Raw genomic sequence first — 103,362 nt, forward strand, 5'->3', positions numbered from 1 at the left:
ATATTATATAAATAAAAGTAGAGATATTATTAGTAAATTAATATATATATATATATATAATAATTTAAGTTTAAAAATAAAAGGTTAATATACTTATATAAAAGATATAATAAATATATAAATAAATAAATAAATAATAATAAATAAAATAAATATAATTAAAATAAATAAATAAATAAATAAATAAATAATAATAAATAATTATAATAGCTAATTTTATATAAATATAAGAATTATAGAAAGTATAAAATATATAAATAATATACTTATAATAATATATAAAATAGGTTTATAAATATATATAATTTATCTTATATAATAAAATTATAATAATAAAATAAAATAAAATTTTTAATTATATAAAATAAAATAAATAAAATTATTAATAAATCTTAATTATAAAGGCTTATTAATTATAAGCTATATTTTTTATATATTAATAACTTATATTATTATATAACTTATAATATATATTTATATAATTAACTTATATAAATAGATTTTAAAACCTTTATATAAAAGGTATCTAAGTTTATATATATAACTAATATTTATAATTAATATTAATTACTTTAATCTACTAAATAAGTTTTATTAACTAATTATTAACTAATTATTTAATAATAATTAAATAATACTAATTTTAAATTAATAATAATTAATTTTAAAATATTCTAATTAGTATAAAATATAATTATAAATAAAAGGTCTTCCTTAAAATAAATTAACTAATTAGTTAACTATAAGTAATAACAACTATTAATATTTACTATTTTACTATATACTAATTATTCCCTATTCGACCTAGTAACTTTTAAGATTTATTAAAAATTAAAATTATTATAAATTATAAAATTATTTAATTTTAATATTATTAAATATTATATATAAAATTATTATATAATTTAAATAAATTAATTAAAAATAAATAAAATAAAATTATTATTTTTTTAAAGGTTTTAACTTTTTATTTTATAAATAAATATTTATTTATTAACTTTATTATATATTATAAATAAAACTATTTAAAATAGTTATTTAATTTATTATATAAATTAAATTAATTAAATAAAATAATTATATTTTATTATTATATATAATATTTAAGTTTTATAATTTTAATAACTTTATAAAAAAGAAATAGTTATTAATAATTAAGTTTATAATTATATAAAATAGATTTTTATTTTTAAAAAAAGTTATTAATATTTAAATAGTTAATATATTTTTAAAAGTTAAAAATATAAATTTAATTTAAAATATATTAAAATTTATAAAATTTTAAATTTAAAATTAAATAATATAAAATTTAACTTTTTAAAAATATTAAAATTAAAAAATTTAAAAAAAATTTAAATAAAATTAAAAATTAAATAAAATTATAACAATATATAATTAAATAAAAACTAATTATAAAATTATAATTATAAATCTTTTAACTTTATATTTAAAAATAATAAATAAGTTATTAATTTTTTCAATTTATTATTAAAAATATTATTTATAAAATATAATTTTAATTATTTATAAAATTTATTTATATAATTAATTTATAAATTTATAATTTTTTAAAGGTCTTTATATTATTATTAATTTTATAAAAATTATATTTTAATATTAATAAATTTATATTATTTTTAATAATTTATATAAATTTTTTTTTTTATTTTATAAAAATTATTTTATTATTTTAAATTATTTTATTATTTTAAATAATTTATATTATTATAAATTATATTTTTAAAATAATTATTTAATTATTCATTTTATTAAAATTATATTTATATTTAATAAATTTATATTATTTTAAATAATTTATTTAAAAGTTTATATTTTATTATTTATTATATAAAAGTTTTATTTATATAATAATTAAGTTATATTATTATAAATTATTTATTTTAAAATTTTATTTATTTTTTTATATTATAAAACTTTTATTTTATATATATTAAATTATATTTTTAAAAAATTTAAAAATTAAAAATAAATAATTTAAATAAAGAATATATTAAAAAACCTTTATATAATAAAATAAATATTTAAAACTTTTATTAACTTTTTTATTATATATAATATAAAATTATTTTTTTTTAAATATAAAATTAAAAAATTTTTAATTATAATTTTTAATTAATTATTATTTAATTATTTTTATATTATAATTTAATTTTAATTTTTAATTTAATTTAAAGTTTTTAAAAATTTTATAAATATTTTTATTTTTATTTTTATAAATATTAAATTAAAATTTTAAATTTAAAATTAAAATTTTATAAAGTTTAATATATAATAAATTAAATTTATAATTATTAATTTTAAAAATATTTAATTATTTTAAATAATTATAAATTTAATTATTAATAATTATTTTTTTAATTATATAATAAAATTATTAAAATTATAAACTTAAATATATAAATTATTTATATTTTTTTAATTTAATATTAAATTAAAAATAAATAATTAAGTTTTAAAGTATATATAATATATTTTTAAAATTAATTTAATTAAATTATTATATAAACCTTTATAATAACTTTATAATTATTTATAATATTATTTATTATTAAAAAATACTTTTTATTCTAATATATTAAATTATATTTAATTAATTTAAATTAATATTATTTATTTTAATATAAATTAATTTATTAAAAATTAAAATTATTATAAATTATAAATTAATTTTAATATTATTAAATATTATATATAATATAATAATTATAATATTTTTTATTAAATTTAATTAATAAAAAGATATTTATTTATAAACTTTTAATAACTTTTAATAATTAATTATTAATAATTAATTATTTTAATATTATTTTTTTATTTTATATATATAAATTTAATTAATATATAAATTATTATATTATTTAAATTTTTTAAATTAATTTAAATAAATAATAAAAATAAAATTATTATTTTTAAAAATATATATAAGTTTTAATTTATTTTATAAATAAATAATTATTTATTAATTTTATAAATAAAATTATTTAAAAATAATTATTTAATTTATTATATAATTTATTAAATTAAAAATAATTTAATAAAATAATTATATTTTATTATTATATATAATATTACTTTAAGTTTATAATTTTAATAACTTTATTATAAAAAATTAATTATTAATAATTAAATTTTAATTATATAATAATAAATTTTTATTTTTAAAAGTTAGTTATTAATATTTAAAATAATTAATATATTTTTAAAAAATTAAATTTATAAAAACTTTAAATTTAAACTTAAAAGTTTTAATTAAAAGTTTATATTTATAAAATAAAAGTTTTATATAACTTAAAGAAAATTTAAATTAAAATTTAATATATAATAATAATAAAATATATTTATTTATTTTATTCTATTTTAATTTAATAATATAATAAATTAAATAATTATTTTTAAATAATTTTATTTATAATATAATAAAATAAGTAAATTTAAATAAAATTAAAACTTTAATTAAAAATAATAATTTTATTTTTATTTATTTTAATTAATTTATTTAAATTATATAATATATTTATTATTTATATATAATATTTATTAATATTAAATTATATAATTATAATTTATAATAATTTTAATTTTAATAAATTAATATAATTTAATATATTAATATAAAAATATATTTTAATAATAAATAATATTATAAATAAATATAAAAATTATAAAAGTTTTATATAATAAATTTAATTAAATTAATTTTAAAAATATTTTATATTTTATTTTTAAAACTTAATTATTTATTTTAATTTAATAAAATATATAAAAATTAATATTTATTTATTTAATAATTATATTTATTTATTTAATTTTTTAATTATTTATTTATAAAATTTATATATAAAATCTATATAAAATTATATATTTAATTAAAATATTTTAAATTTTAATATTTTAATATAAGTTTTTTAAACTTTAAAATTTCTTTTAATATTTTTTAAAACTTTTTATTTTTACTTTTAAAACTTTTATTTTTATTTTAAACCTAAACTATATATATTTATATTAATTAAATATTTAAATATTAATTAAATATTAAAAAAGTTAAAGTTTAAAATATTAAAAGTTAAAAGAAATATTAAAAAATTAAAAATATAATTTTATTTTTATTTTTTAATTTAAACCTTATTTAATTAATATTTAAATACTTAATTAATATTTAAATATATATAGTTTAAAATATATTAAAAATATAGTAAAAGTATATTAAAAGGTATATTTAAAGGTATAATAAAATATAATAGAAATATAACTTATATTTAAAATATTAAAATTAAAAGGAAGTATAAAGTTTTTAATATTAATTTAAAAGTATTTATAAATATAAAAGTTATTTAGAAAAATTAATATTAAATAAATAGTTAATAGAAATTAAATAAATATAATTATTAAATAAATAAATATTAATTTAATAAATAAAAATATAAATAATTTATAATATAATATTATTAATTTTATTTTATTATATAGTTTTAAATTATATTATTATATTATATTATTAAAGTTTATTAAAAACCTTTATAATAAATATATAAAATAATAATTTTTAATTTTTTTAATAATTTATTATAAAATATTAATAATTTTTAAAAATTATTTTTATAAATTTTAAAATTATTTAAATAATATAATTTAATATATTAATATAAAAATACTTTTAATAATAAATAATATTATAAATAATTATAAAATTATTATATAAAATTTTATATAATAAACTTAATTAAATTAATTTTAAAAATATATTATATTATATTTTTAAAACTTTAATTATTTATTTTTAATTTAATAATAAAATTAAAAATATAAATAATTTATATTTTAAATTTTTTTATTTTATATATTTATTTTTAATTTAATAATAAAATTAAAAATATAAATAATTTATATTTTATACTTTATATTTTATATATTTATTTTTAATTTAATAATAATATTAAAAAATATATAATTAATATATAATAAATTTAATAAAATTAAATATTTTTTTAAATTTTAATTATTTATTTTTTATTAAATAATAAATATTTAAAGATATAAATAAATTATATTAAAATTATATACTTATAGATAGTACTTAATATAAAATTTTAAATATAGGCTATACTCTTAGTCTCTTAGTCTTACCGCCAAAACTTTTTTCTGCCGGTTCTATTTTCCTGACCACTCTGATTTTCGGCCGCGCGGGCAATGTGCCGCCTCAACCAGACCTACCGTTACCATCAACACGATTGTCGCGTTGCTGCTGTTGGCAAACACATTGAGGGTTTCTCTTCTTCTTCGACAGGTGCTGCGATAATACACTAAGCTGCACAGTGTTTCGCGATGGCTTCACAGGAAAAGCCTATGCCGTTCATCAAGAACCTGGCATCAAGTGGTTAGTATCTTTGAAATGACCTTACTTGTCAAACGCCGCTTGGCTCACAAGTGCTTTCGCCGTCGCTGACCCGTGCCACTGACAGATCGCAAAACCCGTACCGCCGCCCTCGAGTCCCTCCGCACCTTCCTGTCCGCAAAGCACATCTCCTCCTCCCTCTCGACCCTCGACATCCTCAAGCTTTGGAAAGGTCTCTTCTATGCCCTCTGGATGTGTGATCGGCCCTTGCCGCAGCAGGCGCTCTGCCAGGACCTTGCCGATCTCGTCTGGGTGCTGCCCCCAACAGCCGTCGTTCCCTGGCTGAGAGGCTTCTGGGCCACGATGGCGCGTGAGTGGACCACGGGGATCGATGTGCTGCGCATGGAGAAATTCCTGCTGCTTGTAAGAAGGATGCTGGCCAGCAGTCTGGCGTGGATGCAGTTGCAGGAGCCGGCCAAGAAGACAGCACGTGCGAGGAAGAGGCAGTTGGACGGATCGGTCGAACGCCAGAGCCCTAGGTTCGACGACAAGAAAGTGGAGCAGATGTTAGGACTGCTAGCCGACTGGCCCTTCAGGCCGGACGAGGAGAGCAGGAAAGAGGAGGAAGAGGACGGCCTGATGCCCAAGATTGTTCCCGTTGGGCTGAAGCTGCACACATTGGACATTTGGGTTGACGAGGCCGAAAAGGCCCGCATGCTGGAGGAGAGCAAAGAGCCCGAGGCTGGGGACCACGGCAGGGGTAAACAGACAGCAGGTTCAGACGGCCTCCCAGGGGACGATGTCCTCCAACGCCTTAGGGGCCTTGTCGAGACGCTGCATTCCACGACACTCAGCCCGGCCGTGCGGAAACGCTCCAAGGAGTCCTTGCTTGACGAGCGCCTGGCTCGAAGTCGCCAGCGGCACGACCGCGATGAGCCGGGCGGGGGCGGTGGCAGTGGCCATGATGATGAATGGGTCGGGTTGGACTGAGCACACTGTCGACACCATTGCCTGCGAATGACACTTGCGCTGTGTGGGGGCACTGGTCGGCGTTCTCACTGGCAGCGAAACCCCAGCCGACGGGCTTCTGGCGGCCGGGTCGCCAGGATGCCATCGTTTCACCTCGCCTGGGTCTGTCCACCCTCGTGTGTGGCTGGTGGTGACATGGACCTTGCACCGGCACTGAACCCAATGTGCCAGCCGGGGCCTTGGTTATTATGGGTATGGCGCGGTCGCGCGCCCCCGGGGTGGGGGGGGGGGGGGGGCGATGACGGCACCGTGGGTGATCGGAAGCCGCAAGGGTGGGTGGGACTGACCTCTCCTCAATGCCTGGCTCGCCCTGTTTCGGACACCGAGGCTTCGCAGGAACAGGGTGGCACAGAGGCCGAGTCCATCAGTCAGGCCAGGGAGGCAGGCGTGTTCATTTTACAAATCTATTCTGTCACCCAGTCCTCGTTTGAGCGTGACCCGAGGCGTGCGGAGGCAGCAGTGTAATTGATATCGCCCTCGCTATGTACAAGCTGACGGCCGCAACGAAACCCAGAGCACTTGACTGAGTTAGTTCTACCTGATTATTAATTATCCAAATCCTATCCACATGCGCTCTCACGTGGCCCTGTCTCCCTCATCACCGGGGTATCACTGGTTCTTGTGCACAAAAGGTCTTCCCACAGCTCTCTCTGCATGCGTGTGACGGGGCAGCAGACGGCTACGCCATCAGCCGCTGGCTTGTTGTGACCTGGTCCCAATTCCTTGGGCCGTCGTGTTCCATTACGCCGCGCTTGGTGATCACCATGCCCAGGCCCTGGTGCACCTCGGCCTGAAACGGCTCGAACGGGACCTTTTCGCCATCGATGCTAATGTACCCATCTTTCTGGTCCTTGGGTATGATGCGGAAGGCCGAGACCTTGCGGTACGTGACGAGGGGGTTATCAAAGAAGGAGTTGTTGCCGACGGACAAGAGCAGGCCTGGAGCCTTGGGTGTGGGCACGTCGCCGTCGACCGTGACAAGGTCCATCAGCCCGTCGTTCAGCCAGGCGGCGTTGAAGAAGACGACATCCGGAGCCATATAGGCGACCTGCGTGCGTGTGCATTAGCGATCCCGTCATGTCCCACGTCGGGCCAGAGCCTCGCCCCCCCCCGGGGGTGATGGTGGAAGTGACTCACATTCCCACAGTAGAAGTTCCCGACCTTGTCCGCCCCAAGCTTCTCCCAGCCCTGGGGCAGTTTGTCGTTGATGGTGCCGTACTTCAAGGGTGGCAGGCCGGTAGTTGTGGGGGTGGTGGTGGTGGTGGCGGTGGTAGCAGTGGTGGCGGCGTCGTCGTTGCGCGTGGCATCGTCCGAGTCGGCAACAGAGCCCTGGGCACCGCCGGCGTGTGGGCGGGGGCCGGGCGAGGGCGTCATGTTGTCGAGCTCCAGGAGGGAGGAGTTCTCCCTCTCGCGCCTGTAGTGGTCCCTGACGCCATCCTTGTGGTGGATGTCGACCTTTGCCCACAGGTCGCAGGGGTAGACCTTCTTCTTGAGAATGCGCGTGATGACGCCGTAGGTGAAGCGGTGCTCGCCCATCCAGCGCAGGTGCTCGGTGGCGAGGTCGGCCTCGGCCATGATGCCGAGGGTCTGGCTGAGGAAAGACAGGATGCGCCTGTCGCCCTGGGTGATGCTGATGAGGTCGAGCGGGGTGGCGAGGCCCTTGACGATGGCCAGGGCGGCCAGGGAGGGCCTGTGAGTGCCAAAGGCATTGCAGGCGAGGGCGTTGCCGCTGCCGCAGGGGATGTGGGCGACGGCGACCTTGTGCAGGGCGCGGGCTGCGTCGGGGCGCCTGGCCAGGCCGTTGAAGACCTCGTGGGGCAGGCCGTCGCCGCTGCAGGGCACGATGATGTCGAACTGGTCAATGTCAATGTTCTCGACCAGGCCGACGGCCTCGCCCGAGAAGGTGGTCCGGTGCACGGTCAGGGCCATGCGCGCGGCGTCGAATATGGGCTTGACCTGGTTCTCCCATATCTTGACGGCGCCGCCGGGCCCGGCATGGGGGTTGACGAGGACGTAGGCGCGCCTCGCGCGGGGGGCGGGCCCGTACGAGCGGGCCATGAGCTGTTGTACCCATGCGGAGACGGACTCGGCCGTGGCAGCGCCGGGAGCAGGGGCCTCGGGGCCGAGGGGGAGGGCCAGCTTCGCAGCCCGGCGGCTGGTCTTGGAGACGTCGCGGGCGTAGTCGATGGTCAAGGTGTGGCGGGCACTGTCGAGCTCGGCCCAGAGGATGTTGTAAAGGGGTATGCGCCGCGGGTTGGGAGGCTGTGAGGGACCTAGCGCAGGGTCAGCGCGGCCGCTGGGCGTCTGTTGCCGACTCTTGGCTCGGAGGGGAGCTCTGAACGCACCTGAGGAGCCAAAGCCGCACGTCCTGCTTTTCTTGGAAGCACCGGCCCTGCCATCTGGACCGGGTTTCATGTCAGCACCTCAGGTGTCTGGCGGGGCAGCATGGGGCGGCGGAGCCGGCCGTACCTTGGATGATCAGGGAGTCGTGCTGTATGGCGAGGGACAGGCCTGGAGCGAGGCTGATGGAGCAGTCCGAGTCACCGGGCCCGGGCCCGGGCCCGGGCTCGGGCGCAGGCTCGGCCAGGTCGGGAGGCTGCAGCGGCATCAGGCTATCCCTTGAAATCTCACAGGCCCACGCCCAGGAGCGAGACCGTTGGGCCGGGAGGCCGGGACACGGGTGTGACGGCCGAGGCGCGAGCGAGCCGGACCCGGGAGCCCGAGCTGGACTGGAGCCGAGCGTGCCAGTCTTCGTGTCAGAGTCAGACGAGGGCTGGTCCAAAAACAAAACAACACAAAGAGTGACAGGCTGGGGAGGGAGAGGGAGGGCCAAAAACGTGCAAGTGCATGGAGTGAGTGAGTGAGTGAGGGTGTGTGTGAGAGAGAGAGAGGGTATGTGTGTGTGTGTGTACGGAGTATGTGTGTTGGGGGAAGGGACGGTGAGCCGACTATCCATATAAGTACCTACCTGCCTACCTGCCTACTTAAGTACCTACCTACCTTGTACCTGCCTACCTAGGTAGGTGACGAGGTAGGCAGGGTAGGTACCTACCTGGTAGATCGACTGCATTGGATGCCTGTCTAAGCAGGCACCCCCGGTGCTCCCGGGACGCTCGCACGGCTCTGGTCAGGATGTATGTATGCATGTACCTAGGTACCCAGGTATGTGTGAATTGTCCAAGTACCTAGGTACTCAGCTACTGTCTGTCATGTGCCCACGCCTGGCCAACCAAGACCATATATACAACTGCACTTAGAGACCAAACTGAGGCTTCTCCTCTGTTTTTTTCTTGTATGTCCTCCTCGAGCACATTGTACAACAACACAATGTATTTGTGCAGTTGCAAACCATTGCCGTAACAAGAGGCTTGTCTCGCACAGACCCTGTAGACAGCCCGCGGAAGCCGAGCCCGGCTGGTCATGCACCATGGAACATGGACACATGGACTGACTGACTGACTGACTTATCACTAGCCCGGCCACGCCAGCCAGCCAGCCTTGCCTCGCCAGGCCGGCCCAGCTGCCCTCCGGCTCCGCCCTCGCCCTCGCCCTCGCCCTCGCCCTCTGCTCCCTCCTCTCCCGCAGGGACTGCCAGCAGCGTACAGGCTTGGTTCCGTGGCTGCATTGCTTCTTTTCCTCGATTGTCCGTCTTCAACAAACTATCTACAGTCTTGCCAATCCGGCCTGCAGCCAGCCCACCTGCCCTCTTTCTTTTTTCCCTTTCCCCCGCCCTTGCCTTCGACAGCCAACCCTACCTATCCAACCGCCGCCCCTTTCTTTATATGAAGACCGACGACTCGGGCCACTTCTGCGCTGCCGCCTTCTTGAACTCCTCGAGCTCCTCGCTCTTCCAGCCCCTCAGCAGTTCCTGCGCATCGCTGGCGTCCCTGAGCTCCACTCCCTCCATCTCCAGCAGGCTTGTTACCTCCTTGCCCAGCCTCCCCCGGTCCCCGCCCAGCCTGTCTTGCACGCGGATCGTTGCAAGCACGTGCGGCGCGCTGCTTTCGTGCCTCTTCCGGAACCCCTCGTTGTGCTTGGTGAGGTCCGTAGATGCCGGGATTTCCGTAAACTCCGCCTTGATGACCTCGGCCACCTTGGGTGGCAGTGTGCCGGCCTCCTGGTCCAGCGCCTGCCTGAGCCGCACCGCCTGTTCGTGGGCCACGGCGTTCTCCCTGTCCAGCGCAAACACCGCCTTCAGGCAACCAAGCGCCCGTATGTACTTTTCTGTTTCGGCCAGGGGGGTCAGCAATGTGGTCTTGCCCGGCACGGGGCGGGCATGACTTACTCCTGAGGATCAGCACCTCGAACGCCGTCGTCTGCGCATCAATGCTCTTCGGGCTGCACGCTAGCATCGGGCTGACAAACTTCATGGCTTCTCCCAGCGGGTCCGTCGTGGCCGTCAGTTTCTGCCCTAGCGGGTCGTCGTCCTTCTTCTTGAGCGCCTCCGCGTCCTGCTTTCCTTTCTGGCCCTGGTTGGGGTTCTGCTTGGCTGCCCTCTCCGCCGCCTCCCGCTCCAGCCGCTGCGACTCCTTCTTTGCCTTCTTTGCCGCCTTCTTCCTCTCCAGGGCGTCGTCACCATGCGCGTCCCCTGATCCGTTGACGCCGTTGGCCTCCACTGCCGCCCGCTCCTCGTGTAGCCGCAGGTACGCGCGTGCGGCACCGATTGCCACGCGCGTGTACATGGGGTGGTCCCGGAGGTGGTCCTCCCACCTCACCATGTCGACATAGGCCCGGATCATGCCCTTGCGCAGCGAGAAGCTGTGGAAGTCGAACTGGTCCTCCTGCCACACGTCAAAGATGTTGTAGACCGCGTGGAACCGCTTCAAGGCTATTCCCTTGTTTCCCAGCCGCGCGTGGGCCTCGCCGTCCTCGGTCAGGAACCAGACGCTCTGCATGTCCAGGAGGTCTGCGAGCGGACCGCCGGGGGTGTCGGCCTTGGTGAACATGCCCATTGTCCTGAGTGCCTTGTCGCACTCGTTGTTCCGCAATTGGTACTTGGCTGCCTTGGTGTTGATGTACCGATCCCTGGTGTCGAGTGCTCGGGCGTGGTCCATGGCCTCCGAGGCCCTGGGCAGGTTCCCGTGGTGCTTCCATATGCGGGCCTTGGTCATGGCAAAGTCGACGTTCTTGGGGTCGAGCTCGATGGCCTTGTCCACGTACTCCATAGCCCTGGCAAGGTCCCGGCTCTTGGAGTAGTTGTAGTGCTGGGCCAAAAAGTACAGGGCTGCCCCTTTGCCCTTGGAGCTGTCCCCATTGGCATGCTGCCCATCTGCCGTGTCCAGGTATTCTTGCACGAGGGCAGGCAGGGTTGCCCTCTTGAAATCGTCACTATACAAATGCTTCAGGTTGGCAAAGGTAGACGGCACGCCCTTGTCCAGGACCGCAGCCAGGTACTTCTTCGCTGCTTCTCGGAACTCGTCGCCTAGACAGGAACAAGAATAGAGACGTCAATTGAAATCCCGAGAGACAAGATGGTCTGGGGAAGGGGGGAGGGGGAAGGGGGGGAGGGAGGGAGGGAGGGAGGGAAGAACCAGTCGTGGATTCTGTTTCGGGTTGCTTGGGTGGTGCTCCTTGCACACCTGCACATACCGCTCAAGAAGTCCAGGGGAAGTCGTTTCGCGGCGTCTGAGCGGGGCGACTTTGCAACATACTCGTCATAGATCGCCTTGCGTGCCGCGTGGTCATCCTCGGCCAGGTCAAGTACTGCGATAAGGGAGTCGTAATATTCAGGATGATCAGGGTTCCGGTCAAGAAGCGCACGATAGGCCCGGGCAGCCTCATCCTTCCTCCCCAGCTGGGTCAGGTACTTGGCTCGTGCTTCCATGTAGGCCAGGCGGTCCAGGTTCTGCTTGCAGTTCGAGTCAAGATGGTCCAGGGCCCTCTGGGTATCGCCGGTCTCGGCGATGATCAGATTCCGGTACATGATGGCCTCTGCGTGCTCTATATCTGTCTTTGGGGGAGGCGTCTTGAGCGTCTCCTCAAATGTCTTGAGGATGTTCTCAGCCTCGGTGAGGTTGCCGGCGAGGTGGTGGGCGATGGCCAGGCCGGTCCAGCTCTGCCTCAGCTGGGGCCGCTGCTGCAGCATGGAGAGCCTGCTCTGGACGTAGCCGTGGTAGTCGCGCATCTGGATCTGAAGGATGGCAAGGTCCCGCTGGATCTGGCTGGAGTCGGGCTCGAGCTTGAGGGCGAAGCGGTATGCCTTGATTGCCTCCTCGAAGTTCTTGTTGGTGCGGTAGAGCAGCCCATAGACGTGCCAGCAGATGTGCGACTTCATGTCGACGGTCAGGGCCTCCTTGCCCAGTGCAAAGGCCTCGTCGGTCTTGCCCTGGGCGTTGAGTATGAGGGCCTTCATGGCCATTGTGTCGCCGTGCCTGGGGCTCTTCTTGAGGATCTGTTCGGCAGCCTTGAGGCCACGCTTGTATTGTTTCTCCTCATAGTTCCGGACGACCTGGCGGAAGAGGTTCTGCTCTCTCGTGCTCAACTTCTGCGACATTTTCCGACGGATGGGCGTGGCGCCGTGTCTCTTTGAGAAGGGCGTGTTGTGCGTTGGGGGTGGGACGACGGGATCTGCGGTGGGCAAAAGACCTTGTCAGCTACCTGAGCGGGTCGCAGGGGGCGCGCAGGTACGGAGTACACAGTCAGCCGCCTCGCAGGCAGGTATGAGGTATGGGTGGGTGGGTTCAGGTTGGTGCAACGGAATGCCCGTGTTATGAGTTCGGGAGGTGAGGATGCCAGCTCGCTACGCGCATGCCCGGGCCGGGCAGGATTGTCAAGGCAAATTTTTGGCCGTGGCCCCGGGGGCGGAGTGTGGTAGAGGCCAGGCTGTAGGATACAGAAAGGGGTGGTGTGAGAAAGGGTGGATTGGATGTATGCGTGCGCATGCGCGACGCCGACTGTCAAAACTTACACGGAGGCACGGAGCAAGACACGTACAGGAAGCTGCTCCCGGCAGAGGTGGGTTGGAGGTAGGTCAGGTCGCGGCACGACAAGCCTCTGTCCTAGCCTGGCTCTACTGTAGGCTCCCCAAAGCTTGCCGTTAGCAGGACGTGGGGTCATTGGCTCTCCCCCACCGCCATGTACGGGAGTAGGGGACATACCACGAGTAGCCAGGCCAGGTACAGGACCATATGGACAGAGCGCCGGGACGGCACCAGCCGGCACCAGCCGTCGAAGGGCGGGGGGGGGGGGCGGGGGGCGGGTTGGTTGTGGGTTTCTCAGTTTACCACGACCTAGGATACGTAGTGCGGCTGGACTCGAGACAAGCACAATTCCCATGAGCCCAACTGCTGGCCTCAGTGACCGACCGGCAGGAGGACACATTGGCGTCTCACGGCAGCAGGAGGACAGAGGGCACGGCCGCATCTGTCCTGCCAGCTCATGACACCAGTGCGAGCACCATGGACGAGCAGTCTTGGACAGTCATGCGCCCTGCCCAACGGCCTGCTGAGCAGTCAGTCAGTCACGTCAACGGTCGAGGCGGTTTCGTTTTGTTACACCCTAGGTCACCAACCACCTCCAGAGCGCCTGGGCAAGAGCCAGCGTCTGTCAGTCAGTCAGTCAGCCTGCCTGCCTGCCTGCTAAGTCTATCTCGAGTGGCCTGCCCGATGTGTGGCTGGTTCCCAGTGGAGAGGAGAGAACAAGCCCGCGAACCCCACCTCATGCGCCGTTGCCGTTCCTGGCTCTCCATTCCGCCATGGCCTTCTCCCAGCTGTCGGCCGGTTCGCCGCACCTCTCCCGAACGAGGCCCCATGTCCTGGACCTGACTATGTTTTCCACGCCCTGCTCCTGGCGCAACAGCAAAGCCAGCTGAGTTGTCCTTGGCTCTCGAGGGAAGTGGCGCGCCGAGTAGGGGTCAAGCCTCTCGTCGACAAGCCTCTCCCTGTCCTTCTCCTGCTCTGCCTCCCCCACTGTGGCGTCAGGATCGTCAGGATCCGGGCTGGTGGCCACCAGCGCGCAGTAGCTCAGGACGTCGGTGCGGGCCTGCCACGTGGGAAATAGAACCTGGTCCTTGAAGTTCTGGCACGAGCGGGGTGCAATGTGCCCGCGGGTCTGTGGTCTCGAGGCCCGCTGGGAGGTGGAGGCGGGGTCGAAGCCGCGGGCGGCGGGCGTCACGAGGGCGTTGAGGCTCTGGGTGATGGAGTCGTCCAGCGCACCTCGGGACAGGCGCAGGAAATCTGCAGGGTAGCAAGCGCACGTGTTAGCAGCCGGACAGGCCCGAGTCCGGGTCGGGCCAGGCGGGCATGGGGACAAGCGCACCACGCAACACAGTTGTTGAAAGGCAGAACTGCGGTGTGAGTCTGGGCTGCGCCGGCGGCTGCTCGGCCATTGTGACCTCCCGAGGCTGTGTGTTGGGAGATGGGCCAGGATCGCCCGAGGTGGCCGGGTCCGGGTCCGGGTCCGGGTCCGAACTCTGCCGCCTCGACCAGAGGAGGGAAGCCACTGTTACTGCTGGTGCTGTGAGTGCCTAGACCGTGTATTCTGCCAGACTTGGTCGGTGGCCGTCGGTCGGTGGCCGTCGAGGAGTGGTGGGGAGATGTGAAAAGAGGTGTCCGGGAGTGCCTGACGCCAGGCTTAGCCTTAGCCCGCATGTGTTGGCGTCATGGCAGGGAGGCAGGGAGGGAGGCAGTTGGAGCTCAGTCGTCCCACTGCGCGGCTGCGCGGGTGGGGCGGGCTCGACCGGATCTGGACTGATTACTTAATAGGCAGCATCTCGGAGCACACTTGGGGTGCTCTCAGCTGACCCGCGCAGACCTCGACCACAACCCGTCGCAACGGGACACGTGCAAACGACCAGCAAGTTGGCCGGCCCGAAGCCATCCTGTGCTCTGTTGCCGGCACGCCACTCCCGTGCTCCAAACACCGGGCAGCACATCTCACAGTAGCTGCTAACATGTCGTATCTGCAAGAGCCGGGGGCCAAGATAGACCGACGGCCTGCTCGTGGCAGAGACCAAGGCCAGACCAGAGGCAATCCGACGGGCCCATCCCTCGGGAAGGGGGGAAGGGGGGTGGGCACGAGGATGGGCACGAGGGTGGGCTGGGGGTTGGGTGAAACGGAAAAGAAGAAGGCCGGGATTGTTTGATTGGGGTTCAGAGACTGTGCAAGCCAGGCGGCCGGTGAGTCGGCCAGCCGACAGGGGTTCAGATTGATGTGAGCTCGCCAATCTCGAACCCCCCCCCCTGCCCGCTCTTGCTTCCGCGGAGCAACAAGACTGTGACCCAGGCGAGACGCAGCGTCTGCGCTGTGCGATGTGCGATGTGCGATGCGAGATGGGGGATGGGGGATGGGGGATGGGGGATGGGAGGGAGCGACTCGTTGCCCCGCCCAGACCTGGGTCTCGCCCGACGGGTCTCGCGGGCAAAGGACAAGAGGGAAAGGAGAGGGGACCGACCACGTCCTTTGGGATCTCTTGGGCGGGACCTACGCATGTGGTGTCACGCAGGCGCCTCTCTTGTGCGTAGGCGCTGGACAATATAATATGGGAGGGGCGCCAGAGAAGCCATGCCCCAAAGAAGCCATGCCCGGCATGTACAAGGACAAGCTCGGGAAGGGTACGAGTCGGATATGCAGGTGTTTTGCCAGACATGTGCACCGGTCAAGGACTCAAGGCACACAGCAGGGACATCCGTCACACAGGCGCACATAACCACGGAATGGTCTGATTCAGGGGCTGGCCGGCCAGTGACGGTCCTGGCTGACAGCCTGCCAGCCTGCCAGCCTGCCAGCGCGGAGGAAGCTGCTGTCGGCGCCAAACCTTGAATTAAGCTCCCGCTAGGGCAGGCCTAACGGGCTCGCGTATCTTTATCAGGAGGTGAACGGTACAGGGCCCTTGGTTCCCCCTTCACCCAACGGGCAGAAGCGAGACGGCAAGCGAGGCAAGCCGAGACGCCAGCAGAGCTTCCTGGCGGCCCTGGCCTCGTGGTCCCTGGCCTCGTGGTCCCTGATCCCTGGGTCCGCCATCTGCTAGGTGCTAGGCTGGCTGTTATTAATACGGACACCAAGTAATATCTGAAGCTGTCCAGTGCCCACCCATCGGCTGCACTGGCAGCCTGGGGGGCGGCTGCCTGCCAGACTGCCAGGACTGCCTGACAGCCCAGACTGCCAAACCGGTTCGCTGCGGTGCATGCAGCTCCCCTGTTCAGGAGGACCTGTCATCCCATTTCATCCTAATCTCACCCACGGTCGGCAATCTGTCGCTTGATGTGTCCCTGCCCGCCAGCCCGCCAGCCCGCCAGCCCGCCAGCCCGCCAGCCCGCATGCCTGCCAGCGAGACCTCCCCCAGAGGCATCCGTCCCTTCCACTCGGCCGAGAGCGCGTTTTGCAGCGCCCTGCGCAACGTCGACCCAAGGGGGTTGACGACATGCTCACAGCCACAGCCACAGCCCGCCGTGCCCCAAGACAGAGAGAGACACTGACCACTGGCCATGCAAGATTTCCTCATTTCACTCACACAGCAGGCGGTTGCGTTTGATTGTCAAACTGGAGCCCGGGCCGTTCGAGGTTCATGGTTGTGGTTGAAATGGCCTGCCCCCCCCCTGGCCCCCTGCCCCCTGCTCCTCCCGCCCCTGGCAAAGGAGATGGATGGCCGTACCTACCTACATAGGTAGCCAAGCACCCTGGCGTGCCCGCCAACCCCACAGGGCCCCCCCGTCCCCTGAACCACACTGGGGCAGGGCGGTACGGAGTACAGTCCGGGGCTGACACAGGCATCCCTCAGCTACTCGAGTACCTGGCCGGGTATGGACCTGTGTGCCACGCTGAAATTGCGACCGCGGAGGTACGCCGACGGGGTTGACGGGGTTGACGGTAGCCTCGCCCGCCCGCCATGAGGGCCCTGCCAGCCAGCCCGCACTGCACAGTGCTGTGGGCGCAGAGGGGAGGAGGGGACGGATGATATGTGACAGGTCATGGCCAGAAAAAAGTACGGCGCAGGACCGTACGGCGACTACGGCCACGGACGGCATGAGACTGTACATGTACAATCACTGCCCCCTGAGGCCACGTCCTGGCCCCGCTGTGGAGAGGTACAGGTACATGCCCAGGTGGGCAGCCATCTCCTCCCCCCCCCCCCTGCCCAGCACCTTGCCCGTGGTGCCGGCCCCCTGTCTCGCTGACCCTCTTCCACCCCACACCACCTATCCACTGCATCCAACGCGAATTTTCCCTCCCTCTCTCTTTTTGGCTTCATTGCCCACCCTCGTCCGTCGGCACGGGGCACAGTCCAGTCGGTCCAATTCAATTCACCTCGGGGGCTCCATAAAAATTTGGATGTGCCCCTAAGTAATAAAAGCACGCCCAAAATGGACTACCCTCCTTCGACCTCAGGCCGGTGTACATCGCCGACGCCGCCGCAGCAAAAGCACGAGTACCAGCAGCAGCAGCAGCAGCAGGCGAGGCCACAGCCCGAGGCGCACACGCAGCACACGCAGCACACGCAGGAGCACGCCCAGGAGCACGCCCAGGGCCATCGTCTGCACCGGTTGGGGTTGGCATTTGGATTGGGATTGGGATTGGGATTGGCATCTGCATCAGCATCTGCATCAGCATCAGCATCAGCATCAGCACCACCTGCACCACCCGCGCCACCTGCACCTGCACCTGCACCTGGATCCAGCCAGGGACAACTGCTGGACTCGGCCCTGCCGCTGGCAGCATCTCTCAGTCTCGGTCTCCAGAGCCCACGACGACCACCAAGCTCCCCACGCGCTCCACCACCACCCACGGCCCCGTCTTGTTCTGGCGCGTCTGGTCCTGCACAACCACCGCCCTCCTCCTCCCTCCAACCTCCTCGTTCTTGCTCGTGGCCCAGCTCTCCCCGCCAGCCAACTGACCAAGAGCCCACGCCTGCCCGCACCCACGCGCCGCCCGCCGCCGCCGCCGCCGCCTCCGCCTCACCACTGCCCCAAGGCCCACGACCTGCACAGAGTTTGGACGCCAGAGGTGAAGCTCAGCGCCGGCCCCCGAGCCCCCGGCCTGCCAGCTCCAGCTGCAGCGACTCGAGCAAGACCAGCGTCCCGAGTGCCCCTGCAACCACCGCCGCCTCCAGCGCCAGCTGTAGTCCCGGCTCCAGCGACACCGGCAAGGACCGCGACGGCAGCAGAGAAAGAGGCCCGGCTACTCTGGCGACCTGCCCTCCGCCGTCCTCACAAGGCGTGGGCCCTCCGTCGCCGCCAATGTCACACCCTCCCGCCCCAGCTGGCCCCCGCCAGCCTCAACAGCAACAGCCTCCTGAGCAGCAGAAGCATGCCCCGCCGGCTCTCCAGCCCGTCAACTATCCCGGGTCCCACTACCATCTTCACCCAGCACAGCCCGGCCATGCACCCCCTCCGCATCCCCCTCAGTACGGCTACCCGCCTCCCGGCCAGCCCGTCGATCAGTACCGACAGAGCCCGACCGGCCCGCCGCCTCACTCGCTGGCCCTCCCGAGCATGAGGAGCTTCGACCACCAGCAGCAGGCCCAGCCGCAGCATCCTATCCAGCAGCATCCTCAGGGCCAACAATACCCTCACCAGCCCCAGCCCCAGCCCCAGCCCCAACAGGCCCACGGACAGCACCCGCCGCCGCAGTACGCCCAGCACCCGCAACACCACCCCATGGGCTCTACGATGGCCCCCGGGCCGCACATGGGCTACTTCACGATAAACCAGCAGCCGTACGCCATGCACGACCCCATGGGGATGCGGTACGGCTTACCGCCGGGCCTGTATGACCCGCGCATGCAGCTTAGTGGGGGGAGGCACAAAAAGGTACGTGGCAGAGCGGCGGAAACGCGCACTCGTCTTTCTGTTACTCCCCGGGGAGGGGGTGGCCGTCTGTTGCGGCATGCGAGCAAGCATGCCCTCCCGCCCGGGAGTGGCGGCGGCGGCGGCGGGCTTGCCCAACACCGCACCGCTGTCCAGCGTCATCTCGGCCATCACCACCGCCATCACCACCACCATCATCACCACCACCACCACCACCGATGGAGCGGAGTCTGTCAAGTCATGTCTTTCGCTCTTTCCCTGGGTGTTGCTGACGGTGGGGCTCGGTTGCTAATAGGAGATCAAGCGTCGGACCAAGACTGGGTGTTTAACGTGCCGGAAACGACGGATAAAGGTACGTCGTCCCAACACTTTGTATCAAAATCTACTCTCCTTGCCGCCCCTGATTGTTCCACCGTCTGCCTGGAACACCCACGCCCCTTTCAATTCCATTGTTGCCTCACTGTCTCCTGGCCTGCCTTCTTGGCGTTGCGGCGAGGACGCGGGCCGGGCACTATTCTGCAAGCGAAGAATGGTGTCAATCGAGAAGTGCTTGCATCCTTGTCGCGGGTGACGGAAGCCAGCGGGCACGCGGCGGATGGGCAAGAGGGATTGGCACCCCGCCAAAACTTCGTTCCGTCCCGTCCCGCCGCGTGCTCGGTCATGCGACGAAGCCCCATCTCTCTCTCTCTCTCTCTCTCTCTGCCCGCACCTCTCCCCTCGCCTCGCTCCCTCGTTTCGGCCAGCGTCTTGGGCCAGCATCACCCCAACACACACACACACAGCGCCCCCCACCCGACCTGCTGTGCACGCATACGCACCCGAGTTGCCGATCTGTGTGAGCTGACCCGCCCGCCGCCCGGTGGTCCCAGTGTGACGAGACACACCCTACCTGCAACAACTGCAAGAAGTCGAAGCGCGAGTGTCTCGGCTACGATCCCATATTCAAGCAGCAGCAAACCCCGTCGTCGCTCCAGCCGGCCCCCACCGCCAGCGCCGGCCCCGGCCCCGGCCCCGGCCCCTCGCCATCCGCCCCGGCCACATCGACAGCAGGCCAGTCAGCTTCCTCGGCCAGTGCTGCCCCGTATACCACCCACCCGACGCCGGTCCTCACCCCAAGTGACCCGCCTCCTGCCCGCGAATCATCAGATGACAGCACTACCGTCAAGAACGAGCCCTTCGAGCCCGCCAGACCACCCGTCGACATCGACCCGGCCTTGGACAAGGCTGCACCTGCCCCTCCCCCCAACTCCGACTTCGGCGTGCTGCAGCCCGGAGAGGCACCGCACCTCAGAGGTGGCCGCTCCCCTTTCTCAGCATCCTCCGCCCCGCAGCAAGCACACACGCTTACTCAGGTTGCTCAGTAAAGATGCTCAAGGTCGATGAGATCATCGACAGTTCCGGCGCCGCGCCTCGGATCGAGACGACCCTGAGGCCCACGCCGCAGTCTGTCGAGGAACTCACAAAGATCTACTATGAGATCTACGTTCCTGGCCTCTGCCAATTCTTCGAGTCGCAATGGTTCAACTTCCAGAGCCAGGGCCACAATTCCATTTCCGTATTTCTTCACAACGACCCCCTCATCTCCCTCCTGGGCAGTTTCCTCGTCTCCCTACACACCGTCAATGCCGACCCCAACCACTTCTCCTACTGCGGCCACCTCGAGACCCGGGTCGTCTGGGCTCTGGCCAAGCTGGCATACACCATTCCCTCCGGTGTCAACATGCCGCGAGATGATCCTCTGCCAGAAAACAACCCAAGCGAGACTCGTGTAAGCGGCCTTCTTCCCTCCTTACCCCCCCCCCCTCTTCAGTTTTCCGTATTGCTTGGTGTTGCTGCAGCAGCTGACACTGGTTGATACTGCAGAACCGCGTGCAGGTCTTTGAGGCGCTCTTGAGCGGCGAGGTGCTCGCAACGAACCCCCTGATCCCGCCCCCAAGAAATGCGGACCAGCACCGACGCAAGGAGTACGAGTTCTGGTATTCCCTGGCCGAGTTCCTACGGCTCCAGGACCAGGCCGGGCGGGAGCATCATCTCCAGAGGCTTCGGAGCCTGTTGGATGGCCGCGAAAACCGTGACGTGCTCTACTCGCTTGCCGTCATACGGGATCTGGGCCCGCGCTTTGGGCCCGGCTACGAGAACAAGATCCCGGATCATCTCGACGAATGCGAGCCACGCAACAAGCTCCACGTGGCCACGCAGTTTATCAAGGCAGAGGCCTCTGCCACGGGCGGCACGACCAACGTCGTTCGCCAGCTCGCATCCGTGGCATGCCGGGCGCTCGTCAACCCTGGATTCAACATTGCACGTAAATTCTAGCTTAAATACACTGGCAACTGCCACCAATCCCATTGACTCTTCTGTGCGTGTAATCCCACATGGGACCGCGCAAGCCGCCCTGACATCGACGGCAACGACGACGAACAACAGAGATAGCATTGCATGGCTGTGGGGCACGGATTAGCATTGATGCGCTGGATTTCGGCCTCATGATACGGCCGGCACATGTGTGAGCGATTGTTCTTGCTTGATTTCATTCTTCCTTTTTTCTTTTTTTTTTTTTTTTTTTTCTCGGGGCCGGGTGGTGGGGAAGGGGGTTTATTAGGTTGGTCGGACTGGGGTCGTTTGTCCATGTTGGCTCCAGCAAACCGTCAACGGGCAGAGAAGCGCAGTTACTGTAATACATATCGCATCAAAGTGAAAGGCGGATGGTGGTGGTTGGGGCAGTGGGCTTGGGGGGGCGGGGTGGGCAAGGCAGCTTAGTTAGTTAGCTAAAACAAAAGGGGAGACAGACACGGATGCAGCATCAGGCATGGACCCTTTGGCGGGTCCATGGCCTGACCAGAGCCATATTGTTAATCTTAATTGACAAGAAACAGGGGAGTCTGTCTGAAGCATCTCGGCCAGGGACTTGGTAGTTGTATTTGTTGTGGTGCTACGTAGACGTCCGAACAAAGATGGGACAGGCGTTGTGGACGGACAGTGGACACTAGACAGAGAGAAGGGGGGAGGGGCTCGTTATGTGGGGACACGAACATGTGGGGTAGGTAGGTGTACGGAGTAGTACTCGTCCGTATACCACCGAAGCGACGAGGCTGCCCGCGGTAGTGTCGTCGACGCCCGCCCAATCACCCTGGGCCGAGACCTTGGTTGACACATAGTACTGCACACACATACAGACATGCATATATACATACACATATATATACATACACATATATATACATACGTATATACATACATACCTACCTACCTAGGTATAGTATATGATAGCAACCCGCCAGCCGGGCCGGCTCTACTGGACGCAGGGCGTCTGCTCCCCTCCGCACACTCTTTCTCCCTCCTTGTCTGCCTCATCCCTCCACCCTGCCCGCTTGTCAGTCGGTAAGCCCTCTCGACATCCCCAGTGCCTGCATGCTACCAGCTGAAGCGTCCGGACAGAAATGGCAACTTCCCGGCCCAGAGTGCTCCAGCTCGGTGCGATAAAACACGCGCACGAGACTTGGGATGCGGGTAGGTGACGGTATATGGCGGCCGGGGCCTTGTGGACAGACGGCTGACCAAGCTTCCAGTCGGCGGCATAGCCGACATAGTCGTGCCCAGGTCGACCGGCAGGACCGGGTTCCTAGCCGAGGCGGCCTCGGGGGCCTTTGACGGGTGTCTCGTGGCCTACCGTACCTTTGGGTCCGTCTCCATCACGGGCCGCATCGACTTAGACCTCCTCTCGGCCCTGCCGCCGTCGCTCAAGTACATCTGCCACAATGGCGCTGGCTTTGATCAGATAGTAAGCCGCACACACACACACAAAGTGAGACTTGCTGCTGACTGACAACCCCGCGTGGGGCTCCAGGACGTCCCAGCCTGCACCAGCCGAGGCATCAAGGTGTCCAATGTGCCCACGGCTGTCGACGATGCCACGGCTGATACCGCCATGTTTCTCATGCTCGGCGCCCTGCGGAACTTCCCCCTGGGCGTCCACAACCTCAGGCAGGGAGGCTGGCGGGGCCGCGAGGACGACGGGACGCTGCCCGCACTGGGACATGACCCGCAGGGCAAGAGCCTGGGTATCGTCGGCATGGGCGGCATAGGCCGCAACATGGCCAAGAAGGCCCTGGCCTTTGGCATGAGAATTCTGTACCACAACCGCACCAGGCTGCCCGAGGATGTCGAGGCCGAGCTGGGCGGCGCGCAGTATTGTGACTTTGACACCTTGCTGAAGACGAGCGACGTGCTGAGCCTGAATCTTCCCCTAAATGTGCGTCCCTCTGTGTGTTTGTGCATATATACACATATAATATATATACACACACATACAACCCCCCCCCCTCCTGTGTCTGCTCAAGGACCCACGAGATGCACAGGTGCGCTGACCAGGCCTCCGCAGCCACACACCAGGCATATAATCTCCACGCGCGAGCTGGCAATGGTCAAGCCGGGCGTCGTCATTATCAACACGGCGCGGGGTGCCGTCATCGACGAGGCCGCCTTGGTAGAGGCTCTGGACTCGGGCAGGGTTGCCAGTGTCGGGCTGGATGTCTACGAGAATGAGCCAGACGTCCACCCGGGCCTGCTGGCCAACCCACGGGCCTTGCTGGTGCCGCACATGGGCACATGGACGGTCGAGACCGAGGCCAAGATGGAGCAGTGGACCATGGCAAACGTCCAGACGGCCATCAACCACGGCCGCCTAAAGAGCATCGTCCCAGAGCAGAGGGGCATGGAGTGAAGGATGGCAGCTTTTCATAGCAAACAGTCTACCAGCCCTTCCCTCCCGAGAGAACGCCTCGGTTGCCTCTCGTACTGGCATTTTCAGGCACATACATACTTGTACCTTTCGCTTCCCTATTGCGCCGTAAAGACAGACATGATCCTTGTCAAGAGAGGGCATGATTCCTTTTCACCCTTTCCTTTGGCGGGGTGTGTATTACCTGAACACAAACAAACGTCATCGGCTGAATGCTGAGAACATGCTTATGCACACTTCACATGATGGGGCGTGTTGACATGAGTCCTCCAGTCTTTATTCGTCTCGTGTCTACCATCTCCCGGCTACGTTGAAGAGCCCAACTACTGGCCCAGTCGCCCGCAGGCCGGGCCAGGTGTCGATGGGGGCATGAGCCACCCACGCAGTATTCAAAACGCCCTTCCAGCCAGGGCGGAGGAATGTCAATGCAACAAAGGTATAATTTATCCCAACGCCGTTTTTGTTGAAAAAGCCAGCCGCCTCCGGCCCCTCTCCCCCATGTGAATGTCCGTTTTGATGTTGTCCTGCCGACCAAAGCAAACAAGAATGCTGCTCCCGTTCAAAAGAAAAGGTCATTGCCATGACCCCGATGCTGTTGAAAACATTACTTTTCGTGTCTTCCGACCTCTAGCGCAAGATCGCACTCCCAAGTCCCCAGATACTAGGGCAAGATCGACGGTGTTGGAATGTCCGTCAGCTCACGTCAATGTACAAATATAGCGTCAGGAAGACGCTTAGTAGCGGTAGCTGCAACACGTGTTAGAATATGTCGAATAACACGGTGTGGAAACTGGCCATCATCTCTCTCTCCCTCTCTCTAGAAGGGGGGCGGGGGGGTGGGGGCGGACGGGCGACGAGAGGGGGTGGGATGGGGGGCATTGTGATCACGTACTGGTCGCTCTTGTAAGGACCCTCGGATGGCAGGCTGAGGTACTCAGACTGCGCAGGGGTGAGCTCGGTGAGCTCGACGTTGCAGTGGGAAAGGTGCAGGCGGGCAACCTCCTCGTCCAAGACCTTGGGGAGGACGTAAACCTTCTTCTCGAGCTTGCCAGACTTGGCGAACTCGACGTACTTCTCGCCGAAAGCCTTGTCCTCGTTCTTGTAGAGCATGATCTGGGCAAGGACCTGGTTGGTGAAGGAGCAGGACATGACGAAGGAGGAGTGGCCGGTGGCGCATCCCAGGTTGACGAGACGGCCCTCGGCGAGAAGGATGATGTGGCGGCCCGAGGACATCAGGTAGCGGTCGACCTGAGGCTTGATGTTCTGGACGCTCTTGGCGTTGGCCTTGAGCCAGGCAACATCGATCTCGATGTCAAAGTGGCCAATGTTGCAGACGATGGCGTCATTGGGCATGGCCTCGAAGTGCTTGCCGACGAGGATGTCACGGCAGCCGGTGGTGGTGACAAAGATCTGGCCGATGCTGGCGACCTTGTCCATGGGGGCGACCTGGTAGCCGGCCATGGCGGCCTGCAGGGCGTTGATGGGGTCGATCTCGGTGACGATGACACGGGCACCCATGCCGTGCAGGGCCTGGGCGCAGCCCTTGCCGACATCACCAAAACCAGCGACGACGGCGATCTTGCCGGCAATCATGACATCGGTGGCGCGCTTGATGCCGTCGATCAGAGACTCGCGGCAGCCGTAGAGGTTGTCGAACTTTGACTTTGTGACCGAGTCGTTGACGTTGATGGCAGGGACGAGGAGCTCGCCGTTCTTGAGCATCTTGTACAGGTGGTGGACGCCGGTGGTGGTCTCCTCGGAGACACCGTAGCAGTCCTTGAGCATGTCGGGGTACTTGTCGTGGACGAGGTGAGTCAGGTCACCACCGTCGTCGAGGATGAGGTTGAGCTTCTTGCCGTCCTTGAAGGCACCGAGCTGCTGCTCGAGGCACCAGTTGTACTCCTCCTCGGACTCGCCCTTCCAGGCAAAGACGGGCACGCCGGCGGCGGCGATGGCGGCGGCGGCGTGGTCCTGGGTGGAGAAGATGTTGCACGAGGTCCAGGTGACCTCGGCGCCGAGGGCGGTCAGGGTCTCGATCAGGACGGCAGTCTGGATGGTCATGTGCAGGCAGCCGGCAATGCGGGCGCCGGCGAGGGGCTGGTCCTGGGCGTACTTCTGGCGGGTGGCCATCAGGCCAGGCATCTCGTTCTCGGCCAGCTCGATCTCCCGGCGGCCGAAGGCAGCGAGGGAGATGTCGGCGACCTTGAACTTCTGAGCAGGGGCAGACATTGTGGCGGTTTGAGGCGGGTTGTCAAGGTAGAGAGGGAGGCGGGCTGTGGTGGTTGGTCAATTAGCCGTCTCGAGCTCTGGTCCCGTCTTTGGCGAGTCTGAGATGCACAACAGAAGCTGGAGAGCAAGTATTGGTTGGGGGGGGAGTGTGTGTGGGTGAGAGGGAGAGAGAGGCGGGAGAGGGAGGGAGAGAGACAGAAGATAGAAAGTTGGTTTGGGAAGGGGTGAGCACAGGGCCGGGGGACTGGAGGGGGTCACAGAGAGTGGGGTACATCTGTGGAAGGCAGTTTTGTCGCCGGGAATCCATGTGACTGCCAGGGTGGGAAAACTCTGAGCCCGCACAGTTGATTCGGCGATTCCAGCTGGGCCGCCAGGGCCGCCAGAACCCGAGAGCCGGGACGGGGCATTGTCGGGGGGGGGGGGGGGTTACGCCAGTAGCAGCCTGAGAGAGCAGAGCTTATGTACGGAGCAGATACTTACAGTGGACGGGGGCCGTTGCTGATGCTTGCTGTCTCTTTTGCTTCGGGTGGGCACTCAATATGTGCAACCTGCTGTACCGGGCGGGAGGACAAGAGCTGAGCTGAGTGAGTGAGGAGCGCGAGAGGGAGGGAGAAAGGGACGAGGGAGGAGGAGGGAGGACGGGGTTTTGTTGATGGCCAGAGAAAACTTGGGCAGGGGCCCAGCGACCCAGCGACCCTGAGGGGAGCATGTCCTCCTGTGCCCCTCACATCGAGCTCCGAGCTCGACTCGAACCCGCGAGCCCCTTGCGGCGGGGGCTTAAGTAAGCTCGGAGCCCCACCGTCCAACTCCCAACGTCCCCTTCCAAGTCATGTCACGCCCGGGCGACTCGACTCGAGTAGAGTCGGTCAGCGAGCAGCGGGCTGACCAGCTCATTGATCCCCGTCGCCGCCGCGCTGACTGGTGAACTGGTAGACCGGAGCCAATCAACCTCCTGTCCCCGTCAGCCCCGGTGGCCTGGTCCCCCGGTCCCCCGATGCGCTGGTCCCCCGATGCTCTCCCGCCGTCGTCCCTCGGTGGGCCTTGCTACGTCCTTGTCTGCTGTGCGCACTCGTGGCCCCCGGGCCAATCTCACGCTGCATGTAATGCCACGCCACGCCACGGCATCGTGCTCCTGCGACTTTGTACTGCCCTTGTCGGGCTTTTCCTTTTTATCACAATTAAAATTCGAGTCCCCAAGTCCTTCGACAACCGGGCCATCAACGGCCCGGGTCTTGTCTTCAACACTGGCTGTCATCATAACCTTTGCCGCCCTGTCTCGCCCTGTCCCGGCCAGTCCCGCCCAGACGCCTATCAGCCGTGTCTGGCACTGGTCCAAGAGCCGAGGCCCAGACCTCCAGCTACGCTCCGTCCTCTGTCCTTGACTTTGACTTTGGCACTGGCTCCGGCTGCGATACGTCTCTGCGGCTCCGCCCCATGCGCTGTCCCCCTCGCCCTCGCTCCCCCCGCCCCCCGCCCGCCGCAAGTACAGCCTTCCCTTCTATCAGTCATCGTGATTCGAGTACGCGTCATTGTGTCCCCAAACGCCAGATCCCATGCAGCAGCCAATACGTGCGTGCCTCGAGCCTCAAGCGGCCTCGGCTGCCCCCTGCCGTCTGTGGACAACCCAACACTTGGTTGGCCACATACCACGCCGCCCGACTTCGCCCACAGCAACCCAGGGGCCTCGCCCTGCCTACTCCGGCACCAGGTTGCCTCGCACGGCGAACATCTTGGCGCTGATATTTGCCGTGAACCCGTCCACCTGCCTGCTGTACTGCTCCACCTGCTTGGCATTCAGCATACCCTCCAGCCGGCTGGGCTCCTGCGGCAGCTTGAACAACCTCTGCCACTCGTCTTCTGGCAGTGGCGCCTGCTTGGCTGCAGCCCGTGACGCGTTCTCCGCCTTGCGCTTCGTCTGCCATGCCGTGATCTTTGCCTGCTCACGCGCAAGCTGTCTCTGGTAGTACTGGTGGTTGTTGAGGTCTGTGTAGTGTGACTCGATGCTGTCCAGGAGGAGGTCGCACGTCTTCTCGAGGAACGGGTCGATGGACAGGTCGAGCGTGTCCAGGGACGGGTAGGCGGGGAGCTGGACCGGCGCCCGCTCAATGTCGGAAAGTGACTGAGGCAGCTCCACCTCGGGGTTCACCGGCGGCGGGGGCAGCTGGTGCAGGAACGAGGTGAGCAGGTGCGAGTTGTGGACGTGGACGGGGAGCTCGAGCAGGATGTCCTTGTAGGTGAACTTGGTCTTTTGGAGGCTGGGGATGCGGTCAGTATGGCTGTGCCTGCGCCGAGCGGGAACCGACGGCCTGCGTCAAAAAGGGAATCAAGGAAGAACCTCGCGATGAGGACACGTGTGAACAACCTACTTCTCGGTGGTGAACTTGTTCTCCTTGTAGGCAGCCATGAAGGCGCTGGTCAGCTTGAAGGCGCGGAGGCTGAGAGAGCCCTGGGAGCTCCGGCTGACGTCGTGGACGAGGGCGACGACGTTGTTGTTCTCGCGCTGGTAGTGGTACATGTTCTCGATGAAGCCCAGGTTCACAAAGTTGCCCATGGTGGCGCTGGTGTACCACCCGACGTTGTTGGCATCGACGTTGACCTCCTTGAGGTGCCGTATCATGTCGTTCTGGTAGTTGATGTTGGCCTTTGCGCGGGGGGCGGCAGCGGCCAGGCTGGAGGCATCGTTCTGGTGGGAGTCGGCGCTGGCGACATCGATGGTTGGGAATGGGAATGTGTTGGTGACCTCGAGCGTTGCGTTGTTATCCAGGCCGACGAGGGAGCCGGTCGCGGTGGTTGGGAAGGACGAGGAGCAGTGCTTGGTGATTTTCATGACGACCTGGGGCGTGGGAACAGAGGGCTGTCAGCGGGCAGGCAGGCGGGCAGGCAGACCAGGAGGCAGGGCAGAGGTAGAGAAAGGGTGGGAGCAGCCATCCCGACGCGTGATGGGATTCCCCAGAGCCCTCGCCCTGAGGACAGGTGGGGAGCAAGACGGCAGAGGGCAGAAAGAGGAGGGACTCACCAGGGCCTCGACCTGGACCGACTTGGTCGTGTCATCCTTTCTCGGTTCGGCCATGATTGCGGGTGGTTGTGTCCCAGTGTCCGGTCTCGAGCTGACGATGAAGAGGGTCGTGGGAGCTGGTGGTTGGGTGCCGGGCGTTGAGCGCTGGATAGTGCGTGCTGAACGTCTCCTTGCCGCCACGGGTTGAAGATTTTGGGGGGTGTACCAGGCACAGTTTTCGTGGGATCCGGGCGCGGAAGGCGGTGGGGCACCCGAAATCGCTGATTGGTCGCTGACCCAACTACCTACCTGGGTACCTAGGTACCTAGGTACCCTTGCAGCCCCGCCTGGCTACTTGCGGCATCCGAGGACTGCTGCTATCGATAAGCCACTTACTTCCAAGGTTGTCTGTTCTTGAGAGCAAGCTGTGATGATGGGGTGGATGGATGGGCGGATTCTTGACTTCCAAGGTTGCCGATGGACACTGGCAGGTCTGTCAACACACAATGCCTACACACCACCACACCCACACATAGGTAGCTCCATGCCAGGGTGCGCGTAATGTGTCCATGTACAAGGCCTCGTCCACAGTCCGTCGCATGGGACTGAGGGCTGATGTCATCGTCACCAAGACCACAGACGGCCGATCGATGACATCTATCTGAGCCGGTCCGCCGGACCTGGGCCGGCGACTTCTTCTCCCGACATGGTGCTGCACGCAGGTGGCATTGCGATGAGCAACACAAACACAGAAATCCTGCTCGTGAGTGCCCCGCAAGAGCATCCAAATGCAAGTCCTGGGCCGGGGCGGCTGACGGTAATCTTGTCTCTCCAGGCAGGCGCTGCGGCGGCCTTCGCCGTCGACCTGGTCGTCTATCCCCTCGACACAGTCAAGACTCGTCTCCAGAGCCAGGATTACCTCAAGACCTTCTCGCGCTCGGCCTCTGCCAGCCACGCCTCGGCCGGCCACGCCTCGGGCAGTGTCTTCCGCGGGCTCTACCAGGGTGTTGGCAGCGTCGTCATCGCCACCCTGCCTGCCGCAGGTTTGTTCTTCACCACCTACGAGGCCACCAAGCCCTTCTACGCAGGCCTCTCCTCCGCCTTGCCAGGCCATGCTGCCCTGCCCACGCCGCTGGTCCACTCCCTGGCGTCCGGCACCGCCGAAATGGCCTCGTGTCTGGTGCTCACCCCTGCAGAGGTCATCAAGCAGAACGCGCAGATGATCCGCTCCAGCCGCGGCTCCGGTCCTGAACCCTCCCGCGGCTGGAGGAACAGCACATCCATCCAGGCCTTCCGGGATCTGGCAGCACCAGGAGATGCTGGCGGCCCTGCCCGACGCCTCCTGACGGGGTATACTGCCCTGGTGGCCAGGAACCTGCCCTTCACCGCCCTGCAGTTCCCCATCTTCGAAGCACTCAGACGGCGCATCTGGGAGTCGCGCGACAGGCAGGCAAAAGCCACGCACACGCCCAAGGACAGACAAGATGGAGATGGGGCAGCCCGAGGGGAGAGAAGGGTGGAGCAGGGCGCAGTGGCACGTGGGCTACTCGAGACCGGCCTTGTCAACGGCGCCAGCGCCGCGCTGTCTGGTGCCGTAGCCGCAGTGGTGACCTCGCCTGCAGACACGGTCAAGACACGGATGATGCTTTTTGCCGGCCAAGAGAGGCAGCAGCGGGCCCTGCTCGAGAAGCAGGGGCAAGAGCTGCGGGAGAGACGCAAGCAGCTGGAGGGCGCGGCCAGACGGCAAGGGTTGAACGGCATGCAGGTGGCGAGGCTGATCTACCAGGAAAAGGGAGTGCACGGGTTGTTCAGGGGGGGACTGCTTAGGGCATCGTGGACCGCGTTAGGCAGCGGACTATATCTGGGCACGTATGAGGTTGCCAAGGTGTGGTTAAAGGGCAGCAGCGGGGCGGGTGATAGGGATGACGACAACCTGTGAGAGGTTGGAAGGCCGGCCGTGGCGATGTGAGGTTCTCTGCCGCGTCAATGGTGGCAGGATAAGAAGGGAGGGCCGCGCAGCAGCAGGCAGCAGCAGGACGGTGTTCCTCGTGATGGCGCAACGCTCTTCAGCACGGTCTACGATACAGCCGGTTGTATATTGTGAGCCATGAGGTCGTCTTGCTCCTTTCGCCGAAGTTGCCGTGTCAATGCCAGCCATGGCCGCCTCTGGGCTCATGTCATGACTGCTTGTTCCGAGCATGGCGGGCCAGTCACAGATGGGCGATAGTCCTGCAGCATTAGCGCAACCAGCTTTGAGTTGAGGATCGGGCCGCAGCTGCATAACCGGCTCTCTCTTTTTGTGGGAGTGTGTGTATGTGTGCGTGGTGGTAATGGGGGGTGCATCTGAATGGGGGAGTTTGTGGTAGGTCGGTCTCGGTTGCGGTTCCTCCAGTGGACGGGAACGGTATGTGGTTCATGGTCCAAGGCATAGGGCCCTTCTACCCTTCCTTACCTTATCTACGCTATCACGGGCAGGATCCCGAGTCGGCCAGTCTGGGTAGAGCGTCGCAGAGTTGCGTTGCAGGAGGCGTAGCATTGGTGCGAAGAGGTGGAGGATCCAATCCCAGCATGCGCACATTATCAGATAGACAGAGCATAGTTCTGCATTGCCACGTCTCGCCCAGCCGGACTTGACAAAAGGTAGGAAATGACTCGACCAGATAGGTCATGCATGCTCATATCCCCAGGATTGCCATCGGTGAGGGCACGGCAAGGCCAGGCGGTGAGGGTCCCTGTCGCAGGCAAGTAAATTCCTTGGTAGACAATTAGCCCAGCCTAGTGCTTGCCTGCTTTGTCTTTCTCCAAGAGCATAAAAAAAAAAGTGGCATCAACCCGTCGGGCAATGGCGCGATTTGCTCGCCTTCAAAGACGGGCCCTCGGACCCGTCTTGCCGTCGCACCGTTTGAAACACCAGCGGCGGCGGCGGCGGGCATCCTAACAACCTCGGCACCAGCAGCATTCTGGACGTGGACCAGTCATGGTACCTGCCTAGCCGGGGAGGTACCTAGGTACCTAGGTACCTATACTCAGCAGAGAAACAATTAGACTAGGAGTAGACCAACGTTGCCGTTCCCGGGCCATTATAAGTTCTGAACTGGCCCTTCCTGGACCGTAGGTAGGTGGGAGACACCCGGATGGTCCAGGGCCGTCGCTCGCCATTATTGCGACAGATTCCATAAACCTTGTGCCAGTCACCCAGCCTTGCAAGCGCCCTCTCTGCCGCCGGTGCAGCTGTTCCCCGGGGATCAGCAATACATGGCTAGGTTTCTGAGAGTATGAGTCTGTTGCACGCATGCATACCTATACAGACACACACACACACACACACATATATATCCAAGTATATATATGTATACACACACACACGCGCGCGCTCTGTTACTCACCCAACCTGCACACTTACAGGGACCGTAGGCGTATACACACGCACCTGCCCACAGCCGACTTGCCCAGTGTGTCGGTGACGACCTCTCTTCTCTACTCCTCCAGGCAGCGGCGGCAGAACCACAGAACCACAGAACCACAGGGCCGCAGGGCCACAGGGCCGCAGGTCACGCAGGCGACAGACGGTCGAGATGACCGAGACGGAGAGGGCCCTCGTGGACGACAAGGCGGTGGTTGATGGCCTGGCAGGTGGCATCCAGCGATACCTGGTGGCCTCGCCATACCCCGAGGCAGACCATCTGTTGGACCTCGAGACCCTGGACGCCGAGAACCAGCTGCTGGCAGAGGCACTGCTGGGCCTCAGGTGCCGGCGGGAGGACTACGCGACGGCAGCCTACGCAGACACCTTCAACTGGGACGAGGTGGTGGGCCGGGTGCGGGAGCTGGCAGCAGCCCGCAACCACAGGTGGAGGGAGACGTCGTGGTACATTGTCGCCTTCCGGTCGCGGTATGAGTCGGGCATCGACTACAGCCACCTTGGCGACCTCGACAAGGCGGCACACGCCGAGGCCACAGCCAGCGGCGGCTTCCTCAAGTACGGACATGTCCTTTCACGCCCCCTCACCACCGCCCCGTCACCAGAGACTAACAGCCGCGGCGGCGCTGGCAGGTATTGGTTCGGCACGCCCGACCAGAATCTCCGCAACCTGGCGACGTGCATCTGGCGCAGCCGCGAAGACGCCCGCAAGGGGGGCACGGGGCCTGCGCACAAGGAGGCCATCAGGGCCGTCCGCACCATGTACGCCGAGTGGAGGATCGACCAGCATCGCCTCATCGTGCGAGACGGCGTGTCGAGCTGGGACCTGGTCCAGTGGACAGACTGACCATGCAGACTGCCCATGCAGACTGCCCATGCAGACTGCCCATGCAGACTGCCCATGCAGACTGGCCGTGGCGCAACGGTTCACCCGGCGTCGACCACCGACCATGCGGCTCTTCTCCCCGTTCTGTTCATGCACTCATCCCTCGCCGTTGCACATTGGCGTGGGGGGCCCGGCCTTAGTCAGCACCACCCTGGCCCATCCATCCCAGCATTGCATCCCACACACATCTTAGGCGGATATATAGGGTGGACAATGTTCACCGCTATACATTTATTACATAGCTAACTCATGTGTGCTGCAATCACAATGTGTCCGGCCACGGGCTCCGGCTTGCATGCCATGGTGTCTATGCTGATCCTAGTGCTATTATAAAATAAGATACAGTTATCTTAGCACCTTTTTAAGACCGATATAAGACCTACTATATAACTATAGTTAAGAGATAGATTTAATAAGTTTTATTATATTTATTAATATTTTAAGATATTTAAATTTAAATTTAATTAAAATTATTAAAACTTTTTTAAAGATGTTTTTAATTTAATTAAATTTTATTTATTTATAAATAATAAAATTATTTATTAAAATAATAATAAAATATAATTAATTTATATTAAAAATATTTTAATTATTTATAAATAAAATAATTATTTTTAAATAAAATTATAATAAATTATTTATATTATTTTAAATTTTATTATTAAATTAAAAATAAATAATTAAAGTTTTAAAAATAAAATAAAATATATTTTTAAAAATTAATTTAATTAAATTTATTATATAGATTATTTATATTTTTTAATTTTATTATTAAACTAAAAGTAAATAGTTAAAGTTTTAAAAGAATAAAATATAATATATCTTTTAAAAATTAATTTAATTAAGTTTATTATATAGAACTTTTATAATAACTTTATAATTATTTATAATACTATTTATTATTAAAAGAGATCTTTTATATTAATATATTAAATTATATTAATTTAAGTTAATATTATTAACTTATTAAAAGTTAAAGCTATTATAAATTATAAACTACTTAATTTAATATTAATAAATACTATATATAAATATTAAATTTACTATATAACTTAAATAAATATAAGTTAATTAAAATAAATAAAGATTATAGGAAATAAAAATCTTTACTAGGTCTGGAGTGGAGAGATTTATAAGCTTATTCTTATAGCCCCCTGCAATTTAGATATAGCTATATAATGTCTCCTATAAATTAGTTGTTAGGGGAATCGAACTCGCGCCCTTTCTGGTTATTGGAGTAGAAAACCCCGTATGGGTAACCCTATGAACCCCGCATTGGGTAAAAGACCTTTATAATTATACTTCGGGTCGTGAAATATTCGATTGAGCTACCCGGGCTTATAACCTATAGGAAACAAAAATCTTCACTAGGTTTGAAGTGGAGAGACTTATAAGCTTATTCTTATAAAGATAAAGCTATTATTCCTTTAAAGATTTTAACTCTACTTTATAAATAAATATTTATTTATTAACTTTATAAATAAAACTATTTAAAAGTAGTTATTTAACCTATTATATAACTTATTAAACTAAAAAATAACTTTTAAATAAAATAATTATACTTTATTACTATATATAATATTTAAATTTATAATTTTAATAACTTTATTTAAATATTATAAATAAAAAAATAATTATTAATAATTAAGTTTATAATTATATAAAAATAAATTTTATTTTAAAGAAAAGTTATTAATATTTAAAATAATTAATATATTTTTAAAAAGTTAAAAGATTATAAATTTAATTTAAAAAATTAAAATTTCTAAAATTTTAAATTTAAATTTAAAAATTTTAATTTAATATTTATATTTATAAAAATAAAAATACTTATATAATTTAAAAGGTTTAAATTAAATTAAAAATTAAATTAAATTATAATAAAATAAATTAATTAAATAAAATTAATTAAAAATTATAATTATAAGTTTTTAACTTTATATTAAAAAGATAAATTTATTATATAAAGTTTTTATAATAATTTTATAATTATTTATAATATTATTTATTATTAAAAATATTTTTATATTAATATATTAATTCTTTTTAAATATAAAATTAAAAGATTTATAATTATAATTTTTAATTAATTTTAATTTAATTATTATATTATATTATATTATAATTTAATTTTAATTTTATTTAATTCTTTTAAGTTTATTTAATAATTTTTAAATAAATTAAATTTAAATTAAAACCTTTAAATTTAAATTTAAAATTCTTATAAATTTTAATTTACTTTAAATTAAATTTAAAATCCTTTAATTTTTAAAATATATTAACTATTTTAAATAATAACTTTTTTAAAAATAAAATCTATTTTTATATAATTATAAACTTAATTATTAATAATTATTTCTTTTTATTTATAATTTATTAAAACTATAAACTTAAAGTAATAATAAAATATAATTACTTTATTTAATTATATTTTAATTTAATAAGTTAATATACTTTAAAATTCTTTTAATAATAAATATTTAACTATAATAATAAATATAATAAGTTAAATAACTACTTTTAAATAATTTTATTTATAATATAATAAAGTAAATAAATAAATATTTATTTATAAAGTAGAGTTAAAACTTTAATTAAAGGAATAATAGTTTTATTTTTATTTATTTTAACTAACTTATATTTATTTAAATTATATAATAATTTTATATATAATATTTAATAATATTAAAACTAAATAACTTATATTTTAATAGTTTTAACTTTTAATATATTAATTTAAACTAATTAAATATAATTTAATATATTAATATAAAAATATCTTTTAATAATAAATAATATTATAAATAGTAATAATAAATTATAAAATTATTATAAAAGTTTTATATAATAAATTTAATTAAATTAATTTTTAAAAATATATTATATTTTATTTTTAAAACTTTAATTATTTATTTTTAATTTAATAATAAAATTAAAAAATATAAATAATTTATATTAATATATTAAATTATATTCCTTTTTAATATAAGGTTAAAAAACCTATAATTATAATTTTTAATTAATTTTTAATTAATTTTTATTATAATTTAATCTAATTTAATTTAAACCTCTTTTAAACTATATAAATACTTTTATTTTTATAAATATAAATATTAAATTAAAACCTTTAAACTTAAATTTAAAATTCTTATAAATTTTAATTTCCTTTAAATTAAGTTTATAATTTCTTAACTTTTAAAAATATATTAACTATTTTAAATATTAATAACTTTTTTAAAGTAAAAATCTATTTTTATATAATTATAAATTTAATTATTAATAATTATTTCTTTTTTATTTATAAGTTATTAAAATTATAAACTTAAATATTATATATAGTAATAAAGTATAGTTACTTTATTTAAAGATTATCTCTTAATTTAATAGATTAATTAAGTAATTACTTTTAAATAGTTTTATTTATAATATAAAAAAGTTAATAAATAGATATTTATTTATAAAGTAAAGTTAGAACTTTAGTTAGAAGAATAGTAGCTTTATTTTTACTTATTTTAACTAATTTATATTTATATTTAAATTATATAGTAAATTTAATATCTATATATAATACTTATTAATATTAAACTAAATAACTTATAGTTTATAATAACTTTAACTTTTAATAAACTAATTTATATTAAGGCTAATAATATTAACTTAAATTAATATAATTTAATATATTAATATAAAAGGTATTTTTAATAATAAATAATATATAAATAATAATAATAAATTATAAAGTTATTATAAAAGTTTTATATAATAAACTTAATTAAATTAATCTTTAAAAGATATATTATATTTTATTTTTAAAACCTTAATTATTTATTTTTAACTTAATAATAAAATTAAAAAATATAAATAATTTATATTAAATTTTATTTAATTAATTTAAATTAATATTATTAATTTATTAAAAATTAAAATTATTATAAATTATAAATTATTTAATTTTAATATTATTAAATATTATATATAAAATTATTATAAAATTTAAACTTTTAAATTAATTAATATAAATAAAAATAAAATTATTATTTTTAAAAGTTTTAATTTTATTTAAATAAATATTTATTTATTAACTTTATAAATTAAATAATTTAAAAATAATTATTAAATTTATTAAATTAAAAATAATTAAATAAAATAATTATATTTCTATTTAAATTTATAATTTTAATAATTTATAAATAAAAATAATTATTATTAATAATTAAATTTATAATTATATAAAAATAAATTTCTATTTTTAAAAAAGTATTAATATTTAAAATAATTAATATACTTTTAAAAAGTTAAAAATTATAAATTTAATTTAAAATATATTAAAATTTATAAATATTTTAAATTTAAATTAAAAAAATATAAAAAATTAATATTTATATATTTAATAAATTAATTTATATATTTTATATTTTCTTTTATATATTTAATATTAGTTTTTATATATAAAGTTTATAAAAAACTATATATTTAATTAAAAAATTTTAAATTTTAATATTTAAAATATAAACTTTTTAAACTTTTTAATACTTTTAATACTTTTTATCTTTATTTTCTAATAACTTTTAATATATATTTTAATTTATATACCTTTAAATATATTTAAATATTAATTAAATATTTAAGTATTAATTAAATATTAAAAATTAAAAGTAAAAATATAAAAGTAAAAATTATACTCTTTTTAATTTTTAATACCTCTTAACTTTTAAACTTTTAAACTTTTAACTTTATAATATTTAATTAATATTTAAATATATTTAAAAATATATAAATTAAAAGATATATTAAAGAGTTAAAAATATATTAAAAAGTTATTAAAAAATAAAAATAAAAGTTATAAAAAAGTTTATACTTTAAATATTAAAAATTAAAAAAGATTATTTTATAAAGTTTTTAATATTAATTTAAAAGTATTTATAAATATAAAAAAGTTATTAAAAAAGTAAATATTAAATAAATAAAAAATATTAAGTATATAAATTAATTTATTAAATATATAAATATTAGTTTAATATAAGGCTTTAATTTTTAAAAATAAAAAAATTAAAAGATTTAAATAAAAATTTAAAAATTTAAATAAAAATTTAAAAATTTAAATAAAAATTTAAATAAAGTTTAATTAAAATTTTATAATTATAAATTTTAATTTTATATTTTAAATCAAATAATATTATAAAATAAAAGTTTAAAAATTTAAATAATAATATAATTTATTTTAATATTAAATTATTATATAATTTTATTTTAATATTAAATTATTATATAATTTTATTTTAATATTAAATTATTATATAATTTTATTTATAAAAATTAAAAATAATATTTTTTAATATTTTAATTTTATAAAAATTAAATTTTATATTTTATAAATAAAATTATATAATAATTTAATATTAAAATAAAATAAAATAATAATTAATAATAATATATATAAAATTATATATTATTAAAAATTATATTTTAATTTATATTTTTTATTATAATTTATTTATAAATTATTTAAATAAATAATAATATATATTATATAAAAATATTAATTTATTATTTAATTTAAATATAAATATAAATAAAATTATTATTATTATTTTATTAAAACTTTAATTTTATTTAAATAGATATTTATTTATTAATTTTATAAAATTATATAAAATTAATTATTAAATTTATAATATAATTTATTAATTTTTAAATATAAAATTAACGGATTTATAATTAAAAGTTTTAATTAATTTTAATTTAATTAAAACTTTTAAAAACTTTATAAATACTTTTATTTTTATAAATATAAATATTTCTTTTAAATATAAGGTTAAAAATTTATAATTATAATTTTATAATTAATTTTTATTTAATTATATTATATTATTATAACTTTATTTAATTTTTAATTTTATTTAAACTTTTTTAAGCTTTTATATATTTTTAAAAATTAAATTTAAAAGGAAACTTTTAAGTTTAAATTTAAAATTTTATAAATTTTAATTTTTTAAATTAAATTTATAATTTTTAATTTTTAAAAATATATTAATTATTTTAAATATTAATAACTTTTTTAAAATAAAGGTTTACTTTTATATAATTATAAATTTAGTTATTAATAGCTATTTCTTTTATTTATAAGTTATTAGAATTATAAATTTAAATAATAAAGTATAGTTATTTTATTTAATTATTTTTAGTTTAATTAAATAATTGCTTTTAAGTAGTTTTATTTATTTTTAAGTTTTTAAATAGGTATTTATTTAAGTAGAGTTAAAACTTTTAAAGGAATAATAGTTTTTATTTTTATTTATTTTAATTAACTTATATTTATATTTAAGTTATATAATAATATTATATATAGTGCTTAATAGTATTAAAATTAGGTTAGTAGCTTATAGTTTATAATAGTTTTAACTTTTAATAGATTAGTTTATATTAAGGTTAATAGTACTAGCTTAAATTAGTATAGCCTAGTATATTAATATAAAAGGTATTTTTAATAATAGGTAGTATTATAAATATAATAAATTATAAAGTTATTATAAAAGTTTTATATAATAAATTTAATTAAATTAATTTTTAAAAATATATTATATTTTATTTTTAAAACTCTAATTATTTTATTTTTAATTTAATAATAGAATTAAAAAATATAAATAGTTTATAAATATAAATATTAAATTAAAACTTTTAAATTTAAATATAAAGTTTTATAAATTTTAATATATTTTAAATTAAATTTATAATTTAAAAGCTTTTAAAATATATTAATTATTTTAAATATTAATAAGTTTTAAAAAATAAAATTTATTTTATATAATTATTTTTTATTTATAATAAAATTATTAAAATTATTAAAATTATAAACTTAATATTATATATAATAATAAAGTATAATTATTTTATTTTATTATATTTTAATTTAAAATATAATAATTTAAATAACTATTTTTAAATAATTTTATTTATAAAATTAATAATCTTTTAAATTTATTAAATAAATATTTATTTAAATAAAATTAAAATTTATATATATTTTTAATTAAAAATAATAACTTTATTTTATTTATATTAATTAATTTATATTTAAATTATATAATAAATTTAATTAAATTAATTTTTAAAAATATTTTTATTTTTTTAAAATTATAAATATTTATTTTTAATTTAATAATAAAATTAAAAAATATAAATAATTTATATAATTTATTAAATTAAAATATTATTTTTAAATATAATAATTATACTTTATTATATAAATTTATAATTTTAATAATATATAAATAATTAAATTTATAATTATATAAAATATATTATTATTATTTTTAAAAAGTATTATTATTTTTAAAAAGTATTATTATTTAAAATAATTAATATATTTTTAAAATATAAATATTATATTTTAAATTAAATTAAAAATATATTATAATAATTTTAAATTTAACTTTAAAATATATAAAGTTTTAATTTATAAAAATAAAATAATTTAAAACTTAAAAAACTTTAAATTATATTAAATTAAAATTTTTAATTTAAATAAAATATATTTATTTTTAATATTTTAATTATTTCTTTTAATTTAATAATAATTTTTAAAATATATAATTTTATATATTAAATTTATTTTTAATTTATTTTATTTAAAATATAAAGAATTATATAATAATATTTTTATAATATAATTTTAATTAAATTTATTATAATTTTTAAAATATTTATATAATTTAAATATATAAGTTTATATTTTTATAATAATTTATTTATTTTATTTATTTTATTTATTTTATTTATTTTATTTATTTTATTTATTTTATTTATTTTATTTATTTTATTTATTTTATTTATTTTATTTATTTTATTTATTTTAATTATTTTAATTATATTATTTTATAAAATTAATATTAAAAAACTTTTTATATATTATAAGAAATACTTATAATTATATATTTATATTATAAACTTTAATTCTTAACTTCTTTTTAATATATATTTAATATATTAATTCTTAATCTAAATATACTAACTATACCTAAGTGGTGGGCGCAATATCACGCAACATTAAACATTATATAAGGCCTAGGAGGGGCTTATTTTACCGGAAGTGGTTATAGCTGTATGATATCTGCCGGTTGGTTCAACCTCGGAGGATTTATCTTTGCGGTCTGGGCTGCTTACCGGTGAAACCAACAGTTCCTTGCTGCAACGAGAGACCAATGGGTTGACAGTCATCGGAAATCATGTATGCAAGCCCCTCATTCCACAATACCACTTTATGACAGAGGCCAAGCATACTGATTCCGTACAAAGAGGTCGGTATAAATATACATATACATACATATATATATATATATATATATATCCTAGCTGGGCTGGGCTGGGCTGGGCTGGCTGTCTGTGTAGGCCCTACCCCGGACCATCCCAAGCGCTCACTTCAACAGAGGACATCTGGACCAAGTACGTACAGCCGCTCTGCATGGGAGCCATCCAGCTACAAGTGATGCGTCGCACCGCACGCTCATCAGTGCTCATTGCACTCCTGACTGGCGCTGCGGGAGCCGTTCACGACACTGCCACCGAGGTAATCAACCGCGATGTGGTGATTGTGGGCGGTGGCGCCTCAGGCGCACACGCAGCGGTGAAGCTGCGCGACATGGGAAAGACGATTGTCCTGGTGGAGAAAGGAGATGTACTCGTGAGCCAGGATAGCGCAATCCGCAGCAGACTATTACAGGGCTGACTGCGTCACAGGGTGGGCATACAAAGACGTATCGTGACCCCCTCACCGGGCAGCCAATCAATATCGGGGTCCAAGCTTGGACTACCTATAAGAATACCGTCGACTTCGTCACTGGACGCATGAATATATCCGTCATGGCAAAGCCGCAGACACCCCTTGCTACCAAGTACGTCGACTTCACAACTGGCCGCGCCCTGGACAACTACGTTGCTCCTACCAGCACTGAAGCGCTCGCCGCCATCAAAATGTACCATGAAATCTGCAAGCGATATGAGGACCTGCTCATACCAGGCTTTTTTAATTTCCCACTGCCGGGCAGCATCCCAGAGGACTTGACATTGATATTCAGAGACTTTGTTGACAAGTACAATATATCGGCGGCCGTACCGCGGCTTTTCGAACTGACGGGTATGGGTGTCGGCGAAATCATGAATACTGTCACGATGTACGTGATGCAGGCCATAGGAGCACCGTTGACGGGTACGTTTTTCGGTGAGACGAGCAACGTGGTTCCGGTGTCCGGTGACAACCATGAGCTGTACCTGAAGATCGGCGGCCTGCTGGGCCAGGACGTGCTCTATTCCAGCACCGTGGTCTCTTGTCAGCGTGGCGATGGTTCAGGCGTTACGATGACGGTGGAGGGCGCAGGTGGAGCCAGGAAGCGGATCAAAGCCCAGCGGCTTCTGCTTGCCATCGAGCCAAGTGCCGAGAACATGAGGCCCTTTGATCTAGACGCGAGCGAGTCCGCCGTCTTCTCCAAGTTCCAAAGCTCGGTGGTCTACGTCGGGGCGGTAAGGCATCCGTCGCTAGTTGTAAACCAGTCCCTGACCAACATGCCCACCGCTGCGGAACCGTCAAACTGGACGGCACTTCCCCTACCGCCTTTCAACGCTCGGTTCGACGATTTCGGCCAGGGAAGTAACCTTTTCCGCATCATCGTTCACACCGACGCTGGCCTGGACGCTGACGGAGCACAAGGTCTCGTGCTTGACGGGTTTGGTAAGATGGTAGAAAGCGGAGTCCTGGCCGCCACCGACGAGGCCGTCCAATTTGCGAGGCTCGAGGACCATGGCCCAACGCACATGCGTGTCGACGCCGATGAGATCCAGGCCGGATTTGTCCAGGCCCAGTACGCCCTGCAAGGCCATCGTGCAACTTGGTGGACGGGGGCGGCGTTTTCGGCCCAGTTTACGACCATACTCTGGGCCTTTAACGACTTGCTGCTCCCGAAAATGGTTGAGGGTATGGCGACCGACCAAGGGCATCTGTTCGGAGCCTAGACCGTCCTGCGAGCACCAGAGAAATACTATAATGTCATTGTTTTCCAAGCCCGGGTAGTTTAGTTTGTGGGTACCAGGGCATGCCTGTCTGCGTGATCAGTCTGACGAGCGTGGCAATGCAGTCTTGACAATCAGCACCAGTGGACAGCACGGGAACTCACATCCATCCCACGGACATGCGCAGCAAGTTACCTACCCAGCACCTCAAAAGCCCGCCGAAAAGGTTGACGCCAAGGGCATGTCATAGAACGCTGCTATTTGTCTATTCCGGCACCAAGGCGTCATAGCCAACGCACCGCTCATGTCTTGACATGACGAGTCCCGCCTGGTGCGCCGCGGCGGCTTCGTCACATGCTGTGTGCGCGTTGGCCCAGCTATGACTTCCGAGCAAGCCTGGACCTGGCCCTGATGCGAGGGCCGAAGAAGAACAGGACGTAGACCAGGGCAACCAGGCCGAACGAGATGAAACCCAGCGTTGCCATGGCCCACTTGGTCGTCATGTTCTCGAACATGGCGATGCCGGCGTGCGCAAGACCTGCGGCGATGAGAAACGACGGGATCAAGAACGCAGCGACAGCTGAGGCGGCAACGCTCGGGTAAGAGTCCGTCAGGTAGTTCAACATGGCCAGCCAGAGCAGGGGGTCACACACGGCCAAGAGGCCGCCAGCCACGACAGGTGACCAGAAGCTCACGGACCTAGACGGAACATACTTGTCAGCAAAACCTGCAGCGTAGGCGACCCGGGCGCCAGGTCAGGTAGCTGGCTTGAACACCCGGCCTCAGCAGGTGGACTTACCCATCGTCAGTGAAGGCGAACCACAGTAATGAGATGGGGAAGCCCCAGACGCCGACGAGGGAGGTGAGAAAGCGAGCTTCGGGCCGGTTGGTGCCATGGCTGAGCCTGTCTCTCCTATAGAGGTATGTCTGCAGGGGCACGATACAGAACATGATGGTGACCTATATATATATATATCCAGCATCAGCAAGCTTGCGTATATAGCCAGCGGCCCCAACCTGAAACCCTCCGGTGCCGTAGTTTGAGCGGGGGGTTGCACTTACGCCGACTATGAAGTTCAGATACGTGAGATCTGCCCCGATGAAGCTCAACCCATTGTTGTACACAAAGACGTCGAATACGCCGTCCAGGTACAGGAAGAGAAGGCCGTAGGCGAAGCCGTTGTACAGCCCAAGAAACAGCACGATGGGCTCGGTGACCATGATCTTCAGGGCCATGGTGGTGACGAACCTCATCTCTTTCAGGACGTCGATCTTCTCTGCGATTGCGACTTCTTGGGGGTCGGCGGACCGCTGTTTCCTGACGGCCCTCGCGATGACGGTCCGTGGCAGGGTCTCGGGCAGGAAGCACATGCCCAGGGCGAAAGCAGCACCGATGATGACATTGATCCAGAAGACCCACGGGAGGCCCATGTTTGGGTTCTCGGCTATCCATTCCCCGACAGGCGAGCCGATGGAAGGGCCGGAGTTGGCGGAGGCGACGAACAGGGCCACTATGGGACATCCGAGTCAGCGCCATGGAGGCAGCGGGCAAGGGGATAAGGGGATTCCACAAGAAGTCCACAAGAAGGTCCTTACTGGGCTGGCCAGCACCATCCGAGTCGCCAAAGAGGTCGGCGATGGTGCCGGCGACATTACACAGGGCAACACTGCCGGCAGCGCCACACAGGAACTGGAAGATGATCAGCATGGGCAGGTTCAGGGCCTTGGCACAGCCAATGTTCAGGATGGCATAGACGAAGATGGCTCCGACGTAGACCCATTTCCGGCCGTTGATGTCCCTAGATGGCAAGGGTCAGTGGTGCGGCGGTGCGGCGGTGCGGCGGCGCGGCGGAAGATGGACGCAACACATACGACAGAGGCCCGAGAAAGGCAGGGCCAACGGCAGTGCCAATGATAAACATGGACTGGCCCAGGGCAATGACCTGGGTGCTGCCGCCATAAGTCTCCTGGACCAGGAACTCGGCCGACACGTATGTGGTGGTGGTCAGGGTGACAAACGCCTGCAGGAGGCAGTACCAGAAGATGATGAACCACTTCTTTGTCGAGCTCCCTGTGGACCTGTGCTCAGCGATGCCTGCCGAGGCAGGGAAAAGAAGACGACGCACAGTGAATGGGATGATGCTCGTCGGCAGTCTTGACACGCGACAGCGCGGCGAGGGTGGCGTCCTCGAGAGAGGTGTTTCCGGGGCTGGGAGGGGCCGCCTTCTCGATGTCGGATAGCTCCTTCTCAGCCAGGGGCGGTGGCTGTGTGGGAGCATGTGCGGGTGTGGAGGCCATGATGATCTATCTGGCAGGCCGCAGACAAGGATGGATGGAAAGACTGGTTCCGTAGTGTTGCTGCTGCTGCTGCTGCCGCCGCCGGGGCCGGGTGGGATCACAGAGACGGGGACGAAAGCGTGGCGTGGGCGTGAGGGAGACGAGGACGAGGACGAGGACGAGACATTGTTCCAAATCACAGCAGGGAGGCTCGGTGAAGAGCCGGAAACACGGGCTGCTTTTAAACAACGCTTACGCCATGCAACAGGTAGATAGATAGATAGGTAGATAGGTAGGTGGATGGATGGATACCGGCACACCTACAGCAAGACATGCAGTGCAGGGGGGTGGGGGGATGTGCCTGCGTGCCTCGGGTCCTCGAGGTAAAATACTCACTTGGTAGTAGGGCTGATAATGGACTGGTGTGACGACAAGGGCTGTGTGTAATGTAGGCGAGCCCCACAGTGGCGGCGAAATGACCTGGGACTTGCAACAGGGTCAGGCCAGACGAGCGGGCAGGCAGGCAGGACAGGACATGTACGGAGTACGTATGGTGCCCCGGTGGTGGCCGCAAGCCCTAGCACTCGAAATTTTCAATATCTGGGTCCGCCAGGGACTGGACTGGGAGTGGGACCGGGACTGGGACCGGGGTTGAGATTGAGACCGAGCCTGCAGGCCTGGCGACATGCTCGGGTCTGAGGGATGCGGGCACCAGAAAAGGTGCAGGTGTGATGAATGCAGGTTGATGCGAACATGCATGCTGTGCTCGGGACACTACTATAGCTCCATGATGGTCTGTGTATATTCGAGTTGTATATTGTATGTTGTATGTTGTATAGTGTATATTGTATATTGTGCGGCGCAGCACACCTGCAGGGGGTCGAGATAAGCATTGCGGGAGCTTCTGTGTCTTTTGCTTGGCTGCTTGGCTGCTTGGCTGCTTGGCTGCATGGCTGCCCGGCTGCATGGGGGCCCCCGACTGTGTTCTTTTTCTTCTTTTCTTCTTCTTTTTTCCTCCTCGACCATTTCCCTCCTTTTTTGGTGTCTTTCGCACCGTACGAATCCCTGACGGGTCGTACGGGTGTGGCATCAGCTGTGCCGCGGTATTCTGGTTGTCCCCCCCCCCGTACGGTGTACCCCGGCACTATGGCCCTCGAGCGTGTAGATTGATATCATGCACAGGGAGACAAAACAGGGTCGAACCTATCGATAGGACAATTATCAATTACAATCCCATCTCAGCTGGCCCCTGGTAGCGTCCTGGGTTTTGCGTCTCCTGAATCCGATCCCAACCCCGCGTCTCATTCATCGCCTGGCTACTTGTGTACAAAGGACCCAGCCTGGCGGCAAGGGACACGTCGTGTGTACCTAGGTAGGCGCCCCTGATTATTCAGTGAGGTTGGCGTCCTCGGCCAGCTGCCTTTGTTCCTGTGTCGAGTTGCTGCGCTCCTGGCGGGACTGGATGTCCCCGAGCTTGACCCTCCGCCTCGCATCAATGTACATCACTGGCGGGGTTCAAGTGTTAGCCTGTGTGCCGGGGTGGGTCCGTGGGTCCCGAGGCCGGTGCCAGGGGTGCTTACTGTACTCCTGGTAGGTGTGTGGCATCACCTTGACGTCCTTTGGCACCGAGAAGGTGTAGTTGAACTGCCCTGTCGGCTTGGTGGTGGTGTCGTGCTCAACATCTAGCTCCCACACACACGCGCGCGCGTGCGAGTCAGCAGTCTGTCCCCCAAGGGACGCAGCTTATTTATGGGTGGGGGCCCCACGACATACCTCTGACCTTGCTGTCAACCCTCACGTGCACTCGCGTGACGGGCTTCTCTGGATCCCTGTGCTGTGGCTCACTGCCGCCCTCTTCGAGCAGCGGGGGGTCGGTATAGGCAACGGTTGCGCGAAGGTACAGGACGCTGCCCACCGGGACGGGGTTCCGGAAGGTACAAGGGTCGGCACTGATGAAGGTCTGCGGCGGCGGGTCAGCAAGGGGCTCGCGCGGGGGCCCGCGGCGGACGGGGCGGACGGGGCGGTGGTGGGACGGACATACGGGGCGGGCATGGGCGAAGCTGGCGGCACAGCAAAAGGCCAGCTCAAAGGTCTGCTTCAGGTGGAAGCCGCCAAAGATCATGGTCTGGTGCCTGTTGCGGTACTGGGGCTGCATGATGGCGGCGGTGGACAGCTGGGTGGAGCTCATGGGGACGACGTTGGCGGGCTGGCGGAGGGGGTCGTTGGGGTCGTGGTAGCGCAGCTGGCGGAGCCAGATGGCGTGGATGAGGGCGGACTCGGGGTCGTCGGGCTCGGTGGCCAGCAGGGAGGTCCTGCTCATCTTCTTCTTGGCCAGGGACTTGGCCTCGCCGGCGCGGAAGAGGGCCTCCTCGCGGGGGGAGTCGCAGACGAGGGCGGGGATGCTGACGGGCTTCTTGGAGGCCGGGTCGAGGGCGACCATGGTGAAGGTGCACGTCAGCAGCTCGTCCTCGGGGCGGGCGGGGTCGCCCTCGGGGCGGGCGCGGGCGACGCGGCAGGTGATCTCGACGCTGCTCCGGCCCGAGGCATACGTGACCTGGCCCGAGTACTCGAGGTCGCAGATGTCGGTCAGCGGGTGGGCGATGGTGATGCGGTCCAGGGCGGCGGTGACGGTGGTGACGCCGGGCCCGGTGTGCTTGTAGACGATGACCCCGGAGAGGGCGTCCAGGTCCATGAAGATGGTGCCCAGCCGGATGTGGCCCGACGAGTTGATGTACGTGTCCGACAGCCACGGGTCGCGGCCCAGCGGCAGCACCACGCGGTGGTAGCTGTCGCTCATCCTCCTGGGGCTGAGGTCGCGCTGCTGGGGGGCCGCCTCTTGCTGCTGCTGCTGCTGCCCCTGCCCCTGCTGCTTCTGCTGCTGGCGGAAGGCCTCGATCCACGGCGTCGGGAGCCTGCCGTCCGTCAGGCCTCGAAACACGCCGTCGGTGGTGCGCCGTGCTGTTGTGCCCAGCCGGCGGGCCTGCACGAGGGCCTGCACGCGGGCACACCATCGTGCCCGGCAGGCGGTGGTGGCCCACGCGGTCGGTCGGCCCGTCATGTTCATGTCTCAGATGAGATGGCTCTGGGCGTGCACATGCGGCTGGTACGGCATGCACGACATATACGGCATGTGCGGTGCACACGACGCCAGGACGCGTCCCGGGCCCGTGCTGAGGCCCGTGCTGAGCCCGTCGGCTCCCGGCCGCTGTGACGTTGCTTTAAGCTTATCTTATCATCCGGGCGGCCCTTATCGGCCATGCTCAATCGGATGTACGTACCTCTGTACGGAGTACTACGTACTTAAGTACTGACATGGCCATGGCCATGGCCAGCCAGGCTTTTGAACCCGGTGCCGGCTTCCCCGGTCGCACCCCGACAGTCCAGAGGGGGCCGGGGTGGGTTCCCAATCGGAAGCACGGCCAAGAGCCCAAAGCGGCAGGCCTCGAGTCGAGCACTATATCCCCAACATATCACCACCTCTTGGCTTCTGCAGTCCACCGCCCGCCCCCTTTTGCTTCAATGACACCCAAGACCACGGCCAATTTGCGGAGCCCACCTCTCCGCTGCTCGACGACACCGCTGTACTACATGGTATATTTCTTACACATATAGCCACTGGGCAGCCGCGGGTGTATTGTATTATATGAATATGTATACAGGTAGACAGGTAGATAGACTCGCATCTATATATACAGCGTCTTCAGCCCCCCCCTTTCTTCATCTTTTACTTCTCGGCCTGACCCACCATAGAGCCCAGGTCTGCTCCCGATAACCCCAACATTCGACAGACACACACACACACACACAGACAGAGCCAAGATGCGTTTCCACGTCCTCACCGGCCTCCTGGCCCTGGCTTCTACGACCTCCGCTGCCATCACCTGGACCTTGCAGAAGGCCGCAAACCCTACCACGGACCAGGCCGACGCCTACGCCAAGATCGAGGCTGCCATGAGGCTTGCTGTTGCCCGCTACGCCAGGTTTTCCGACGCCACCAAGAGGCTGACGATACAGTACGAGGTGAGTGCTGCCCACGTCCATGTCGATGGCCGAACCGCTGACTCCCACCGCCCAAACAGCCGAGTGTCGCCACCGCCGACGGCAACTACAACGGCAACATACGCTTCGGGTCCAACAGGTCCTACATGACTGAACGCACAGCCATGCACGAGATCTCCCACACCCTGGGCATCGGTCAGACTGCAGCCTTCGACACCAAGTGTGCGGCCAATGACTGGGCCACGGCAACGCCACTCTTGAGGTCCTGGGACGGCTCCAGCGCCAAGATCAACTGCGGAGGTGGCCACATCTGGCCCTATGGGCTCAACGTCAGTTTTGATTCCATCCTCCAGCCCCCGCTGCTGCTGTCGAATAGTACTGACATCACATGGAATAGTACGAGACAGAATGGAGCACAACAAATGCAGACAGGCATGTGCAGCTAATTGATGCCATGCTGGCCGACGGGCTGTGAGACGTGGACTTACCATGCTTGTAAATATATTTGAATGGTGAACCATTTGACTCGTAGGCCTGTCGCAACTGATCGGTGACGCTTTGCAGACAATGGTGGACACTGCTTATTATTGTGCATGCAGCTGTGCCCTCGTAATACTAGCTACCTGGGTAGCTACCTAGGTACCTAGGCAGGCAGTATGCATGTTTTAAGAGTGGTTGCGGTCTGTTACTCAAACTAATAATGAGATGTTGTGACACAACAAGTTCCACGTTGAATGCTTGGGAATCTCGTTATCTTGTTAATGACTGGCCGAAATTACTTGGTTTAATAGACACCAATGACTTCAATTAATGGGATTCTGCACCTAGTTAGTGGTTTCGATAACCCCAAAATCCAGTTCAGCAGTGTGATGATCCTATGCCCATACAACATTCCAAAGTCAATTGCTTGAACTACCTGCTTAAGTAGGTAGCAAGAATAAGAATACCAGCCTAGCTACATGAATCTATACCGCAGTCTCTCCACGCATATGCGCATATTCCTGATTATTTACACACACTTTGATGCCTAGGTACCTTGGTATTTACGTGCACAAATACTTGGTCATGGGTCCACTAGTCTTGTTGCAGTAACAAGGGTGCTTAGTTTCAAAAATGCCTAGGTGTACTCGGTTCTTGACGGCACAAATCTGTCTGAAAAACAAAGTTTATAACATAACTACACTTGTATACAAGATATGTAATACTATGGACATCAAAGTCCGTCCTATTAACAACCCAGGCCTCCAAGCCTGTACTGGTCAATGTCCAACTGTACAGATTTTCCGCTTTACCTTGCGCCTACACGTACACCGTCTCTCTCAGAGCCTCCGAGGCCTTGCGGCCAGCCAGCCTCGATGATCAAAAGAATATACCGTGCGAAGGGCTGCCGAGGCGGCCATTGGCTTATTAGTCAACAACACCAGCGGGGGTGTTGCAGAGGACGCCTTGCTCAAGCTGCGACGTACTGTTAGCACATGGGGGCTCGAGGCCGGGCCGAAGTCGATGACGCCAGGCCCGCCGAGACAGAAGGAAGACTCACGATGGGGAGGACACAGCAGCGAGCCTGCTGGCCAATGGCGGAGCACTCGGCCTGGAAGTCGGATGCGTTGGCCGGGACGGTTGGGGGGTCCGCGCAGTTCAGGTCGGCAACCCCGAGGACATCGGTAGCGCAGCACTGGGCGGTGCCGTACAGGCCGGAGCAGGGGATGTAGAGCTGGCGCTCCTGAAGCTCGACAGGCGAGGACAGGGCAACGCTGGCGAAGAGGGTGGCAACGATGGTGAGGTACTGCATGATGGGCTGTTTCTTTTGGTGGTATGGGGACGATAATGATGATGATGGTGGGTCAAGAGTCTTGAGGTGTTGTTGAGATGCTGAGGAGCGAGGCAAGTTGGATCTGAGCGAGTATGCAGGAGGGTATTGTGGCTTTTATACCCGAGGACCTGGGCTCCCTCCGGGCGGTTTTGCGCGCAGGTTGGACCAAGAGGCTACGTCGACGCGTCGTCTCTCTAGGGGACAGCAGCGCCTCTGACATCAGAGGGGATCAAGACCGTCATGTATCATGTGGAAGAGGACGCTAAGTGTTGATTATCTTGCTCTGGGAGGGTGGACACAAACAAGGGGACATTTCAGGGGGGGATACCAAGGGGGCATCTCAAGGCGGGCATCTCAAGGCGGGCATGCGGCGGGAAGGAGTACGGATAGCTGCTCTGCTACTCTGCTGCTCTGCCACTCTGCCACTCTGCCACTCTGCTACTCGGGCAGGCCAGCAAGGCCCGGTTCGTCTGATGTGAGGAGGCCCTGCCGTGAGAGGCATCAAGACCTCCTCCGTGCGAGCCCGGGGCATCTGGGGCACCCCGGCAAGACCAACAAGAACCTGGACTGGGATATGGGCCGCCGAGAGGCACTGAAGCATTGGACGACAATGACGGCGATGAACGCCAAGCCATACCATACCACGCAGTCGCGCAGCCGCGGGCTCGAGGCGGGCGTCGGGCCAGGGGAAAGGTGCCAGAGAACCACAGTCAGTATAATGGCAGGGGCTGGTATAAGTCGTCGTTGATGCGCCACGCAGCCCAGGCAGGATCGGCATATGCGCAGGAGTAGAGGCCAATGGCAGCCGCGAGCACAAGGATGACACAGTCCACCGCCACAAGGTCGAAGGTCGAAGGTCGAAATACTGCCTGGCAGCCTGGACGTTGTTGATTTTGGCCCGAGGGCAGACGTCAGTGGTGGTCCTGGTCCATGGCAACATGTGCTGTGCCTGACAGGGGAGGGGCCGAGATTGCACGGCCATGCATCATAGGACATGGGAGAATAGCGTGCAGTTCAACGTCGACCAGATCCCTGTGGGGCGCATCCGCACCCAGCCAATCGTAGCTTTGCGACGGGCCCGGGCCCCCTGGTGGCAATCTGGGGCTCCCTCAATGACGGCAGCCACGCACCCAGCCCAAGTCTGTCAGAATTCGGTACTCTAAATTGGCCGACCACCCCGGACCCCAGACCCCTGCCCGCTCGTCCCATCCCATCTGAGGTCTGCCAGCTCTGCCAGCTCTGCCAGCTCTGATATAGCCCAAGCCCACCTGCCCACGCAGCCAGACGGCTTCCACACACACCCACATTCCTGTTTCCTGCTCCTGCCCGACTCCCGCCCGTCGCCCTCTGGCGCTGACGCAGTACTACACAGTGGCGGCCGTTACATCGCCAGAAGTCGTGCCCACCACATTCTGGCCTGTTCAACCGCCTCTTATGATGCCAGGATGCGTACCTGACCACCCCTGTCCTCCTTTCTTTCTCTTCATCATAGCCCCAGCTCCCACTCACAAAGCCGCTCGCTCACACACCTCGCTGCCAAGCGGCCTCGCGCTCTCACAACTCCTACCTACTTCGTACTCAAGCTACTGTAGGTGCTACTAGGTGGTAGGTCGGCAGGGGGCGCAGGGGGGCAGGGGGGCAGGGGGGCAGGGGCGCCGGACAGTCTTCACAACAACCATCACCGAATCCGGTCGAGCCGTCCCCGGGCTGCCGGGCTGCTTGCCTGTTGCGGCCCACCTGCCTCTCATCTGTACAGCGCCATGTTACGCTCCTGCTAGATAGTCTGATAGTACGATAGACATATATACTGTACTACTGACTGGCCTGACTGCCTACGCGCACAGGCTGAATGGCTGACATTGTGTCTGCATGGCGCCAGGCGCTTCAACACTCACTAGTCTGGCTCATTGCTCATCTGGCAGTCTGGCTCGTCTTTGCCACTGCGTAATATCGGCCCCTAACACATGCCTCTTGTCTTGTCCTGGACACATGGTGGTCTCGCACCACACACTCCCTGCCACCCTGCCAGCCTGCATCGCGTCTCCTCCCTCCTGGGTCTCCAATACGAGCCCTCGGCCTCCGTCTGGAACCAAGTAACCTGGTGCACAGCGCCCCGTCCTGCCCCTCGGCCCGACTCTTCGCCATTGTCGCCCGCCGTTGTCATGACGGTCGGCCGGTCGGCCGGCCCATGTTGGGCCCACCTCACACTCGAGGGCTTGCAACCCCCATCCGTGAGCCCCGAGATGGCCAGGAGCCTACGCGTATGCTGCAGCACGCACCCAAGCACCCAAGCACCCAAACATCATGGCAGAGGCAGGCAGCCGGTGGGAAACTCTCACAGGCACGTTTGGATTCCGCCATGTCGACTTTTTGTCTCTGGGCACACAGGTCCCCGCGATCAGTGTACCGATTGTATTCATACAAGTAGCGCCAGTCCGCCCTCTAGCACGTGCACAATCTATCGTAGGCCTCCGAGCACTCGCCCTCATCCCCGCACCTGGCCCTCCCTGGCTTCTCCTCGCTCCGCTCCCTGCACTAGGCGTAGAAGTTGACCGTCTGCGCGGTCTGTTAGCGGGGTGCTGCCCACAGCAGGGGGGCTCCGGGGCTTCCTGGCGGGGAATCAGGCTCACCTCCTTCTTCTTGGACTGGACCTCGGCGATGGCGTCGACATAGTGCTCGTGGCTGATCTTGTTCTTGCCCATCCTGAGCGCGATCATGCCGGCCTCGACGCACACGGCCTTCAGCATGGCGCCTCCGAACTCGTCCGTGCTGCGCGCCAGCTCGCCCCAGTTGACGGCGCTGTCGACCGTCATCTTTCGGCTGTGGATCTTCAGGATCTGGGCCCGCGCTTCCTCGTTGGGCAGCGGGAACTCGATCTTGCGGTCCAGGCGGCCAGAACGCAGCAGCGCCGGGTCGAGAACATCAACACGGTTTGTTGCCGCCAGCACCTTGATGCGGTCATCCGAGGCGAAGCCGTCAAGCTGGTTGAGGAGCTCAAGCATGGTCCGCTGCACTTCTCGGTCGCCCGACTTCTCCGAGTCGAACCGTTTCGTGCCGACGGCGTCGAGCTCGTCGATGAATATGATGGACGGGGCCTTCTCCTTGGCCAGCGCGAAGCAGTCTCGCACGAGCTTGGCACCGTCGCCGATGAACATCTGTACCAGCTGCGGGCCGGCAAGCTTGAGGAACGTGGCGTCGGTCTGGGCGGCACAGGCCCTCGCCAGCAACGTCTTCCCGGTCCCGGGGGGCCCGTACATGAGCGCGCCTACAGTGTCGTCTCGTTAGTACGGTATACAGCGGCACAGACCCCGTGAGTGGGGACACCTCGACAGCACCCAAGGACTCCACCCGCCTACTCACCCTTTGGTGCCTTGATGCCGATCTTCTTGAACCGCTCCGCTTCCTTCATCGGCCAGACGATGGCCTCCACGAGCTCCTCGATCTGCTTGTCCAGACCGCCGACATCGCTGTACTTTTCGGTCGGTTTCTCATCGACCTCCATGGCCTTGACTCGGGAGTCGTATTCGGCAGGCAGGGTATCGAGAATGAGGTACGAGTCCTTGTTGACGCCGATGAGGTCGCCGGGCTTCAGATCCTCGGGGTCTACCAGCCCGATCAAAGGCAAGAAGATGGTCTGTCTCGTCGAGGTCTTGATGACAGCCGACTTGCCCACCCTCGTGGCATCGAGATCGATGTTGGCACCCTCCTCCGACGACTCTGCTGTAGGATCCAGATCGAGCAGCTCGACGACGTTGCCGACCAGGTACGGGAGCTGTCGGTTGTTCTGGATCTTCTCCCGGTTCTCCTTGATCTTCTCATTCATGGTTGCTTTCTCGTGTTGTAACCGCTGGAATTCGGACTTCATGATTCTGGCATCGTTTTCAAGTAGTCGCCTGCGGTTCAGTATGTCCTGGGTGTTGAGCGAGAGGATCTCGTCGTCGATGACGTTTTCCTCCTCGGCATCCTTCATCTCAGCGTCGCCGTCGCCAGAAGGCTTGTCATTTCCGTCACCCTTGTTGTCCTTGCCATCCTTCTTGTCCTTGTCGTCGCGGTCGCGGCGCTCGAGATCGTCCAGTTCCTCAAGGGACGCCATGGTGGCAACGAAGAAGGGTGGGGGGGGGGGGTTTAGAAGGTTTGTGATGGGGAATCCGCCTCGGGGTGGTCAGTACTGGTTGAAAAGAAAGTATGAGGTTGGCGAAGTGGCAGATGGGTCGCTCGGATGGGTGGGGTGGTAATGCAAGGGGCACTCGAGCAGGCGTGGGTGGTGAGGAGATGGATCCAAGAGGTAGTGTGTTGAACAGCTTCGGAGCTGGAGGTTGGCGGCTTAGCACGAGGCAGGCAGGCAGGCAGGCAGGCATAGGCGCGTCACCGGACCTTAGTCAGCTAGCCAAGCTGTGGCAGCCGATAAGCTCGCTTATCCACCCAAGTTGGCACCCACCGTACACATGAATTGATGTTACCAAGACTACCTACCTAGGTACTGAGTACATAGAGTCGTACAACCTGAGACTACTTGATGATCTGACTGCTCGGCCATGGCTGTCACGTACCTAGGTAGGTAGGTAGCTACTGCAATCTTACGTACAGTTTTGGGGTGTCGGTCTCCTACAATAGCCCCTGGGAGCTGCCCAGGGAGAGGTAATATGTGAATACCTACCTACCTAGGTATATAGGTAGGCAGGCTGTAGGTGCGAGTCCGCTCTCGCACTGAGCACGACATATCGAGCATCCCCGCCAACGGGGTCCTGCCAAGGATCGTAATCTTGGTATCATTACATCTCATTGCTGCTGCTGCTAGCAGTGCTAGCAGGTCGAATTGCCCCTCCCCAAAGAAAAAAGTCTTGAGCAAACAGAAGACAGCCGGCACGTGGACAGGGCTGCCCGTCTTCCCCCCTTTGAGCCACTGGGGATTACTCCTCATCCACGAACCTGCTCGCAATCTGGCCGAAGAAGGGAACCTCGAACCTGTCGAGCATGTCCGCATCACGGTATGCCTTGAGGGTCAGGAGGGCGACCAGGCCGAGATCGCAGAGGAACAGAAGCCACCCGAGAAACACGGACCACGAAAAGATAAGATGGACGATGAAGACAGCGGTGAATAGGAGCGCGGACTGCCAGGCGTGGAATCTGCTCCGAGTCAGCTGCGGTCGGGGCAAAGCCGTCTCGGACCTACCTGACGTAGTCGCTCTTCCTCTCCAGGATCAACAGCAGGATGGCCCCCAGCGGCGGCAGCGCCAGGTAAGCCAGGCATGCCTCGTAGTCCAGCCTGATGCCCAGGCTCGTGTCAAACTCGTTGATGCCCTCCCTGTCGGCGGCCAGGCCACTGCCTATGTTGCCAAAGTATCCATCGGCGCCCCGGGCGGCGGCGGCGGCGGCGGCGGCTGCAGGGGCTGGGCTGGCCTGGTAGTTGGGGCTGGCGATGCGGTATCCGCTGGCCTGCCAGTTGCGCTGAGGCTGGGGATGCTGCAGCGGCGGGGGGCTGGCCTGGTTCGAGCGCTTCTGGTAGGCGGAGGGCGAGAAGGGGCGGCGGTCCAAGGAGGCACGCGGAGATGCAGTGTCTGGCGAGCGGGACTCCTCTGGAGCCGAGGCCTGATAGGGCGCGAAGTTCATTTGGACGCGTCTGGCTGTGGACAGCAGTCCGCGGGGGCGTCGCGTTTACGGACCACAAGCAAACATGGCCCGTGGGACTTGTGATGACCTCAGGCAGCCGACGGTGACGGTGGCCGACGTGCTGCTGTCGCGTCAGGTCAAGGGGGGGGGGGGAGAAAGCTTGGGGTGCCTCGGGGTTGGACAGGCAGGCGACTGGCCTGCCCAGGTTTCCCCAGGGAGCTGGGGACTTGGGACTCCGCCTGCCGCTCGCTATCGGCTCCTCTGGGTATGGGGCCAGGCTGGCTGCAGGGGCCCCGACGCTTGCGGCCTAGACCAGACTGTACCTAAGTACGTACCTAGGTGGGTACCTAGGTACCGTTGTACACCTGCAGTGTGCAAATCCAGAGCGCCTGGCGGCCCGCTCCGTGGCTCGCTACATACTTACATGACTTCTCTGGCATGGTCGAGTGCAAGTAGTCAAACACCGTGGGCGACAGCGCTATTGGATGAGTCGGCGTGTTGTCTGAGCTCCTGAATAGTACACCCCTCGCTCGTTTGCCGAAACACAATGTTGAAATGCCCAAGAGTAGTCTGGACCCCCTGGACCGTTCTCCTGCGGGCCTCTCAACCAACGAGTTCTTGAGGCAAGGTACAGATGCATATGGCACATGCAATAAGTGGTACATTGTTCCTCCAGCCTCATGCACCGCAAGCTCCCACGGCCGAGGTGGTTGTGTTCGCGATGGTTGACGCCAAACCTGTTTCCCGCTCACCGCTCACCGCTCACCGCTCACCACCGAGGTCCTATTCGCTCTTGTTGTCATCGTTCTCGCCCTCCTCCAGCATCGTCCTCCGTGACTCCATCGTCACCCATAAGCTCTTCGATGCGCCCTCCAGCGCGGTTGTGAGACCCAGGCCTGCGCTCTGCAACATGGCCACGAGCTGTGCACGCAAGCCGTCCAGGCCGCCATCGATGCCGCCCACCCATCTCACGCCTTCCGAGTCAAAGACCTTGCCTTCAATCCTGCCGCCGATGAGAAGCAGCTTTTGCAAGCCGCTTTGTGTCGTGAGATCGTGGTAGCCCGGGTTCTTCTTCCGCGTAGGGGCGGGGAACGCGGGCGGGCTAGGCGACAGTATGGACAGCGCTGCGGCCAGGTGTTGTGGTGACACGGCCGGGAAGGTGAGGAGTGCCACCTGGCCGACCATCAGCGGCGCCAGCTGGGCGTAGGTGGAGTCCTCGGGAATGGCACCCTCGGTGGCCTTGACTGCGTTGTATGCCGCCATGGACAGGTCGTGGGTGTAGCTTTCCTTGGCGCCCGCAGCGTGGGACTTGCCGACAGCGGCCGGGTCGAAGAACTCAACAACCTTGAGGGCTTGGTCAAAGGTGCGCGTGCGTATGACCTGCAGGAGGATGTTGGGCGTGATGTCGACGGGCAGCTGGCCGTCGGGGGCTGCTGGGGCAGGCGGCACGGCGGCCAGGGCGGCCCTCAGCTCGCGGCGTATGGCTGCCCACTCGGCGGCTGTGAGGTTGTTGTGTTGGAACATGAGCATCAGAGGCGTGGACCGGAGGAGAGATGTGTAGGTGCGCAGAAGCTGGGCCTTGCGCTCCTCGGAGCGCCTGGCGCTGAGAGGCTTGGTTGGAGGGACGTAGTCATCGGGCAGCCTCAGCATCGAGGCTATCGGGGCCGCTGTGGCATACTGCCTCGGGGCTATGGCGACGGCGGAGGAGGGCGCCCACACCGGCGCGCTGCAACGGCGCGGTGTGTGCACGTTGCACCTCCACGCAGAGGCGGCAAGCCTCGTCGAGGCTTGACACTGCACCCTGGGCGGCATGCTGGAGGCGAGATGCGTGCGCCCGAAGACAAGGACTGGCCGCGGCCGGAGCAAGACAAGACAAGACAAAACAAAACAGACAAGACAAGAGAAGGAGGCAGGTTGGAAGACTGGCCGGCCTTGGAGCTCAGAGCTCAGTCAATCTTGGGAGTGTCGATGCAATCGCAGCCAGGGTCGTGTCTTCGAAATTTCTGGCCCGTCTGCCCAGCCGGTGGAGACTGGGTACCGGTACCAGGTACATGGTGATGGGGTGAGTCTGGGTGGGCCATGCCGATCCAACATGGAGATGTGCACGTACCCTCTACTCTACCCATGTGTGAGCGTGGGCAGGCAGGCAGGCTGGCAGGCCGAGCTATTAACGATAAGATAGGAGGGCTGCAGGGCTGCAGGGGTAACAAGCAGTTCCCATAATCGGGATTGGGTTTGCCTATGACTCTACCGTGCCGACGCCCTTCCCTCACTTACTACTACTACCTGCTACTTGGGCCTCACCCATTGCACCTCCTCAACACTCGGTGCCGGGCGAGATCACGCAAAGCAAGACAAAGCAGGACAGGGTAAAACAGGGCAGGGCAAGTCAGGGCAAAGCCCCGAAAATGGCTGCGCCCACCACCGACCCGGGCCGGAAGCTACAGTCCGAGTCGCAACCGGACCTCATCGAGGCTTCCGCCGGTGCTTCACAGCCCCCGCCTGTTGTCGACATCAAGCCGTTGCTTTCGCGCCTGTGGCCGCGAAAACCAGACGTCACCGCCAGCGAGATCTCCGACGCAATCGAGCACTTCTTCACCGACCGCATCGACGATGTCCAGACAGGCGCCCTGCTCATGTGCCTGCACTTCACTGGCCTGGACCGCGACCCCGAGGTCCTGTCGCAGTGCGCCCAGAAGATGCTCAGGGCCGCCGCGCAGGTCGACTCGCACCTGCTGCGGCAGGTAATCGAGACCAGGGGCAGGAGGGAGGGCAGCTACTCTGGCGGATTCGTAAGTCAGCCTGCCCGTCCGCCTTGACTTGCCTTGGCTTGCCTTGACTTGTCCTGACTTGCCCTGCTCCTGCTGACCACCATCTACCTCCCGCCTGCGCAGTGCGATATAGTCGGCACAGGTGGTGACTCCCACAACACCTTCAACATTTCCACGACCGCATCCATCCTCGCCTCCAGCCTCCTCCTCGTCTCCAAGCATGGCAACCGCGCCTCCACCTCAAAGTCTGGCTCTGCCGACCTCATTGCAAACATGTGCTTCCCCACCCCGCCCGACATGTCCGCCGTCGAGCCAGCCAGGATAGGCCAGATATACAGCAAGACGAACTATGCCTTCCTCTTCGCCCCCTCCTTCCACCCGGGAATGCGCTTCGTCTCCCCCGTCAGGAAGAAGCTGCCGTGGCGCACCGTCTTCAACCTGCTCGGACCCTTGGCCAACCCCATGGATGTTTACAACAGGCCCATGCTCGAGGCGAGGGTCATCGGCGTCGCGAGGAAGGACCTGGGCCCAGTCTTTGCCGAGGCTCTACGCCTCAACGGCGTGAGGAAGGCCATGGTTGTCTGCGGGGACGAGGAGCTGGACGAGGTCAGCTGTGCCGGGCCGACCCTGTGCTGGAGGCTTGCCGAGGACCCCGCAGGCGATGTTGTGGTCCATCACTTCAGGCTGACCCCCGAGGACTTTGGACTTTCCAGGCACCAGCTGGACACGGTCTCGCCGGGCAAGGAGCCGGCCGAGAACGCCAAGATCCTCAAGAGCATATTGAACGACGAGCTCGCCGACGACGACCCTATCCTCGAGTTCGTGCTCATCAACACTGCGGCGCTGTTTGTGGTCTCGGGTGTCTGTGACGCAGATTCCAGCGATATGGGCCATGGTGATGATGGTAACGTCCTGAAGGAGACAGGGCCTGGTAGTGGGAGATGGAGGGAAGGGGTGAGAAGGGCACGCTGGGCCATCAAGAGTGGCGAGGCGTGGCGGCAGTGGGAGGCGTTTGTCCAGGTGACAAACGATCTAAACAGTGGACCGTCTTAGTCTTTTGTTCTAGACATACAGTTAGACCCAAACGTGGTTCACGGTCTGCTAGTGACAATAGATGGCTATCAAGGGGCGTATCCTTCCCGCCCCTCCCCCCCGGCCCACCTCCACCAAATTTCCACAGGGCCAACAAATGGCCTGCCTATGCATGCCCCATTTCCCCCCACCCTATCTAGCCATGACCGCCTTCACGGTACCTTTGACACTCGGTCGGCCCTCAAATCCAATATCCTCAATCTCTGGGTGCTCACCGGCTCCTCGGGATATCCACCGTGCCAGCAGGTCATTGCTCTCCTTTGGCTTGATGTTGTTGTCCCGTGTACCGACGGTCAGGTGCGCAACCTTGTTGACACAGTGCCACTTGTCCTCGGGGTCGTTCAGCCTGACCACGATGGCCATGACACGCCCATCATAGACAACACGTTCCAAGACGACCTCAACCTCCGCCAACGGGCTGTCGGGGACGCCGGAGCTGGCTTCAGCCTCGGCCTGTAGTTTCGAGTACCGGTCCCACAGCTCAGGATGGTCTTTCGAGCTGGCACGGTGCATTAGTGTGACGTGAAACTTAGGCTGGATACGACGGGTGCCTCCCAGAAGCTTGTAGAAGCGGGACTTTTCGGGGCCGGCTTCCCTGAATGTCTTCTCGAGGATGGGGTTGATTTCCGCGGCTGGCACATCAACCGACATGTACTCAAGGGGCTTCTTCTTAATTTTCTTCTGGGCCTGGGCCTGTCCGCCATTCTGGTTTTCTTTGCCGGGCTTTTTCCGATCCGGTATCGTGTGTCGCAGGTCAGGACGGTACTCGTCCATGGCTTCTTGAATGACACGGTCCATCTCCTCAGCCTTGGGAGTATTCGGTACCAACTTGGGGTAAAGGCGCTGGAGCTCGTTCACCACCTTCTCCAGGTTCTCTCGGCTGGACGCGAGAGGATCGAGGTTGATAACGGCGTCAAAGCCATCGTCTGGTGCTCTATCGCTGTCCAGAGGCTCGAACCTGTTCAGGAACCCTTCCATGATGCCCCTGACCTTGTGGGGGTCGGTGGCAGCCTGGATGGTCTGGTGATTGTCGCCGCGAGCAAAGACGCGGCCCTGCGTGATCTCGCGCACCCTGTCCAAGTTGTTATGCACGAAATTCAAGGCCACGAGGCGGGAATCTGCGTGCTGTATCTTGACATCTGTGAGGATCTGCTTTCTCTCGTGTTTCTGGGCATTGTTGCGGTCGGCAGTGACGGCAGGGTGGCTCTCCAGCTGCTCAAGTACCATCTTGGTAAAGCGCGGGGGCCGCTTTGCGCCGGTGATGTTATCGTTTTGGACGTGTCCGAAACCAAAGAGCTTGGAGAGCCCGACAGCAATGGTTGTCTTGCCGCAGCCGATGGTTGCGATGGGGACGAGGATGACGTCCCGCTCGACCTCGGCGTGCCCGCCGTCTCCGAATAGCTCCTCGAACTTGGCCGCATCAGCACCATCGATTTTCTTGAAGGCCAGGAAGTCGTTACGGAGGGCGATGATGCCATGATTCTGGGTGTAGAGCTTGCTAAGGTTCGGGTCGGCGGCAAGCCTCTTCTTTGCAAACATGAGATACTCCTCGGTGATTGCGCGATGCTTCGTGACCCTGGGCGGTTTGCCTGCGATCAGGGCCTTGGTACTCTCCCTCCACTGGCGGTACAACAAGTAAGGCTCCTCGAACTTGTACTTGAAGAACCAGTCGAAGGGCTGGACCTTGGACGGATCCCAGGAGCGCTTGCAGCGGACGACAAAGCCCTCGACGTCACGGCCCTCGTGCGCACCGGTTTCTGCGCACTCCTCCAGAAACCTCCTGACCTCGGCGATGGTGTCCATCCTGAGAACACCGACCTTGCGAAAACCCCAGGTGTCAGCAAAGTGATGGACCGAGGCGGCGGGGTAGGTCATGAACTCCGGGAGGTTGACATTGATGCCGTGCAGGTAGAGGCCGGCCTTGTCGGGGCCGTAAGCGAGAATGTGCTCCTCAAAACCGTCGTCGCACAGCTCGGCGACTGCAGTGATGTTGCGGCTCCTCAGCTCGCGGGCAAGGTCTTCCTTGGTCCTGCCCAGGGCTTGGAGCTGGCGCTCTACCCAGCGCTCACCAGCCGCGGCATGGCTGAGGTTCACGTCGCTGCGCTCGCCCGTGGAGTGTTTACTGCAGACCAGGAGGGTACCGTCTTCCAGGCCACTCATGAATATGATGCAGCCATTCTCCTTGAGGGTGAGCTCGTAGGGCCCGGTGGTCTGGGCCTCAATGGCATCCCAGCGGGTCTCGTGGACCTCGCCGACGTTGAAGAACTTGTCATAACCGCGTATAGCGATCTCTGGGACGTTGTTGCGCGTCCTGGTGGTGAACAGGCCGCGGGCGTAGGTGGGCAGGCCGCGCTTCTTGTACTCGTAATCCTGGAACTTCCACGAGTCGACGGTCAGGCCGTCGCGTGAGCCGGCGACGGCATATTTGTTCTTCTTGGCGGTGAAGCCAGCCTTCTTCTTGTCCTTGGCGGCATCCTCTAGAGAGCGACACAGGCGGGCAACGTCCTCCGGGTTCTGCTCGGCAAAGGGGGTAGCCGTAGGTGCAGGGGCGGACGAGAGGGCCGCAGCCTTGTCCTGCACCGGCTGCTCCATGGCCTGGCTGGCTGTGCCTGCGGAGGTGGGGTGTAGTAAAGGGGCTGGAGGTCTCCGGCACGTCACAAAAAGAGGCGGCAAGCAGTATAATGCTGGGCGAGGGCGAGGTCCGAGGCGAAAATACTCGGGTCGCGGGAGGTCTGGGGCTGAAGATAAAAACTGATGGGCGAGGGTTTTGGAGGGCCAAGGGCTACAAAGACTCAGACGGCAAGGGGTGAAGGTGTTGTGAGGAAGGCGGCAACCGCGCACACTAGGCACACGAGGCACACGAGGCATTCACTGACCGAGATTGTTCCGTCTCGAGTGCAGTTGAGTCGGGGTGAGCCATTCATACAACAGAGGCGAAATCAAGAATGAGTCAAACGGCCAACAGCCAGCGACCGGCCCTCTCTTAGGCCTGCCTGCCTCTGTCTGCCTGCCTGCCTGCCTCGCCAGACTCGCCCAGGCAGAAGGCCCGCCTTGGAGGCCACGGGGAAATGACGAGAAGACCATCTGGGCGCCTAACTACCTACCTAGGGGGCTCTAACGGTCCTCAACTGGTTTTCAGATATCAACATGGTGATTTTCCCTCCTGTGCTAATTACTGATTTGGTCTCCTCCTGGTGTTGAGGGTTAGGGCTTCCTGGCTCCTGTCATTCTGCGCAGGGATTATCCGCCCAGGCACCCAGGCAGTAGTAGCGTTGCCCTCAGCCCTACGCAGACATGTCTGTTCTGCCCGCTCTGCCGCTCATTGACATCTCCACCTACCTCCCAGGTGGTCTGTGCACTGGCTCTCCAACCCTCAAACTGGCCCTAGCTATGAGCTCCCCCAAAGCTCGAGCTCCGATGCTGGCTGCCAGCTGCTAGCGTGGACCAGAGCTGCATGACATCACCGGAGCATTCTCCCCGGCGCACCACGGCTTGCAGCGCAGTACTATCCTCAATGCGTAATCGGACTTTGTGATGTAATCGTTCTTGACCTGCAGTCGTTGGATACTTACTGTGCTCCTCCTGGTGACGCTGTGCTCTATGCCACTTGCAATGTGCAGTACAGAGCAGGTGCATGTCGCACAATTGATATCCAATGACGCTTTTTGTCGCCCTTTCTCCCTCCTGCCGTTGTCTGACGTCACCAGGGTGAAAAACATACCCAACGAAGCTGCCCGTACCGCTCGCGTCCACAGGCTTGCCCTCGTTCACCCATCATCGGCCCATCGAGATGGTGGTGACTGCAATACAAACCACAGGCCAACACGTCTCTGCTTTATTTGCAGGTGGGCCGTCTGATATTCTGACCGGCGGGCTCCCATGCCACAGTGTGCACATGCCTGGGTGTCTGTGATAGCGTGCCTGGGGAATGTGTCTTGACGTTGGCGTTGGCGTGCACGTACCGTTCTGGACTGCTCCCAAAGCAGCAAGCACAAGCAAAGCTGTAACCGTAGTCCAGCCCCATGCCTGGCTACTTGTGTGTTGCGGGCGGCGTTTGTTGATCCACTCCTTCCTGCACATGCATCGGCTGGCCCCCCAAGCCACATCACAAAGAAGTGACGTACATGCGTTGCCATCGCATCATCCACCTGCCTAACCCCCCCCCCAAATTACCTACATGTAGGTTACCAGCTTCTCTCTTCTGAGCCCTCTCACATCTGCACCCACTTCCTTCTTGACGTGCCGCCTTGATTTTCGAGTGCTGCTTACCATCCACAAACAACACAATCACCCATCCATACATCCATCCATCACTCCATCCAACTTCGAAGCGACTCACAGTTTAGCCACGCCATGAGGCTCATCAAAGCCCTCATCTCCGTCGCCCTCGTGGCCGACGCTGCTGTTGCCAGCAGTAACAGCTGGTTCTCCAAGGCCGGTAAATACAGTAACCGCCCTTTTCACTTGCCCTCCTTTTCCAACTTGCCACTCTATGAGCCATACGGACACAGGCGCTGATACTGACGCACCCCCCCCGCCTCCAGCTTACAATAAGTGGCATGAGACCGAGCTCGAGCGCTGGCTCTCCGACCATGACATCCCCTATCCCACCCCGGCTGACCGCAAGGACCTTGAGAAGCTCATCCAGTCCAACTGGGAGAACTACGCCGTCAGCCCCTACAAGAACTGGGACAGCGACAAGTTGACAGGCTATCTGCAGCAGAAAGGTGTCGATGTCCAGGACTCCGCAAAGTCGAGCAAGGACACACTGGTCGCCCAGGTTGCGGCTTCTTGGTACGAGACCGAGGACAAGGCCCAGAACGCCTACTCCAACGTCAAGGATTGGATTCTGGACACCTGGACAGAGAGCCAGCTCAAGGCCTTTTGCGACCATCACGCCATTCCTGGTGAGTCCGCAGCCTTTCCCCTACCCCTCGCGGAGCCGTGCCGCCATCTGACACCATGCAGTACCCCAGCCTCGTCAGCGGGATACCATCCTGTCAAAGGCCCGCAGCAGCTATGAGACCATCGCGCAGAAGATCGGCGAGGCTGCTTCGTATCCTGGCGACTGGCTCTACGAGACGTGGACTGGTGAGTCTCCCTTTCCGCCCTCCCCACCTCCTCAGCAGGAGGAATTAGCTCCTTCGCAAGGGTCTAATGGTCGCAGAATCCGACCTGAAAGAGTGGCTTGACACCCACGGCTTCCCGGCTCCCCAGCCTAGCACTGTGAGTAACGCACATGGCCCGGTTGATGTTCAGACACACCTCTGATATCCCCTTGCAGCGTGACAAACTCATCGCCTCGGTCCGCCGCAATTCTCGCCTGGCCTACCTCAAGTCGCAGGAGCAGCTTGCCAGCGCCACAGCTAGTGCCCAGGCTGCATATGCGACGCTCACCGACAAGCTCATCGACTCATGGAGCGAGTCTCAGCTGAAGGAGTTTGCGGACAAGAACGGAATTCCTGGTGGGTATATTATGGATGCCCGACTTGGTGCAATTAACTCTGACCCCGGCCACAGTCCCTCAAGGAACCAAGTTGAACGAGCTTCGCGCCCTGGTCCGCAAGCACCGCGCTGATATCCTCGGCGACAACATCTCTGGTACCGCTGCTTCAGCATTCGGAGCTGCGACCTCGCAGGCGGGTAATCAGTACGCTAAGGCTACCAACGACGCATCACTAGCCGCCCAGGAAGCCTTTAACAGCGCAATTGACAGCTGGTCGGACACTCGTCTCAAGGCCTACCTTGATGCCCGTGGTGTCCCCGTTCCGCACGCCTCCAAGACCGACGAGCTGCGTGCCCTGGTCCGCAAGAACTACCACAAGGCATCCACTGGCTGGAATGCCTGGACTTTTGATGACTTCTCGATTGAGAATTTGAGGGACTACCTAAAGGCCAATGGAGACGCTGCTGCCAAGAAGACAGCCGACAAGTCCGGCGCTACTCGCGACGAGCTCGTAAGTGCTGTACAGTCTGCCTACGCCTCTGCCTCGTCTGCAGGCGGCTCAACGTATGCATCTGCCACGAGCTACCTCACCCAGGCCACGAATTCGGTTAGGAAGAGTGCATTCGATACCTGGAGTGAGAGCGATCTGAAAAACTATCTCGACAGCTATGGAATTGTGGGTTACTATCCTCCGCGGGAACTACCCGGCCGTGTATCATGATGGAAAGTACTGACTGTACTGTGAAGCCTGCTCCTCAGGGATCGAAGATCAACGAACTGCGAGCGCTTGCTCGCAAGCACTCGACTTACTTTCGCTACGGCACGAGCAGCCCATCTGGAACGGCCCTCGCACAACTCAGTGAGACACTGCAGGCAGCGTGGCAGTGGGTCGCAGGTCAATTCAGCGCTGGTGCCGACGTCGCAAAGCAAAACGCCGGCGCGGCCAAGGACAAGGTCAAGGAAGAGCTCTGAAGTACCACTACTGATCGTGAACTGGCCTCTCAAGCGGTGACAGAATCTCTGATGGCGCCCTCAGAAGTCGCGCGTGAAGAACGCGGCTTGCCACCACGGGAGTGTGATCCAGGCCTCGTTGTGAGGTTTTACAAGTGGGAGGCCGGAAGGGGAGGGGGGTTGGGGCAGACGAAAACGGCTTTGATGACACAACATCCTGACGACATGTAATTTATGTTTTGGCAAGGGTCATAGGGCGCGGGTTGATGAGCGTTGATGATACCGTCGTGCAGGGTCTACGCGGGAGCCCCTCGTTGCTTTTTTTCATCTCTTCCAGGCCGCAGTGCATTGCATTTCTTTTATCCTTCTCTTTTTTTTTTTTTGGCCGTAGTTAGCATGCCTTATGGAGGTAAAGAAGCTAACGCTTACTGCTCTGCCCTTCTTGCTCGCCACTTCACTTTGCTCACCTTGCGGTCCTAAAGCACGGGTATGTGGCTGATGCCAACGTGCTCCATCCTGCCTACCATTGCGGCGGGTAATGCGTGCAGCTGCCGCCGCCACTACTCTAGGCGTGCTGAGATGTGACAAATCTCGGGGCTCGTCCGAGCTGGTGTTCTGTATCAACCACACGTAGCGTCCTGAACAATTTCCATTGTGATTAAACAACCCACATCCTTGCCACCGCCGCCGCCGCCAAACCGTCTTGACCGCTGGAACCGCGCTGCAGAGCAAGACGCATCAGGTTCAGCGCTTGGTTACCCAGGAACAGTGGCATCTTGAGCAGTTGAGCCTCGTCTACCGCGGCCTGCAGTCCCTCGAGGATGTCCTCCAACCCGCTGCCGTGTCCCTGTTCTGCGGCCCAGCCCCGGGCGACCTGGTCCCGGCCGCCGCGGAAGGCCTTGATCATGTCGGGCCCGTGGAGATTCAACATTGCGCTGCCCCCAGCCGCGTTGGTGCACAGATCAAAGACCTGGTCGAGGTCCAAGCCGACGTGGCTGGCGAAGGCAATAGCCTCTGCGGTGGAGCACAGATGTATGCCCCTGAGCAGGTTGACCACCAGCCTCAGCTTCTCATCTTGGGTGCGAGACTGGCCCTTGACCGGCCCGACCTTGGCGACGCCTTCGCTGTACAGCCTCAGCATGCTCGCGTCGTCGTCGGCGCCCCACCCCCTACCCAGACCGGCGAAGTAAACCTGCTCGGCCACGCTGGTCATGGGGGTGGGGAAGGCGTAGCGCCTGGCCTCGGAGGTGATGATGCCGGCGTCCTTCAAGATGATGGTGACAGCGCTGGCGATGGGCTTGAAGTCGGCGGCGAGCAGGCGTGGAAGCCTGTTCTCGAACATCCAGCTCGCGGCGTCCGACTTGAGGATCTCGTTTGAAGCCCAGCCCAGGTCCAGGCCCAGATGGGTCGCGAAGCCCAGCGCCTCGCTCGCCGACAGGATCTGGACGGCGGCCAGGACCTGGTGGCACATCTTGAGGTTGCTGCCGGCTCCGATGGCGTCGGGGCCGGCGACAAGGTACAACTTGTTGGGGGCGGACATGGCCTGCAGCAGCCCCCTCCCCTTTGCGATGGCGGCCTCGGTGGCGCCGGCCATGATGGAGAGGGTGCCCTGGGCGGCTCTTATGGCGCCACCGGAGACGGGGCAGTCGATCAGGGAGATGTCATGCCTGCCCAGGCGGACCAGCTGCCCGGCGAGGCCCTGGACAAAGGCAGCAGGGACGGTGGAGCAGATGAGCAGGGCGGCGCCGCGGGGCAGGGCGGGCAGGGCGGGAGAATCTCCATCCAGCAGAACACTCTGGGCTTGCTGCGCAGTCGCCACCATGACAACACAGAGAGGCTTCTCTGCGACAGCCTCGGCGGGGGTTGCTGCCGAGGAGCCCCCCGCCTGACGGAATCGCTCGAGGGTCGGGGCCCAGACGTCGAAGCCGGTGACTGGGAAGCCCTTCTTGACGAGGTTGGTAGCCAGGCCGAAGCCCATGGCCCCAAGGCCAATAAAAGACACGGCGGGTTTAGATGATGCCATGGTCGTGGTCGATGGGCCGTCCGTGGGCCAGGGGCCGGGGGTCGATGGGCCGTGAAGCTGGTGAGGGAGAGAAGAGAGAGAGAGTGGGTGAGTCTCGGATTTTGCTTGAGGGGGGGGGGTTGGTTTGGGGGGGGGAGGGTAGCTGGCTGATTGATTAGGTGGTTGATTGACTGATTGATTGGTTTTGTTATGGATATTGGTGTTGATGTTTGATGTTGATCTTGTTCTTGTTGTTCTTGTTGTTGTTGTTGATGATGATGATGATGATGATGATGATGATGTTGATGTTGATGTTGTTGTTGTTGTTGTTGTTGTTCTTCTTCTTGTTCGAGTGGTCAAGTTCGACACACACGCACACTCTCTCTCACCCTCTCTCACACCCACAATCAACCATTGCTCGATGACGAGGCGCCTGACGCCCTCGGAGCCGTTTAGACCGAGGTCTGGCCCCGAAAAAGGCACTGGTCGTCTTGTCGTCCCCCGAACTCGGCCGTCTTGTCGACAAGGCAATCCCGGCTGTGGTGATGGAATGGCGATCTCAAGTGTGGGGTGAAGGCGAGTGCCGACCTGTCACGCTTCCAAGGGCCAGTTTCCCCTCGCCATCGATATATCCGGCGCCCCACAAACCCCACGACACATATCCGTCGAGCTCAAATGTCAGAGCCGGCCGGCCCTCGTGCTGTATTTTGTACATTGCTACAGCCGGCCGAATCAGGCAAGCCGAGAGACGGACAAGACTGGCCTGCACTCACTCTCACTCTCACTCTCACTCTCATCATCACCATCACCACTCTTGCTCTCACCACTCTCACTCTCGTCTCAACCCTCACTCCCTCTCCCACACACTCGCCGTCCCTCCGTCAGCTCCCGCCCTCAGAAAACAAACCCAGGACTCACTAGGTCGTGCCTCACACTTTCCATTGGCCCCATCAACCCGCCACAATGCCTCGTCCCCCGTTGTCCGAGAACAGGTCCATGGCCATCCTCAAGGCCGCGAGACAGGGAAACTACGCCGTGCCAGGGATGTGCTGCTACAACATCGAGTCCATCATCGCCACCGTCCGTGCCGCCGAGGCCGCAAAGTCCCCTGCCATGGTGCTCCTGTTCCCCTGGGCCATCGAGTATGCTGGCACCTCGCTGGTCAAAGCCGCAGCAGATGCCTGTCACAATGCCAAAGTGCCCGTGTCGCTGCATCTGGACCACTGTCAGACACCCGACCTGTAGGCTGCTCCCACCCGTCCCGGTCCTCGTCGAGATGCTGACCCCCTGTGTCCTTGCCCCCCAGCGTGAGGCGCGCAGCCGATATCGAGGACGGCTTCGACTCCATCATGTGTGATATGAGCCACTATGACAAGGAGGAGAACCTCCGTCTCACCAAGGAGCTCGTCGCCTACTGCCACGACCGGGGCATCGCTGCGGAGGCAGAGCCAGGCAGGATCGAGGGCGGGGAGGATGGCGTCGCCGAGACGGCAGACCTCGGCGGCGTGCTCACCACCCCGGAGCAGGCCGAGGAGTTCGTGGCCACCGGTATCGAGATGCTGGCACCGGCATTCGGGAATGTGCACGGCAACTACGGCCCCAGGGGCATCCAGCTCGAGTATGACCGTCTGCAGAGCATCTATGACAAGGTCGGCGACCGTGTCCAGCTCGTCCTCCACGGCGCCGACCCCTTCACCGAGGACATCTTCCACAAGTGCATCGCCGGAGGAGTCACCAAGGTCAACATCAACAAGGGCATGAACAAGCACTATGCTGCCGTCCAAGACGAGATGCGAGGGAAACCCCTGACCAGCGTCATCGAGGCCGGCACCAAGAGAATGCAGGAGGCTATCGAGACATATATGCAACAGCTGGGCAGTGCTGGAAAGGCCTGACGCCCGTCATCGTCATCGTCATCGTCATCGTCATCGTCATCGTCATCGTCACCAGCCCACCCGTGCGCCGATATGAAGGCGGCGCGGGGAGAAGGGGGAAAATAGAGAGAGTATGGGCTGGTTGGGGCCGGCGCTGCTTATTAGACTTGTAGTGGAGTAACACATTTTGGCTGCCAATACAGTAAAGCACAGACGGCCGGGATGCTGAAAAGTCACGGTGGAGGGTCTCCTCTTGTCGTATAGGGTGGCCCCCTAGCATTACCGAGCGATTGACTGCAAGTAGCATTGAGGATTACATTCATCACAACAAGACTTGGGTGTCTCGTACAACGCGCATCGTACAGCCCCGACTCATACGGCGACCGCGCTGTCTTTTCTCGGCAGCAGCCCATCCTTCAGGCCCCGTATGGCAACCATTGCGCCCCATGCCCCAGGGTCAGGGGGCAGCACGCCACCGCTCCCTCGCTCACGCCCCGCCGCGACGTAGGTGGCTCTTCCGAGTCTCGGGGTCATGTTCTTGGTGGCTTCCGCGCCCCTGACCGCAGCCTCGACGCCCTCGTCAAAGCTTCCAGCCTTCTGTATCGCCGCGGCGAAGGGGAGGAGGGTGTCCATCACCGTCCGGTCGCCTACCTTGGCCGGCGTGTACTTGGTCAGATGCTCGAGGGCCGTGCCCAGGGACTGGCCCCAGATTCCGGGCGCCCCTCTTTCCGGGCTTCCCTGCACGCTGTTCTCGACGGCGTTGCGAAGCGAGACGAAGAAGATGCCCAGGATCCCTCCGAGGGTGCCGCCCATCTTGCTCTCGACAATGTCCTCAAGCTCCCGGAGCACTGTGACCACCGACCCGCCGGCTGCGATGCCCTTGTGGTCCAGCGCTGCGAGCAGGCTGGTTGCGCCGGTCTTGAGCGTTTCACCGCAGTCTCCATCGCCCATCAGCGTGTCCCCTGGAGGCCCCGAGGATCATTAGCATCTCCGCTCTGCGGACCCCAGTCCCATGACAGACAGTGACGACAGGTGGTGAGTGACGGGCAGCAGACTCTCAAGGGCACACTATAACTCACATTTCGTCAGGTCGGGTTCCGCTTGTATCAGTGCGTCGCATGCGCCTCGCAACATCCTATCCAAGGAAGCAGGGTCCAGCCTGAGGTCCCGACCGGGATCGACAGCAGCCCTCTTGGGTTCTTGCGGGGGGCTGGCGAGTTGCTCCCGCCGCCCCCGTCTCGAGCCTTGCGACCCAGCCATGGACTCCCAAGAGGTCGTGGTCTTGACATCTGCGAAAGCCTTGATGTCATCGACCGAATAGGCGCAGTTCTCTGCCGCAGCCGTCACATTGATCATGGACACCGAGAATGCCTGTGCGTTTAGAGACCTGTGAGGCCCGCCGGTCAGTATGGCGGGTGGTTCTTTGCCCTCGCCTTCCGGTGCCAGCCAGGGGGGAAGCGTACGTTTCAAGGGGCCCGACATATACACGCGCTGGCTCTATGCCCCAGTCCGAGGACAGCTGCTCGAGGATCTCATCCGTCAGCGCACCCATCTCCAGGGGGGATATGCCGCCGAAGTTGCTGATCAGCAACATGGTCTCGTCGCCCTTGTTGAACTTTACATAGCCACGGTCCGGGTCCTTGTCGTCCAAGCAGTGAGTCAGGATCATCCTGACCAGCTCCTCTGCTGAGGGTGCCGGGGAGAGCCGCCTGTAGCCAGGCTCGTTGTGCGGCCCCGTGCCGATCTCGACCTCGTCGTCTGCCAGCGCGGCATGCTCGGTGCGCCCGGGCACGTGGCAGTGGTCCAGCGTGGCAGCAATCGAGACAATCTGCTGGGAGAATGCCACGCCGAGGTCGTAGACGTCGTCCAGGGAGGCGCCCTGGCCGGCGGCACCACCCATGACCTTGAGAACCCCAATCTGGCCGGCAAGCCCCCTGCGTCCCACCAGTGACCCGTTGGTCCTCCCGACAGAGACGTCGTCGCCACAGACAATCACCTGGCAGCGGTGACCTCTCGCAACGGCCTTCTCGTTGGCAAGGCCGAAATGCAGGCAATCGCCGGTGTAGTTTGTGACGACGAGGATGGTGCCCTCGTTGCTTGGCACCGCATCAATGGCGGCCAGGATCTGCTTGGTCGAGGGGCTGGCAAAGATGTCCCCGCCCACCGAGGCGGCGAGCAGGTTTTGGCCCACGTAGCCACTCCACGCTGTCGGGATTGTCAACGGCAGGCCAGCCACGCGCGCGGCTGCGTGTTGTGGCACTCACCCGGCTCATGGCCTGATCCCCCGCCCGAGACGATGCTGACCTTGTTCTCATCGTGCCTTGTGTCAAAGACCACGCGGTTGGCCTCGTCGAGCGAGAGGGATGGGTTGTACGAGATGAGGCCCCTCAGGCACTTGACCACGAGGCCATCCGGGGAGTGGAAGAGGTGTGCTTTCGACATTTGTGCCAGGGGCGGCTGACCTTGGACCGGCGTGAACGTGACCAGAGTGGCTTTTGACGAGGACCAGTCTCTCTATATGAGGAACTTAGGAACTGTGGCACGGCATTGACCGAGCAAGATGGCATGTGTCGGTACTTCTGAGTTGGGCATGCCGTGAAGCATTTCATGGTGGAGTCCGGCGGCGGCGGCGCCTTTATTAGCCCATATTCGCCCAAGCCGGAACCCCTCAGTTTTGACCAGCACACAGCACCATTCCAGACCCCCCTCACGACTACTACTAGGCCTACTCCGTATTTCCGGAAGAGGAGTGTGGAGGGAGGATGTACTACCAGGCCATGGTGCCGTTGCAATTTGACATGGGTCACTGCGGCCCCTGGATGAAGCATGTGTTGTCGTCGAGCTGTATTGTTCTCGTCTTGGTTCCCTTTTTGAGACCTTGACCGAGCCGTATGCTTGGTTGGGTTGTTGCTCGAACATGGGCCTCGCCATGTATGGCGGCTTAGTTGCGACGTGAGGTGGAACACAAAATTGCTGGGTCCAGACCTCTCCGCAGGCTAACTACCTAGGTACCCAGGTACCAAACCCCAGACAGACCCCACCCCCAGACCTACCCCACCCCCAGACAGACCCCACCCCACCCCACCGCCATGCTGGCTTTTGCCGACGGGTACAAAGGTACCTAGGTACCTAGGTATGTACTAAGTGTTCTGGCAGTCTGGTGAGTGTCAGATTTGCGGGGTGTGGGTCCCCGGGGCTGCTGTGGGTCCCGAGGACGAGGCTCTCGGTTTGCTGGAATAAGCAGCCCGAGCTAGCATCGTCTCGTCCAATGCTCGGCGGCACAAGAAATTCCATGGCGGCAGGGCGACAAGCACCGCAGGAGGATCTGCGGGACGGGGCTCGGGGTCAGGGCGGTGACGGCACACGACTCCTTCTCGGTGGAGCGGGCGGTGCTGAGCAACAATGCCCAGGTGCTGTGCATGGGCGAGCGGGTGAACGGGCTGGAGCTGGCACGCAGGCTCGCCAGGGAGTGGCTGGGCTACGCGTTTGACGACAAGAGCCCCAGCACCAGCAAGGTCGAGGCAATCCGCGACCTGGAGAGGGGCGCAGGGTGAGTTGATGCCATGACGTGGTTGTGGGGGGAGGGGGGGTCAAGGGTCTGAGGGATAGATAAGAAGGGGGCCCGGGGGGGGGGGGGGGCGCTGTTCAGCCATTTCTATGTTTTTTTCACACTCCACCTACTACTTCCAAGGTTACCTACCTACCTACCTACCTACCCACCTATTCCGTACTACTTTCTCTCTCTCTCTCTCTCTCTCTCCAAACACCCAACCATGACGACGACTACCACGGCGGCACAGAAACGGCGGCGGCTGGTAGGCGTGTCAACCAAGTATGGCGCAACCCGGACTGGGCTCACGTAGCGAGTTTTGCTGATGGCAGGCCAAGGATGTACTTTTCGGCACAGCGGACGAGGCAGTACGTGGGCGAGGTGTTGGGGCAGCTCGCAGCGGCGGGCGGGGCGGACGGGGCGGACGGGGCGGACGGGGTGGACATCTTCATCATCCCCGACGTCATCACGCTGGCGTCGGTGGTTGGGCAGGTGCGGTCGAGCGGCGTGCCGGTGCTGGTGGGGGCGCAGGATGCATTCTGGGAGGACGCAGGGTCGTACACGGGGTCGGTGTCGCCGGCGGTGCTGGCCGAGGTGGGCTGCCGCATGGTCGAGGTGGGCCACGCGGAGCGGCGGCGGCTGTTTGGCGAGACGGACGCAGACACGGCCAGCAAGGCGGCGGCGGCGGCGAGGAACGGGCTCACGCCGCTGGTGTGCGTGGGCGAGGCCAGCCGGGGCGCCGTGAGCATGGCGGCCGGCCAGTGCGCGTCGCAGGTGCAGCGCGTCATGGCAGCCGTGCCCGCCGCGGCAGAGGTCATCCTGGCCTACGAGCCCGTGTGGGCCATCGGCGCCGCAGAGCCCGCCGCCCCCGAGCACGTCGCCGCCGTCGTGGCCGCCCTGAGGGAGCTGCCGTGCGTGGCCGACCGTGACGGCCCCGTCCGCATCATCTACGGCGGCTCCGCCGGCCCGGGCCTGTTCCAACAGCTCAAGCACTCGGTCGACGGCCTGTTCCTCGGCCGCTTCGCCCACGACCCGGACGCCTTCGTCAAGACCATCCACGAGGTCGCCGCTGCATGAGCCACGTAGACTGTTGGTGAGGGAGAGAGGGAGTGTGTGCACCACGCGCGCCGCGCCCGGTGACGACACCCCTGCACGCCAGCCGAGGGGCAGGGGGGCAGGGGGGCAGCATCCAATTGAACGGTGGGGTAGCTCCGTTTGTTTGTGACCTGTGCCGTATGCCTGTCTCCGTCTCCGTCTCCGTCTCCGTCTCCGTCTCCGTCTCCGTCTCCGTCTCTGTCTCTCACACACACTCTCGCTCTCACTCTCACTCTCATACTCTCTCACACACACACCCTTCTTCAAGCCCTGCTGCCCTGCCCTGCCCTGCCCTGCCCTGGATACACCTTGTAGAGGAAGAATCCAACCCAGCAACAATAACAAAAATATACCAAACACAAAACACAAAACACAAACAAAAAAAAAACACCCCCCCCCCCCCACAACGCAGCATGGAAGCAGCCACAGAGCACCACTTCTACCACCACGGGGTCGAATCCGAGGTACGTGCGAGGCTGGACCTGGCTTGGTCCTGACTGAATCCCTTGCTGGCCCTGACACTTCTGGCCCAGGTGCCGCGCTCGGAGCGCGAGGCCTGCCACTTCTGCCAGCTCCGTGGCTTTGCTACCCACGACGCCTTCCCTGTGACAATAGTCAACGAGACGGATGACGGCGCCGTGCTGCCTCCAAACTTCCGCTTCATCGACCGCTCCGTCCTGGGTCCCGGCGTCACCCCTGCCCAGAAGGAGTTCCGCACCGGCTGTGAATGCCCCGATGCCCAATCCTGCATGTACTCGGCCTGCGTGTGCCTTGACGAGGTCCAAGATCCCGACGGCGACGGCGACGATGGCGGCGGCGACGACGACGACGACGACGACGACGACGACGAGCTCGACGACGAGGACCAGGAGAGCCTGAGGTGGGCCGAGGTGCACCTGAGGAAGCCCAGCTGGGCGAGGCCGAGGGCCGGCCGCGATGGGCCCAGAGACACGCCCGCGTCTGCCCACGCCACCGGCGGCCCTGCCGCAGGCACCCATGGTAAGAAACGCTTCGCCTACCACTCGCAGGGCGCCAAGAAGGAGCTCCTGCGGGGCTCCTACCTCAACTCGCGGGCGCCCATCTACGAGTGCCACGAGGCCTGCTCCTGTCTCAAGGCGCAGTGCCCCAACCGCGTGGTCGAGAGGGGCCGCAAGGTGCCCCTGCAGATCTTCAGGACGGCCGACAGCCGCGGCTGGGGGGTCAGGACCATGCGTGAGCTCAGGCGCGGGCAGTTTGTGGACTGCTACCTGGGCGAGGTCATCAAGCCCGAGGAGGCCGAGACGAGGCGGCACAACTCGTCAAAGGCCCAGCGCAAGGACGTCTACCTGTTTGGGCTGGACAAGTTCACCGACCCGGACTCGCGGGACCAGCGGCTGGTGGGAGCGCCGCTCGAGGTCGACGGCGAGTTCATGTCCGGGCCCACACGCTTCATCAACCACAGCTGCGACCCCAACCTGCGCATCTTTGCCCGCGTCGGCGACCACGCCGACAAGCACATCCACGACCTTGCCCTGTTCGCCATCCGCGACATCGCCAAGGGCGAGGAGCTGACCTTTGACTACGTCGACGGGCAGGGCGAGATTGAGAGTAACGCGAGGGACGAGAAGCTGCAGGAGGAGATGACGCGCTGCCTCTGCGGCAGCAACAAGTGCAGGGGGTTCTTGTGGTGATGCGGGCGTGCCATGCGGGCAGACAGCCTGCCACGTCGTGATTGGGCCGTGGCCAAGCATGTAATATCGATACCCTACTGTTGTTGTTGCTGCGCCGGCAAACGTCTCCTCCAATGTGCTTCCATACTCGACTTACACCGTTCGTGGCGCTGCCGAGGAACAAGGACGGGTCTGCGCAGGCACGAGACGGCCCCACATTGTTGGACAGTGACAGGTGCCCCCCTGCTAGCCTGGTGCTGCTTGGCCGCTGATCTGATCTGATCTGATCTGATCTAATCTGACCTGACCTGACCCGATCTCCCCGTCGCTCGAGTCATCACCACCACCACCACCACTCTCAGCTGCCTGCCTGCCACTTGGGGCCTGTTCGCTACTTACTACCACACTATGCCATGAGAGAAGCTCCATTACGACATGATCGCGTGAGGAACTGAGAAGTCACAGCCGGCGGTCGTCGATCGCCAATTCCAGCTGCAGCGCTGCGTGCCTCCGTGCCCTCCTGCCCCCGCGGTCTGACATTGTACGACATCTACTGCCTTGGAGAGCACCCAAGCCCTCGAGACCAGTTTCAGCCTGGTGCGCATTGCTACGGCGCAACGGTCAGCCTTCCAAAGGCTGCCCACCTCCCTAGATGGTGCGCAACGCCGGGCCCCCTGCTCCCTCCCCCAGAGAAAAAAGGTAGCCTGAGTCTCGCCGACTGACCTGCTGAGCCCAGGGCTGCTGCTTCTCGCTGCCCAGGGGCCCCAACTCCCCCTATCCCGGTGGTGGTGCTCCTCCCGCCCCGCCCCAATCTGCGGACCTCTCGCAGTCGCAGTCGCAGTCGCAGTCGCAGTCGCAACCTCCTCCTTCCGCCCGTTCCACCGCGCCAGACGTCGACCGCGCCGGTCCCCAGCAGCACCACAGTCGACACACGCGTAGACCCCTCGACCAGCACATCAATAAGCCGCTGCGTCGAAACGAGTGGTCATCCAAGAGCCGTATTTGGTCAAGAGGTGCCTTGGATCGTGAACGTACCGACTTCTTCGATACCAGGGTCAGCGGCCGCCCCGAGATCTGGCAGACCCTGCATGCCGCCCTGGATGTCCTGTGGGCGTCCGAAACCACGAGACAGCATGACCCAAACGACTCGAGTGTCGACATGAACCCTTCCCTGGCTCTTGCCACAGCGCAGACCATTCTCGATGCGGCCGACATCACTCTGCCGACAGGAAACCTCGCCGACGGCGCATACGACCATCTCGGCAATTACTACCAGTTGCCTATCCATATCGTCTCCGACCCAACTAACATTGCACCTGGAGATGACGATAATGGCGGCGGCGACGACGACGACGGCGACGACGACGACGAGCGGTTTGGGGAGGCCAAGACTGCAGAAGATGCTACCGCCGGTGCCGACGATGACGAAAACCAGAACCTGGACGACGAGGCGGGACGACGTCGCGTGCGCAAGGGCAAATCTGTTGTCGATATTTCCGACCAGGTCCTTGCCGTTGTACGTCTTAGCAATACTGCCAGAGACTTGAAACTAGACGTGGGCAAAGACGAGGCTGTCCGCAGCATCATTCAGCGCATTATGGAGGAGAGCAATGTAAGTGGCGCTCAACGCGGCTTCTCTTCGGCCCAGGCGGTCTCGTTCTTACTGATTGCTGATGGCATTTGTCTCCTGTGTTCAGCTGCCCCCTGGCTCTCGTGTTCGCCTCGTACACATGGGCAAGATCCTGAAGGAGAGTACTTCCCTTACGGCTCAGGGCTGGGCCGACCAGGTCATCAGCGCTTTTGTCTACGATCCTCCACGCTAGAACCAGGAGAAAAGCCGGGCTCTGTCGATTCGTCGACGACAAGGCTTAGGGCAATGCCGCTCACATTCGTGCGCCTCGACTATCCTGCCGACTGACAATCTCAGACTCAAATCCAGAGGCTGCGGATTGTCCAAGAATGGGCTTACTGGGCCACCACTGAGGAATATCGTGCTGTCCGAGTATGCCCGCAAGATTCTTTCATTCATCGGCAGATGAGTCCCCACGGGGATTGCCCAGGTCCGCCGGCATGGCTTGCCTCACGTCCCTGCTCGCGCAACAAGACTTGGACGAGGAGCACCACCTCGGGCCTTGGTCGCTAGCTACAGCCTGTTCCAGCATCTGTGTGCACCGCACCACGTGGCTACAGCTCCTCCAGCGCACTTGAGCGAGGCAGGGCCCCTTCCTAGGTTTGACTGGCCCCTGGCCGGGGACCTGACCGGTGCGCGGGCCCGGCCCTTGCACTCGATAGTTCACCTCGACTCCGGGGCTCAGTCATACTGTGTGTGTCAGTGGTTCCCCACGGTGAGCCTGACCGCAAACTCGTAGACCAGGCTATCGATAGAGCCTCCACACGCCACGGCTGCCAATTCATGCTCGGCAGCACCACTCCAACCGCCCCTTTCTTTTTTCTCTTTTTTTTTCTCTTTGGTTTTCCGCCGTTCATGACCGAAGCGGACCGTCCACAGAGGGCCTTGAACGCACCTTGTCATCAGATGATCATGGAACAGGAATGAGAGGGCCTCTGCATTTGGCTTTTGCACATGTTTGTCGGACTTTGGTCCCCCTTGTTGTACTGAGAGATACCCCTTTGCTGCTCGCCGTTTCCCACCTTCATATTGCGATTTGGCCCGACACCGAAACTGAAGGGTCACGAGCCCAATCTCCTCTGTCGAACGGATGGTGGCTGCTACAACTTGTAATGGATAATTATATTTCGCGCCCATATCAAATACAATTGGCAATTGTCTCTTTGTCTCTGATGCTGGCTTCGGTTGAAGAAGTTAAGATGTAGAGCGGAACACGTACCAGGTCGCGGCTGGGGAGGATGGATGCGTTCAACAACTTGTTTATGACCGTGAGGGGGATGCTCGCGACAGGAGCCGACGGGGGTGGTATCCTTGGTTTTTGGGCCTCAAGACTTACATGTCTGTGTTAATTAATGTACGGTGGGATGGTTTCTGAATCCAAGACTGTGTGAAACAAACATTTACGTGGTCACGTTCAACTCTTGAACGAGAAGTGGGATCCTAAAGCTTCTCAAGTACCTAGTCCGCCCAGGGAATCCAAAGTCAAGGTGAGCGGTGCGCTGCTCTTTTGTTGCACAGTATGGCTAACAGGCCCTGCCTGTCTTCATCCTCGGATAAATCTTACAGACAGCTATTTCATCTTGGGACGAGTAAGAATGGGCGTGGGTAAAGGAGAGACTCGGGAGTGGGTGAAGCATGTCAGGTCCGGGTCTTTTGCAAGTCCAGTCAGACAGGCATCTTGTAATGCAGAAGACCGGCGGGGTTTCTCCGTTTTCCTCTGTGTTTCAAGTATCTTTCTTGGGTGGCAACCGACACGGGCATACATTTTAAATCGTAAAAGCTTTTGTGGATGTGGTCTACCTCGGGGACAGTAAAATGCTTTCTGCTACCGTCTCCCCTTCGTCGTGGGCTTCTCCAATTAAACCAGCTCAAATCTCCTCAACCCCTACTTGTCAACTCGTCGGAGCTCAGGCCGACGTCCCAATCTTGTTCAGGCCCTTGAGACTGCCCAAGCTGAGCGCCAGACCCTGGCTGCGACTCCGTATCCGGACGAAGCCTGTGATGGGGCCGTCCTCGCCTTCCTTTTCGATGCTCAGGTTCGCTAGAGCATCCTCACCTTTGATTGAAAAGTCAGCATCAGGGCTGCTTGAGTGTGGGTGAAATGATTCTACTTACCGAACACGCTCCTCGCGTAGAGGTTAGCGCTCAGGAATTGGCAATCGCCCTTCAGACTTGCCTCTGGGGTGAGACAATTCATGTTGGTCGCCGCCATCAGCTGGTCCAGGAACTCGCGCAGGGTCTTGGCCTTGCTGTTGATATTGACCTTATTCTCCCATTCGAACTCGGTCCACATCGTGCGGAACTGTGTCTCGGTGCAGCTCGCCGGCTGGATGTAATCCATTATGTCTACGTGCAGATCATTGAGGATTACTACGTTCGTATCTGTGCTGTGGGCGCCGTCGTACACGACATTTCCGAAAATGACGCCTGTGTCAGTCGACGAGACCTTGATTGTACACTGTACGTTGTGGAAGTCGTGCGGGCCTAGGTTCTGTGTCGTCGGCCGTTCCACGACCTTGAGGTCTCCGAGCGTCGCAAACTCTACAGAGAGGTTCTGCAGGGTCTCGGTGGTCTGGTTGACGAGGAGCACGTCTAGCACAATGTCGAATTGATGGACCTTGACGTAAGCCTCAGCGTACACGGGGTCCGAGAAGCCGGTGAGTTGGACAACTCTGCTCAGCTTGGAGCTCAGGTCCTCCGTCGCAGTGCTGTCGCCACCAGTGGCGCGCTCAAGGTCGACCTCGACGTCGTCCGACCCATCACCCATGTTCTTCTTGCTTAGTTGGCGGATAGCCACGACGTCGTCGACCTGCACTGCCGTCTTGGCCTTCTCAACCGCCTCCTTGGCGGCCCGCTTCTTCTCCTCAACTTGTACCATGGCACGGAAGGCTTTCCTTGTGTCATCCAGATACACCGTCTCCAATTCCTTATGCTCACGGAACTCCGCCAGCGACCGGACGCACGACATGATTCGGTCGATGGAGTCCTCGTCGATTGGCGCCTTGACAAATTGCGACTGACCGACCCGGATGATGGAGATCAGGATCAGCATCGCCTCTGCGCGCAAAGCATTTGTCCGGGCATGTTCAGACGAGATCTCGGAGTGCCTCATGACCAGTTTCGTCAGGGTTGCCGAGAGGACCGTGGCGAGGTAATAATCGCCGTCTAGGATGAGCTGCCTCAAGGGGGGCTTCTGTGCTGCCTTGACGGCCTCTAGCTTGGCAGCAGCGGACGACTGGCTGGTCAGCGCCGTCTCTGTCGCATATGTACCGTCCGCAAGAACCCTCCGTGACCCCGTCGGCGCAGCAGGCTTATGATGACCGTTGACCTGGTCCTTCTCATTCTCCTCTTCGCCGTCAACGTTGTCCAGAAGACGCTGTTCCGATGCAAGGATCGGTATCTCTCCCAGACTAGCCCTGATACGCTTCCATGCATCTCTGATATCCTTCTCCTCGAGGGAGTATTCGCCGACGATCCACAGAATTCCCCTGTACACCTTGCCCGCGCGCACCTCGCTGAGCGTGTCGACCAGCCTGTGGACGATGGCCGGCCGCAGCTTGGGGAACTTCTCGACGACCTCCTTGACGAAGTTGATGACATCTACGGCAGACGTGTTGTTGAAGTCTGCGATGAAGTCCATCAACAAGTCGACAACGCTGGCCGCGACCTCGGAGAACTTGATGGCACACTGGTGTATTGAGTGGATGAGAAGCTGTCGGTACTCGGTGTTCTTCTCGTATTCCTGGTCCACGGTCTTGGAAAGTTCCTTTTTGAGGAGGAGCACGACCTCTTCGACATTCTTGCTCGAGACCATTTCTAGTGCGATGCTCAGGGCCTTGCGGCGCACATCGATGTCTGGGCTCGAGAGCACGCGCAGGATCTCCATGATAAGGTCGTCTAGCACCCCCTCGTTCCTGGTCCGCAGCTGGTCCACACGATCGAGCACAATCAGCTTCACGTTGTTGTCTGCCTCCTTGATGCTCAGCTCGATGAACTTGGCCGCAGCTGCCTTGACGGCGACGGGGTTGCTCGTCAGTGCGGTCAGCGACGAAGCGGCCTCGTAGACAACCGTCGACGCACCGGCCTCGAGCAGGTCGAAGATCAACCGCAGATAGCGCGCCTGGAGGTGTCAGCACATCCAATCGCCCCTGCACGCCTCGACGGAGCCAAGCCACCTACCTTGTTCTGGGGATTCTGCACGGCATCCTTGCGGATGAACTCGAGCTCGACCAGCTGCAGGAGCTCCTCGGCATTGGGTATGCCCTCGAAGACGGAGCTCAAGTATGCCAGTGCCTTCTGATGGTCGATGCTGGCAAGGGCTGCGAATGCATTGCGCTTGGACGTTGGGTCACTTTCGGTCTCGAGGAAAGTAGCGATGAGGTCCGAGGCATCGGGTATCAGCGACGGGGAGTGCTGGTAGATGGAGGCCACGGCGAAGACAGCATTCTTGCGGACGTATGCGTGACGATGCTCGAGGCAGGATCGGGCAGAGGACAGGAGGGGCTCGATCAGCTCGGGTTCGCGCAGCTTGCAGAGGAAGCGCAGAGTGTTGCCGCGGATGTATTCGTTGGGGTGCTGCAGATCATTCCTTATGCCGTTGCTGCGGAAAAGACGCTGTCAGGACTTGGGGGCGGGGGGACTTGGGGACGGGGCATGAGACAGCCAGCCGATTGTGGGAGCGAGCGTACCAGACCAGAATCATCTCCTGCTTGAGCTTGCCGCCAGCGTCGAGCTTGGGACAGATCTCGTAGTAGAAGTAGAGCAGCTTCTTGAGCGGCTTGGATTTGGAGGGCATGACGAATCGGATGATGTGCATGAGCAGCTGGGGCATTGGGTCGCCGTTGAGCATGATTGTGAGGATGGACTTCATGGTCTGGACCTTGGTCTCGTCGGTGCCCTTCTCAAGCTGCGTGCGCAGCTCGGACATGGAGGGAACATCGGCGGCGTTGTCCTGGTGGACCAGGCTGTAGGCATTCTCGAGGAAGGAGGACATGTTTGGGGGAGGGGTTGGTGGGCAGCCCGACGAGCTTCCCGCGACGTGTCAGACTGATGGCAATGCTGGCAGCTGTTTGCTGTCGACGGCGGGACCTGGGCGGCTCGAAGCTCCCCCTGGCTGGTGCAGTCGACAAGTGTCCAGAGCTGCTTGTCGGTCGGGGTCGGGGTCGGTTGGCGGAGGGGACAGGACAAGGGCCCCAACAGCTCATTCAATTGAGAAACCTGAGGGGAGCGAGGCGTCGTGGTTGAATGCCAGCTTCGAACAAACAACGTGTGCGGCCAGGGCAGGAAGGGAAAGCTGTTTGGTTGTCGGGCGAGGTGTGGAGGGTTCGAGGGTCGAGGGAGGCGCAACTCACAGGCCAGAGATGCGTCTGAGTCTAATTAGTCCGTGAGATCTGGCCCTGGCGGCTGGCGGCTGACGGGTGCTGGGCCGCTTGCTGGAGCTGCCGCGTCCAACTGCCCAGGCTGGCGGCGGCTGGCAGTAGTGAGAAAGGTCTCTGGGCCCATGAGATAAGGCCAAGCCGGTACACATCTCCCCACAGACCCGGCGCGAGCCCACCAGCTGCCATGCACCCACCCTAGTACCTGGGGAGGTACGGAGGCACCTGCCACCTGCTTGCCTGCCGCCGTCGCCTGAAGCCACCGCCCGCCTGCTGTGGATGACGAGAGCTTGTTAGTCGAGGTATGCGACCGACAGGCACCGCGCTTGCTCTCGACTGTTCAGTTCAGACTTCACCACGCAATGTCGTCCGCCAACGAGCCCTTCTACATCCGATACTACTCTGGCCACTCGGGCCGTTTTGGCCATGAGTTCTTGGGTGCGTAGCCATGGGGTTTCTCCCCTCCCATCTTGGCCTCGCCTTTCAACTTTCGCCTTTCGATAGCTGACAGCGTTTTTGCGGCAGAGTTCGACTTCCGAGTTGTAGGCGATGGACGTAGCGCTGTCGCACGGTACGCAAACAACTCCAACTATAGGAATGACAGTCTCATTCGCAAAGAGAGTACGTGGGCCCCCCCCCCCCCCCGGCTACGATGCCGCCCAAGAGCCTCCGGCACACATGGTCGCACAGGCGCATCCGAGCTCGATTTCAAGTGCTGAAGAATCCCGTCCATAGTGTGCGTGAGCTCCGTCATCATCGAGGAGATCAAGCGCATCATCAAGTCGAGCGAGATTCTCAAGGAAGACGACGGCAAGTGGCCACAGAAAAACAAAGACGGGAGACAAGAGCTCGAGATCAAGATGGGCGGCGAACATATCAGCTTCGAGACGGCAAAGATCGGCTCCCTCCACGACGTGACCGAATCCGCTGACCCCGAGGGTCTTCGCGTGTTCTACTACCTGGTGCAGGACCTGAAAGCACTTGTGTTCTCCCTGATATCCCTGCACTTCAAGATCAAGCCCATCTGAATGGGGCTTCGAAGAGGACGGTTGGGCACGATGCTCCCCTTGTATTGGGAGGCGCTTCCGGATAGGGAGAACAAGGAAACACAAGCCCTGCCCTGGTCTAGGTATTCAGGCGCCTGTGCCTGGGGAGGGGGCCTCGGCCTGGGAGAGAGGGCAAGGCAGACATGAGAGGGGCCTGGCCAGGGCCGTCAGAGACGACCGACAGTCAACGACGAGCATCGGGCCACTTGATTAGCAGCACTTGAGAGGACATGGCCAGCCTCCGTATGGCCGGTGACTTGGCATTGCACGTCCCAGCAGAGGAGCAGACTGGGAATCGGAATGAATCTGAACGTAACTGAATGATAGGGCAACCCAGAGCCTGTTGTTGAGCAATTGATGTTGACGCCCCGATGTTGATTCAGCCGTCAGCCACGGCACGGTGTGTTCATTTTCTCGTCCTCGCACCATGTGCTGGTGGCGCACAGGCTTTTCCGAGGCCAGAGGGTCAAGCCACGGTGCCTGGCTGCTGGTCGCGGCTGCCTGTCCAAGCGTCTCTTGGGGGGCCGTCAGGCTTGTTGTGGGACGGAGTACACTGCCCACCCACTGTGGTACCTAGTCTTACCTACCTGGGGTACGCCTTCCGAGGCCCTTAGCGTCGGGTCGCCGCATTGCAGGCAGGTAGGCAGGTAGCAGACACACCTGCGAGGAACCTCAACAGGAGCACCCCAATAGTAATTGGCTTGCGGCAACGACTTCATCTGGCGATTGAGCCGGATTTCACGTTAATTTTCCTCTCCTTTCCTTTTCAGTTTCGCTTTCTTTTCATTCTCCCTTTATTGTTCACCCTATCCGCTTTTTTTTACATACATACATATACATATACATATATACATATATATTCATCTATATATTCTGTCCACCCCCCTCGCCTCGCCGATCTCACCCTCCCCCCCTTCCTCCTCTTCCACTTTGGGCACCCCGGGACTACACGCAGTTAGCTGTCGCGCCCTTGGGCTTAGCTTGCTCCATTCCCCAACCCAACCTTGGGCGGTTCCAACGTTGTCTTATTAGTCTTTGGTCTGACTCGACCCCGGCCCGAGTAGGCTTCCTGCTTCTCCTTCCGCGACGCCTCCCAGTTCTAGTTAAACTGCGGATTTGTTACTTCTCATGCGCAACTTCCACGTATTCAGCATTTGGTATCCAGCACCTGACTTCGAGGCACAGGCACCCAACAGCCTTACGGGTGCCATATGGTGATTGTCTGGGCCAAGAACCTGGTTCTCTTGTTGGCTGTCCCTCGCTGCGCATTCCGCGAGAGCCAGGGTCTGCCGTCGTTGACGGCCAGAAAGCCCTTGTCGTCGACGCTCACTCGCAAGGCCCGACCGACGTGTCCCTGAGGCCATCCGTGCTGGGATTGCCTATCTGGCCGGCTGGGACGCCTCTCCGCCGCAAGCAGCAGCCGCACAGGCGTCTCGCGCGAGTGCCCTCCGTCGAACCGTACCGGCGACGGTGGCCATCCCCAAGGTCGTATCTCGCAGCAACCAAAACACGCGCCTCTCCCGCCGGAAAGGTCTCGCCAACCCGCCGAGCCACGTTCTACACTCCAGCCATGCCTACCCCGTCCTCGCCAGGCCCTCAACCTCCCTACACCATTTCCGCCACATGTCCAGATCCCGAAGAACAACAGACCGCACAGCATCCCCCCTCCGGCTGGCATACCCGCTCTGATGCCTATAGTCCTGCCCACGACGTCAGCGGACGTGCTGCTCGACACTTGAGTCTTGACCAGGACGCCGACACACCTTCGAGCGCTACGAGAAGCCCTCTCGACCCTCAGTCTTTGAGCAGTGATGGACCCACCACCGATATGCCAGCGACCAGTCCTTCCACCACCGCCGACACCCAAGCCCGCATCGACCAGCACCCAATGACAATGGCAGAAACCGACGACGAACGGACAGACTCTCCCTGCGACGCCACCCCGTCAGACGCCCTCCACGTATCCATCCCACGGCATGGCGCCGGCACAAGCACGTCATCAGGGCCTGACATGAATGTGCATAGCTCGACAGACCTGAGTCACGACGACCAGGACGACTACGCTCTGCCCAGCATGGGACATGGATTCCCCTCCAAAAGGGTAAGTCGCACGGTCTCGTGCGGTTCCGCTGCAGACTGATTGGCAATCGTTAGATAATACCAGCCTCACCGTCCACGTACTTGCGAGCAGGCAGCCGCTTCACGGGGACTCAGCAGTCCGAGAGGCAGGTCTACGAGGTCCAGGTTGAGATCAAGTACGTCGACCTGCGGGAATCTTTCCTGTGCGGCTACCTCCGCATCCAAGGTCTGTCCTCTCACACCCTGGTTGAGTGTCACGCCTGTCTGGTCATACCACTGACTTTCTCCCAGGGTTGACTGATGACCATCCAACACTGACGACGTACTTCGAGGGCGAGATTATCGGCAACAAGTATGGCTTCATGACAAAACACGAGAGCTGGGGTGCCAACGACAAGACCGACCTGTCCCACTGGTCAAAGTTTCCCGCCTTCCGGCCGTACTCCAAGCAGGCGCGCAGGGGCTCCTCGGTGGTGATAAAGGACATTGCACAGAGCGAGCACATCTTCATGCGCTGGAAAGAACATTTTCTCGTTCCCGATCACAGGGTGCGAACCATTAGTGGCGCGAGCTTCGAGGGGTTTTATTATATCTGTTTTAATCAGGTCCAGGGGGAGATCAATGGCATTTACTTCCACAGCAAGAGCGAGAGGTGAGCGGAAACCACGCTATCCATGGGCCCCTTGCGAGCGCCACGCCGATAACCCCCAACATGATGTACCCTCAAGTGCCTGATCATGTGCACCATACTGACGAGGCTCCAGGTTTCAGCAGCTCGAGTTAAAACACGTCGAGGATAAGGGTTGCTACAGCGCACTGGAGTTCCGGTAAGGATTTTGATGCTGAGCACGGAGTTGGCGGTTGGCAATACATAGCATGTGAGTGAAGACACGGGACACGAGCTTGATGAAACACGGACACATCGGTAGGGCCGGGGGCTCGCACACGACCAGATGGCTACAAGGGACCCGCCAGGCTGGTCGGGGTGTTTCTCAGTCGGGAGATCAGAACACAGGCGTTCCAGGGGCGGTAAGGGGTCCGCTTTCTCCAGCGGAGGGTTGTCTTTGCAGCATCATGGACGCGCTTCGGGGGACTGCGAGGCAAAGCATCACAATCCATCTCACAAGTCTTTGGTGGCTTAGTATTCATACAGACCAGCGTGCGCGGCATATTCTTGGCATGTTGGCTAAAAGGCCTGGCATTATCATGAGGTATCCGTCTGAAATTTGTTGAAGTAACCCTTCCTGAAGGGGTTGAGTTCGTCAGCAGTGGTGCCCACGGGCTGTCTCTGTGCCGCCGCCTTCCAGGATTCCAGTTCGGACCCGGCGACGGACTGGTCCGGGAGCTTACGGTATGTGATGAGTCTGCGAGACCCTAGTAGCGAGGTATTAGCACGTGTGACGTTGGGAGCAAGTGATGGAGGTGGCAACCCACACTTATTGAAGGGCTGCACGCAGATGGCAACAGGCTCCAAGCATGGGTGGGTTGGCGGCGGGATTTCCTGGTCCTCGTCGTTGGCCGTCGGCATCCAGAACGACAGCCGTCCGCCGTCCACAAGGGCCTCGGACGCAAAGTGCAAGATATCATTGAGCATGGCGAGAAAGCTGTAGGGTCTCTTGGGCGGCACGAAGTCGGGGTCATTGAGCCTCTCGTGACCGGCCTCAACGACCCACGGCCGCGCCTGAGGGTCCCGACACCCGAGCACCACCAGGCCCTCCCTCACGCCGTACGGCGGGTCGCAGACGATACCGTCGAAGATGCGCGCCCTCCCGCCCTCGCCGGCCGAGCCGAAGGGCAGGCGCCGCAGGGGTGAGTTTGTCAGGTCCGAGGTGAAGACGTCCCCCAGCCTGTCGAGGATTCCGTAGTGCTTGAAGTTGCCGTAGAGAGTCTTTTCTCCCTTGATCAGGCCCCTCTTGGCCTCGGCCCTGGCATCGGCGCCCGAGCCGCGCACGGCGCGGCCGTCGATATCGCTGCCCCAGCTCAGGGCGCCAAAGGCGGAGCACGCTATGGGGAAGCTGCCGGTACCGACGAAAGGGTCATAGAAGAGCCTCCCCGGGGCGGCGAGGACCATGTTTGCGGTGACGAGGGCGAGTTCCGAGTCCATAGAGGTGGTGGAGATGTAGGGCCGCTTCTTGAGGTCGAAGCGGGCAACCATGTCGCGGGCACCCCTGCCGAGGAGGCGGCCGAAGTGGAAGCGGGCCGGGTTGAGGATGCCCAGGCGCGGAGAATCGCTGGGCCACTCCTCAAAGACGGTGTACTCCTGGACGGGGTGCTTCAAGCTGATGGGCCCGCGCAGAGGCATGTAGCTGAACGAGTTCATGATGTCGCGGCGTGAGGCACCGCTGCGGTTGCCCTGGAAGGAGTCGATGTTGAACCTCCACGAGTCGTCGGCGAGCTGCTCCCACAGATGGGCGGAGCGGGCCTTGACCGCCTCGTGCAGGTCATGCAGGCTGTCTCCAGAGCCCCAGTACTCGAAGATGGCCTGGGTGAGGATGGAGCGACGGACCAGGCGGGCTGCTGCGTCTTGGTCTGGGGGCCCGGTCACGATGCAGAAGGGGACCTGGCTGCTGTACGAGACAATGGTGACAGGGACCTGCTCGACCTCGGCCAGGGCCTGCAGCTCAGGCACGCGGAATGTCTCATGGGCCTGGCTGAAGCGGATGAGAAATGAGAGCCCCGACATGTTGGTGTTGGCGCCGGCTGCAGTAGACCTGGGCCTATGTCAACGAGACAAGTACAGGCTGGGGCGAGGGAGGTGGGAAATGGGAAATGCGAGAAGAAGCGAGGATGAAAATTCACATGGCAGGTTTTGTCATGGGCCGTTCAACCTTGCCTGGCCGTGCATCTTAGATGGTTGTAGAGTGCAGTTTAGGAAGTGTCACTCCCCAGCTGCCATCTGTCTCGCCGAGTGCTGCCCCGTGGAAGAAATGAACGTGACAGCTGCTGCGGACCATGAGTTTGTACAAACCTTGGAAGTTTGTTGTGGACGTCTAGCAGCGGGCCTGCCTCGTCTATCTGCATATCTACGTACGTACCTAGGTACGTGCCTAGGTAGGTACGGAGTACTAAGTACCTAGGCACCTAAGTAATGATCTGGATCTGTGCGGCGCCTGGTACCTGACAGAGTATGCCGCTTTCCACTAGAAGGGAAGTGCCTAGGTACCTCAGTACGGATACCCTGCCTGACCAAGGCGGTTCTACCCACCCCCCCCACCTCTGTTTTTCTATCTCTGTTGTTCACTGCATTTCTGCTTCAAGCTTCTTTCCAGCCCGAGGACAGCACGTGTATCCATAGCCTTTCCCACGGCTTTCATTTGAATATTGTCGTGGGCCGGGACACCCTGGTCTCGTAAATGTGAATTGTGAGGGTCAGTCACTCAGACCTTGGACCTGCCCGGGGCGGCTGCATGGCCCAGAGTGACCACTCGGCCAGACAGCTTTGCAGCAACACCGTGTTGGATCACGACGGGTCCTTCACCAAGTCTTTTCCCCAAGTCTTTCACAAGATGCTCGGGTTCGCGCAGCCCACCGTCTACGAGGCGTCCAAGTGCTTCTTCAGTTATGGCCGCCTCTCTCACCTTGACCCCAAGCAGCTGCCGACCGCATGGGAGGCCAGGGGCAAACCGTGGTCATCGGTGCTCGTCGACGGTTTCGTCAGCACGGTAGGTATTTATTTCTCCTCTCCCGTCATGCAGAGTGTATATGCCTGCGCCTACCGCCATCACCTGTCGTCGCTGACCAGCCGCCAAGGTCAGCCTCACCATGTCCCAGGGCCAATGGCAGTCGGCCCGTGGACAGCTCCTAGCCAAGGTTCGCGTGCCAGAGTTCTGTCGCGTCACCATGACCCTGCTGCAGATCCTGCAGGGAGATTTCTTCACCGAATACATCAAAATAGGTGACGTCGTCATGCTGTCCCGTGGTCGCACTGGCCTCGACAACGTCTTCACCCTCAAGGACGGCCGGCTCACCATGTTTCTTGACAAGGAGACATATGAGCGCGCAGGCCTGGTCGGCAAGCCCCACGGTGCAAAGGGGAACAGGGGCCTGAGGCCTCGCTGGGTAGTGGATTTCGATCTCCGAAGCCCATCCATGCTGCGTGGGAGACCCGGCTTTGATAGGCTCGTGTACGCCTGCAAGAACACTCTGACTGAGCCACAGACTTGGTTGTTCTGCAACATATCTAACAAGAGTGAGTCTTGACCCTACAAGTCTGCTAACCTGCCGTTGCTTCTACATGACAGCCTGTTTGACACTACTTTCTAGCGCCTGACCCTGATCCTATGCAAGCCTTCGAGCCCATCAGGTGCGTCCCGTCCCCTCGGATTACCGAGCATCCGGAAGCAGCTGTGCCGCCTTTAGCACCGCCTCCCGGTTTCATCGCGGACAGCGGGGATGAGGAGTTGCCCGCATTTGCAGGTGATATCTATGAATGGCTGTCGCTCTTGCGCCTTGAAAGCCCGCGCGTGTCATCGGCGGACTCGGTCGACCCCTACTTGAGTCGGTACCGACAACCTGGAGAGCCCGGTCAGTGGCCCCTCCCGGAGCTCGTGACTGTCGTCTGGGAAGGTCTTCTACCGCCCTGCCTCTCCCGCGATCTGCTGGTTGAGACGATCCTCGCGCTGCCCTCGCAGGCTTGGTTCTCCATGTCGGTCTCGTCATTTCCAAGGGGCTTCTCGGGGGACGCAGCCGAGACGACATTTCTCCGACCTCCAGCATCCCCAAGCGAGTTTTTGCTGTGGGACATCCGGAGCCATGTGTAGTCGGCAGATGGCGCCCTTCAGCCCTGCCGGGGCCGCCGCACTTGTCGCTCCTGGGCCAAATCCTCACTGGAAACGGCTTCCTCCACAAGCTGTCGAAGCGCCGCCTGCCCAGATTCAGTGTCCAGGTCCTCCCTGGAAGCTAGCTCCTCGATGCGCCTCCTGAATTCAGGGTCCGGCGAAGCACCGTCGACCTCGCCCTCGCTGACTGTTCCGAAATTGACCGAGAGGCCCGGAGGGACCGGTGGCAGGGCACCGTTGGGACTGGTTCCATTGACAGGAGCTTGCGCTGCGCCGTCCCTGGTCGCCGCAGCATCCTCCCTGCCCGCTAGATACTGAGCAACCGCGGGGAAGTCGCCGTCCTGTTGGATCTTCTCGCGTGCGGTGAGACCTTCGTCCCCGGTCAGTGCAGCATCCAGGCGGAGCTCTTCGACCAGAAGTTTGGCGGCTTCGACGGTCTCTACGACGAAAAGGGCGGTCTCGGAATCCTCATCTCGGAGGTCGACGGGCACGTTGAAGTCGGTCACGAGGGCGCGCAGGAGGTCGAGGTGGTTGTAACTTGCTGCGGCGTGGAGGAGAGAGTATCCATGGTCGTCCTGCTGGGAGGCGAGGCTTGGTGTCTCGTTAAGAAGGGCTAGCAGTGCCGTCGGGTTGTCTGCAGCCAGGAGGAAGGGATTTGGGGGCATGTTTGGAGGACGCGACGTTGGCAATGAGCTAGTTTTCGGGGTTCAGAGCAGGTCAAAGCCGCAGCGGGACGGATGATCACTCTTGTTGACGCTTGCTTGCCCTGGTCCCGATTGGTGCTGAAAACCTGCTGGACAAGTAATGGATGCGAGCGTTTTGACAGGCGCGCCCCAAGGTGGGGTGATGTGGATTCGTGCTCGAAAAGCCACAAAAAGGGTAAAAACAGGAAGAGCACAGCAAAGACGGGGTAGGCTGATGGCGGGGTCTCACCTTTCTGCAAAACCCCACTAAATGAATTAGCCCAGCTGCTGCATATCGATCGACCTTCCCGCCTCGATTCAAAGCAGATTGCTGAGTGGTCACCTCGGAAGCCAGAAATGCCCAGCCAGTATTTGTCCACGGCATACCTGAGTACCTAGGCACCTAGGTACCTGTACTCAGTTGCCCGGTCGCTTTAGATACACCAACGTCTATCCTGGTAACGGCTCTACTTTCCCTGCCCAGCTGGCTGGGCCACGATGCTTGCAGTATGGCAGCGGTAGTGAGGATTGCTTCTTTCTCAATATCGAGACCCCGTACATTCTAAAGGTAGGATCGAAAAAGAACCTCAGACCTATCGTCTTCTAGATCCACGGCGGCGGCCTCATGGCTCGTACCCAGTAAGCCACATCCGTTGCTGTTGTTAATGTGGTATCGCTTCTATTCCGTATACGTCCGAGGACATACACATGCATGGCGCCTTCATACGGTGGTAAGCACTCAAGACCCAGCGCTTGGAAAGAATACGATGTCGATAACAATAGTTATAATACGATAGGTGCCTAGAGAAGAAAATGCTTATGTTTTCACCAGGTTCGCGCCTATCCTGAGCAGGCACAACCCGCTTGAGCTCGACATCCCAACAGCTATCGCTCCAGAGTATCCTCTCGGCGACCCAAGCATACTTTACTACGAGGTTCACCCATCCGACACACCGAGTTTCTTCGGTTCCTTGGACAGGTCAGTATTTGCTAACCTCAGAAGTGCCCCACCCCTTTCCCCGACGACCGAAGCAAGCCTTTTCCAGTCACCTATTCAATAACTAATTGTGAAGGGCATCAATGTCGGTGTGCCGTTTTTCCATTACTAGTCGAATTTGTCCCGGATTAGATACCGTGAAATCAACGACTTGCTCACTGTGCAGTTGACTAGCGGCTACGTCGGTAGCCTCATCACGGGCCAGCCAAACCCGGATCCGACATACCAGTTGGCCTTCAAGTCAGGGAGTGCCGGAGTACGTTAATTGCAATCAATACGTCCGGGCCCTGGCCTGAAATAAGCGAGACGACGGGGCATATCAACAGCTTCGACTATCCCTCGGCCACTTCTGGGTTCGTAGACTAAGCTCAATGTGACTACTTAAGTATTTGAATAGCACTGTGACACATCACCTAGACGTTGGGGGGGGGGGGTCGACCTCGAAGTTCCGAACGGCGCGAATGATCCTCAAACCACAGGAGTGCAAGCCACGGCGCCTGGAACCAATATTTATCTGGTCACTTGAGGCTGATGAAAAAAGAAATCTTCAACCAAGGTGTGTTGTCTTGCGGAATTTGCTGCCAATTATAGTCGGTCCATAATTTTTGTCACACATTGGACTTTCCGTGACTCAGGTGCATGACACTAAGCCAAGAGGAAAATGGATGCATCCACACCTCGAGGCGTGGTTTCTGATACTTATTGGCAGACCAAGCTAGGGTTTCCAACTATGACACCACAGCCACCCAAGTCCCTTGAGAGCACTGAGATCTCTCCCACCAGGAGATTACTTAGGTATTCCACGGTGAATTATTTTGCAAGATGTTCGATTTATTCCATACCTAGGTGGAAGATCACAAAATTCGACGACAAGAAAGAGACCAGCCTCTTATTAGAATTGTACGTAGATTTGGTTCAAGTTTACAGGTCCCGCACACCTGGGCAGCCTCATCGAGCAGCCTAGCCCAATCACCCAGCAACTATGTTTGGTCGCCACGGTCATTGCTCCAGAAATGAGTTTGCTGCGCTGCGGATGACTGGCTGCGTATAGTCATGTTTATAGCAGTTACTAGTATCGTCATGTCGAGTCACAGCATGGCGGGATTTACTTGCCCGCCGCCTATCGACAAATCACATATAGCTTGCCAACTCAGCGGGTGAGTTTCTTTGAGAGCATAAAACGAGGAGAGAAGAAGCATCATCAGGGTACGCGGTTGATGTTGGCAGGTAGATTCCCCCAGCTCTGGAACACTTGTACACCAGGGAAGAGACCAAGCTTTAGAGAATGGATTGGATCAAACACGAACGCTTTGGTTGGCGCGCTGGGCACAACAAGAACCAAGTGGCAGGATTAACAAGTACAGCCCAGACTTCACCCATGCGAAACGCCATGCTTAGTGCGCTGCTAATCTGCATGTGCACGCCCATAGTTCGCGGCCAACAACATCAACACCCGCGGCTGTGGCCACCTGCCAACATTGAACCTTGTGTGATCCAGTGTCCAGCACAGCACGTTCAAATGGCAGGTAATGCGAGCTCTGGTGCTGAGATACTGCATTGGGGGCCGCAACCGATCCTTGACTTCATGTTCAACAGCCATTTACAGACGTCACATGCGCCCGCTTTGCAGCCTCTGACTCTCGCCGTCAACCTAGTTGCAGCGTCGGGCATAACAACTCTGATGACATCCGCGACAGCCCACCAAAAGAGCCGGGAAACGTCCCTTCCGAGGTCACCAGTGTTCGTGGAGGCGGTTAGCGGCGGAAGGAGAACACTTGGGTGCGAAGTCATTCATCAAGTCGCTATCACTCTAGGCTGCGTGTGGATTGCCGCCTTCCACGGCATGTAGATACCACAGCTTGTATACAAGGTAGAGAAGTCAACTGGTAGTGACTTGAAAAGGGGGGGTTGCAATATCTGGGTACTCAAGTACACGTGTATCCAGGTACCTAGTCGAGGCCCCCGCTGTCATAGAAGCCATCAGGTATAAGAGGCACTTAGCCAGTAATAAATGGAACCAGACCATCACATGAAGACCAGTACAGGCAGTCCACAGCACACAATTAACGGGTGTATTCCATCAATCGATATGATGCTATGTAGACTATTACAACACCACCGTCAAAATGACAGTATGTTATTGTGAATTGACGTAAACTTCAAGCGTTTTACATCACCATATCCACATGCACAAGTACAAAGAAGTATGTACCTAAGTAGGTACCCGAGGTGCTGAGGGTTCCCAGCTCGGCCCCACACGGAGTAGCAATCAAAACTTGTTTCGCCAAACTAGTCTACATCTATGCCCGCGCCACCCCGTTCCACAACGAAGCCCACCAGCTACCTCGGCTCCGCACCGAGAAACAGAGAATTCTTTCGTAGTATAGTGGTTAGTATGCAAGCTTGTCATCGCCATCCTTGGAAGCAGCAACGCTTGAGACCCGGGTTCAATTCCCGGCGAGAGAGAAGAATTTGCATCGCACCTTTTTGGCAGTATTTTTTTGCTCTTTTGACTGCCCAGGTGGCTGGCACGACGCGCCATCGCGAGGGCCGTGTGTCGTATCTGAATGGCTCAGGAGATGACTGCCGTGGAAGATGAACCCTCCCGCGGAGGCCGACAGGGGTCACAAGCCGAGGCAAAGCTGACTTGCACGGCCTGCCAATGCTGCCCCGTGGGGGGGCCATAAGCCCCTCCATCCATCCATCCATCCATAGTACACGGCATGTCAGACTGTCAGACTGTGTCCCACTGCCTCGCGGGCCGACCCCGTCCTTGAAAGGTAAGTACTTGTTCTGCCTGCCTTTTATATGGTCACCGTCCTGGGCCACGACAGAGCACTTGAGGCGACACAGCAGAAACATGGCCCCCCGCCACGGTCAAGAGCCCGTCGTCATCGTCGGGGCCGGTCTTGCCGGGCTCGTCGCCGCATTTGAGCTGACGCGCAATCATGTGCCGGTTGTCATTGTCGACCAGGAAAACGAGGGCAGTCTCGGCGGGCAGGCCTTCTGGTCCCTCGGCGGCATCTTCTGCGTAGACTCGACCGAGCAGCGGAGGATGGGCATCAAGGACTCGCGCGAGCTGGCAATGCGGGATTGGTTCAACTCGGCCCGCTTCGATCGCGACAAGGATGACTTCTGGCCCCGCCAGTGGGCCGAGGCCTTTGTCAACTTTGCTACCGACCACATGGAGGCTTATCTGAAGGCCAGGGGCATGGGCTTCCTCCCAAACGTCGGCTGGGCCGAGAGGGGTGACGGCACAGCTGGCGGCCACGGCAATTCCGTCCCCCGCTTCCATCTGACCTGGGGCACTGGGCCCGAGGTCGTGAGGGTGTTTGCTGAGCCCGTCAAGGCCAAGGCCAAGGAGGGCTTCGTCGACTTCAGGTTCCGCCACAGGGTCGACGAGCTCATCATCGACCAAGCCACCGGCAGGGCCGTCGGCGTCAGGGGGTCCACCTTGGACCCGGACCACTCCCCTCGTGGCGTCAAGACAAACAGGAACGAGTCCGGCCCTTTCGAGATCTATGGCTCTGCTGTGGTCCTATCCTCCGGCGGCATTGGAGGCAACGTCGACGCGGTCAAGGCATCGTGGCCCAGGGACCGACTTGGCCCAAAGGTCCCCGAGCACTTTGTCGTGGGCGTTCCCGCTCACGTCGACGGTCGCATCATTGGCATAGCCGAGACGGCTGGGGCCAGCGTGGTCAACAGGGACAGAATGTGGCACTATACCGAGGGCCTGGCCAATTGGGATCCAATCTGGCCAGATCACGGGATCAGGGTCCTCCCAGCACCCTCATCTCTATGGCTTGATGCCACCGGGAAGCGGCTGCCTCCCTTCCTGTTCCCGGGGACTGACACGCTCGCCACTCTCAAATATATCTGCAGCACAGGCTATGACTACACCTGGTTCATCCTCACCCAGTCTATAATCGCCAGGGAGTTTGCCCTGTCCGGGTCCGAGCAGAACCCGGACATCACCGGCAGTATGTGAACCACCTCCTCGTCGACCTTTTTCAAATCCTGTTGTTGTCCCTGGTCCCTTTGGCCGTTTGGCCCTCCAAAAACCCTCGGGGCAAGTATCATCTCAGGTCTGCTAACAGAAAGCCGGACAGAGTCTTGGTGGCAGCTTCTGACGCGGGTATTTGGGAAGAAGGGCACAGTACCCGTGCAAAACTTTCAAAAACATGGGGTTGATTTCATCGTCAAGCACAATCTGGAAGACCTGGTCGACGCCATGAATCAGCTTGCTGCAGACCGCGACGGCCCCCACCTCGAGTACAGTCAGATCAAGGATGTCGTCGAGACCCGCGACAGCCAATTTCATAATTCCTATTCAAAGGATGCACAGGCTATGCTGATCCACAACGCGAGGAATTACTGGCCCGACAGCAAAAGCCGCGTTGCCCCGCCGCATCGGTTATTGGATCCCAAACATGGCCCGCTGATCGCGGTGCGAATGAATATTCTCACACGCAAGACTCTGGGGGGGTTGGAAACTAATCTTGCAAGCAATGTGATGAGGCCCAACGGTGAAACCTTCCCGGGCTTATATGCTGCTGGCGAGGCTGCCGGGTTCGGTGGTGGTGGAGTCCATGGTTATAACTCCCTCGAGGGCACATTCCTCGGCGGCTGTATCTTCTCTGGCAGGGCCGCGGGTGTCGCTATCACCGAGGAGTTGAAGGGCCAAGTTCTCAACGCTAAGCTGTGACGGCCGACGAAGACCTGCGCCCCATGTTCTTGTGGAAGGATCTTGATATGATTGAAAGGGTAGTTTCTGGGGCTGCTGCTGGAGAAAAGCTCACGCAAATCAGGCACCGACGTCTCCACTATGGCTAAATTTGATTCGACAAACAGAGCTGGTGAGGCGTATCAAATATGTCAGGTCCGGCGGCGGCGGCCCGGAGAGATTTTAATATCTTTTTATAAGAATCTTAAGAATAATATGACTCAATTACTTCGTTCCCCTCCTAAATATAAGGCTAAAAGACTTATAATTATAGTTTTCTAACTAATATTTATTTAATTAGTTTACTTTATTATAACTTAATTTAATCTCTAATGTAGTTTAACTCTCTTCCTAAGTTCTTATAGTACTTTCAATTTTAAAAGTATTTAATTTATTCTGAAGGGAAGTGGCGTGAGGCCCGCCAGCTGAAGAATCCGTTAGTGGCCGTCCTCAAACATCAGATATGACGAATCCACCCAAATTTGGACTTTGTGAGGCCGCCTTTCTCTGCGTCTTCTACGGCCGCGCGGGAGTAGAACCTGCGACCCTCGTCAAGGTCAATGGTGTGAGAGTTAACCCACCAGCCCTGCCTCTTCGTAGCATAGAAATAGCCACGAGTGATAAGCCATATGACGACTCCAGCCACAATAGAGATGTAGTTGGCGAAGAAATTTTTGGCACTCATTGGTTCGCTCAAAGGCCAGACGCTCAGGTAGAACTCAGCAATGATGAGGAGTATGCACCAGATGAGACCCCAATAGGCCCCCCAGGGATATGTCCACGTCTTCCAAGGGAGTTCATCGACAGAGCGGCCCTGGACCTTCCAAGCGTGACGCATGCGAATGTGTGACAGACATATCATCGCCCACCCGAAGAGGGTAAACAATGATGTCAGATTCGAGAACCAGGTGAACACCTCGGCGCCACTCTGGCTGACATTCAGGTAAGCCAGCCCGCCTCCAATGACAAGAGTTGGGACCAGGGCGAACCAAGGACGACCGGTCTTATCGGCCCTAAGCATTTGCTGGCAATTCCGAGAGAGTTGTTAGCAAATCGCCTCTACTATTAGTTTCTCCCTTTCTGAAGCGAAGGAGTGGGCTTAATGACCAACCTTTGGGGCCATTCCGATCTGAGCCAAGCCAACCAATGTTCGGGAGCCTCCATACCCTGAGATACTGCCAGTCGACAGAACAGATATGAAGATGATGAAATTCATAATGTGTGCGAGAGGCATCAATCCGGAGTCTTTGTAGGCTACAACAAATGGCGATGCGTTCGTTCCTTCGCCACCGAACAGGTCCGGGTTATCAGGACTGACAGTAATAGTCACCATGAGCGAGCCGAGGATGTCTAGGAACAATTATCAACGACCATGCTCTTAACGCTAGCCAGAAAATCTGATCAAGTTTCCAAGAAGTGACTGGGGAGGGGATATTCGAGTATCAGAAGCCTTTTGGGACTCACAGAAGAGAGCCAGCCGGATCCAAATAGAGCTGACAGCCTTTGGCACAGACTTCCGGGGGTTTCCTGTCTCGGCTGCAACGAGACCACAGTTTTCGGAACCTGACATTGCGAAGATACACGTAGGCATAATCGACAAAAATCCCTTGAAACCATTCGTAAACCCGCCGGTGGTGTTCCAATACCTGAATCCGATGGGTCCTCCCTCGGGGGCGCCGCCGGCAGAGATGACTATCATGCTTACTGGTGGTGAAGTTAGTCCTGCTACGGGTCCTAAAGTGTTGTATTCTAGAAAATTCCAAAACGTGAAAGACGGGGATCCGTAAAAGGTGAAATGTGATACTGACTGATTACAACAAAAATCCAGCCGAACTTCAAAGTTGCGAAGATTACTTCGACCTCGGCAAACCAGTTGACTGCAACGACATTGATTGCCACAATTACCAGGAGGAAGATCGTGATTGTTGCAGCGGTTGGAAGCTTATCCGTCCAGAAGCCCATCACTGTAACGAGGCCGGCGAGCTCGTTGGCGATGGTGATCCAATATTGGAACCAGTAACACCACCCGAGCGTCAGACCTGCAGCTGGGTCGACGAATTTGGTTGTCCACTGCACGAATGCTGACGGAAGAGGGTACATTACAGCCATCTCGCCAATGGACTGTGAGACACACCAGATCATTGTCCCGGACAATAAGTCTTGAGATATAAGCCTCTGTAAGCTTCTGACATGGCGTGACTAGGTGACATGATGTAGTGTAGCAACACGAGACAAAAAAAAGCGACAATACACTTACAGCCGATCAGGAGCGCAGCAGGGCCCCCATTGATGAGACTTGTTCCACTGCCGAGCCACAGCCCCATACCAATGGATGAGCCTAGTGCAATCATGGTGATGTGACGACTGCTCAGACGACGTTGCAGCTCACTTTCAGCGCCATGGTCCATGTCATCCGAGGCCAACACTTGCTGCTCATCTGGCGATGACGAATTGGACTTCTCTTGGCCATATTCTCCGCTGGATCCCATTTTATGGTAATTGAGATATTCCAAGTGAACGTAAAGTAACGAGGCGTAACGAGGCAAATACTTATGGTTTACCCAGAGGACCTGGTGGGGAGAACCAAGACACTGGGCATGAAATACAGCGAGGAGAACTTGTACAAGAGAATGCAGCAATGCAAGACGCAAGAAGAAGGACGAAATACAGGAGCCAGGAAATCGGGCTTGGGGCGTGCGGACCCTTTTATACAAGACCAGGCGCAACGTTTCACGAATGACACACACAGAGGTGAACATAAAACCCTGTTCAAGACGAGCGCCAATGTGACATCGAGTCTCCTCCACTGATGGGAGCTCACGAGCTCACGAGCGATCCGCGAAGGATCCAGACAACATGGGATGTGCCCAACTGCGTACTAGGGCCGACGTTTATCGCCGGAGATAGGTGCCTCATTTTGAATGCAAAGTGATCCACCAAGGCAAGTCAGCCACGGAATGAGCGCGTCCTTCAGGGAATGGGACGAGACGATTCTCGCGTGGTATGTACGAAGATAGCGCACCACGCACGTTGTCAAGCCGAGGGCCAATCAGGATACATGTGGAGGATGCCGGCGATATGAAGTCCATCCGTACTGTACGAGCGAACAGTTCCAAAAAGTCATCTCTGCCCATTCCGCGGCGACGCCGGAAGCAGATCTAGTGTGCTTTTCCAGGAAGATGATCCACCAGGAAGAAGTGGATGAAGCTTTCGAGCCCACATAAATTTGTTTTATCAATTTGTCTGGGGGAGGGTCAGTCGAGTTCAAACAGACAAAATTCAAATGGGTAGTAAATGCGGTATCTACAAAATCATTCCTCGCAATAACCCCATCGAAAGCTCCCGATTCGGCGAAGATAGCCCTACTGGTCCAGGGCACGCCAATGACACCATGCTGAGAAGGATTCCGGGGACTGTGGCCCATTCGTGCAGATGTTCAAAGCTGACACAATACCTACTTCAGCTAGATACCAAGCTGCAACCCATGGATATTTTCTATCACTTGTCGAAACCACACAACCAGCTATTACGTCTTAGGTATGAGCAGTGTTCTGCGAACAACGTATTCCCTATTATGTAGATACCGTCAGTCTACGATTTATAAATTGCCTTCCAGCTTTTTACATGCACTACAAAAGTGGGTAGTTGCGGGCGGGCCACTTTTAGTTACAGGCTGATTGATTACTTGCATTATGACCTGCCCTTCTCAGTGAATTTGTGGCTTTCATGCTCTTATCAGTACCTAGGTAAGCTTGCCTTATCGTGCATATTTCCTATCTTCTACCCGGGACACTCCGGCTCACCGATTACATCGATGTACACAGTATCTAAGATAGACTGAATCCCTGATAATAAAGCTTGCATATAGATATCCACTAAAAGCGGCACTAATACTATACTAGCTCCTAGAACTATTATCTATAATACATTAAGTTAATTAAATACTTAATAAACTTTTAAAAAAGTATTTCCTTTTTTTTAATATAAAATTAAAAAATTTATAATTTTAAATAAATTAAAACCTTATATTTTTTAAATTTAAATTTAAAGTTTTTATAAATTTTAATTTATTTTAAATTAATTTTTTTTTAACTTTTTTAAAAATAAATAAATAATTTTAAATAATAATTCTTTTTAAAAATTAAAAGTTTATTATTATATAATTATTAATTTAATTATTAATACTTATTTAATTTTAATTTATAATAAAGTTATTAAAATTATAAACTTATATAATAAAATATAATAAATTAAATAATTATTTTTAAGTAATTTAAATAAATATTTATTTAATTAAAGTTAAAATTTTAATTAAAGAAATAATAATTTCATTTTTATTTACTTTAATTAATTTATACTTATTTAAATTATATAATAACTTTTATATAATACTTTATAATATTAAAATTAATTATAAAGTTATTATAAAAACTTTTATATAAGAAATTTAATTTAATTAATTTTAAAAATATATTATGTTATATTTTTTAAAAACTTTATTTATTTATTTTTAATTTAAATAA

The 103,362-nt window shown here is 52.5% G+C and overlaps 36 protein-coding genes across 36 annotated transcripts; 18 read left to right on the top strand and 18 right to left on the bottom strand.

Annotated features, from left to right (window-relative positions):
• Positions 1 to 5,343: 5,343 nt before the first annotated feature.
• KVR01_001360 (uncharacterized protein) lies at positions 5,344 to 6,343 on the top strand (the record flags this gene model as incomplete). Its single annotated transcript, XM_044787162.1, has 2 exons — positions 5,344 to 5,395; positions 5,481 to 6,343. 2 exons carry the CDS (start codon positions 5,344 to 5,346, stop codon positions 6,341 to 6,343), a joined length of 915 nt encoding a protein of 304 aa, XP_044649315.1.
• Positions 6,344 to 7,061: 718 nt separating this feature from the next.
• Positions 7,062 to 8,990, bottom strand: KVR01_001962 (uncharacterized protein; the record flags this gene model as incomplete). The annotated part of the gene is made up of 4 exons (XM_044788424.1): positions 7,062 to 7,430; positions 7,520 to 8,655; positions 8,728 to 8,781; positions 8,852 to 8,990. The coding sequence occupies 4 exons, from the start codon at positions 8,988 to 8,990 to the stop codon at positions 7,062 to 7,064; spliced, it is 1,698 nt and encodes a 565-aa protein (XP_044649917.1).
• A 607-nt stretch (positions 8,991 to 9,597) lies between these two features.
• On the bottom strand, positions 9,598 to 13,471 carry KVR01_001771 (peptide alpha-N-acetyltransferase complex A subunit NAT1). Its single transcript, XM_044783323.1, has 4 exons — positions 13,017 to 13,471; positions 11,972 to 12,949; positions 10,668 to 11,804; positions 9,598 to 10,606 (listed from the first exon to the last, which is right to left on the bottom strand). The coding sequence occupies exons 2-4, from the start codon at positions 12,873 to 12,875 to the stop codon at positions 10,161 to 10,163; spliced, it is 2,487 nt and encodes an 828-aa protein (XP_044649726.1). The 5' UTR covers positions 12,876 to 12,949; positions 13,017 to 13,471; the 3' UTR covers positions 9,598 to 10,160.
• A 567-nt stretch (positions 13,472 to 14,038) lies between these two features.
• Positions 14,039 to 14,708, bottom strand: KVR01_001856 (uncharacterized protein; the record flags this gene model as incomplete). Its single annotated transcript, XM_044789141.1, has 2 exons — positions 14,039 to 14,556; positions 14,639 to 14,708. 2 exons carry the CDS (start codon positions 14,706 to 14,708, stop codon positions 14,039 to 14,041), a joined length of 588 nt encoding a protein of 195 aa, XP_044649811.1.
• Positions 14,709 to 17,587: 2,879 nt separating this feature from the next.
• Positions 17,588 to 22,216, top strand: KVR01_001127 (uncharacterized protein). Its single transcript, XM_044790441.1, has 4 exons — positions 17,588 to 19,128; positions 19,421 to 19,477; positions 19,995 to 20,893; positions 20,989 to 22,216. The coding sequence occupies exons 1-3, from the start codon at positions 17,683 to 17,685 to the stop codon at positions 20,487 to 20,489; spliced, it is 1,998 nt and encodes a 665-aa protein (XP_044649082.1). The 5' UTR covers positions 17,588 to 17,682; the 3' UTR covers positions 20,490 to 20,893; positions 20,989 to 22,216.
• A 91-nt stretch (positions 22,217 to 22,307) lies between these two features.
• Positions 22,308 to 24,151, top strand: KVR01_001600 (uncharacterized protein). Its single transcript, XM_044788586.1, has 4 exons — positions 22,308 to 22,635; positions 22,695 to 22,906; positions 22,973 to 23,377; positions 23,507 to 24,151. The coding sequence occupies exons 1-4, from the start codon at positions 22,566 to 22,568 to the stop codon at positions 23,846 to 23,848; spliced, it is 1,029 nt and encodes a 342-aa protein (XP_044649555.1). The 5' UTR covers positions 22,308 to 22,565; the 3' UTR covers positions 23,849 to 24,151.
• On the bottom strand, positions 24,129 to 26,507 carry KVR01_001151 (adenosylhomocysteinase). Its single transcript, XM_044781603.1, has 2 exons — positions 24,759 to 26,507; positions 24,129 to 24,613 (listed from the first exon to the last, which is right to left on the bottom strand). The coding sequence occupies exons 1-2, from the start codon at positions 26,093 to 26,095 to the stop codon at positions 24,601 to 24,603; spliced, it is 1,350 nt and encodes a 449-aa protein (XP_044649106.1). The 5' UTR covers positions 26,096 to 26,507; the 3' UTR covers positions 24,129 to 24,600.
• KVR01_001112 (uncharacterized protein) lies at positions 26,116 to 29,340 on the bottom strand. The gene is made up of 4 exons (XM_044787712.1): positions 29,112 to 29,340; positions 28,462 to 28,928; positions 26,576 to 28,350; positions 26,116 to 26,139 (listed from the first exon to the last, which is right to left on the bottom strand). Exons 1-3 carry the CDS (start codon positions 29,163 to 29,165, stop codon positions 27,789 to 27,791), a joined length of 1,083 nt encoding a protein of 360 aa, XP_044649067.1. The 5' UTR covers positions 29,166 to 29,340; the 3' UTR covers positions 26,116 to 26,139; positions 26,576 to 27,788.
• A 168-nt stretch (positions 29,341 to 29,508) lies between these two features.
• On the top strand, positions 29,509 to 31,777 carry KVR01_001671 (uncharacterized protein). Its single transcript, XM_044792044.1, has 2 exons — positions 29,509 to 29,853; positions 29,926 to 31,777. The coding sequence occupies exons 1-2, from the start codon at positions 29,797 to 29,799 to the stop codon at positions 31,027 to 31,029; spliced, it is 1,161 nt and encodes a 386-aa protein (XP_044649626.1). The 5' UTR covers positions 29,509 to 29,796; the 3' UTR covers positions 31,030 to 31,777.
• An 888-nt stretch (positions 31,778 to 32,665) lies between these two features.
• Positions 32,666 to 33,358, top strand: KVR01_001106 (uncharacterized protein; the record flags this gene model as incomplete). The annotated part of the gene is made up of 2 exons (XM_044794072.1): positions 32,666 to 33,069; positions 33,145 to 33,358. The coding sequence occupies 2 exons, from the start codon at positions 32,666 to 32,668 to the stop codon at positions 33,356 to 33,358; spliced, it is 618 nt and encodes a 205-aa protein (XP_044649061.1).
• An 8,718-nt stretch (positions 33,359 to 42,076) lies between these two features.
• On the bottom strand, positions 42,077 to 46,251 carry KVR01_001327 (uncharacterized protein). The gene is made up of 5 exons (XM_044783610.1): positions 45,272 to 46,251; positions 44,996 to 45,198; positions 44,462 to 44,910; positions 44,199 to 44,359; positions 42,077 to 44,098 (listed from the first exon to the last, which is right to left on the bottom strand). Exons 1-5 carry the CDS (start codon positions 45,676 to 45,678, stop codon positions 43,777 to 43,779), a joined length of 1,542 nt encoding a protein of 513 aa, XP_044649282.1. The 5' UTR covers positions 45,679 to 46,251; the 3' UTR covers positions 42,077 to 43,776.
• On the top strand, positions 42,575 to 43,402 carry KVR01_001231 (uncharacterized protein; the record flags this gene model as incomplete). Its single annotated transcript, XM_044787966.1, has 1 exon — positions 42,575 to 43,402. The coding sequence occupies one exon, from the start codon at positions 42,575 to 42,577 to the stop codon at positions 43,400 to 43,402; it is 828 nt and encodes a 275-aa protein (XP_044649186.1).
• A 339-nt stretch (positions 46,252 to 46,590) lies between the features above and the next one.
• On the bottom strand, positions 46,591 to 48,840 carry KVR01_001718 (uncharacterized protein). The gene is made up of 4 exons (XM_044787208.1): positions 47,718 to 48,840; positions 47,450 to 47,636; positions 47,257 to 47,358; positions 46,591 to 47,181 (listed from the first exon to the last, which is right to left on the bottom strand). The coding sequence occupies exons 1-4, from the start codon at positions 48,738 to 48,740 to the stop codon at positions 47,063 to 47,065; spliced, it is 1,431 nt and encodes a 476-aa protein (XP_044649673.1). The 5' UTR covers positions 48,741 to 48,840; the 3' UTR covers positions 46,591 to 47,062.
• A 151-nt stretch (positions 48,841 to 48,991) lies between these two features.
• On the top strand, positions 48,992 to 50,150 carry KVR01_001621 (uncharacterized protein; the record flags this gene model as incomplete). Its single annotated transcript, XM_044793979.1, has 4 exons — positions 48,992 to 49,343; positions 49,427 to 49,696; positions 49,756 to 50,004; positions 50,073 to 50,150. The coding sequence occupies exons 1-4, from the start codon at positions 49,320 to 49,322 to the stop codon at positions 50,148 to 50,150; spliced, it is 621 nt and encodes a 206-aa protein (XP_044649576.1). The 5' UTR covers positions 48,992 to 49,319.
• Positions 50,151 to 51,082: 932 nt separating this feature from the next.
• On the bottom strand, positions 51,083 to 51,467 carry KVR01_001394 (uncharacterized protein; the record flags this gene model as incomplete). The annotated part of the gene is made up of 2 exons (XM_044792265.1): positions 51,083 to 51,130; positions 51,216 to 51,467. The coding sequence occupies 2 exons, from the start codon at positions 51,465 to 51,467 to the stop codon at positions 51,083 to 51,085; spliced, it is 300 nt and encodes a 99-aa protein (XP_044649349.1).
• Positions 51,468 to 53,262: 1,795 nt separating this feature from the next.
• KVR01_001708 (proteasome regulatory particle base subunit RPT5) lies at positions 53,263 to 56,014 on the bottom strand. The gene is made up of 3 exons (XM_044794709.1): positions 54,849 to 56,014; positions 54,119 to 54,753; positions 53,263 to 54,044 (listed from the first exon to the last, which is right to left on the bottom strand). Exons 1-3 carry the CDS (start codon positions 55,579 to 55,581, stop codon positions 54,024 to 54,026), a joined length of 1,389 nt encoding a protein of 462 aa, XP_044649663.1. The 5' UTR covers positions 55,582 to 56,014; the 3' UTR covers positions 53,263 to 54,023.
• Positions 56,015 to 56,018: 4 nt separating this feature from the next.
• KVR01_001601 (uncharacterized protein) lies at positions 56,019 to 57,551 on the bottom strand. The gene is made up of 2 exons (XM_044785343.1): positions 56,662 to 57,551; positions 56,019 to 56,615 (listed from the first exon to the last, which is right to left on the bottom strand). Exons 1-2 carry the CDS (start codon positions 57,096 to 57,098, stop codon positions 56,399 to 56,401), a joined length of 654 nt encoding a protein of 217 aa, XP_044649556.1. The 5' UTR covers positions 57,099 to 57,551; the 3' UTR covers positions 56,019 to 56,398.
• Positions 57,552 to 57,579: 28 nt separating this feature from the next.
• On the bottom strand, positions 57,580 to 59,147 carry KVR01_001765 (uncharacterized protein). Its single transcript, XM_044794037.1, has one exon. The coding sequence runs from the start codon at positions 58,908 to 58,910 to the stop codon at positions 57,882 to 57,884; it is 1,029 nt and encodes a 342-aa protein (XP_044649720.1). The 5' UTR covers positions 58,911 to 59,147; the 3' UTR covers positions 57,580 to 57,881.
• Positions 59,148 to 59,209: 62 nt separating this feature from the next.
• Positions 59,210 to 61,037, top strand: KVR01_001410 (anthranilate phosphoribosyltransferase). Its single transcript, XM_044787745.1, has 2 exons — positions 59,210 to 59,890; positions 59,993 to 61,037. The coding sequence occupies exons 1-2, from the start codon at positions 59,507 to 59,509 to the stop codon at positions 60,920 to 60,922; spliced, it is 1,314 nt and encodes a 437-aa protein (XP_044649365.1). The 5' UTR covers positions 59,210 to 59,506; the 3' UTR covers positions 60,923 to 61,037.
• A 23-nt stretch (positions 61,038 to 61,060) lies between these two features.
• KVR01_001947 (tRNA ligase) lies at positions 61,061 to 63,872 on the bottom strand. The gene has a single exon (XM_044788807.1). It carries the CDS (start codon positions 63,827 to 63,829, stop codon positions 61,094 to 61,096), a length of 2,736 nt encoding a protein of 911 aa, XP_044649902.1. The 5' UTR covers positions 63,830 to 63,872; the 3' UTR covers positions 61,061 to 61,093.
• A 987-nt stretch (positions 63,873 to 64,859) lies between these two features.
• KVR01_001613 (uncharacterized protein) lies at positions 64,860 to 67,803 on the top strand. The gene is made up of 7 exons (XM_044792102.1): positions 64,860 to 65,408; positions 65,506 to 65,868; positions 65,930 to 66,052; positions 66,129 to 66,187; positions 66,246 to 66,426; positions 66,482 to 67,083; positions 67,155 to 67,803. Exons 1-7 carry the CDS (start codon positions 65,315 to 65,317, stop codon positions 67,377 to 67,379), a joined length of 1,647 nt encoding a protein of 548 aa, XP_044649568.1. The 5' UTR covers positions 64,860 to 65,314; the 3' UTR covers positions 67,380 to 67,803.
• Positions 67,804 to 68,016: 213 nt separating this feature from the next.
• Positions 68,017 to 69,532, bottom strand: KVR01_001267 (uncharacterized protein; the record flags this gene model as incomplete). Its single annotated transcript, XM_044789336.1, has 1 exon — positions 68,017 to 69,532. The coding sequence occupies exon 1, from the start codon at positions 69,379 to 69,381 to the stop codon at positions 68,017 to 68,019; it is 1,365 nt and encodes a 454-aa protein (XP_044649222.1). The 5' UTR covers positions 69,382 to 69,532.
• Positions 69,533 to 69,637: 105 nt separating this feature from the next.
• KVR01_001900 (uncharacterized protein) lies at positions 69,638 to 71,565 on the top strand. Its single transcript, XM_044785441.1, has 2 exons — positions 69,638 to 70,601; positions 70,667 to 71,565. The coding sequence occupies exons 1-2, from the start codon at positions 70,324 to 70,326 to the stop codon at positions 71,253 to 71,255; spliced, it is 867 nt and encodes a 288-aa protein (XP_044649855.1). The 5' UTR covers positions 69,638 to 70,323; the 3' UTR covers positions 71,256 to 71,565.
• Positions 71,566 to 71,606: 41 nt separating this feature from the next.
• KVR01_001403 (uncharacterized protein) lies at positions 71,607 to 73,882 on the bottom strand (the record flags this gene model as incomplete). The annotated part of the gene is made up of 3 exons (XM_044789286.1): positions 72,698 to 73,882; positions 72,314 to 72,621; positions 71,607 to 72,196 (listed from the first exon to the last, which is right to left on the bottom strand). Exons 1-3 carry the CDS (start codon positions 73,132 to 73,134, stop codon positions 71,607 to 71,609), a joined length of 1,335 nt encoding a protein of 444 aa, XP_044649358.1. The 5' UTR covers positions 73,135 to 73,882.
• A 441-nt stretch (positions 73,883 to 74,323) lies between these two features.
• On the top strand, positions 74,324 to 74,788 carry KVR01_001666 (uncharacterized protein; the record flags this gene model as incomplete). The annotated part of the gene is made up of 2 exons (XM_044785832.1): positions 74,324 to 74,351; positions 74,520 to 74,788. 2 exons carry the CDS (start codon positions 74,324 to 74,326, stop codon positions 74,786 to 74,788), a joined length of 297 nt encoding a protein of 98 aa, XP_044649621.1.
• Positions 74,789 to 74,920: 132 nt separating this feature from the next.
• KVR01_001461 (uncharacterized protein) lies at positions 74,921 to 75,978 on the top strand. Its single transcript, XM_044792394.1, has 2 exons — positions 74,921 to 75,066; positions 75,123 to 75,978. Exons 1-2 carry the CDS (start codon positions 75,008 to 75,010, stop codon positions 75,859 to 75,861), a joined length of 798 nt encoding a protein of 265 aa, XP_044649416.1. The 5' UTR covers positions 74,921 to 75,007; the 3' UTR covers positions 75,862 to 75,978.
• Positions 75,979 to 76,292: 314 nt separating this feature from the next.
• On the top strand, positions 76,293 to 77,549 carry KVR01_001725 (uncharacterized protein; the record flags this gene model as incomplete). The annotated part of the gene is made up of 2 exons (XM_044781268.1): positions 76,293 to 76,343; positions 76,413 to 77,549. The coding sequence occupies 2 exons, from the start codon at positions 76,293 to 76,295 to the stop codon at positions 77,547 to 77,549; spliced, it is 1,188 nt and encodes a 395-aa protein (XP_044649680.1).
• Positions 77,550 to 78,180: 631 nt separating this feature from the next.
• Positions 78,181 to 79,351, top strand: KVR01_001376 (uncharacterized protein; the record flags this gene model as incomplete). Its single annotated transcript, XM_044790684.1, has 3 exons — positions 78,181 to 78,183; positions 78,265 to 79,140; positions 79,226 to 79,351. The coding sequence occupies 3 exons, from the start codon at positions 78,181 to 78,183 to the stop codon at positions 79,349 to 79,351; spliced, it is 1,005 nt and encodes a 334-aa protein (XP_044649331.1).
• Positions 79,352 to 80,639: 1,288 nt separating this feature from the next.
• On the bottom strand, positions 80,640 to 84,529 carry KVR01_001827 (coatomer subunit beta). Its single transcript, XM_044793444.1, has 4 exons — positions 83,847 to 84,529; positions 83,338 to 83,758; positions 81,274 to 83,278; positions 80,640 to 81,214 (listed from the first exon to the last, which is right to left on the bottom strand). The coding sequence occupies exons 1-4, from the start codon at positions 84,149 to 84,151 to the stop codon at positions 81,066 to 81,068; spliced, it is 2,880 nt and encodes a 959-aa protein (XP_044649782.1). The 5' UTR covers positions 84,152 to 84,529; the 3' UTR covers positions 80,640 to 81,065.
• A 366-nt stretch (positions 84,530 to 84,895) lies between these two features.
• KVR01_001871 (uncharacterized protein) lies at positions 84,896 to 85,561 on the top strand (the record flags this gene model as incomplete). Its single annotated transcript, XM_044791985.1, has 3 exons — positions 84,896 to 84,971; positions 85,059 to 85,154; positions 85,269 to 85,561. 3 exons carry the CDS (start codon positions 84,896 to 84,898, stop codon positions 85,559 to 85,561), a joined length of 465 nt encoding a protein of 154 aa, XP_044649826.1.
• A 1,588-nt stretch (positions 85,562 to 87,149) lies between these two features.
• KVR01_001286 (uncharacterized protein) lies at positions 87,150 to 88,489 on the top strand (the record flags this gene model as incomplete). Its single annotated transcript, XM_044791925.1, has 4 exons — positions 87,150 to 87,680; positions 87,734 to 87,884; positions 87,950 to 88,310; positions 88,423 to 88,489. The coding sequence occupies 4 exons, from the start codon at positions 87,150 to 87,152 to the stop codon at positions 88,487 to 88,489; spliced, it is 1,110 nt and encodes a 369-aa protein (XP_044649241.1).
• A 373-nt stretch (positions 88,490 to 88,862) lies between these two features.
• On the bottom strand, positions 88,863 to 90,474 carry KVR01_001682 (tRNA (guanine-N2-)-methyltransferase; the record flags this gene model as incomplete). Its single annotated transcript, XM_044791510.1, has 3 exons — positions 88,863 to 89,032; positions 89,093 to 90,369; positions 90,458 to 90,474. The coding sequence occupies 3 exons, from the start codon at positions 90,472 to 90,474 to the stop codon at positions 88,863 to 88,865; spliced, it is 1,464 nt and encodes a 487-aa protein (XP_044649637.1).
• A 368-nt stretch (positions 90,475 to 90,842) lies between these two features.
• On the top strand, positions 90,843 to 93,480 carry KVR01_001552 (uncharacterized protein). Its single transcript, XM_044784499.1, has 3 exons — positions 90,843 to 91,320; positions 91,409 to 91,847; positions 91,922 to 93,480. The coding sequence occupies exons 1-3, from the start codon at positions 91,066 to 91,068 to the stop codon at positions 92,416 to 92,418; spliced, it is 1,191 nt and encodes a 396-aa protein (XP_044649507.1). The 5' UTR covers positions 90,843 to 91,065; the 3' UTR covers positions 92,419 to 93,480.
• KVR01_001435 (uncharacterized protein) lies at positions 92,436 to 93,101 on the bottom strand (the record flags this gene model as incomplete). The annotated part of the gene is made up of 1 exon (XM_044789480.1): positions 92,436 to 93,101. The coding sequence occupies one exon, from the start codon at positions 93,099 to 93,101 to the stop codon at positions 92,436 to 92,438; it is 666 nt and encodes a 221-aa protein (XP_044649390.1).
• A 2,980-nt stretch (positions 93,481 to 96,460) lies between the features above and the next one.
• KVR01_001872 (uncharacterized protein) lies at positions 96,461 to 99,072 on the top strand. Its single transcript, XM_044789783.1, has 2 exons — positions 96,461 to 98,096; positions 98,226 to 99,072. The coding sequence occupies exons 1-2, from the start codon at positions 96,779 to 96,781 to the stop codon at positions 98,819 to 98,821; spliced, it is 1,914 nt and encodes a 637-aa protein (XP_044649827.1). The 5' UTR covers positions 96,461 to 96,778; the 3' UTR covers positions 98,822 to 99,072.
• A 224-nt stretch (positions 99,073 to 99,296) lies between these two features.
• On the bottom strand, positions 99,297 to 101,328 carry KVR01_001405 (uncharacterized protein; the record flags this gene model as incomplete). Its single annotated transcript, XM_044785004.1, has 6 exons — positions 99,297 to 99,863; positions 99,951 to 100,189; positions 100,304 to 100,539; positions 100,644 to 100,909; positions 100,946 to 100,998; positions 101,097 to 101,328. 6 exons carry the CDS (start codon positions 101,326 to 101,328, stop codon positions 99,297 to 99,299), a joined length of 1,593 nt encoding a protein of 530 aa, XP_044649360.1.
• Between the last annotated feature and the right edge of the window lie 2,034 nt (positions 101,329 to 103,362).

The sequence above is a fragment of the Diaporthe batatas genome (assembly GCF_019321695.1).
Source record: "Diaporthe batatas strain CRI 302-4 chromosome Unknown Contig00002, whole genome shotgun sequence".
Taxonomy (NCBI): domain Eukaryota; kingdom Fungi; phylum Ascomycota; class Sordariomycetes; order Diaporthales; family Diaporthaceae; genus Diaporthe; species Diaporthe batatas.

Excerpts from the sequence above, each read along its gene's own strand:
- KVR01_001771 (XM_044783323.1), bottom strand. The coding sequence starts at position 12,875 with ATGTCGCAGAAGTTGAGCACGAGAGAGCAGAACCTCTTCCGCCAGGTC. Across the intron at positions 11,805-11,971 it reads TCCCCTGGACTTCTTGAGCG|GCGACGAGTTCCGAGAAGCA; the intron begins GTATGTGCAGGT and ends GTTCCTGTCTAG. Across the intron at positions 10,607-10,667 it reads CGAGGTGCTGATCCTCAGGA|AAAAGTACATACGGGCGCTT; the intron begins GTAAGTCATGCC and ends TGGCCGAAACAG.
- KVR01_001127 (XM_044790441.1), top strand. The coding sequence starts at position 17,683 with ATGGACTACCCTCCTTCGACCTCAGGCCGGTGTACATCGCCGACGCCG. Across the intron at positions 19,129-19,420 it reads GTGGGGGGAGGCACAAAAAG|GAGATCAAGCGTCGGACCAA; the intron begins GTACGTGGCAGA and ends GGTTGCTAATAG. Across the intron at positions 19,478-19,994 it reads GCCGGAAACGACGGATAAAG|TGTGACGAGACACACCCTAC; the intron begins GTACGTCGTCCC and ends CGGTGGTCCCAG.
- KVR01_001600 (XM_044788586.1), top strand. The coding sequence starts at position 22,566 with ATGGCAACTTCCCGGCCCAGAGTGCTCCAGCTCGGTGCGATAAAACAC. Across the intron at positions 22,636-22,694 it reads GCACGAGACTTGGGATGCGG|TCGGCGGCATAGCCGACATA; the intron begins GTAGGTGACGGT and ends CCAAGCTTCCAG. Across the intron at positions 22,907-22,972 it reads GCGCTGGCTTTGATCAGATA|GACGTCCCAGCCTGCACCAG; the intron begins GTAAGCCGCACA and ends GTGGGGCTCCAG.
- KVR01_001151 (XM_044781603.1), bottom strand. The coding sequence starts at position 26,095 with ATGTCTGCCCCTGCTCAGAAGTTCAAGGTCGCCGACATCTCCCTCGCT.
- KVR01_001112 (XM_044787712.1), bottom strand. The coding sequence starts at position 29,165 with ATGGCCGAACCGAGAAAGGATGACACGACCAAGTCGGTCCAGGTCGAG. Across the intron at positions 28,929-29,111 it reads CGGTCCAGGTCGAGGCCCTG|GTCGTCATGAAAATCACCAA; the intron begins GTGAGTCCCTCC and ends CCCACGCCCCAG. Across the intron at positions 28,351-28,461 it reads AACAAGTTCACCACCGAGAA|CCTCCAAAAGACCAAGTTCA; the intron begins GTAGGTTGTTCA and ends CCGCATCCCCAG.
- KVR01_001671 (XM_044792044.1), top strand. The coding sequence starts at position 29,797 with ATGGTGCTGCACGCAGGTGGCATTGCGATGAGCAACACAAACACAGAA. Across the intron at positions 29,854-29,925 it reads CAAACACAGAAATCCTGCTC|GCAGGCGCTGCGGCGGCCTT; the intron begins GTGAGTGCCCCG and ends TTGTCTCTCCAG.
- KVR01_001327 (XM_044783610.1), bottom strand. The coding sequence starts at position 45,678 with ATGCTCCCACACAGCCACCGCCCCTGGCTGAGAAGGAGCTATCCGACA. Across the intron at positions 45,199-45,271 it reads GCCTTTCTCGGGCCTCTGTC|GGACATCAACGGCCGGAAAT; the intron begins GTATGTGTTGCG and ends CTTGCCATCTAG. Across the intron at positions 44,911-44,995 it reads GGATGGTGCTGGCCAGCCCA|TGGCCCTGTTCGTCGCCTCC; the intron begins GTAAGGACCTTC and ends GATGTCCCATAG.
- KVR01_001718 (XM_044787208.1), bottom strand. The coding sequence starts at position 48,740 with ATGAACATGACGGGCCGACCGACCGCGTGGGCCACCACCGCCTGCCGG. Across the intron at positions 47,637-47,717 it reads GCTTCGCCCATGCCCGCCCC|ACCTTCATCAGTGCCGACCC; the intron begins GTATGTCCGTCC and ends CCGCCGCCGCAG. Across the intron at positions 47,359-47,449 it reads GGTTGACAGCAAGGTCAGAG|ATGTTGAGCACGACACCACC; the intron begins GTATGTCGTGGG and ends TGTGGGAGCTAG.
- KVR01_001708 (XM_044794709.1), bottom strand. The coding sequence starts at position 55,581 with ATGGCGTCCCTTGAGGAACTGGACGATCTCGAGCGCCGCGACCGCGAC. Across the intron at positions 54,754-54,848 it reads CGGCATCAAGGCACCAAAGG|GCGCGCTCATGTACGGGCCC; the intron begins GTGAGTAGGCGG and ends ACGACACTGTAG. Across the intron at positions 54,045-54,118 it reads TCCAGTCCAAGAAGAAGGAG|ACGGTCAACTTCTACGCCTA; the intron begins GTGAGCCTGATT and ends CAGACCGCGCAG.
- KVR01_001601 (XM_044785343.1), bottom strand. The coding sequence starts at position 57,098 with ATGAACTTCGCGCCCTATCAGGCCTCGGCTCCAGAGGAGTCCCGCTCG. Across the intron at positions 56,616-56,661 it reads AGGAAGAGCGACTACGTCAG|ATTCCACGCCTGGCAGTCCG; the intron begins GTAGGTCCGAGA and ends GACTCGGAGCAG.
- KVR01_001765 (XM_044794037.1), bottom strand. The coding sequence starts at position 58,910 with ATGCCGCCCAGGGTGCAGTGTCAAGCCTCGACGAGGCTTGCCGCCTCT.
- KVR01_001410 (XM_044787745.1), top strand. The coding sequence starts at position 59,507 with ATGGCTGCGCCCACCACCGACCCGGGCCGGAAGCTACAGTCCGAGTCG. Across the intron at positions 59,891-59,992 it reads GCAGCTACTCTGGCGGATTC|TGCGATATAGTCGGCACAGG; the intron begins GTAAGTCAGCCT and ends CCGCCTGCGCAG.
- KVR01_001947 (XM_044788807.1), bottom strand. The coding sequence starts at position 63,829 with ATGCCTCGTGTGCCTCGTGTGCCTAGTGTGCGCGGTTGCCGCCTTCCT.
- KVR01_001613 (XM_044792102.1), top strand. The coding sequence starts at position 65,315 with ATGAGGCTCATCAAAGCCCTCATCTCCGTCGCCCTCGTGGCCGACGCT. Across the intron at positions 66,188-66,245 it reads CGGCTCCCCAGCCTAGCACT|CGTGACAAACTCATCGCCTC; the intron begins GTGAGTAACGCA and ends ATCCCCTTGCAG. Across the intron at positions 67,084-67,154 it reads ATCTCGACAGCTATGGAATT|CCTGCTCCTCAGGGATCGAA; the intron begins GTGGGTTACTAT and ends TGTACTGTGAAG.
- KVR01_001900 (XM_044785441.1), top strand. The coding sequence starts at position 70,324 with ATGCCTCGTCCCCCGTTGTCCGAGAACAGGTCCATGGCCATCCTCAAG. Across the intron at positions 70,602-70,666 it reads CACTGTCAGACACCCGACCT|CGTGAGGCGCGCAGCCGATA; the intron begins GTAGGCTGCTCC and ends CTTGCCCCCCAG.
- KVR01_001461 (XM_044792394.1), top strand. The coding sequence starts at position 75,008 with ATGACGACGACTACCACGGCGGCACAGAAACGGCGGCGGCTGGTAGGC. Across the intron at positions 75,067-75,122 it reads CTGGTAGGCGTGTCAACCAA|GATGTACTTTTCGGCACAGC; the intron begins GTATGGCGCAAC and ends TGGCAGGCCAAG.
- KVR01_001827 (XM_044793444.1), bottom strand. The coding sequence starts at position 84,151 with ATGTCCTCCTTCCTCGAGAATGCCTACAGCCTGGTCCACCAGGACAAC. Across the intron at positions 83,759-83,846 it reads CAGGAGATGATTCTGGTCTG|CAACGGCATAAGGAATGATC; the intron begins GTACGCTCGCTC and ends TCTTTTCCGCAG. Across the intron at positions 83,279-83,337 it reads TGCAGAATCCCCAGAACAAG|GCGCGCTATCTGCGGTTGAT; the intron begins GTAGGTGGCTTG and ends TGACACCTCCAG.
- KVR01_001552 (XM_044784499.1), top strand. The coding sequence starts at position 91,066 with ATGGCCCAGAGTGACCACTCGGCCAGACAGCTTTGCAGCAACACCGTG. Across the intron at positions 91,321-91,408 it reads TCGACGGTTTCGTCAGCACG|GTCAGCCTCACCATGTCCCA; the intron begins GTAGGTATTTAT and ends CCAGCCGCCAAG. Across the intron at positions 91,848-91,921 it reads CTGCAACATATCTAACAAGA|CGCCTGACCCTGATCCTATG; the intron begins GTGAGTCTTGAC and ends ACTACTTTCTAG.
- KVR01_001872 (XM_044789783.1), top strand. The coding sequence starts at position 96,779 with ATGCTGCCCCGTGGGGGGGCCATAAGCCCCTCCATCCATCCATCCATC. Across the intron at positions 98,097-98,225 it reads GAACCCGGACATCACCGGCA|AGTCTTGGTGGCAGCTTCTG; the intron begins GTATGTGAACCA and ends AAAGCCGGACAG.